The 140740-nt window shown below is 55.7% G+C and overlaps 1 protein-coding gene across 1 annotated transcript; it reads left to right on the forward strand.

Annotated features, from left to right (window-relative positions):
• The first annotated feature begins 38112 nt into the window (after positions 1 to 38112).
• Positions 38113 to 86944, forward strand: TLE3 (TLE family member 3, transcriptional corepressor). The gene is given in 22 exon segments (XM_019441624.2): positions 38113 to 39229; positions 39814 to 39914; positions 40440 to 40503; positions 41549 to 41593; positions 60285 to 60347; positions 62185 to 62259; positions 70288 to 70492; positions 72054 to 72070; positions 75745 to 75864; positions 76393 to 76443; positions 77101 to 77253; positions 77627 to 77759; positions 78322 to 78506; positions 79246 to 79322; positions 79928 to 80177; positions 80488 to 80735; positions 81554 to 81701; positions 82690 to 82710; positions 82712 to 82769; positions 82772 to 82840; positions 83702 to 83778; positions 84891 to 86944. Coding segments are annotated over 22 exon segments (2292 nt in total). The 5' UTR covers positions 38113 to 39205; the 3' UTR covers positions 84999 to 86944.
• Positions 86945 to 140740: the final 53796 nt, after the last annotated feature.

Consider the following 140740-nt stretch of genomic DNA (forward strand, 5'->3'; position numbering starts at 1 on the left):
CGGGGGCAGGCAGGCGTGCGAGGCCTGTTTCTGTTGCATCACATTCCCGGGGGCAGCAGGCAGTGGCTTTTCCTGAGAAGCAAGTGCTCTGTGGTTGCTGGGGTTTGGATTTTTTTTTCTTCTTCTTCTTCTTCTTTTCCTTTGAAGGCAAAGAGATGTTCCATACCGAGGGTCAGATGGGTGCCGGTTACATTTTCTTCTATGACAAAAATGAATCAGCAGGCAAGCGCGGTGGTCAAAGGGAAAAGACTGCATCTAGAAGCCGGTCTCAGTTCTGCTCAGAGGACGTGGGACAAGTCGCAGCCACTCTGAACTTCTGTTTCATCTTCTGGAATATGAGAGAATGGGGTTCAATGCTCCCTACGGTCCTTGAGCCGGAAGGTGATTCAACTTTAGACCAACGCTTACAGCTTGAACGACACTTCACGCTTATAACTTCACTTGATGTCCACAGTAACCCCGTGAGTGAGCCAGGAGAGGGACGATTATCTCCATTGACAACGGTGAAATGATTTGCCCGTGGTTACATGCCCTACATGGGACAGAGCAGAGCCCGCGTCACGGGACTGCTCTCCCGGCCCAGGCTTGTCCCACGTCCTGGTGCGAGCAGGACAGACTCTGGGCTGCAAACCCCCCTCCCCCCTCCCTCTCCACACGGGAGCTTCTGTTCAGGCCAGCGTTTGGGGCTCATCATCCCGTCTACCCCACTTTGTGCTGAAAACACGGAGATCCACGGAGGGAAGGGAAAGGGCCTCCCCGAGATCACTCCAGGAAGTGCTCCAGTCTCCTAAAACATCAGCCAGTGCTCCCCTACCCACCCCCCCCCCCGTTCTCCTCTCAGTAGCACCCGCATCATCCCACGCCTGTGCTCGGGAAGGGACTGCCCTAAAGGTGACATTGGCAATTTCTGAGCACATTTGGGGTCCCTCCACTGTATCATCGCTATCCACACTACCCGTATGGGGCCTTGAGAAATTGTCACCGGGGTCCTCTTGGGGGCTGATGTGCCCAGCAAGCTCCTGACAGGATCCTCAGGGCCCTGTCACCCCTCGGTGTCACCCTGACCCCCCAGGACCGCAGCCCCCGCAGCTCACCGCCTCCCCCCGGCCCCGGGGAAGTCTCCAAGTCCACTGATTTGTACCGAGGCCCAGCCCCACCCCACTGCACCTGTCCCGCACCTCGGGAGGGGGGGTGGCTCCTTCTCCACCCTGACGCCCACCCTGCTGTCCCCACGAACACAGCGTGTGTGCGGTGTGGCAGGCCACTGGCCTGCAGGCAAATACGACTCCTGTCTCCTTTCTCAGGACTTAGCCCAGCTGGCCCCTCTTGCAAACATAGCCCTCAGAGGTGATCACTTCCTGTCCCCGATCCCATGACCTGTGAATAAAGCTCTTGGGAACCAGTGTCCTCTCACGCGGCCATGACCGACCACAGGGCTTTATTTTTTGATGTTTATTTATTTTTGAAGGAGAGAGCGAGAGACAGAGCATGAGGGGGGAGGGGCAGACAGAGAGGGAGACACAGAATCCGAAGCAGGGTTCCAGGCTCTGAGCAGTCAGCACAGAGCCGGCCTCGGGGCTCGAACCCATAAACCATGACCTGAGCCGAAGTCAGAGGTTTAACGGGCTGAGCCACCCAGACCCCCCCAAGGCTGGCCTGCTTTTAACGGGCAACTCTATGCATCTGTGAATTCTCAGGACCTCAGTGCCTCGACCGTGGTGGGGGCTCCGCAGCCCTGGAGAGACGGGGGACAGAGGGAAGAGCCAGCTTTACATACCGGTCCTGCCCGGGGCACAGAAACGGGCTCCGCCCTCTACCAACCCCCTAGTGAGCATCTCCTCCGGGCCTCCGTCTTCTCATCTGTAGCATGGGGACAATGTATGGTGCAGACCTCGGCAGGATTATAAGGGATAAGCACCCCGCCCCATCACCGTCACCAGGAACTGTTATTATCATTTCTGGGGGATTCCCATGAGGTCCTTCCCTGAGCTCGCAAGAAAGCCCCAAGGTCTCCACGCCGTTTGCAGGAAGCGCCCAGGGGGGTTGGCAGCCGCCTGCCCTGCCCTCCCTCTCCTCCAGCCCCAGTCGGAAAACCCCTTTTTCAGGTCGCCCCAGACAACAGCCAAGCTGTTTTCCTTTCCCTTGTTGACACAGGGAAGACCTGGCCACCGAGCCCGAGCCCGGGTTGGCGGGGGAGGTGGGGGGGGAGGGGCTGGGCCTCTCACCCTTTCAAGTGCAAACACCCGCGCTGTGTATTTTGGGCCCCTCTGAAGGGCCATTGCTGGTGAAATACCAGGTTTGGAAATACTTGGCTGCTTGTTTGCATTCGGAAGCCCGTACACGCTCGGGCCTCTCAAGGTCTGCGTTCGGGAGGCTGGGGGCCCTGGGTGGTTACAGGATGCACAACCTGTCCTGGCTCTGAGCTGGAGCCACCTGGGGTGGAAGGGGGCCCCCCCGCACCCTCGAGGGCCCCTGTCCTGCGCTGGGAGAGCAGACGAAGGCACGGGGAGAAGCTCCCAGACAGACAGGAGGCGTGCCAAGTGCGCGGAGAGGACGGCCCCAAGGTTTGGAGGGAAAAGGACGCCCCTGTGGCCGTGTGTGCAGAAATCCTGGGCCTGGCCCGCTCCTGCCGTCCCTCCCCGCCCCCTCCATACCCACCTCTCCACCCACAGGAATATGCAAACTCCTCATCCTGCCAAGGGCCAGTTGGGGAGGAATGGATGTTTATTTGAGCTGCAAGGCTCTAAGAAAGAACCAACCAGCCCAGCAGCCTGGGACAGAACGAGTGGGGTGGGAGAAGAAGGCAGGGTGGCCTGGATGGAGACCCCCGTGGGTTCCATCCCGTCCTCTAGGAACACGAGCCACTGCGTCTCGAGTGCCCATTTGGGCCAGGCGTCGTAGGTGCCTTATTTGCTTACGACTTCATGAGATACGTGGTGCCACGCCCATTTCACAGATGGAGAAAACTGATCCTGGAGCCGTTTGGGCTCCTTGGACAGGGCCCAGGGACCTCCCTGACAGGCAGAGGCTCTGGGAAGTGTTTGCTCAAAGGAGGTGGGGGGCAGGGCTCCCAGGGAAGAGCACGTGGGTGTTTGGGACAAGTTCAGAGGCTGGTGAGAAGCCCAGAGTGGCAGGCGAGGAAGGAAGGGAGGGGGAGCGGGGAGCGGAGGACAGACAGAGGCAGGAGCTGACTCAGGGAGGGCCTCCCTCACCCCTTCCACGCTGTGCGGGGTGCCTAGCTTGGGCTGTCTACAGAACGGACAGCAGCACCTTGGCTGTGCCCCGGGGGCCGGCTAAAGGCAGAAAAGTGAATTGATTTATTTATACAGCCGTCTCTTGGGTCCCCCACAAGGAAAGCAGAATTCCAAAGCTTATGGCCCAGAGCTCACATGCACTTTGTCCAGAAAAGGTCCTCTCTTCAGGCCTCGCTCAGAGCCCATGTGCTCAGTGTGCCTATAATCCCAGTGAGCTGGTTAGAAAGTTCCGGAAGGTGAGGCAGGCCCTTAAGCAACAGGGAGAGGGTGTTGCTATGAAGAAGGGAAGGAACTGCAGCACCCGGGGGGGTTCAGTCATTTGGCGTCTTCCTTCGGCTCAGGTCACGATCTCCCAGTTCGTGGGTTCGAGCCCCGCGTCAGGCTCTCAGCTGTCCACACAGAGCCTGCTTCAGATCCTCTGTCTCCCTCTCTCTCTGCCCCCTCCTACTCTCGCGCATGCTCTCTAAGCTCGCTCTTTCTCTTTTTCTCTCAGCAATAAATAAATTGGGGCGCCTGGGTGGCTCAGCTCATGATCTCACGGTTCGTGGGTTCGAGCCCCGCGTCAGGCTCTGTGCTGACAGCTCCGAGCCTGGAGCCCGCTTCCGATTCTGTGACTCCTTCCCTCTCTGCCCCTCTCCCGCTTGTGCTTGGTCTCTCTCTGTCTCTAAAATAAGCATCTAAAAAAATTATTGTTAATACATAAACATTAAAATAGATAAATAAATACATACATACATAAATAAATAAAGGAGAAGGGAAGGAACCCAAGCAATAATGGAAATGTTCCAGATTCAGCGCTGGCCCAGGCCGCCTCGCAAAGCGGGGTCTGGGACCAGATAGACCTGGACGTCTTGACTACTGTTCGGCTAAGTGAGGGTGGAATGTTCCTGCCACGCCCCATCTGGAGAGCTGGCCTTTGTGGCCACGGGCAAAGATGGAAGAACATGAGGTAAGTGGGTCACCAGCTGAGCGTCGGCCTCGGGGGCAGGGCCTTGTGCCATCACTGCTGTGCTTGGCGTCCTTGCAAGACGCACAGCACGTCCTAGAAGACCCGTTCTCGAGCTCGTCTACACCTTGGAATCGTCTGGGAGACTTGGTAAAGGCTCATGCTTGCTCCGCCTCCCAGAGATGCTGCATAAAAGGGTCCAGGGTGGGGCCCCGGGACATCAGGATTTTTTAAGCCCTGGGGGTGATTCGGCCCGTGCAGCCAAGGCTGAGGACCCCTCTCTGGAAGCAGCGGTACCCCAGCCCAGAAGCTGACACAGACTCCTAACCATCAGGACTGCCGGGAAAGGGGCTAAATCTGTCTGGGTGCCCAGGGTCTGAGAGCAGAGCGACGGATTTTAGAAAGCTTTCCGTCAAAGTGGTTAATTTCTTTTAAGCTTTGGCTCTTAAGGGAATAAAGTTCAATTATCTGGAAAACTCACTTATGTGGAACTCCTCACTCCCAAACGACACTGGGTAAATGAGGTGTTAAGATTCTATAGATTCTCAGATTAGAGCCTTTGTGATTCTTCACCCAGAAAAAAAAAAAAAAAAAAAAAAATTCTCCGGTGGCTTGGCTTGGAAGCAGGCCCTCACCGTCCTAGCTCCTTAGGCAGCTGGGCTCTGCTTAAACCCCGGGTCTGGGAAGGGCTCCCCGGCTTGGTGGGAAGAGTTTTCTGCCGGAGCCCCTGCCAGCCTGAGCGCCATGCCCGGGGCCCCTGTTGTCTCAGCTACTCAGGGTCCGTGAGCCTATTTCTGCCTGAAACAGCAAATACCCTTTTCTCCCCCATCCAATAACCATATCCTCATACACTGGGGGGAGAGGGGGGCGGAAATCACTGTCACCACGCATCCTGTAGAGCACACGGCTCCACACGACGCTTTCCAGTGGCTTCTTCGACAAAGAATACAGATCGATTATTTGTGCCATTTGTTTTAGGAGCTCATAAGTGAGCCAGAGGGGCGAGAAGAAGAAAACAAAAGGTGCGGTGATTATGGAAATCTCAGTTTGCTCCTGAGGACCCCACGCAGGCAAAACCCAGAGAGGGAATGTTGACCCATGAGTTGCTGCGACCCAAATAAGGAAGAAAGCATGGAAAGCGGGGTCCGTGTCCCGGGATCCTTTGCGGCTGTCGTCAGGAGAGAGTTACTTCTTTGTTTACTGAATGCCCATCCCACACTGGCAAAGAAGCTCCAAGAGAGAAAGGAATTGGTCTTTTTTTTGGTTATTGTCGTGTCCCCGGGGCCTACAACGGGGCCCTGTCATCAGCAAGCGAGCAGTAGACATTTGTGGAATGAGATGATCTTCGAACCGGTGCTGGGTTTCGTGAGGTGGGAAACAGAGTCCCAAGGTGCGTTAGTTACCTGCTTGTACGCGTTTGCGGTCGCTGCCGTCACAAAGTACCTCCCAGCGACGGGCTCCAAGCGACAGAAACGTACTGTCTCGCAGCTGTGGAGGCCACAGGTCTGAGATCACGCTGCTGGCGGGTTCGGTTCCTCCCGAGGGCCGAGAGGGAGAACCTGTTCCGTGCCTCTTCCAGCTTCTGGTGGTTTGCCAGCAATCTCTGGGGATCCGGATCCCCTTCTAACAAAGACACTGGTCCTACGGATCCCAAGGACTTCGTTTTAACTTAATTACCACTATAAAGACCTACCGCCAAATAAGGTCACACTCTGAGGTACTGAGACCCTCAGTGTAGACATGGGTGGGTGGGGGGGGCACTCCAGTCAACCCATAACCGGTGTTAGTTGAGTGATGATTAAATAAATCATTAATAACACATGATTAAATACTAAATTGTGAATTCAACCCCTGTATATCCCAACATGCAGTAGATATCGCCTATCTCCTGGGTACTTCGTTAAATTCGGGGGAGGCTACAAAGGTAATGCAGAGAAAGTGACAGAAACAAAAACCAACGTCAGCCAAGGAGGGGAAGAAACCAGAAGGTCACGGCTCACAACATGGCACGAAGACCCCGCCACAGAGAGCGATGAATTCTGTGGTTGGGGACGAAGGAGCTTTCATGGAAGAGGTCGCACGTGAGCTGGGGTTTTGGCTGTGAAAATGACGTCCCAGGGTGCAGAAGGAGGAAGGCTGATGGCCGGCGGGAGCAGGGGTGGGGTGGGTGGGGTGGGTGGGTGCCTGGCATTTGAAAGGGGGCATTGAGCAGTCTCTTGAGGCTGGGGTAAGAGACACGCGGTAAGAGAGCCCCTACCGATGAGGAAGGTGGCGAGGTCTGGGGCGGGGGGGGGTGTTGTCTGTGTATTTGGGGCCGGCCACAGGGAGCCCAAGGCATGTGGTTGAGAGGGGAGCGGTTTAGGAAGCTCGCACCCTCCGGCCTTGCGGGAGTCGGAGTACAGAAAGCAACCCTCAGAAAAGCCCAGGCTGGACCAGTTGGGGCTGATGAGTGTGAATGGAAGAGCCGGGGGACCCCGTACCTCCCCAGATGTGAGCCGGGACAGGCGGACAGCAAGGGAGGGGCAGGTGCAGGGTGTAAGGGGGAGGGCCGCGGGCCAAGACGGGGGTGGTGGGGGGGGGGACATAAACAGAGAAAACAGGAAACCAAACAGAGGGTGGGCTGGGTGGTGGACCAGGTGAGCTGAGCTGGGGCGCGGCCGGCGGTTAGGGCAAGGCAGGGAAACTTCTGGAGAGGTATCAGTGCCAGAAACCCAGATGGGAGAAGGAGATGTTACAGGAGAGGTCCCCTGGGGGGAGAACGGGAAGCATTGGAGGGGCAGGGGGGGAGGAGTCAGGGCCCCGGGGGTGGGGGTGGGGGGGCCTCTGTGAAGGGGAGTTGCAGTGTTGGCTACACTTGGGTTTCATTCGGAAAGCTTAGCAGTCGCACAAAGGTGCCGGAGGGGCCTGGTTTGGCTGGACTGGGGGGGGGGGGGGGGGGAACCGGCATCAGAATTTTTTAAAAAGCATGGTTCTCAAACTTGGCTGCCCTTCGGAATCACCTGGGGAGCTCCCAGCCCCGGTCTACAGGTCCAGAGATCCTGATTTAACGGGTTCTGGGGCACAGGGCCAGGGCGGTCCAGGGTCTCAACACGCCCTAAGGGAGTGTAATGAACAGGCAGGGTTGAGAAAGCCCGGCTCAGGGGTGGGCGGTGGTGGGCCAGATCCGTGGAGGAGGGAAGGGGCAGCCGGTGAGGGAGCACGGGAGCACCTCACGGCCTCGGAGGCCCGGGAGGGGGGTCAGGTACTACGGGGAGAGCAGAAGGGGTCAGTCGCAAAAGGTCATTATGCATCGGGGGTGCTTGAGCCGTCTCCCACCGGCTTCTGAGAGCAGCTGGCATGAACTTGGGCCCACCTCCGCGTTTTGTGGCTTTCCCATTTTGTACCTTGGAATCGGCCCATGGTGAGAAGATACATACCCCAGAAATGGGCAAAGGCTGCCAGTCAGGCTGCCAGCGGGTCCCTCCCCCCAGCTCCACCCCCCCCAGAGAGCCAGTAAGTTGTGAGACAGGTACCAGCACCCCACCGTCCTTGGGGTCGGCTGCCATCCGAGATCGGAGTTTTAATCCATACATTTTCCGGGGCAGGCTCTGTCGTGAAGGCTCCATCTGGGTGACTTTCCTGCCTCCATCGCCCTGCCGCCCACCGCAGCCCAGAGCAAAGACCACCGGTTGGCCCCTACTCCGGGCAGGCCCCGGGAGGGGACCACACAGGGACGATAAAAGCAAGCGTTGGCTCTCAAGGGCCCCATGTCGCTAGAGAGATGCCGAGGGCAGGAGCTAAATGACCATGGACGACGTGGGTGACAGATTACATCAGAAACGAGAGACTTTCACAGCCCGGGTTTGCCCAGTGGATGTGCCAACACCACACCCGGCAAATGGGGGAGCCCTGAAGAAGGGGGTGGGCTTTGGCAGGTAGGCAGGGAAGATGTCAGCTGCTCAGTCGGCCGTGGTCAGCTCACAAGGGGAGGGCTAGGCGGGCACGTTAGTTTATTACCCTGAAAAACATTTCCATGTGGATTTACATTTCTTATCCACTGCTTCTTATCCACTGCGCCTTTCTGGCATTTCCCCTGAGCCCCTGCTAGACTCTCGGGGACAGAGCCTGTGACGAACCCCTGCCCAGACCTACCCAACCCCCCCCCCCCACCTCCATCTCCCACCCACGTTCATGATCAGCAACCCTCTCTCCTTGCAAACCCCAGGCTGAGCAGCGGCGCCCGAGCTCACCCCACCAGCTGCAGCTGGCTGGGGTCCCCGCTTCTGGTCCCCCAGAAGTGACTTGCACAGGACAAACGAAGATTAGCCCCGTTTGGGGGGGGGGGCGGCATTAATAAACCGGAATGGGTTCAGGAGCAGGTGATCAAGCTATACCCCAAAATCTAAGTCACCGGAGGGAGGGTAGAGGCCTGCGGATGGACATCGCCTGGTGTGATGAGATTCTGACCCCGAGAGCTTACTCTGGAAGCTGACAGAGCCACTATGTGTGGCTTCCGTGTGGCAGGGGAAGACAGAACTTGGCCAAAGGGGAAGGTATTCACGAGGCACACACAGCTCAGGTCCAGAGAGCCTTCTGGCCTTGAGAGCTGTCCCGCCTGTGCCTTTAACCTCCTCTGCTGTTAGGCCCTGACCACGCTGAGACCCTATGAAGCTTGTGTTGAGACGGAAGTGACCAAGGGCAACGAGACCCTCTCAGCGCCCGGGGCTAGGGAGAAGGTCAACCAGGCCCTCTTCCTTAAGCCAAAGACTAACCAGGTGTAATAAGAGGTGAGACCAGCCCTGGGAACGAGTGTTTGGGACTAGCACTACAGACCCGAGGGTCAAGCCCATACGGGGGCTGGACCTTTGCCATCTCGTCCGATCTTCCTTCTCAGAAGGTCACTAAATAGTCCAGCTCTGGCGGCAGAGTCGGGCCTGGCGTGGAGGTGGGAAGATGAGGCCTTTAAAAATACATCTCTGTGCTCTCCCCTCCACGGAATAGCATTTTGCATTATTAAACAGCACAGCAAACCTGAGCAGACCTTGCCGCCAGATGAAGCCGGGGGTAAACTCGGCCCCATCACGCAAGGATCCCTCGGGTTGCAGAAATATCGAGGGCCCTCGGTAGGTAGCATCTTCTCCGGTGTTTGTTGTCAGATCATTAAATACTTAACAGAGGGAGCGACTAAAAGCCGAGGAGTTCCAAGCCACTGCTGATTAAGTATCAATCAGAAATTAAGACGGAACAAGTCTGAAATTGCCATGATCTTTTTTAAGAACAGGTCCGTGTTCCGTCTGATTTTTTGCCTGTCTGTTTGTTTGTTTGTTTCGATGGGCCTGGCAGGAAGCTATGCGGTTAAACCCAGGACAGCTGGTGTCCTCGCCTCTCCGATGGGTATCGTTCTCCTCGGTTTACAGGTGAGGAGCCCGGGGCTCTCAGAGAGTGTACGGGCACCCCAAAGTCCCACCGCTAAGGAGTGTGCCCACGTCGGGGGGGCCAGGATCCCATCCCAGGAAACTGACCGCCCCCCCCCCCCGGCGTGGTGAGCACCACCTTCCCCCCACCCACCTGCTGGTGCACCTCACAAGCAGGGAGAGGAATCTGGGGAGAGCTGACTGCATGCAACCGCTCTTGACCTCATGTTCAAATCCCATCCCCCGACGTAGCTGGCAGAGACCTGGGATCTGGGGCAAAGCCAACGCCGCTCGCACTTACTGAGCCTCGACTGAGTTCTGAGCTTACGCTGTTCATCGTATGTCACTTAACCGCCACAACCACCAAGTCACGTGAACCCCTTTATTGATGAGAAAACTGGGGCGCTAGACGCGGTGGGGAATCCGCCCAGGACACCGGAATGGTAAGGACTGGGCCTGAGTCACAAACCCACGCGGTGCAATTCCAGAAGCCCCACGCTCGGCCTCTGCCCCCACGACCCCGAGCAGCTGGGGAGGACAGCCAGCCTCTCCTGGCAGCAAACTGGCTGCCAGCCCTCCCTTCGGACATTTGGCACCGGCCCTCTCTAACCGGCCCCTAGAGGGATCGGTGCTCCCCACGAGTTCAGGAGTCAGAGGGTTAACTTTAACGCAATTCCCCTTGAAAGGAAATCAGGCAGAGGCCCTCTTTGGGGGTAGGCCCTGGGCCTGAGTCACTTTGGCACTTAATTGCTTATTATTTAATTGCTGTATCGGGGAGCACAAAGCAATGCACTGCAAAGTTATTAGCAAATTCCAGTTTTAAGGAAATAATTACTGAATTCTCCCTCCCCGGGTTGAGTAATTCCTTCCAAGATGCTCAGCGACATTAAGCGTTTTCACTAGGGCCGGCTAGCAGCTCTGTAATATGCAAATAAAGTAACTCTGTAATTACCAATAAAATGCTTACTGAAGTGACAAATTTTTACTCAGCAGTGAGTTGGGGAAAAAAATGGCATCATTTGTTTTTTAAGGATCCTTTAACCTTGTTAGTTGGCATTCATTTCCGGGCTGTTTTATGGTCATTTAAAAAGACAAGGGAGCCAATAGGCCTCCCTGGATGGGGAGAAGGCCCTCCTGGGAGGCCCCTCTTCCAACCAGCCTCCCTCAGCCTGGGGACGCATGGTTGGTCCGCTCTACAGACTTGCCCTGGGCCTGTCTCCGTATGCAGGGAGTTCGGCTTTCAGTGGGGCTCCTGATTGATCTTTCCACACGGGCAAACAGCAAGTGACCTCTCAGCCAAGAGCAGCTGCCAGAATGATCCTCCGGAAGCCCAAGTATGACTGCGCTGTTCCTCCATTTGCAAGCCCTTTCCTGCACTCCAGAGATAACAGCCTGAAGTCCAGTCGTCTGTCTGGCCCCCAAGGCCTTGCACCATCAGCCAGGCAGGCAGAGCGTTGGATACAATCAATGATCCAACCAGCCCTCTCCGGGCCCGTCCGTGCCTCCCCCCGCGGCCGTGATTTCTTCGTCTGTCAAACGGTGTAATGGTCAGCGTAGGCTAGGTGATGCGACAGTAACAAGCAAGTCCAAAACCTCAGTGCCCTGAAACAATCAAAATGTATTTATGCTACGTGTCCATCGTGGGTCAGCCTGAGGATCTGCTCCCTGCATTCACTCAACCAAGAGCAGCCTGATAAAGCTGTCACCTTCTCAATCACCGTTGACCTGTCACCATATTGGGGGGAAAATGAAATATCCTCCAACCCGGAATGATGTGCTACTTCCTCTCACCAGTGACTGGCCGGAGCTGTTCACATGGCCCCACCCGGCCACAAAAGGAAGTGAAATTCTACTTTGCACCCAGAAGGAATAACAGAAGTGCATGACAATGACACTAAAGCCTACCGCCAATGCAGATTTAACGGCAACGGTGGGGGGGGGGGGGTTGCTGAGGGCGCTAAGCGTGATCAGGCCTGCGGAGAGCTTACCGCGGCACCTGGCACAGGGTAGGTGCCACGTTGGGTTCTCATAGGTACTCGATGCATGCTTGCTGGATGAACATTCCAGCATAACCCCCGGAGTCTCTTAGAACCCGTCCCCTCCCTCTTTCTCTCTCTGTCCGTCTCTCCTAAGATCCTTACACATTGTGGTGATCCGAGAAAGCCTTCAGAACAGAAGCAGCAAAGGAGCCCAGTTTGGGGGGGGGGGGGGGTTCCAGAGGCGGACGCTGAGAGAAGGCAAGCCACAAGCGAAGGCGCTGAGTCTGGAAAGTAAGATGTACGCGGAGAAGGCCGGGATGAGCTCCACTTTGGGGGTTGGCCCTGCACTCAGTAGGGCCGCCACCTCTAAGAATGAGAAAGGGGGCTTCGTTCCGCAGCCGCAGTTACCAGAAACAACTCCCAAATCAGACAAATTCCCTTGACGGGCCCTGCAACTAATTCTTGGCTTAGAAACTGTCACTGGCAAATGAGGTTGGGGCTAGATGGTCAGAGACCTGGATGTGAAACCCCGATCCCAACTGGGAACCCAGGCCCCCTGGCCCCAAGCCCAGCAGTCTCTCCACGGCCCCGTGTCGTGGCTGACCTGGTTTCTTCATCTTCTTCTTGTTGCCAAAGCCTCCGTTTCTGGGTGACCACGTCTGCCCACCCCCCGGGGAGAAGTCTTTCTCTGATATTTGCACTGGGGACTGCTCAACGTCCCACCGAGGCCTTGGAAATGTGCCACCCACATCCTCGCACACTGGCCCAATTGTGTGCGGCAAATGCCTCCCTTTTGAACTCTGGACTTTCTGGAGGAAACAGTTGCAGCAGGAATAACTCGGAATTCTCCCAGGCCTTGCCATCTGGGCGTCTGGAATGAAGCTTCCAGGGTACATGGCCCTTTGAAGGAAACAAATTCAATTGGCGATTGTGTCCCCGTTTGATATGCCTAAGGAGTGAGTGGTCTTGTACTCTGGCCAGGGCCTTTGTTTTTTCACTCAACAAACACTCACAGATCTTTTACTGTGCATTTGGCACTGGGCTGGCTGTGGGGACAGGAAGGTGGGGAGAGTGGACCCTTCAAAACAATGACTTTGGCCAAATATGATAAGGAACCTAAGCGAGACAGGGACAAGGGACCATAGGGCACAGCAAAGGAATGGGCGATTGCTCCTGGGCGTGTCAAGAAGGCTTGGAAGGGGGAACGGGGGCCACCAGCCACAGAAGAAAAGGGACCAGCAGAAACTTAGGAGGAGACCTACACTCATACCACAATATTCCCGGGCAAGTCTAGGATGCATGTCGGAAAACGGGATCCCGCCGAACAGACGCTTTAATGCGGACCTGCCGTTTGCCAGGCACAGAGCTAGGTGACTGAGGGACCCAAGAGGGATGAGGCATGGTGGCTTCCCTAGTAGCAGAGATTCAGGCTTGGCCCAGAAGGTTCTACCATGTGGCACAATAGGAAGGTTCACGCTGCCTTAGAAAGCCCTACAACAAGCCTCCAACTGGAAAGATCAAAATGGTCCCAAGGACGAGCACATGTCCGGGCAGGCTTCCCACAAGGGGGTGGCAGGACTGGGGCTCCAGAGACATGGATTGGTGGGGAGCAGGGAGGGAGGGCCCGTGGCCCAAACGGGCAGGGTGACCACAGAGCCAAGTGCAAGGCACAGCCAGACACCTGTGTCCCAACTTGAGGAGCATAAGTCCGAAGCAGCGGGGGCAAAGTCGGGGTGGTGCAATGAGGTGAGACTTGACCCTGAAGGCCAAAGTTGCCCCCACCAAAGACCTCCGGCCCAGCTGTCTCAGGATCCCCGCCTTTCAGCTGAATGCACCCCATCTATTAAACCACGATTCACGCGTTTTCCCACAGTGTAACCAGGGTTGGCTCATTTGAGGTTATGCTAGCCAAGCGGAAGAGGAGTCACTCCGGTGCTCCAGACTCTTCAGTGGCTCCCTATTGCCCTCAGGATAAAGTTCAGCATGCAAGGCCATTGGCCCCTGGGCCCCTCACCACTCCACTGGGCCTTGCCAACTACTTGGGATTGTTTAGGCTGGCGTATTTTCCCTCTCTGGACCTCTGAGCGCCCTGCTCCCCTGCATGGAAGCTGCTGACTCTTCTCCACGTGCTTATCCCCTAGCTTCTGGGGCTGAAACCTTAATTGTCTGACCCCAGATCCAGGCCGGGTGCTGAGCCCTGATCACACTGTGTGGTCATGTTCTTCTTTCTTGCTTGGATCCCTCCGGAGGCTGTGAACACCCGGGGAGGTGGGGGGGGGGGGGAGGGGCAGGGGACTCCATATCCAACCCCCAGTGGCCAGCGCTGTGGACTACGGTGGGGCTCAGTGAAGGCTGAGCAATGAGTGAGCCAATGAGTGAGTGGATGTGGTATGTCATCTCAGGCGGACCCTTGGAGCCACGTCACCAGAGGCATCATTCATACCCACTTTCTGAAGGACTGGAAAGAACCTACAGATTGCCAAGCGGCCACCGTCACCGCTACCAGACCAGGGACTCCCGGCATGGGGCACTGGGGCGCCAGTCGGGATTGGGAGCCGGGGCGGGACGCGCTTTTTCCAGGCACAGTCCAATCTGGCTGGGAGCCCCTCTGCACGCCTCCCCTCTGTCAAGAGCGCTGAGCGAATGGTGAAACCTCAGCGGGCACCAGCTCCCCGCCCCGGGTATCTTTCCTGGTCCTCTCTTTCCGCCTCTTCCGTCTGACCCCAGACAGGAAGCCAGATCACCGCTTGGGATTCCTCCCGAGATGAGGTCCTTCGGGTCTCCCGCATCTCAAACCCCCGTCCCTTACACTGTCAACCACAGCAGGCCCCTGATTCTCACAGGCTTGGAGAAAGGCCACAAAGAATAACGCTGTCTGTCATCAAGCAGCTTCCCCGGGAGCCCCGAGTAGGGGACGCAGTGGCTACGAAGGGGTCTCCCCGGGACTGAAATTTAGGGGATACCAAACCTGTTAAGAGTTGCCTTCAGAGTCTGCACACCCTCCCTCAGCCCTCCCCTCTAGCCCCGTGCCGGTCTACGCAGAGGATAGAGCAGGTGCCCAGAGGGCAGGGGCGGCCCCACTCCCCGTCCCGTGTGGCCACCACCCGCGGGTACATCTCATGCTTCGCGCCCCAGGCTCCCACACTGTTACTGGCCACTGGGGCCACCCCTTCCCCTAACACTGAGGCGTGTGGGCCTCACGCACAGCCCGCAGAACCTCACCAAATCATCCTAAGAGGTGGGGGTGATTTCCCAGCTTTGGCGCAGCCCTTGGAGCCCAGGCTGGGAGACCCCGAGGCTGGCGCTGGGGCATCGGTCGTTGGGTTTGGCCCTCACGGTGGCACAGAGGCCGAGCACCTGGGGGGATCCTCACCCAGGAACCCTGGGAGCACTCCACTGCTGACAATTTGAGTTGCCTGTGAATGTCAAGGGCTCACGAAAACGAGCAAAGTCAACCCTACGGCCAGCCACGCGTTGCCATGGAGAGTGTTGGCCTCTGTGCAGAGCGCCCCCCACCCCCCGAGCCCTGTGAGTAAGGATAAGAAGGGGTCAAGAAGGAAAAGGAGCCCCTCCCTCCCACCGAGGCCCCCAACCTGTCTCTCTGTCCCTCTAATCTTCCCCCCCTGACTCCCACCCACAAGCATCCTCACTCGTTGATTCGCTCACTCTTGGCGAAGACCACTCTGGGCCAGATACCTCACTAACTGTCAGCTTGAGGAGGGCTTTATCATTCTTCCCATTTTAGAGAGAAGAAAACAGAGGCTTAGAGGCATTGATGATCTAAGGCTATGCTCTTGGTGGGGGCTGGGTTCCAACTTCCGGCTGTCTGCCCCTGGGAGCCTCTCGGAGCCTCATTCCTACTGGGGGGCTCAGACCCCCTCCCGCCCTCAGTTATGCTACTGTCCGGACAGGGGAGGAGGAGCTCACGGGCTTGGAGCCCGTTAGAAGATTCCAGAACTCAGGGCTCCTCCTTTTCCTCCTCAGACTTTCGCTCAGCCCCACAGAGCTCAGGGCCTCAGGCCTCGGTGGGGTTCCCCCCACCCCCAGGCCCGAGAACACTAACTTCCCCCTCTGGGTGGGCTGGGGGCAGGCGAGAGGACTAATTAACAGTCTGCTGAGGGCTTTGAAGATGAAAAGAAGCCTTCAAGTGGCAGCCTATTATCCGTAAGCTTCACACGCGGAATAATGAAACTCCGGGTTGCAAACGGAGAGTAAAACTCCTTTAACAAGGTGATAAAGGGAGGCAGGCAGGGGGGGGCAGGGTGGAGGGCGAGGGCGTCCACTCTCCCCCCCAAGTGCACAGACCTCGGCCAACACCAGCAGTCGGAGGCTAAGTGCGTGTGGCCGGGGTCAGCCTCAGGCTGGGAGGCCTCTTCCATTGCCAGCTGCTGTCCCCTCCAGCAGCCCGAGACTCTGGAAGAAGAGAGGACCAGGCCTTCCCTGGGGGGGGGGGGGGGGGGCCTGGCCTGGGGGAGCCAGGATCCCAGGACCCTGAGGCCCACGCTAGTGTTGAAAGGGGCCGGGTTGGGAGTGAGGAGCCCGCGGTTTCCGGTCCCGGCTTTGCGAGGATTCGGACTTGGTTCCTGACCGCGGGTGGGTCCTACCCTCTCTGGGCTGTTTGCCTTCGGAATTGACCTGCATGGTCCCCACCCCGCCCCTACACATGGATGCCCCTTGACTTTGAGGGCCCAGGGCAAGTGATCGGGCACTACTGTTTAACCGAACAGCTGATTCTCGGGGCCCTTCTAAGGGCTGACTTTGTCGGGTTTTTAGACTTTAGGGCTCGGTCAGTCCCGGGTTCCCACGGCTGGGAAGAAACATCCCTCCTGCACCCTCCTGGAGTTCTGGCCCTGCCCTGGGCACCTTGAGCCCTTGGGCACCTTGAAGGAAACCCCCACCCACCCACCCACCCACCCCAACCTCAGAACCACGTGCTCAGCCATCTCCCCCGCCGACAGTGGGTTCCCCGAAGGCAGGGATCGGTCCCACTCAACTCTGGACCCCCAGCGTCTGCCGCAGGGGCAAAGTCACACACAAACATAAACCCTCGGTGCCGGCGATCCAATCAACGGTCATGCCCTTGAACTGGCAATGACCTTGGATTGAAGGGGTTTGGGGAAAGTCTCATCAGTAATGGACTCCAAGCGCATTACTTGGCATATTACTTAACCTCTCTGGGCCTCAGTTTTCTCCACCCGTAAAACAGAGATGGTGATAGGATCTGCCTCATAAGGTTGTTCTAAGGTTATATGAGTTAATTCCCTAGAAGAGCGTCTGGAGTGCAGTGTTCAGCCGGCTACTATTATTTTTATTATTATTCCTTAGTTATCAGTGGTGAGGTAGTTTTAACCCCTTCACCTCTTTGCTGCTCCCTGGAATTTCTTTAATGCCTTCACTACACAGGGGACAGGACACAGGGTGGGGGGGAGGAGCCATTTGGACAGCCATCGTGACTTAAGCCTTAGCACCCAAACAAGCTTGAAATCCATAAAAGACGGGTCGTGTTCTCCTTGTCTATAGGTGAGAACACTGAGGTCCAAAGAGCAAGGGAGTTGTCTATGGTGATGCTGTTGGGCAGGGCAAGGAAGGGGAGGGAAGTGTGTTCCTCACGTAGGGAACAGTATGTGTGCCGGTGGGCTGCAAAATTTCTCACAGCTGGCGCTGGTGGGTGGAGGGGACGGGAGCCCAGCCAGGGGCACCTGAGGTGGTTGCTGGCCTTGGAGGGGGGTGTGGGCTTTAGCCAGCAAGTGGCATGTGGAGATTGTGACCACAGATCCACGTCTCGTCTCCCTGCTCCCCTCAGAGCTCTGCCATGTTACGTGCTGGGCCCAGAGTTCCTGGTGTCAGTAACGAGGAAACAGTCAACTGACCGGATCCTCAAGGAAGTAGTTTTGGGCTTTCCATCGGGTCGAAGGGGAGCAGGTGCTCTGGGCCCATGGATGGGATGCCCCCTGGACGTGCCTGACTCCTTGCAATGGCAAGCCCAAGATCACATGCAAGCAGCTGGTTCAACGCCCCTTCTCCCTGAGGAGGACCAGCCGGGCAGCCAAGCTGGGGATGTGTGTGTGTGTGTGTGTGTGTGTGTGTGTGTGTGGCGAGAAATGGGGGGTAGTTGAAAGGTAAGGTACAGACCCTACCTGTGCCCCTCCGAAAGGCTTGACCCAAATGCTCTTGAACTATGGAGTATCTCCCCCATCCCATTGATCCTGTTGAAGAGCGGGCTAGAGCAAGACAGAGGAGGACCAGGTGATGACAGGTAGCTAGAGAGCCGCTCCACCCCCAGGCACTCTGCAGGATCAGCCACTCATGGGAAAAAGGGAGACACGTGGAAAGAACAGAAATTAGCAATGGGACCTCGAGCAGGGGAGAGGCCAGGGGACCGTCACTTCTCTCCCCACCTCTCATTCTGTACCTGGCACCCTGCATCGAGACCGTCCTCATCTAGCCAGTGTGAACCTGGCCTAAAATTCCTCCGGGCTCTGCTTGTCATCCCTCCCTCCCCCTGGCAAGCACGAATCTTTTTACCGTCTCCATAGTTCTGCCTTTTCCAGAATGTCTTAGAGTTGGAATCATACAGTATGTAGCTTTTTCAGATCGGGCTTCTTCACTTAGTAACATGCATTTAAGGTTTGTCAATGTCTTTTCCTGGCTCGATAGCTCATTTCTTTTTAGCACTGAGAACTATTCCATTGTCTGGATGGACCGCAGCTTCTTTACCCATTTACCTAGTCAAAGGCTATCTTGCCAAGTTCGGGCAATTCTGAATAAAGCTGCTGCGAACATCTGTGTGCAGGTTTTGTGTGGACATAAGTTTCCAGCTACTTTGGGTAAATACCAAGGAGTGCAATTGCTAAATTATATGGTAAGAGTATGTTTCGTTTCCCAAACTAAACTGCTTTCCAAAGTGACTGTATCATTTTGCACCCCCGTCGGCAGTGAATGAAAATTCCCCTGGCTCCGCGTCCTCGCCAGCATCTGGTTTTGTCAACATCCTGAATTTTGGCCATTGGAATAGCTGTGCGGTGGCATCTCGTCATTGTCCCTTATGACATATGATGTGGAATGACTTTTTATATGCCTCCTTTCCCTCTGTGTACCTACCTTCCTTGGTGAGATGCCTGTTCAGATGTTTTGCCCATTTTTTAATTGGGTCGTTCGTTTTCGTATTGTCGTATGTTCTTTGTACATTTTGGATAACGATCCTCTATCAAGCATGTCTTTTGCAAATATTTTCTTCCAGTCTGCGGCTCGTCCTCTCCTGCTCTTGAAGAGTTAATTTTTTTTTCTTTATTAAAGCAATTACTTACCATGTATACAACACATGGATAATGAAGATCGAAAGAGGAGACAAATATCCTTAATCCCATTCGTCGAAGGATGATAATACCAACGATGATAAGTTGTTAGTGACATGATTGTGAGAACCATTCCCACCTTGGGAAACCTTGCTGTGTTCTGGGTGCTCCGCAACTGTCCCGGGTCACCTGACCATGGAACCAGGAGGGGTAGGAGGGGTAGATATTATTATCCCCATTTTTTTTACGATGCTGAAGAGGAAGCTCAGAGAAATGAAATGGCCAGATGTAGATGGCTCACTCTTAAGTAGTGGGACCAGTAATGAAACTCAGCAAGGTCAGCCTCAGAGCTCTTGTTCCCCAGCAGGCATTTTTTTCTTTTTGAGAGACAGAGAGAGAGAGAGCAGGGAGACCCAGAATCCGAAGCAGGCTCCAGGCTCTGAGCTGTCGGCACAGAGCCCGACGCGGGGCTCGAACTCACGAACTGTGAGATCACGACCTGAGCCAAAGTCGGACCCTTAACCGACTGAGCCACCCAGGCGCCCCACAGCAGGCAATTTTAGACTCTCTTGTGTTTTTGTCTTCAACCTCCCCATGTTGGAAACTTAAGTGCAATCTCTCCCCGCACCACCCCCCCCCCCACCCAGGCTCTCTGAATTTGTATCACCTTTCTTCAACGTCAGCCTCTCTCTAGGAATTAGGTACCCTGAGAGAAGAACAAACTGAGACTCAGAAAGGTTAAGTGACTTGCCCAAAGTCACATAGCCACTTTCCAAGGATCCAGCTTCTATGCTCAAAGACCTCATAGTCCGACGGTTTCTGCTACCTCCCGGGACCCCAGGAAAATCACTGCACTGGACTGTTTCTATCCGGGCCTCTCTTGTGCTGCTCCCTCCTTGCTTCCCCCTCCCATCCGGAGGGATCATTCTAAACTGCCAACCCAATCATGGTCCTCTGCAGTGACAGTCACCCTGTGGCTTCCATCTGTCCCTGGGGGACTCCCCAACTCCCTGGCATGGCGCCCCCAGGGCACCGGCCTCCTATCTCTTCTGCTTCTGCAGCATCTCCTCTCCAGCATCCACACACGCCCTTCTCAGCTGCATCAAACCACCTCAATCTGCTCCTCCTGGAGCCTCCAGGACTCTGCCCGCTTTGCTCCTCTGCCTGGCATGCCTTTCTCCGCCTCCTTCACCCACGACTCCGCCTGAGCCCGGAAGAGGTAGACGTGGCCCCTCTCCTCCAACAGCATGAGGAAGAGCTGCTTTTTATGGAACGTTGCCTCTCAGCCGGGACGGTGTCAAGTGCTTCGTTCAACTTTTACTTAAATCTCGTACCAGTTCTGTGGTAGGCATCACCAGCCCCCTTTTCCGGAGGAGTGAGCGGAGGCTTACGAGACGTGAAACAACTTGGCAAAGGCCCCACGGTGGGAACATGGCAGAGGCAGGATTTGAAACACGACCGAGCCTCACCTGCAAGGTCTTGACCCCTTCACTGACCCCCACCCTCCTCACCCCTACCCCAAATTCCTCCCAGGGCACCCATGCATTTCTCCACGATCATACCTCTTGGTGTTCTTTTGTCATAGACATTTTTTTTTTTTTTTTTTGCAGTCTTAGGTTTGCAGAAAATTGAGCAGGAAATGCATAGAGTTGGCGGATACCCCCTCATCCACCCCCAACAACACACCCAGTGTCTCCTATTGTTGACATCTGGCATTAGCGTGGCACGTTTGTTACAAATGACGAGCCAATGCCGATACTTTATTTTTTTATTTAAAAAAAAAAATATTTTGAGTGTGTACTTACCTGGGAGGGGGGGAGAGGAGCAGAGAGCGGGAGACACAGAATCCAGAATCCGAAGCAGGCTCCGAGCTGTCAGCACAGAGCCCGATGCGGGGCTCGAAGTCACGAACTGCGAGATCACCATCTGAGCCAAAGTCGGACGCTCAACCGACTGAGCCACCCAGGCGCTCCTTGGGTGTTTCTTTTCTTACATTTATTTATTTTTGAGAAACAGTGAGACAAAGCATGAGCCGGGGAGGGGCAGAGAGAGAAGGAGACACAGAATCGGAAGCAGGCTCCAGGCTCTGAGATGTCAGCACAGAGCCTGATGCAGGGCTCGAACCCACGAACTGGGAGATCATGACCTGAGCCAAAGTTGGACACTCAACCGACTGAACCCCCCAGGTGCCCCAATACTGATACTTCATTCACTAAAGTCTGCAATTTACATTTAGGGTCACTCTTGGTGGGGTACCTGCTGGGGGTTTGGGCAAATGTCTAACGACACGTGCCCCCCAGTATAGTGTCATACAGAGGAGTGTCACTGCCCGAAAAATCCCCAGGGCAGCAGCTACTCATCCTTCCCTCCGCCCGAAGTTCGGGGGGCACCTGCTCATCTTTCTGCTGTCTGCACAGCTTTGCCCTTTCCGGCATGTCATATGGCTGGAATCATATAGTAACTGACCGTCCCACACTGGCTTCTTTCACTAGGCAATACACATGGAAGGTTCCCCCATGTCTTCTCCCGGCGGGATAGCTCACGTCTTTGCACCCTGGATGATGTGCCCTTGTCTGGGTGTATCAGTTTGTGCATCGACTCGGCCACTGAAGGGCATGTTTTGGCAATTATGAATAATGCTGTGATAAACATCCGGGGGCAGGTTTTGGCGGGGATGTCAGTTTTCAACCCCTTTGGGTCAGTGCCAAGAAGGGTGGTTAGGGGATCACCTTTCACATGAGGTCCCTGACCCTCTCGCAGCCCCGACCGACAAACTTTTGAAAAGCAAAGAATGTACCTGCTACTTCTCTGTCTCCAAGACTTAGCCCTAACAGGGCCTCGGGAAATAACCTGTTGGAACAAAAAAGGCAGGCAGCCAATCTTACATCTCAGACTTCCCAGGACACTACGGTGCATATCATTTTCTTCTCTGCAACAAAGGTAATCTATTATAAACACAACCAAACGAAGATCGAAATTGCCCGTTTAAGGCTTTCCATGCTAAAATATTTCACGCATCGGTCTTAGTAAAAGTCCCTTTACACATGCGGACTCCAGCTTTGGGCTTCCTAATCCGCAGTTGCTGGAAGCTGGGTGACAGGGACCCCCCCCCCCCCCACCTCTGGTCATCAGGCACATCCTCTCTGACCTCTGCCCACCCTCTTTCCCACGCAGGCCTTGGTGTCCTCTTGTGAAACAAACCGAGGGCGTGAACTACCAGACCTCTGGGTTCCTTCAAGCTGGGCTGTTCGAGGATTCTTGATCAGATGACACCCCCCCCCCCCCCATTCCTCAACATCTGAGCAGGACAGGAGCTGAGAAGGCTGCTATGGGAGCTATCAGAGGCCAGTTCTCTGTCACCCAGTCACAGAAAGGGTCCTCAGGCCCCGGCAACAGATGCGAGGAGGGTAGGAGCACCGCTGGGGATGCCCCTTGGCACCTTTTATCATTGGAAACCATTTTAACATATCAATCTTAACATTCACTGAACACTTACCACCTGCCAGGAGGCAGGCTATTGTTCTTAATAGACTCATTTAAATCTGACGCGGCCCAATGATAGAAGGATTGCTATCCACATTTCTAGATTCTGTCCAATCCGCGAATATGTATTGAGTGCCCACCACAGGCGAGGCACTGTTTCGGGCCTCTAGAGGTAAGCAAGTCTGGCAGAATCCCTGGCCTCCTGGAGCTGACATTCCAGAACAGGAGAGACAGATAGTAAGCAATCAACACGAGTAAGCTTTATGGTTTGTTAGAAGGTGAACTTGTGGGGCGCCCGGGGGGGCTCAGCCGGTTGAGCATCCGACTTTGGCTCGCGAGTTCCAGCCCTGAGTCGGGCTCTCTGTTGTCAAGACAGATCCAACTTCGGATCCTCTCTGCCCCTCCCACCCTGGTAAGCATTCTCTCTCTCTCTCTCTCTCTCTCTCTCTCACACACACACATACAAAATACAGAGAAACAAAAAGTTGAGTGGGGAAGGGGATGGCACAGAATGGGGCTGACTTTGGCATGGAATAGGGTGGCCAGGGCGGGCCTTGTTGAGAAAGTGGGGTTCTCAGCAGCGATTTGAAGGAGGAGGAAAGGTAGCCGAGTGGATTTCTGGGAAGGACCTTCCAGGCAGAGGGAACAGCAGGAGGGAGCGTGTCTGGCGGGGGAGTGGGTGAGGAGAGTGAGCCCCGGCAGCGGGCATTAGGGACTGCTCATGCTCCTCAAGGGCCTGGCACGTCACTGTAAGGACTCAGGTTTTTCTCGGGGAGTAATGGGGAGCTGGGAAGGGTACTGAGCAAGAGTGACATCTCTGCTCAGAGGAGATGCCGAAAGCAGGTGGAAACTTCGTAAAAACACAGAGAGGCCGGCTGGGGTGGCTCCGTCATCCAGCAGAGACACGACGGAGGCTGTGACCTGCTGGGGACAGTGGAGGGGGTGACAAGAGGTGGGATTGGGGATCTGTCTGCAAGGCGGAGCCACCACGCGCCCCCCCCCCTGAGCAAACCATTGCTCGCTGGAAAGATCCGGGGTGGGAGCCCTTGCCCCAGGCCCCATGTCCCCGGGGAGTCAGGGACGGCCCTGTGAGTGGCCCACGGGAGGTGGGAGATTCCAGGTCTGCTGCTTTCCCAGGTAGGCTGCTAAGACTGGGGCCACACCAGAAGCGGAAAGTACCCCCCCGCACCCCCTCCTTCTCCGGACGGCTTGGGGCCCATCCCAGTTCCGCTGGGTATTACCCTGGATGGCACAACGATGGGACTTCCTATTCTCCTCCCCAGAGCTGACCTCCCAGTCACCTGGCCCAGCACTCGGGTTGGTTACAGAGGAAGCTGGCAGAACAGAAGTGGAGGTCCTCCCCTATCGGTCAGGATTCCACGGGGAGCTGAGGCAGGCGCGGGGGTGGGGACAGACAGCAGGGCAAGGGGCTTCTTCCCATTAGACCTCTCCAAATTTTTGCAAAATCTCCTCTTCTCTGCAATGAATCCAGCATATAAAGAGCTCCTAACGTGTGCCTATCACCTGGGCTATGTGTTGTTTGCATACATGATGATGAGGCCGGCCTTTGGAGAAAACAGCACCAGCACTGGGCTAAGCGGATCGGGGTAGCTGAGTCCTGTTCCGCAGTTATCAGCTACCTGACCATGAGGACCCCAGGAAATCTCCCAGGCCTCCAGGGCATCAACTTTTTTTTTTTTAAGTTTATTTATTTACCTTGGGAGAGAGAAAGGAAGTGTGAGAGCAGGGGAGGGACAGAGAGAGAGGGAGAGAGAGAGAATCCCAAGGAGGCTCCGCCCTTGTCAGTGAAATGACAGGGAACCCACGAACCGTGAAATCATGACCTGAGCTGAAATCAAGAGCCAGACGCTTAACCAACTGAGCCCCCCAGGCGCCCCTGCATCAACTCGAAAATGGGGACAGTGGAAGGCATCCAAGAGAGCTATAAGGGAGGATGAACGTGAAAATGACTTTATAAACACTGCACAAAAGCCAAGGCCCGGAAAGGCAGACCCACACACGTCCAGCTAACCACAGGGCAGGACACCTTGGGGTGAGGGCATCAGACAGAAATAAGGATGCCATGGGGGCCCGGCGGGGGGGGGGGGTGCTGTGTGAGTCACTCTGACCAAGCCAGGGACAGCGAGGGCTTCCCAGAAGAAAGGACCTTAGAGAATGGGTGGGATTCCATTCGCTCAAACAGGGCAGCAAGGGGACTCCAGGTAGAGGGACCAGGTGGGCACGGGCCGGAGGGGCAAAAATACTGCGGAGGGCTGCAGGGAGCCATGGAAGGGTATTGAGCAGGGCGGTGGCAGAATCAGATTTGCCTTCGAGGTCGCCCTGGCTCCCGGGGGGCGGAATTGCTCTGGCCCGGCTGAGCAATACGGAGGCTTGAGCCAGCTGCACTCTCTAGAGGAGAGGGGACAACATCCGTCCCCTGCCACCATCCAGTCCAGCTCTGGGCTCCTGCGGGGCGGGAGAGGCAGATAGAGTGGGAAGCAGTGAGGGGAAGCCCGGGCCGCGCTGAGCCAGCTGGCTGTCCACACCCCTCCCCCAAGCCAGCCTCCTTCCCAGCCCACCCCCACCCCCTGGGAGCCGGAGACCTGTTTGTTTTCCTTGTAAAGAGGGGAGCCCTGCCCTTTGTGAGATTTCTGCTGGGGAAGGAGCAAAGCGTCTGCTGTGCCGCTGCCTGGATTTCCAGCTATTGACCCAGACTTTGACAATGAAAGCAAAGGCCGGGAGAGGCCGAGACAAGGTGGCTGATGAAAACGTTCTTCCCGGGGTGGCTCAGCCCTGCCCCGGGAAGGCTGGCTGGAAAACCCGGGAAGGAGCCCTCTCGGGCAGGGCTGCAGGCCCAGTGAGAGGTGGTGCTTTGAAAACGGCTGGGGAGGGTCTGCACCCCTTCCTGGTCTGGCTGGTCCTGTGCCTAAACCCACTGCTTTTGTTGTCCAAGCCTCCCTGGCCAACCGGGGCCACTTACGCGACTATACCTTCTTGGAGGCTCGGTTTTATTTCTAAAACAAGGCAAGGATAGTATGTCCTTTCATGGGGTTGGTGATAGGCCAGATGCCCCAAAGAACAGACTCCGAGAGGGAGCAGGGTCACAAGATAAGATACAGGACACCCAGTTAGATTTGAAGGTTGGATACACAGTAAAGGATATTTTTTTTTTTAGTCCGAGTATGCCCCATATAATGTGGGATATACTTATACCAAAAAAAGTAATTGTTGCTTAACCGAAATCCAAATTTAAATGGGCAGTCCACATGGTTTCCTTACTAAATCTGACAACTGTAGAGGGGAGAATGTTCTAATGCAAGGGGGTGGGTATCGAGGAGTCCTCTCAGTTATCAGGGACGCGGGATGGGGCAGAGAGAGAAGCTGGTTGTAATGCTGTCACACAAAGGTCTCAGCAGACCCCCCGGGGGGTGGAGGGGGGTTGCAGGAGGGGGGGTGCTCTGGAGCTGGCCTGGTCTATTCAGAGTTACCCCAAACTGAGGCTAGGTAGGTCTCTGGGCCTTTACACTCTCATTTCCCACCCGTCATTGGATTCTGGCTTTCCTGGAGGGGGTGTGCCTGGGGGTGGGGGGCAAGGTGGCTCTGCTCCGCTGAGGGCAGTTCCAGAAGGGGGACTCAGCTCAAGCACTGTCAGCACCCAGGGCTCCCCGCAGTGAGGGCTGGGAGCTTTAGTCCTGAGGGGCATCCGGACAGCAGCCCGACACAGCGACCATGACCTGGGCATTACATACTTTGACGAGACAACTGTGTGAACCGCTTAGCCTGACACACAGGAGTCAGTGACTTCAGCATCCTCTGAAAGAGAGGCCAGGTCGCTTAGCCTGGCTTTCCAACCTGTTAACCATTCCTGTCCAAATTACCCGCTCCCTCGATCTCCCTCTGCTCCTTTCAGGGACCCCTTCCCAAATCAGGTCTGTGGAGTTAGCATCTGGGGGTGGGGCGTGTTCACCGTCCCCCTGATGTGTTCCGGGCCAAATCCACTCTTGCCTTCAATTCTGCAGATCCCAACCCATGGCATTCGCTTGCCTTCTCCCTTTTCAAGGACTCCAAGAACTTTCCGATTACCACGGACCTCCGGACCTCCGGCTTTCGGGCCCCTGGGGTTCCAGCTACCCTTCTTTCCGTGCCTCCCACCAACACGAGACATATTTCAGTTCTGGGAGCAGAAAATCTGGCTGTAGTAGGAAAGCATCCAATGGGGCGCCTGGGTGGCTCAGTCGGTTAAGCATCCGACTTCGGCTCAGGTCATGATCTCGCAGTCTGTGAGTTCGAGCCCCGCGTCAGGCTCTGTGCTGACAGCTCGGAGCCTGGAGCGTGTTTCAGATTCTGTGTCTCCCTCTCTCTCTCTGCCCCTCCCCCGTTCATGCTGTCTCTCCCTGTCTCAAAAATAAATAAACATTAAAAAAAAAACTAAAAAAAAAGAAAAGAAAAGCGTCCAAGCTTGGATGTCGATAAAGAGACTGGGGAGGGGGGGTCTGAGCACATGGAGACAAAGCGGTGGGTGTAGCCTCGTTCATTGGGAATCACTCACAGGCAGGGAGAGCTTGCGGCCAACCCGTGTTATAACCCGCTTAGTCTTCACCACCACGCTGCAGGAAGGCATTACTACTAACAGCCCCATTTCACAGATGAGGAAACAGAGTCTTGGCCAACACGAGGGTCTGGCCTTCGGTTCCATAGCCAAAACACAAGAGAGTCAAGATGTCAACCCACCTCTGTCGACGCACGGCACTTGATCCCTAGAGAGGAGAGGGCACCTACGCGATCCATCTGTTTATGGTCAGGCCCGATGGTCATGAGTCCTTGTTACTTTCAGTCACTGTTCTTGTGAAACAGGCAAAACACCCCGAAAGCCCAAGGCAGCCTGAGATCGGCCCCACACGCAGGCTTGCAGGGAGAGGCAGGAGCAAACCAGCCGAGATTGCTTGGTGTAGGAACCCTTCTAGCTACGTAAGCGGACAACCTTCCGGGGAAGGAATGAACATTCAAGACATCTCTTCTGGAAGGGTCAGGGGAGAAGGTTGCGGGTCTCACCCCTCACGACCCATGCCTGCAGTTCCGTAGAACCCCCTTGCCAGAACGGTTGCCTTTTTTTTTTTTTTAATGGTGGCAAAAATCACCTAACATAAAATTGTCCACCATTTTGAAGCGTGCAGTTGAGCAGTGTTAACCATATCCACGTCGTTGTGCAACAGACCTCTAGAACTTTTTCCCCTTGCAAAACTGAAAGTCGATACCCATTGAACAACTCCTCGTTCCCTTGTCCCCCGCCCCCAGCCTCTGGTAACCACTATTCTCCTTTCTGTTTCTATGATTTTGAGTACTTTACACACCTCACGGAAGTGGAATCATGCAGAATTTGCCTTTTGGTGACTGGCTTATTTCACTTAGCATAACGTCCTCCGGTTTCATCCATATTGTAGCCTGTGACAGGATTTCCTTCTTTCTTAAACCTGAGTGGTATTCCATTGCACGTAGAGACCCCATGGCCTTTATCCACTCATCCCCAAATAGGTATTTGGGTTGCTTCCACCTCTGGGCTATCCTGAATAACGGTGCAGGGGACACGGGGGTGCAAGTATCTCTTCGAGATCCCGCCTTCAGTGTTTTTTGGTATATACCCAGAAATAGCATTGCTGAGTCACACGGTGATTCCATTTTTGTTTAACTTCTTAAAATGTGTAATTTATTGTTGAGAAAGAGAGAGAGAGAGCACAGGCGCACACGCATGAGCGGAGAGGGGGCAGAAAGAGCCAGGGGACAGAGGATCCAAAGTGGGCTCAGTGCTGACAGCACTGAGCCCATGCGGGGCTCGAACTCACGAACCACGTGAACATGACCTGAGCTGAAGTCGGAGGCTTAACCGACTGAGCCACCCAGGCGCCCCTGGTTCTATTTTTAACTTCTTGAGCAACCACTATACTCTTTTCCATAGTGTCTCCATCATTTCTCACTCCCACCCACAGTGCACGAGGGTTCAAATTTTCCCACATCATCACCAACGGTTATTTCCTTCCTTTTATTTTTTACTTTTTTATAATGGCCATCCTCATGGGGTTGAGGTAGTATCTTACTGCGGTTTCGATTTCCATTTCTTTAATGATAAACAGCGTCAAGCATCTTGTTAAGCGCTCGTTGGCCGCTTGTATATCTTCTTTGGAGAAACATCTATTCAAGTCCTTTGCCCATTTTTACGTCCACTTATTTGCTTTTATGCCATTGCTTTGTAGGAGTTCTTGATATAGCCTGGATATTATCCACGTATCAGAGACACGATTTGCAAATCTTTTCTGCCATTCCACAGTTTGCCTTTTCACTCTCTTGATTGTGGCCTTCGAAGCGCAGAAGTTTTTAAGTTTGACGTGATCCCATTTGTCCATTTTTGTTTTCGTTGCCTGTGCTTTTGGTGTCACATCCCATAAATCATGGCCAAATCCAATGTCGTGAAGCTTTTCCCCTATGTTTGCTTCTAGGAGTCTTAGGAAGAGGGCTTCCTCTTCCAGCACAGTTAAGAAGATGGCGAAATAGGGGCGCCTGGGTGGCTCAGTCGGTTAAGCGTCCGACTTCGGCTCAGGTCATGTTCTCGTGGTTCACGAGTTCGAGCCCCACGTCGGGCTCTGTGCTGACAGCTCGGAGCCTGGAGCCCACTTCGGATTCTGTGTCTCCTTCCCTCTCTGCCCCTTCCCCGCTCACGCTCTGTCTCACTCAAAAATAAACAAACGTAACAAAAAAAATAAAAAGAAGATGGCGAAATAGATGGTCACCTCTAGAACCTCTAGCTTCAAGAATCCCTGCTGTCGTCAAGATCCAGAGCTTAGAAAGCTGGGCCACCGCCCCTCCCCTCCCGCCCCGCCCACCACAACGTACCCTTGACATTCATGGAGCTAGTGACTAGACACTGGACCAGGGGTGCGGAGAAACTCACCGTCTCCACAAACCCGTCTCCAGTCAGAAATAACTGGGGGAGCCAGAGATGGTCCCTGCCATACATCTGCTTGCCGGTCTTGCAGCTGATTGTGGAACCATATTTTTGTTCGGTGAAGTCTAGAGGTGCGAGGTGAGCCCTCAGCCTGTGCAGCAAAGGAAGGCGCCCAGGAAGGAGGTTGGAATGGATGATGAGGACTTGGGGGGAGGAGGGGGAACGAGTAATAAATTAGACGATGTATCAGAAAGTGCCAGCTTCCCGCTTAGCAGAGAGTGGAGCGTTATTATACGCTGTGTCCCGCCAGCCATGAAGGCGCAGGGGGTTGACGGGGCAGGGTGGTGTTGGCTAGGGTGGTGAGGTGGCTTTGGGCACCGACTGCAGCAGGCAGGACGCGGCTGCCGTGGAATCCCACTTCTGCCACCCAGAGTTGTGTGACTTGATTCTTTCCGGGTCTCCTTTTTTTTTTTTCCCCCCACCTCCTCTGTCAAAGGGGTGGGAAGGAGGTGGCCGAGAATAATTTGCAGCTCTCTCCTGGGCTGCCAGGCCATTTCTCACTCAGGTCAGCAAGACCTGAGTTTAAGTCTTCCTCCTAGGACATCTCACAGGAGCAAAGGGGATGCTGGCTCAGAGCGATGGGGCTCCCTGAGTATGAAGACAGCACAGGGTCCATCAGGACCCCCCTCCCCAGCACAACGGAACCCCTGCAGCCCTCCCAATGAGCAGGAGGAAATTGTTGTGTCACAGCTGAGAATGTCTGGGAGGACTTTACGTAGTTCAGCAATTCTAAGGCTTCTCTTTTGGCCCTGGAACCTCCCCTGTCTTTCCCCCAAAGAAAACATTTTGTAGAGCCTGACCTACAAACTAGATCACAAATTGGAGCCGGTCCAATTAAAATGGTGGAGGGGAGCCCTGCGGCCCTAGGGAAATAGTTAATTCTGATTCCAGAAGGCCTAATTCATTCAAGGCTCCCCCTTATCAGCATGTGAGGTGGGGGACAAACCACTTAACGCTCTCTGGCCCTCAGTCTCTTCATCTATCACACGGGGATAATTTCCCTGCTCTGTGTGTTAGGTCTTGTCTATGACTCCATACATATGACGGTACTTTAAGATGCAAACACAAAAGGTGATGTTGCTTTTGTTTATGTTTTCCTCCGTTCCGCAGATTTTGTACAGTGGGTTGGTAGTGAAATAATAAGTCGGACTTCCAGACTTTCAGAATCTGAACATCAAAATGTGAACTGGTTTATCTGCTTTATTTCCTCCTTTCTTGCAACTGAAGCCCCCCCCTCCCCCTCCCCCTGCCCCCAGCTCTCCATGTTCCCAGAATTCCAGGGTCCACCTGCAATCTGGACCTTCACAGTCTCCAACTCCCTCTTCTCCCCGCCCCCCCTTTCCTGCCCCAGCCTTCTTTGGTTGCCCCAGTGTCCCTCCTGCAGAAACCCCATTCCAGAAAGGGCACTCGCAAAGGAGCCAAAACGTACGCCATTTTAGAGGGGCAGAGCTCAACAAACATTCCCTCCCTTCTTGCACACGCGGTGTTTTCCTTCTTGTACCTCTGTTTGCTCATCTACAAATAGGGACATAGAGACCTACCTTACTTGTTAAGACTACGTGAGACAAGGTTGTCCGCATCCCTCAGCCTCGGCACTATTGACATTTGGAACCAGATAACCCATTGCTGTGGGAGCTGTTCTGTGCACTGTCGGATGTTTAGAGGCATCCCTGGCCTGTGCTCGCGAGATGCCAGTAGCACCCTTAACCCTGAGTGGTGACAGCCAAAGAGGTCTCCAGATATTGTCCCATGTCCCCTTCGGAGCAAAAATGCTCCTAGTTAACGACCACTAGCAGGTGTGACCATATCAGGTAAACATACTTCACTATCATTGGGTGTATGTGACCAACACATATTTATAAAATCAGCCACCGGAAGGACGTAAAGCTGAGAGCAGGTTTGGAAGTGAAAATCAAAGCTGTCAGGCAGAATCCTTCTCTTCTCTCCTCCCCCCTCCCCCCGCATCACCTCCCCCCCCCCCCACTCACCCCCAGCAAAGACCGGATGTGCTTGGTGAGAGTCCTACCTTAATCACCTTGGCTGACCCGGGAGCACTCCCCTCCACCGGCCTGGATAATTCTTGCAGCGTGGGCCTCACCCTTGTGAAGTTAGATGCATTAATACCAGCAAAATATTTCTTAATCTCCTAAGCTTCAGCTTTGAATCCTTAAAAAGGAAAGAAAGAAACGGCACAAATCTCTTAATTAGGACGCCCAATCACTTCGATAAATATTTACCCGCTTCCTGCATGAGGCATGGAAACCCTGGGCCATTAGTCAATAGAGGTCAGCAAAGTGCACCTTGGGAGCAGCAGGATGCGGCTCAGACTGGCTTTGGATGGAACGTTGGAGGATGTTTCCCGTCTTATGCTTCTTTTAGAGGCAGGTGAACAAATATTTCAAGCCTGCTCTGCACACCTGCCCCCCCAACAAAGTTCCAGGTGGACATGGGGTGGGGGTGGAGGGACTCATTATAAATCATTGCCTGGCTTCCTCAGCTTTCTGGAGAGAGGTGGTGGCCTCCCCTGCCCCTTGGGCCACCAAGCAAATCAAACCATCCCCCGCATTCTCGAGAGTGTCCTGGCTGAACACCTTTGTCCCTATCTGGAATTGTCCCCCTTCTTCTCCATTTAGCCACACTAAGGGCCATGCTCTACACACAGCTTCTCTGATGGTCAACTCCATCCTTCCAGCCAATAGTATCTCCCTGTGTAGACTCTATTTGGCTCCTGGGGCCTAGGCCCAGCCTTGGAAGTAAGTGGGAACTCTCTGGTCGTCTCTGTCCCCAAAGCAAGGGCTTCCCTTAGGTTTTGGTATCTCCAAAGGGGTCTTGCATAGGGTAGGCTTTCTGTAAATTCTCGCCACCATCGGGTGCCACTGTTCCCATTTTACAGATGTGATAACTGAGACCCTGAGAGTTTCAGGGTCTTGCCCAAGACCTTGCACATCTTCAGGCCTCCCGTTGCGTTGGCTGGGGCTGCCACACGGGGAGCCTTCAGAGACAGATTTCACTGGAGCCTGAAACAGAAGTGGGGGGTGAAAGCAGAGGTATTAGGGAAGCAAGTTCTTAGCTCCCTTCTTTAGGGACCAAAACCTCCTCATCAGGTGGCAAAACACAAAAAGGATCCAAGGAAGCAGAAAGCACCCCGGTGCAGGCTGAGGGGGAGGGAAGGGTTTCTGTTAGAACTGTTTGCTCCTCCGGGCCCCCTCTACCCACTGGAACTTCTGTCCATCCTTCTGGACTGAGGTCAGGTTCCACCCTTCCAGGAAGTCCTCTGAGAAGCAACCTCTTCACAACTCCTGTTCTCCCTCAGAGCCAGACTGCGTTATATATATACTTCATTGCTGTGGTTTGTCTTCTCAGAAATGCTACAGACTCCCTGGCTGTTATAGTCAGATTTCTCTGCCTGCATTCCCCCCCTCCTGCCCCAGCCCCCTGCACTGCACTCCCCCCCCCCCCATCCCGCGCCTCCCCCCCCCCACTGCCCCTCCTCCTTCCTCCACACTTCAGGGGTCCTTGGGTAATAGGGAGATCCAAAGTCACTCGCGGGCTAAGGTAAAGAATGGGATTTCTAGAGAGGGAGGGAACCACCCGATGACCTCAGGAGGGCACTGGGGGAGCTCAGGGGAAGGGAGCTGGCTGTTGCCACCTGGGCGTGGTTACTGCCTGGCTTACTACCCCCAAAGGGCTGGGATGTTAGCCCTTCCTGTCTCTGCAGCCTCCCAGAAATGAGTGGAATCACTCAAAGGTCCTACATCACCATCACGGCCACCATGGCTAACTGTTATCGATCACTTAATGTGCCAGGTTCGGTACTAAGTACATCGCACGCATTAGCCCCATCGATCCTCAAAATAATCCTCTGAGGCAGACAGGATGGTTATCTCCACTTTACAGATGAGGAAATGGAGGCTTAGCAAGATTAAACAAGTCCCCAAGGTCACAGAACCAGGACCAGCCAGAGAATCGGAAGAGGGGTTGGGAGAGCCTGGGAAGTCCCCTTGAGCTCCCAGAAATAAAATGGCTCCCCGACGAGCTCCATAGGGCCTCCCTCTGGGACTCCCTGGGGCCCTCTAGTTTCCTGTGTTGTGTCCCGAAGCCTGATCCGCATTCCCAGGAAAGCCACGCCAGTAGGGTGTGGTGGTGCATTGCCCAGGCTCAAGTCTGGCAGCCACTGAAGTGACCTTGGACAAGTCACGGTACTACGGTGTGTCAGTTGCCCCCCCTGGAAAATAGGAGGAAGGCTGAGAGCACCCACTTCATTCATTGTGAAAGGATTAAGCGTGTTAATATTTGTCAAGTGCTTAGAATGGTGTCTGGCCCAGCCTAAGCACTATGTAAGAGTTTGTTAAATAAATAAAAATTCTCTTTCCTCTTGCTCTATGGCAAGGTGCTTGCTTGTGGAAGAGGCCTGGGGGTGAGCGGTGGGAGGCTATGGGGGGGCGGGCAGAATTGCCTTAGCCATGAAGCCACAAGCCAATAATCAGAGGGACCTTACAGAATCAACCAAAGAGATGGGTGAGGGAGATTTCTCTTCTCTTTGGGCAGTCCCAAGGAAAGGTCTCAAAAAAAAAAAAAAAAAAAAAAAAAAAAAAAAATCAAAGCCCACGGAGGCTGTAGGGGAAGGGATTGACAGGGAGAGGTTCAAAACTCCACCCAAGGCACTGGGATCAGTTCCTCAAATGGGAGGCCGCAGCCTGGTGTCGGACCTGAGCCAGACCCTTTAATTTCTGAGAAAGGGAGAAAACATATATTAAAACTCTCCCTGAAGTATTTGACAATCATTTTGAAAGAACCAGAGTGGCGGCTCTTGGAGCTGGCATCCAGCTGCCCACCAACCACCCTGCACCCCAAATGAGGGGTTGAGAAGACTAGGTTCTGCAAATCCAGGCCGGGCTTTCTATCTTACCCGGGTGACTTTTTTTTTTTTTTTTTTTTTTTTTTTTTTTTTAATGTGCCAGGAATTCCTCTCCCACGTGGGGTGGACTCCGAGGTACTCAATTAAGCAGCCAATGAAAAGTCAGCTCTTCGGTAGCAAATGACCCTGACACTTCTTGTAACATAAACAGTTGAAACGTTTCCAATTAGAACTGGAGACAGAGACGTTTGAACTCTTTCTCTCCACTCCCCTCCTTCTTTAAAAATAATTGTCAAGAGCTTTGGACATGGTGTTGTATACGTGTTTTTTATTTTCTTTTCTCTTTCTCGAGCATCAAAGAAATGTATTTTTCTCCTTGTTTTGTTTTTTTTTTTCTAATTTGGGGGTGTCACGTGGGTGGGGGTCGAGCGGGGGTTTGCTTAAAGGGGTGCTGGCCTGGTTAGTTACCTCCCGCCCCTCTCCCAGTTCTGGGCTCCGGAGAGCTGGGCGTGACGCTGGGTGCGCAGCGAGTAGGAGCCGGAGGCGGGCGAGCTGGGCCAGTGACCTTACAGCCTGACCCGCAGAAAGAGCTGGTAATGAATGAAAGAGTGAATGAATAAGGAATGAATCAATGCCTCTCCTTCAGCAACTGCTTGCGCGGATCCTGCTCCCGCAAGCAAAGGAGGAGCTGAGGTTGGCTGTTGAGCTGGCTGTCCTGGATTCGAATGTCGACGCTTCTGCCCAGTTTGGGGCAAATTACCGAGTTTTCGAAGCCTCTCTCTTTTTTTTTTTTTACTCTATAAAATGGGGACTACCGGCCAGGCCGCTTCCCTAGGGCGTGAGGTGAAGAAGAGAATTCTCGCTTGGGTAGCAGTGTTCTGCCTCGTGCATAGTAAGCGCTCCAGCGCCCTAACCATTCTAGACTGCTTGGCGGGCCCTCCAGCTGGGCCCTGCAGAGGAGGCGGCGCTCTGCAAAACCCAGTCCATCAATGCAGCCGCGCGCATCTCCAGCGTGCCCGGCCCCGCGCGGGCGCTGGGGCTCACAGGTGAACCCCACGGGAGTCGGCCCTGTGGGAGCGTCCAGGCTCGCGGGGTCCCCGGGATCGCGGACGGCGGGGCAAGAGCGAAGAGCGATGCCTAGGACGGGGACGGAGCTGCAGTGCTCTACGGTCGCAATCTGTATAGACCTGACCTGGGGGCCCAGGCTAGTAGGTCGACTGCGGGCGGGCGCCGTTGGAGCCAGTCCGGAATGAGATCGGGAAAGGGAGGCCGGACAAGGCGCATCTTGAAGGCATTGTGTTTAATAAATCCGGGCGAGACGCACACCCGCTACTCCCCCATCCCTCCTCTCGGCTCCCAAATCGAGACCTGCTGTGGGATCCCCAGTTTACGGGGTCTTAAAACCCCCTTCACTTTGATTAGCAGCTTCAAAGAGCTCCTTTAAAGTTTGTCCCCCCCCCCCCGCCCCCACCTTCCCTTTTACAGGCCACCCCTCCCCCATCACTCCTAGACTTCTGGACGACAACAACAAAACAAGACGCAGTTTGGGGGCGGGGTGGGGGTGGAGGGAATCTTCAGGTTTCCTTCTAAACGTGGGCCGTAGAAATTACCTGTTTCAGGCGTGCGCAGGAGTCAGAGAACCGTGGAGTTTGGGCTTTTTTTTTTTTCTTTCTTTTTCCTTTTTTTCTTTTTTTTCCCCCCTTTTCGGGGTGTGTGTGTGTGTGTGTGTGTGTGTTTTACCTTTTATTATTTAAATTGATACGTTTCATTACTAGGGAGAAAAATAAAATATTCCTTTGATACACAAAATCAAATTGATATTTAGCCTCTGCTTACTTTTTTATGCATGGCTCCTTTATACCACATGGTAGTGACAGATTGTTTGAGCTGGAAGGAAAAGCCATTCAAAGCTAATTAAGCAGCCATTCCAAGCACTATTTGCAAGCGGGAGGCTCAGAAGCCTCGGCATTTGTCAGCGCTCCCCCACCCCTCGTGGTTTTGACTGACAGCTCTGGACGCGGACTGACAGCTCCCGACCGTTTCACCAATCAGTGGCGGAGGGCCTCCTCGGCGGCTTCTGATTGGTTTCCCGGGCCTTGCTAGGGGGCGTGGCCGACGGTTCCCACGTGGGGGGCAGGAGCGAGAAAGGGGCGGGGCGGGTTGGAAGCGGGTGCGCCCACCCGTGACGTAAGGGGGAGGGCAGAGAAGGGGGAGGGGAAAAGGAAGCTCCAAAGAGGAGCCATTTTGTGTCTAATGAATGCTGCGGCCAGATGCTCGCATCTGTCGACCCGGGCTTCTCTCTACCCCCCTCTTCGGTGCGCGCCGCACACGATTTATGTTTTTATTTAGGAAAATAAATAAATGAAGAGAGGAGCGCGGTTCAGGGCTGGCGGCCGGAGCGGGCGCGGGGAGGTTCAACTCCTAGGCGGGCGCTCACGTGTAACTCCCTGCGCACCGGCCTCCGAGCGCCCGCTCGCTCTCAGCTCCTCATTAAGATGCAAAGAGCAAACTCCAGATCCTAATGAGGGGAAAATATAGATCCGGGGGCGCGCGGCCGGCTCGCGCGCGCCCGCCACCGGCCCCGGGGTGCGTGCGCTTTCGCGGAGATGCCGGGGAGGGACCCGCGGGCGCCCGTTGGGCCGGTTCACCCGGCGGGGCCCGCGGGGGTCCGGGGCGCGGCCGCTCCCCCACTGCCCGTCTGCCCTGACGTAACCCCGAGCAGCAGATCGAGGCTATCCGTTTGCGGGCGGACTGGCCCCGGAGCCGAGTGGCCTGTGCGACCGCGCGGGGAGTCCCGGAGGCGCGGCGGTTGGGGGTGCGCGAGGAGCGCGCGGGGGCAGGCGAGCGTCTGCGCCTCCCGGGGCGTCGAGGCTGGCTGCCGAGACACCCACGGGCCCGCACGCGAGCCCCTCCGCAGGCTTCCGCCGACGTCGCAACACAGCCTCGAGCAGGCCGGGCAAACCGGGTCGGAACGGGGAGCTCCCCGGCCACGGCAGGGCAGGGCCGCCTCCCCATCCCCTCCTCCGCTCCCCTGGCCCCAGCGCGCGGTGAGGAACCTCGGGAACTGGGCCGTTTGTCCGCCGGCAGCCGGCCCTTCCATCTGCGCTGCCCGCCAAGCCAGAGTTCCTCAGACTTCTAGCCGGCAGCCGCCGCACATCAAAGACGCTGTTTATTTGGCTTTCTGAAAAGAAGGACGAATGAACAAAGAAAAAAAAAAAAAAAAGCTGGGGGCCAGTGGAAGGGGGAGGGAGGGCAAGAGAAGGGGTAAAGAGAGGGACACCCTCAGTTCCCAGCAAATTTTTTAAGGTGGGAGGCAACTTTGGGACCCACCATTTTCTCAGTCCTAAATCCTGCGAAGTGAAAACATTAAAGTGACAAAGTGATTCTGTTTGTTTTATAGTATCTAATTGGGCTGCTTTGCAGACCTAATGAGATTCCAGGGAGGAATCGTTCGCCGCCACTGCAGAATAAACTGATACATTACTACCAGCCACAGGTTTCGAGGACCGTACGGCTTGTCTTTTTTTCTTTTGTTGTTATTCCTCGGGTTCCCCTGTTTCCCCCTCCCGCCAAATAATTATTTGCTAGTAGATCGTGGGAAAAAAAAAAAAAGAGGCGGGAGAAAAAAAAAGTCTAGCAGCCCAGCACTATAATATATATCTATTTATTATATGTCTTTCGGTTAATTCCTGATCTGAGGAGCGCTGTTTTTCACTCCCATGCGAAAGTCACCAGCGGGTAGGGCCTGATTGCTACTTTTCATGCATAGTTTTAGACACAAGAGGGCATTGTGACGTCGCGCCCGGCGGCGCCCAGTCGCAGGCCGAGTCCGGTAGCCCCACGTGGGGGCCCCGCACTCCCATTGGCCAGCACCGGGCGAAGCTGCCACATTATTTTGTTACTTTTCAGTCCCTATTTGGAACTGCTCTCGCGGCAGTTCAGACCTCGTGCTCGTCCCCCTCGCCTGTCTGTGTGTGGTATCCGCAGGTCCCGGGCACTTTTTTGGGTGTGTGTGCGTGCGTGTGTGCGTGCGTGTGTGTGTGTGTTTGGGGTGTGTGTTTGGGGGGTTTTTCGGGCGCGGAGAGAAGAGCCAGGCCGAGGGGAAGGAAGGAAGCCGCAGAGCTCCCCGGTCTCGGGCTGCGCTCTCTCCTGCCTGTGCGCTCCGAGGCGGCGGTGGCGGCGCCGAGCGCTCCTCGCTGGGGACGCGGCGCTCAAGCTGGGAGCAGCGAGGACCCCTTTGCGGAGGCTTCCGGTGCCCGCTGGAGTTAGGATGCCAGGGCAGCTGATTTGCACCTACTGAGCCTGGAGTTTCCTCCTCGGCCCTGGGAAGGGCTTGCAGCGGCGGCGGCGGCGGCGGCGGCGGCAGTAGCAGACGGAACAGCAGGCTCTCCTCTCCGAGGGGGGGCGTCTAAGCGCCCGCGCCGGGCTCCCGCCCTCACCCTCCGGCGCTCCTGCGGCCCCCAGCCGCCACCTGGGTGCTAGCCTCCTTCCTCTTCTCCCCGGGAGCCGCCTCTGGGATCGGACCCGCGCGCCCCGGATGCTGGGGCTGCCTCGGCGCGCCCCCCTCACGGCGCGACTCGCCGAGTGATCCGGAGGGGGTCCGCAGTCGCCCCAGGAGGAGACCCCGGCCTCGGGACCCCGCGCCGGAGCCACCGGGGAGACGACGATGTCCGCGCTGTCCCCGGCCCTGACGCGCTCCACGCAGCGGGGGGAAGGCGGCCGGCCGCAGACCGCCGAGCCCTAGGCGCACAAAGCCCGCGTCCGCCGCCCGGCCTCGGCGCCCGCCGACGACTTTGCCGCCTGCTCCGCAGCTCTTTGTCTCCACTTGGGGCGGGCGCCCGACTCTGGGATTTCGCTGCGAGAGCGGGCTGGGGGGGCCGGGGGCGAGCACTCGGTTTCCCGGCCGCCCCCCGCTCGGGCTTGGCTCCCCCCTCCCCCGCACCTCCCCGGCCCGAGCTCTCGGCGCTTCCACGCTCTCGGAATCACGACCCCTCCCTGCCATGTATCCGCAAGGCAGACATCCGGTGAGTAATTGCAACTCGGTTTATTTAAGCATCTATCATGGCAGGGTAAACGAGGCAGTTTATCTGGCACCTCCATTTTGCTTGTTGCTACCTTTATGGTGTGTGCGTGCGTGTGTGTGTGTGTGTGTGTGTGTGTGTGTGTGAGTGCGCGCGCGCGCGCGCTCACACAAAGGGGATGGGGATGGGGGGGCGCCGTGGAGAGAGGAGGTTAATTCCGCCCGAGTGGCGTTGGGGGGTTGCCTGTGTTCCAGCGGAACTGTTTGTTTTCACGCTGCCCCCCTCCTCCCCCGCTCCCTCTCCCCAATCTCTCAACTCACCCGGCTATGTTCCAGTGCCGGTCTTACTTGGGAAGGGAGCCCCTTCGTGCAAGGGATGAGCCCCGCCGCCAATGGGGAAGGAATGGGGCGCCCCCCCACCCCACCCCGTCGGGCGGCTGAGAAACTTGCTGGGAAGGTTCTGGGCTGTGAGGGTGGCCTCCCGGGTTGGGCGGGGGGAGCCGGGGGAAGCCGCGGAGGGGCTGGGGCCGCCCGGAGCCCAGTCTGACGCCCCCGCCCCCTCCCCTGTCTCGTCCTCGCGGGCTCCAGGCTCCCCATCAACCCGGGCAGCCGGGATTTAAATTCACGGTGGCTGAGTCTTGTGACAGGATCAAAGACGAATTCCAGTTCCTGCAAGCTCAATATCACAGGTAAGGCCGGTGGGGGCCTCCCCGGGGCCGGCGGGAAGGGGCGTCCCCGCCGCGGCTCCTGCCACCCCCCGCGGGGACGGAGGGGGCTCCCGACCCAGGGCGGCGGGGCAGCCGGGGCCTCCGCCTTTTGTTTCCCCTTTCCGAGCGCGGCGCCTTAACCCTTGGCTGCCCGCAGCCTCCCGGCACCCTGGGCCGCGGGCGGGGTGAGGGTCGGGGTCGCGGCGGGCCCGCTCTGGGGGTCGCGAGCCGGGTTCTCCACCCGCCTCCCTCCCCCCGCCCCGGCCCCCGCGGCCCTGAGCAGTCCACGCGCTCGGCCGCGGAAGTTTCAAGTTGTGTCTCTCCCTCCCCCGTGGCGAGGACCCGAACCCCCTCCGCCCCGGGGCTGCGGGGTGACAGGGTCCCCCAAGGGGCGGAGGGGGGGGGCGTTCAGGAAGTGGCAAAGCGGTTCTCAGAGGCCCTGACGTTGGGGCCTCGGAGGAGGCAGTGCGGGCCCCGGGCCTGAGCCGGCTCCTCCTGCCCTCGCAGCCTCAAAGTGGAGTACGACAAGCTGGCGAACGAGAAGACCGAGATGCAGCGCCATTACGTGATGGTGAGAGGCGGCCGCGGGCCGGGGCCAGGGCGGGCCCGGGGTGGGGGTCTGGGGGACCCTGCAGCCGAGTCCCCGGCCCGCCGCGGCCAGCCGCCGGGCAGCCCTGGGAGCCGGGGTTATCCGAGTGTGCCCCCCGACCCGCCACTGCCCCCCCCCCCCCCCCTTTAGCCCGGGCCACTTGGAGGAGGGTGGGTGAGAGGAGGGGCCGAAAGGGAAACCCAAATCCAGGCGGGGCGCTTTTGCGCTACCTTCGTGCCCCTTTAGTTTGTTTCCCAGAGGGACTGGTGGCCCCTGTCTTCGCTAGTAAGATAGGACTGGATCAGCTCACGTCTGGGTGGGATAACATCTCTGTTAGGGACCTCCGGGGAGTGTTGGGACACTTTGCTGCTTTGCAGCCCTGGGATCTAGCCAGAGTGGGACAGGAGCCCTCTCCGCCTATCCCCTGCACGCGCCCCCCCCCCCTTCTTTCCCCAGGGTTTTGTGAGAGTGGAGGAGCCTTTCAAAGCTCTCTGCCTCCACTCCCCTGCCTCAGCAGGGATACCCCAGCCTCGTCAGCCTTGGCGCAGTAGGGTAGAGTCTCTTCCCTTTCCCAGTGTCTGTTGCCCTGAGTTTCCATCTTCTGTTTGTTGAGAGGACATGGGAGGCACTTAAGCGCCCTCCCTGCACTGCTTTCCACATAAGAGGCCTTTGACACATTGCTAAATAACTCTCAGAGGACAAGAGGGGCCCAGTATACACACGATTCCCTGTTGAACCCGAACCTTGTATAAACAGGATATGTGGCCCACGAGGTGCTTGTGGAAGGGAGGGAGGGCCCAGCTTCTCTTACTGCTGCATCGATAATGTTCTGTAGAGATGAGAGCCACATTCACCCCTGGTCAGCCCTTCAACCCCCCTATAGCGGGCTTTGGGGTTTGATTTGAACTTCGTTAGCATTTGTATCCTAAAAGTGTGATTTGGCCAGAAACCTGGCCCCAAAGCTGATTTTGGAAAGTGAACAGATGACTGGGGGTTGCCTGTTAACGGCAATTCTTTTTGCTTTTAGTACTATGAGATGTCCTATGGCTTGAACATCGAAATGCACAAGCAGGTAAGTGCTTTTCTTCTCGAAATCTACCTAGCGGTTAAAAACCTAATAAATGGGTTTCTTATGGCCCCTGCCCTTTGAAAAGGAGCCTCGTCTTCTGTTCCCCCTCCTTCTCCTTGAAGAGCAAATGGATCCGGTCTCTGAAATGCAGGGTCTGAGGCGTTGCTGATTTCTTGGGCATGAGTTTTTGGCACCTGAGCTTGTGAAATTAGTCCTGGTCTTGGATCTTGGTATAAAGGAGCAGAGGAAATGTTGTGCCTTCAGGATCTGCTTTACAAACTCCTGAAACCCAGAGGGGGCTAGCTGGCTGCTTTTAAGTGTTTTAATATAAAATTCTCAAGGGGAAATGCAGGAGGGTGTGTGTGTGTGTGTGTGTGTGTGTGTGTGTGTGTGTGCGCGCGCATGTGTGCCTGCGCATAACAATTTGATGTTCTGCCTTGATAAGATTAAATTTCAAGAGTCTTTAAAGCCAGGCTGAGCTGTCAAAATTTAAGGGAACAAGCCACTAACTGCTTAAAAATACGAAGCCAGGATGAAATATAGCCCTCATGTCTTACGTTTGCGAGGCAGCTTTCTCCTCTCAATCTTCATTTGAAGGCAGCCCGGGTCCCCATTTTACAGAGAAGGAAGCTGAAGCAGAGAGGTGAAGTAACTTGCCCAGGGCTGCCTCGCCAGGACCTCGGAGGTGGCTGGTAGTTGAGCTCAGCTTTGAAATCCTGAAGTCAAACCAGTTTAGCTAGTGTGGTGGTGTTTAATGGATATGTAAACTACCTCGTATTGTCACTCTCCTAATAACAGTATACCTCAAACCGAGCAAATACAAACAGCCTTTATCTCAGTGCATATCAGTAACTAGTCCCGGGTGCTAGGCTGGGCTGTGGGAGAGGCCTGTTTGTGTATTTGTGTTCCAAGGAGAGGCTGTCTGTAATTTGGCTTGGCCAGCGATTAGAAGTGACTTGGCACGAATAAATGGCGCAGGCCGGTTGTTCTTTTTAACAATTGGTGTTCTTGAAATCTCAGAAGACTGTTGACTCATTCTAGCCTTTGGTGACCGTGACTTGAATGGATTTGCTGCCCTAAATTAACAGTCGTTGACGGGGGTTTAAAATCTGCTCTTGACGGGGGCAGGGTCTGGGGCAGGTGAGAAGGGCAGGTGACCCTGAAATGCCTGTCCCTTGCGGCCTGCTCCAGTGGCTTCCTATAAAGCCTTTTGAATCTGTGGTTTCCTTTCTGTCCTGGAGGAGCCCCAGTGTTGGGTGAAGGGCAGCCGGAAAGGGGCCTGAGTTTACTGGGCCATGTGGGAAGCCAGTTTGTGGCTTCCTGAGGGATTAGCATAGGAAAGCTACCAAGTTTTCACTTCTTAACCCACAGAAATCACAAGCAGCCACGGCTTTGTATATCGAGATGTTTCTCTTCGGCAGAATGGACTGGAGGCAGGTGCTGCCCAACTTTAGGTGGGACTGAATGCATGGAGTGGACCTCAGGTGTTCAGGGACCCTTGGGCTGTTAGGCAAGGTGCCACCTTCTCCCTTTCTCCACCTCCTCTTTTTTCTTTTTTTTTTTTCTTCCCTCGGTGCTTAGTATCTTGGGTGTGTTTAAAGAGGGTAATTGCACCCAGGTTTAAAATTTATAGCAGCAGTTATTCTAAGAGCTTCATAATTAAGGCGTAATATGTCGTTGCATGTTGAGGTCTGCATGGGTGGTGTTCCCCGTGTCTGTGAGTGGTTGGTTCTTTGGCACGAGTCCACCTTGGCTGGTGGAGCAAAGGTGTTCCCGGAGTCCTGGGGAGACTCTGAACTCAGGAAGAGTTAACCGCCTTAACGCATGTGGTGGTGGGGTTTGCACAAAGAGCAGCTGTGTGCATCTGGGGCTTCTGGCCATTCCCCAGACAGGGTTCTCAGGGGGAGAATGCCTGAGGTTTGGCGACACGGTCCCATTTAATCCTCTCAGCTGCTAGAGGCAGGCAGACGGAGCGTTTGCGCCCTTTGTACAGGCGGGGAAACGGAGGCTTCAGGGAGGCCCGTCGCGCAGGGCTGGGACTCCAATCCAGGCCTCTGGATTCTCGAAATGGGTGCTTTACCCTGCCTGCCAGTCCCCTCTGCCCTACCACCAGCTCCCCTTTGCTTTCCCAGCACGAATGAGTGGTGCCTTCTGGTGCCTTCGCCGGGTTTATGGCAATCTCTGGAGTTGGGTGAAATCGCCCGGAGGCTGTGGAGGAACAAAGAGGCAGGGAGGTGAAGAAACTAACCTGCAACCCTGACCTAATGGGGCTGGCCACTCCCTAGGCTTGCCGGGGTTCTGCAGAAGAAAACCCAGCCACTAATTGTAGTGTGGGTCTCGGGTGCATTTGGCGGATGGTGGTTAGGCCTGAGCAAACAAGTTTATCAGCTGACCTGTTTAGCGGTTGACTGGTGTTTTATCTGCACACACCATCAAGTGACTGGAGCGCTTGAATTATTCATGCAGTGTCCTGCCCTCTAGACTTGACTGTTCGTGTGATTACATCTGCCTGGAACAAACAGGCTGGATTCTTCGTCTTTAAGCTCAGGGGTGGGGGTGGGGACTGTCTGTACCTTTATGTAATAGGTGATCTCCAGAGCTGGCACTTTGAAAAGCGTGGGGGTCCTCCGCCTGCTCGCTCACATGCACCCCGCCCCCCCTTCACTGCCACCACCACCGCCACCGTTTTGTTTTTTTTTTTTAAAAAAAAGGTCTTCTTTGCTGTCTCTGGGGAAATGCCTATCAGTTGGGAACCTCCGGGTCTGCCCGATAGGCCCTGGGTATTGACAGAGGGCAGCTGCCGAGGTGCGTCCAGCCCGTTTTTTATTTTACCGAGAGGTTAAGCTCACTGTGGCTGGCTCCTGCTGGCTGTTTCCCTGTATCCTTCTCGTTCTTCTTTCAAGCTGTCAAATCCCACAGAAGTAATAAATGGTTTCTCCTCCTACGCCTCTGCCTACCTCCCTAATTATGGCAAAGCAAAGATTACAGAATCACGGGCCTGGCCTGAGCTTTCAAGGGGTCACCCACCTCCTCTAAGCCCCTGCTTCCAGGCAGAATGTCAAGGGTGATTCAGGGAGGCGATGATGGCTGGCCACCTCATTGATTCCTGTCCTGTCCCTGCCGAGGCTCTCCAGTGCCAACAAAGCCAGCTTCGAAAGGAGCGCCCCAGAGCACCTGTTGGCTGTGGGGTTTGAGGCACGAGAAGCTGGGTCAGCCCGTCTTCACCCTCCCCCGGTGAGCACTGAGGTTTCAAAAGAGAACTTGAGACATTTGGACTTTGGGGCAGCGCTATGCCAACCCTTTTTACGGTCACCCTTTTTCTATAAACCCAGAGGAGCAACCCTTCCTCCAAGTTTCTCTTGGCATCCTGGAACGGGGGGGGGAGCCCTCTGGCTTCTTATGCAAACCATTCCAGATTGCAGATGAGGAAACTGAGGCCAGGGAGGGGAGCTGAGATACCCAGTTACCCAGTCCCGCATTAGTGCTGGGGCTGCTAATGCAACCTTTTGTCCCGAGCCCAGGTCTCTGTTTAGCAAGACTCAAGAGGTGAGGTGTATTTGTTTACTAACTGATAGCACTCTGTGGCTTTAATTGTCATTGCCGCTTTCTGCATTATGTCAAGAGGCTAAGGCGACGCCTGCGAACCTGGCTATACCAAAGTACAAAGTACCCCATTTCGGGTTGTATAACCATATCAGCTGGATGCTTTTTGCCCACCGTCCTCTTGTGAATTGCCAGCTATTTGCACATCTAATGATTTGATGTGCGTAATAATAAACACAGTGCAGAACTAGCGACCCCAGAGGTCAGGTTCATGGGTGAGGTAAAGTGGTAAGGCCTGTGACCTTTTTACCCAAGGATACAGAAAGCCACGGCGGCCGTGGCCGCTGTGAACGCGGGGCTGAAGAAGGATATGGGAGATCTCTGTTTGTCCCCTCCCCTCTCATCACCCAAGTAATTAGGGGCTTGGCTGGAAGATGTCCAGGTACAAGTTGAAGTTTGGGGACCATCAGTGTTGAAGGCCGGGTGGCCAGAGGGAGCCAGCAGGTGGCGAGGTTACAAAGACCCTGCCCAGGAGTGCCTGTTTGTGGGGTGCGTCTGGGTTGAGCTAAGAAGAGTTCCAGAGTAGCGGGGGCGGGGGGGGGGGGGGGGGCAGGGGGGGTGGTTGCTGGCATCCAAGCACTCCTCCTAGGCCCTGGTTTCCACCTCACCTTTCCTGGCTGGTCACTCTTGCTGAGCTTTCTCCAGTCACTTAGCTCCTCTCACTGCGCCGAGGGCCTGCCATGGTCAGCTTTGGGGGTCTGCCAAGCTCAAAGCCCCCTGCCCCCTGTCCTGTGCACCTGCAAGGAGCTCCCGCCCCAGACTGCCTTCCACCCTAGCCTTCCCTGGACCCCCATTCTTCACTGCTGCTGTTGCTATATGGAGTGAGATTCGTGTGCTCTTTTGCTTCTCATACGCTTGATCATTGGGATGGCCTCGTATCATCCGAGGAAACTGAGCCTGACTCTTCCTTCTTTCCATGAACTCTTCTGGACCAGGGGCCCCCGGAGGGCACAGAGCTCTTTTTCTCCTTGGGTTCCTCCTCCTCCACTTAGTATAGAGAGGATCTGGTCTGTGTCAGAGGCCCTCGGTTTCCGTTCCGCTGTAGGAGTGAGCTCCCTTTTCCCTCCTGCGTGGGAAACTGCTTTCCTATCCCTATCCGTTTGCACAAAATCCTGGGACACTTGGGACCAAAAGGTAGTCAAGGCCAAACCTCAGTGGGGTTTCCCGCCTGCGATCTGGCCTGCATGGCGCCCTTTCTCACACTTCATCATCTCCTTTTTTGGTGGCCACGGAGGAAGCCCCTCTGCTGGGGTCTCTTACGGGCGCTTGGCACGTAACAGGTGCTCAGCAAACACGCTGGTTTTCCTTTACTCAGAATTACTGGGGTCATCAGAGGGTGGGATTCTGGTTCCCTGAGCTCTGGGAGTAGGAAGTGAGGGTTTTAATTGTGGGTTGGCTACCAGCTCTGCAGGCTTCCTCCTACGGCTCTCGGCATCCAGTTTCTTCATCAGTAAAATGAGGGGGTTGGAGCCGTTCCAAAACGGTTATTAGGGGCCTGGGATGTGCTGGGTGTGGGCCGGGGCTGGTTACACAGCCGAATCAGACACCATTCCCTCCGCTGGGGAGTTGGCATCTAAATAAGTCATGGCAGTGCAGTGAGGTAAGTGCTAATACGGCCCCAGTGTCACAGGAGGAGTACCCAGGACAGAACAGCTTATGCTTCCCCGGAAAGGGGGAGGGGAAGGGGGATGGGGGGGGCACAGAAGACTACACCGAAGGGCTGTTACCTGAGCCGAGACTTAGAGGGAGGGCAGGGGTTTATGAGGCAGAAGCCAGCAGAAAGCCAGCCTGGGGGGAGGAGGGGGAGGACGCTGCTCCTTAATCTGGGTGGCAACCGCTCTTGGAAAGGCAAACGGAAGCACCATCCACAAGCTGGAATGGTGGGGGCGGGGGCGGGGCTCCACTTGGGGAGCCAGGCGAGGTGGTGACATTTTGCAGCAAAGTGATCTCCAAGGCCTCTCTGCTCTCACACTCCCGACTCCGTGGCTCCCTCTGTCCCCATATGGCTCTGCGGGGCTGGCCCGCGGGGGCCATCCGGGCCCCCGGGCAGCGGTGGGGGGGGGTGGGGGTGGGGGATGGGGACGCCCCGCGCTGGCGGAGGGAGCCGGAGGGCCTCCCGGTGCCTGCTTCTCCACCCCCACATGCCGGTTTGAACTTTCTTCCCCAAAGTGGCGTTGCCTCCTTGCTCGTGTTGGTAATTCTGTAATGACTGGTTCTGACCCGCCCCTCCCCCATATTTAAATCTCATCAGCCAGCTCTCTCCACTTTGCTATTAATGATAGCAGCCAGCAAAATAGCTTTCAACATGCCATTGACAGTCTGGTTTAAGAGAGCACTTGAAGCAGTGCTAGACAGCTGAAAGCACCCATAATTGTGTACCAGAGTGAGAACTGCGTGCTCAAGGGCCTTGTTTTTATATGCTTAAAGGGACAATATCTTGTTTTCAACAAATGCTCTCTGCGACTCCGGGGCCAAGATGCTTGCTTTCTCGCTCTCTCTCACTCTCTGCTTTTCTCTCCCGGCTTTTTCTTTTCTGGCTCTCGCCTTAACACGGTAAAGTGTTCCCCCTCCGGTGGGGGCCGGGGAGAAACTTAGGGCGGGGGGGGGGGGGGGGGGGGGATTTCCTGCCTGAGCCTCAGTAAGGACTGTAGGGTGGGCTGGTTGATGTAAGCCCGCATCCACTGCAGACAGGAGCACCCCCTCCCCCCCACCCCAGCGGGGGCAGGCGGGGGAGGGGGCGCTTCTTAGGACTTGGCCTTTCTGGAGTTTCTGGAGGAATGGATGGGAGGGAGGGCTGTTCTCACCCGGTGTTGTTGTGGAGTTCTTTTGTTTGTAGTCAGCCTGAGGGTGGGGCCCAGCTGTCACTGAATGTTTAGCTGAATGTTTAGGCTAAGGCCACCTTTGTGGGGACTGAGGGGGAGGGCTCCACTTACTGGAGAGGCAGATCCCGGACCTGGGACCTCGGACCTTGAAGGCCCTTTCAGCTCAGGTTCCGGAGGCTGTTCACTGTGCGGGGGGGGCCCCCTCTGGAAAGCATGAGGGTGGGGAGGGGAAGGTCTTATTCTCAAGTGGAGGTTCATGCGGGGGTTTAGGGGCTTATGAGCCCGGAGACCCTTTAACTCAGCCCTGGAGATTTGCCTGAGAACAAACACCTCCCTCCCCTTCACCCCAGCCGACTCTGAAGAAGCAACACAACCCTTCGGGAGAGGTTCCCCTGTCCCCGCTGTCACCAAAGCTCCCCTTCACCAATGGCATCCTTTGAAGGGTGACAAGAGAGCTTGGGAACGACCAGGGCTGGGAGCGTGGACGGACTTGGCTTTTGTGTCGAAAGGGGGCCTCTTCCTTTCCACCCACCGAGTGAGGGACACAGACCGGGGTCTGGGGGCCTGGGGCAGCTGCCGCCACCACCAGTAAGTATAACCTCAGGAGAAGACCTTTATGGAGGACAGACTGAAAATTTTGTTCTTCCACATACATAATTATGATAACATCGACTTCTGGTGTTTCCGTAGCACTTGACTGTTTACAAAGCAGCGAAGACATTTTCATCTTAGGAACCTAAAACGACAGGCATTTGGGCGTCGGACAAACAAACGGCAGGACAGAAGCCTCAGAGTGCGGGGTGTGAAAATGACCTGTATACATCCAGGGCACTAGAGGGCTGTGTTCATAAACTGGACGGGGCGGCAGGGGCAGGGGCTGGCTGTGTGTGGAAGGATGACGCCCAGGAGTCCCCCAAGGGATAGGACCATTTTGTATTCACTGAGGCCCCCTGAGCCCTGCGTGGTGCTGGGCCACGTTTTGGGGGAGGGGAGACTCGCAGAGGGTAACCTTCCAGTTGGGGGTTCTCCCTGACCCTGAGAGCATTATGGACTTTCTGGGAAGGATACAGGGTTTCTCCAGCTTCTGAGAGAGACGTCTTTTGGCTGCAAAGTTGTGATTGGAGGAAGGAACGGAGAAGCGTCCTGAGTTTTTTTTTTTTATCTTAGAGCGTCTTTAATCTAGCTCAAGTTTTTTGTTTTGTTTGTTTTTCACCTTGTACGGTGGACAGTTTAAACGTGAAAAGGGAAGAAGGGAGGTGGTGAGGAAAGAGATAGCTGGGAGGGGAGATGACAGAGCAGAGATACGGGGGAAGGGTGGGTAGGAAGGGGGTAGAGAAGGGAAACCAGGCTGAATTGGGATTATGAGAAGGAATCGAGGGTCGGTGGCTTGGGGGTGGATGGGCAAGTTAGGCATGCCCTGGCTGTCTCTTTGGGCATGGAATGTTCCAGGTGCCAGGACTTTGTCCTGCTATCCTTTTAAATCCTTGGTAACCATCGTGCGCTGCTTTTCAGCTGTTTGTTGCAGTTGTTGTGGCCCTTGTAATTCCGATTGAAGACTAGACTAGCCCAACAGGGGAAGTTCCTTCTTAGTGTGCCGAGGAAAGCTACCTGTTCCTTCATACGGGAGACTCCAAGGAGCAGGAAGCCTTCTCCCAGTCCTGTAGCACTGGGAATGCCAAGAGCACCTTGGGGGCATGGGAGGGGGACTCCTCCTAAACTAGTCGAGAAGGCTTTGGTGCTAGACTCCTCCACCACCACCCAGCCAGTCTGTGACCCGAAGGCTGGAGGAGGGGGCCTGCTACTCGGTCCCCAGATACGCATCTCGGGAGAGCCCGGAGTCTGAAACCGGGTGTCCCGTCGGGGGGCGTGCTTTGTGAATCAGTGGCGATCTGTGCTGGGAAAAGTGGAGCAGTCTGGTGAGGGGGGGGGGGGGCGGGGGCTAGTGGGCGAGGCCAGGGTGGGGGACAGGAACTATCAGACTTCCTGCCCAGGAAGAGGTAGGGCAGACGCAAGGGGCGGCCGAGAAGCCACAAGTGATCCGAGACGGTCTAGACTGAGAGGCTCAGTGGCCCCCCGTGGAAACAGAGCAAGCCTGAGATCCAGTAGGTGGAGGCCGTGAGTCGGCCAGGACTGATGGGTCCAGGAGAGCTCTCCCTTCTCCTTCCACCCTTCCCCATTGCTTTTCCTGGAAGGGGCCCCTTCCTCTGAGCTCCCCCACCCCGGGAGAGGGCTGCCATGTTTCGATCTTACCTGGCTTTGCCTCAGGGCAGACATCCTGGGGGGGGGGGGGTGGAGGGGAAGGCTCTGCAGGGGTTGAGGTCGGCAGTTGGAGTCCTGAGGCCCTCGCACTTCATCCCAGAGGAACAAGGAATCTTCGCGAAGCCAGCCTGAAGTGGGGAGAGAAGCAGCAGCGCCCCCAGAGAGCAGCCCCGCCCCTGCCAGAGTCCTCTCACCGTCGGCGCGATGCTGGCCTCCGTGTCCCCCGATACATGCGATGCTGGCCTCCGTGTCCCCCGATACCTGCGTGCGGTATCCAGCCTGTAGGAACTTACAAAGGGGGCGGGTGGGGGTGCGGTCTAGATAATTCTCCCTTTGTGGCCTGTTGGAGTTTCTCTATTCTCCCACCTGGGTCTGACCTCCCTTCTCAAGGGGCCTCCACGCGGCTCTCCCTCACTCCCCCCCCTGCCCAGCCCCACCAGTGGGCAGCAGGGCAGGTCCCTGATGAGACTTTTTACTGGCCCCTCCGTGCCAGAGGGCTCAGAGTTGCTCCGTCAGAAGCCACTGGTTTTCGGAGGGGCATCCTGGCTGGTCAGGTGCAGAGCATCAGGAGCTGGGAGGGCTAAGTCCTGGTGGCCGAGGGACAGGCTTGGAGGCCAGAGAACCTTGGGTTTGAGTCCCGTGTCGGGACTTAACTGGCTGTGCGACCTGGGGCTGTCTAGGTAGACTTCCTGTGAACTTCAATTGATGCGGGGGAGAATAATAACACCTACCTGCTAGAGCAGTGCCGTCCGGTAGAACTTTCTGCAACGGCGGAAAGGTCTGGCTCACCGTCCAGTATGGGTAGCCAGCAGCCGCCCGTGTTTATGGAGCCCTTGAAATGTGGCTACTGTGAGAATCTGAGTTTTACGTTGAGTTTTCATTAACGTTCGCTAGCCCCCCGTGGCTCGTGGCTTCATCTGGTGGACCGTGCGGTCATAGGGAGCATTACAAGGATCACATAAGATGATGCCTCTTGATTGCTCGGTACAGTCTCTTGCACGTAGGAGGGCCTCGGCAATGTATTCTCCCAATGGGACAGAGTCTCTGGCGTTGCCAAGGCCTCAAAGAGCGAGGACAAGAGTCGTGGGGTTGTGGATGCGGTGGAACATTCCAGGGCCCCTTCCCGTTTACTGCTTGTTGGCCCCACAGGCCCAGCCCCACAGCATAGCAGCGTAGGTGTCCCGAGCACTCCCTGACAGGAGCACTGACTGGAACACTGCCGTCTGGGGAGGTTAAGTGACTGGCTCGTGGTCTCAGGTGGACCAGAGGCAGGTTCAGAACGAGAAACTAAGGTCTGTTTTCAATCAGGAACCAATGACTCGTCCCACAGGCCATATTGAGGCGTGGTCTTCCTGCATGGCCCCCCCCCCAAGACCTACCTGTATGTACTTCCAGACTTTGATTCCGGGGCTGGGAAGGCCCCAGACAACGCCTCTGAAGAATCCAGTGAAACGTGTGTCAGCCACGTGTAGATCAGGGTGGCTCGGTCTGGGCATTCTTGACATTTGAGGCTGGATAATTCTTTGGGGTGAGGCTGTCCTGTGTTTCCCAAGATCAGCAGCTTCCCTGGCCCCTACCCACTAGCTGTCAGTAGCGCCTCTCCAGTTGTGACACCCCTGTCCCCAGACATTGCCAGAGGCCCCCCCGGGGAGCACAGTTGCCCCTGGTTGTGAACCCTTGGTGTAGGGGGAAGGATTCTCGATTGCAGAGCAGGGAGAGTTGGTCGCCACCATCTCGCTTTGTGACCCAGGGCGGCTCTCGGCCCTCTCTGGGCCTCATTTTCCTTATCTGTAAAATGAGAGGTTGAACGTGGCGGTGACTTGGGAGGAGGTCTGTTTGAGAGGTAACTGATCCATAAACAAGTTGCTAAATAACCGATCGTGATTTTTATGGCCTATGACATGCCGCCCCTCCTGCCATCCTTGCCTAGGGAGAGAGGACCCTTTGACCCCTTTAATCTAAGAAGGCACCAGCCTGTTGGTGGTGAACTCAGTGGTGGGTGGATAGAATGGGGCTCTGTGTCTGCCCACAGTCAGCCTGTTCCCCCCCCCACCCCCCACACCTCATTTTCCTTTCCTGCCACCCAGATTTGCCAGCCAGCCTGTGTCCTTAAAAAGTCCTAGCCAGTGTTTCATTTGTAGTGCTGACCTTATGGGGAGACCCCCAAAATTTAACGAGCTGCCTCTGCAAGGGTAATGTGACTTTTACAGCCTGTTGAGGGGCAAGGGGAGATTTGCATAATGTTCTAAGGGGGATTAGGTGGCTGGGGGTTGCCATGGCAACCCCACAGGGCTGAATTGAGAATTTTTCCTCCTGGCGGGAGTTGGCCAATGGAGTCTGGGAAGGTGGGGGTGGGAGGCAGAGGGTTATCTGAGGGGAGGGAGGGGATGGAGGGCCCAAGGGATGGGGGGGGGGTGGGTAGTGGCGCCTGGGATGAATGGGCAGTGTTGGGGGAAGGTCTAATCTGAAAAGGCTTTCCCTGTTCTGTCTACACAAGCAAGCTCTTTGAGGGCCATCCCCTGGAGTGGGGGTGGGAGGCAGAGTTTAATGTGTTTGGGAACCAAGAAATTAAAGTGAACAAATATTTAAAGATTATTGGATCTTGTTAACAGGAAGCCCGGTGGATGGAGATTGAGAGTCTGAGAAATGAAAGTCATAGAGTCTTAGAGGCGGGGAGGGACTTGGCTGTCACCTAGGCCCAGGTTACTCCCATGGAGTGGCGTCTAACCCTGTGTCCCTGTTGAGTCGCCGTTGAATGCTCCTAAGGACGGGGCGCTCACCCACACGCAGCACCTGATTCATTTTTGAGAGCTCTCGTTCTTATACCGGGCCCAAATCTGCCTCTTTCATGCAATGGAAACTGAAGCCCGAGTGCAGGACAGGCCTGGGGCTGGAGTGCAAGTCCCTAGGCTTCACCTTGCCAACTCTTCCCAGGGCCAGTAGGCTAGGTGCGTCCTCTCCCCCAGTCCCCACACACACTCTTTCCCCTTCCTCACTCAGCTCACTGTTCCCGATTCACTCACTCCCCAGACTCCTGAAGGAAATGCCGGAGATTTCTAGCAGGCAGAGAAAAGGAAGGCGGGATTCCTTCTCGGGGAGCACGTGGAGGGTCCTGTCACAACCGCGGGCACCCCAGACTCTTCCCTTCCGTGGGGCTTAGCTGGATGAAGGCGAGGGTACTGGATCTTCGCTGCCGTCCTTCTCTGCGTGAAGGACACGGGGACTAGCGCACACAGTGTCTGGCATAAGCTGGCCCCAGCCAGCGTCCTGTTCCCTCCCTCGGGGGACAGATTGTCAGGGTCACACCAGGCTGGGCCTTTTCTTGTACCAAGCCCTCCCGGCATAAAGAATTCAGCAGGCTTCCTCGGAAGGCATAAATATTTAATGGCATTGTAGTTATATATAATTTGATCAATATGTCAGTGCTAAAAGGGCCTTTAAGGAGGCTCACCTATCATTGAGTGATCTGTGATGTAAACCCTGCCAGCCCCTCCAGAAGCAGGGGTCATTATCTCCCTCAGCTGCTAAGTGGATCATTTATTTGCCCCCCTTCTTAAAGGGGGGTGGTGGTGGTGCTGTTTTCCCCTAGAGCCTGTGGGGCCAGGGCTCCCCACGCCCGCTTTTGCTGGAGGTCTCACCCCGCTTCGTGCCTGGACTTCCTTCCCGCTGATGATAAAACACCCACTTGCTTTATCTGAGTTCTCTCCAAGCTCGATCTGAGCAGAAACTGCCTGGCAAGGAATTTCTTGGTACAGTCCAATAATTGAGGGCCTATCAATTTAGAATTGCCTGGGAAAAGCAATGGGATATTTTGAGTTAAAATTACTCCAGCGCATTGTTCCAGAACCTTCCACCATTTGGTTGCTTAGTGGTTGTGGTGCCCGGCTGCTGCACCCTCCCTCTTCTGCACAGCCCCCAACTTCCCCTTGTGCCCCTCTGATTTTAATTCAAGATGAAGCAGATTCACTTTGAACACCCCGGGACTTGAGTCCGAGAACCAGGTCAAACCCGGCTAAAATTCAAGAACCCCAGAGTGGACTGGGTCCCCACCCCAAACACACACGTTTCTAGAGGAGAAATCTGTGGCCCGGCCACCAGGATGAGCCCTTCGGACAGTAGCTGCTTGACATTGACAGATGGGATGTCACTGCTCTTGAATGGTTTGTGCTGTGAGGACTGCTCCTGGGGACTGAGTCAGCCAGCCGCACCCCAGCCCCCGCCCCCCCCAAAGCCCAGCCACGCCTCCAAGTGGCTGGAGGTGGCTTGTCCCTTCTCTCATCATCCTTTAAACTCTTGCCGTGCTCCATTTTACTGAGCTCTATGGAGGAGCGCTATGTCACAGAGCAATTCAGGAATGATTAGCAGGCTAAAACTAAGTGACCTCGCCTAGATCTTACAAGGTACCACTTGGCCACTGTTGTGTAGACAACCGAATTGAAACCTGGGGGAGAGAAGTGATTTGCCCAAAGCCACATGGCTAGATAGATGGAGGCAGAAGAGCTGGGGGGTGGGGGTGGGGTGGGTAGAACCAGAGCTGCGTGGCTTTGGGTCATAACGTGCTCTTTATTTTACCTTTTTTAATGTTTATTTATTTTTAAGAGAGAGAGAGAGCAAGCAGGGAGGAGCAGAGAGAGAGGGAGACGTAGAACCCGAAGCAGGCTCCAGGCTCCAAGCAGCCAGCACAGAGTTGTGGGGCTTGAACGCACAAACCGGGAGATCATGACCTGAGCCGAAGTCGGACGCTTAACCGACCGAGCCACCATGTTATGGAGCCCCCATAACATGTTCTTTAAAGTGGCAGATTTCGGGGCGCCTGGGTGGCTCCGTCAGTTAAGCGTCCGACTTCGGCTCAGGTCATGATCTCGCGGTTTGTGAGTTCGAGCCCCACATCGGGCTCTGTGCTGACAGCTCAGAGCCTGGAACTTGTTTCAGGTTCTGTGTCTCCCTCTCTCTCTGCCCCTCCCCTGCTCGCACTCTGTCTCTCTCTGTCTCTCAACAATAAACAAATGTTAAAAAAAAAATTAAAACAAAAAAGTAAAGTGGCAGATTTCTCCTTCTCCCCGTTCCCATTTGGCTGAGATGAAAATGAAGCACCTGAAAGCCCACGGGTACAGACGACCAGGCGGTTTGAAAATAAATGGCAGGGAGAGGGTCAGGTGGACATGGCTGTGGGCTGTGTTGAGCGGTCAGCCACATTTTCAAAAAAGAAAAAGGGCCAAACGCTGGCTGGATGCTGCAGGCCAGGAGCAGGAAGGCGGTGGGGCGGGGAGCAAGAGCAGGTGCCGGCCCCCCTTGTTCAGCGTGCCGGGAGGGGGGCTGGGGCCCGAGGCTGCTTAAGCAGCAGGGCCATGCATACAGGAGCGCGGTTCGAGACGCAGCCTTCTAGAATGCTCAGGTACCCTCGGTTTACAGCAAGATGTTCGGAGGTCCTGCTTTTAATGAGGAGATGATCATCCCGCAGACGGGAGCCACTAAGGCACGCTGAGCAGCTTGCTCCTTGGGAAATTACCCTTGCCCCCCACTATCTTGTTTTCCGTCGTTTATTAGCCTAACAGTCTCGACGGAGATGCGGGGCAGACGTTACTCCCCGCGCCCAGTCGGGAGCACAGATTCCTCATCTCGCGGGGTCTCTGTGCACCTGTCTCTGAACTGCTTCTGTCTGTGTCTGGTAGATTAGTGCCTTCTGAGGAACAGTGTTTTTCCACCAGCAAAGCTGACTGCTTTGAACCACACTTGAAAAGCAATGTTCAAAGGCCGCACCAGCCTCCCCAAACACCTTTTTCCAAAGGCGGCCGTCTTCCTGCCGCCGGCACCTACCTGCCTGCTCTCGGGTTTGTATCTGAGGATCTGGCTCAAAGAAGGCGGCGACTTTGCGGGACCCGCGCGGAGGGAAGGACCTGGGCCAGCCTCGCGCGGACCACGGCTGCCTTATTGATAACAATTCCCTGGATCGCCGAGAGGAGTTTTCCGACGTGTGATCTAGTTCCAGTTGGTGATTTGTGACCTGTCCCAATTGTTGAAGCCACATGTCTGGATTTTTTCTTTTTCCCCCTCCCTTTCTTGGAACTGATGTTCAGGGCTTGTTTGAATTGGACCAAATGCTGTTTTAACAGCTGTTCGAATCGGAAATGCTGTCGATTATTAACCCCGACGGTAGTGTTTCTTTCAAAGAGACTTCTCCAGGCTCTCTCAAAATGTCAAAATTTGGCTTCTTGGTAGGAAGGCGTTTAGTGAAGTTGCTTCGCTGCCGAGCGAGCGTCAGTTTCCCCATCTGAAACATGGAGAGTGTAGTTCTAAGTGCCTTCCCTACAGGGTTACTGCGAGCGAGCTCATGGAACGTGCTTGGGAACAGCTGGGGTGGTGGGTGTTAGCTGTTACTCTTGTTGTTACGAGTGGCTCTGGCCGGCCAGCTTTTATTTCCAGGAGCTTCCCCCCCTGCGATCCCCGCCCTCAAAAAAAAAAAAAAATGTTGAAAACAGTCTTTGAGTGAACTCACCAGTGTGGTGAGCCCACTCCCGGGGTTGGGTGGCCTGCGTAGAGATGGGTGTGGCTCAGTCCCGCTTCTGCTATTGGTGGAGACCAGGGGGGCTGGAAGGAGCGTGCTCTCCTCCCACCCCAGACCCATCCACGGGGAAGCCCTGTTTTACTATAAATGCTCTCCAAGTATACAGCCACCCCTCCCCTCTCTGCCCTGCTCCCATTCCTACGTAATCCTATCTCGCACTGCCAGACCTTCATTGGGTTTGGGCGCAGGACGGGGCCTGAATGCCGATGCCCCAGGCCTCCAGAAAGTTCCTTGTCTGTGTGGAGTTGTTCTGATGGCCCCTGGTTGATACCTGCGGTGTTGGGACGTGGGTGAAGGAGGCACGAACTGCTTCCAGTAGGGTGGAAGGGTGAGACTGGAACTTGTTCTGAGCCGTGGTCACCTGGTGGCCCGGATGCCAAACCTTGAACCGGGCACAGCTATGTGAACTCTCAGCAGGTCCCTTTTCCTCAAAACCAGAGGATGCTGGGCTCCGGACCGAGCCCTGCAGGAAGGAAGAGCCCACCTGTGGGGAGGCTGTGGCCGCATGTTTGCTAAAGGGTATCGGGAAGGGGAAGGACAGCTACTTTTCATTTTTTGCCTTGAACTCCCAAGACCCTGATACTTGACCTATTTGCTAGAGGAAGTAGGCAGATGGGAAACCTTTTATAACCACCCGCCCCCGAAAGCTGTAGCTACACGTAGACCACAGTAACTGTGGGGGTTCAGAGCCTGCCCGCCGCCTGCCTTCCTGGCTCAGGGGTGGGGGCAGCGGCCAGAGACCCACCGAGAAGGCTTGCAGTTGGTCTGGCTCGACCGCACTGCCTCATCCTGTTGGCGGAGAGCTTACCCACCTCCCCTCCCAGCTGTACGCCAACATTTCATCCACCGGGCCCGTCCTGCCCGTGTTGATCTGCGGCCACGGGGACCCTGCAATAGGAAGCCTTGAAAAATAAACGCAGGGAGGCTATTTGAGATTCTTCTGGCTGAGTGTTCATTGAGCACTTACTACGTGCCAGGCACTGCTGTGCTAGTCATTTGAGGTAAGAGGCTTTGGACCAATGAGATTCCTAAGCATTGAGCCTGGTTTGTTTAGTTACTCTCTTCCCCCCCCTACCAAAATATTTTGGGGCACGTGGGTGGCTCAGTTGGTTAAGCGTTTGACTTTGGCTCAGGCCATGATCTCACCGTCTGTGAGTTCGAACCCCACATCGGGCTCTGTGCCGACAGCTCAGAGCCTGGAGCCTGCTTTGGATTCTGTGTCTCCCCCCTTCTCTCACTACACCTCCCCCACTTGCACTCTTTCTCTCTCTCAAGAATAAAATAAAACATAAACAATTTTTTTAATGTTTTATTTTATTCTTGAGAGAGAGACAGAGTGTGAGCGAGCAAGGGTCAGAGTGAGAGAGGGACACAGAATCTGAAGGAGGCCCCAGGCTCTTAACTGTCGGCACAGATCCTGACACGAGGCTTGAACTCACAAGCCGTGAGATCATGACCTGAGCCGAAGTCAGACGCTCAACCAACTGAGTCACCCGGGCACCCTGTTTAGTTTATTTCTGTTTCTTTTACGTTTTTAATATATCCTTCTATTCTGATTTGTCACATCAGCGTGTGACAGTTAAGTGACCATGTTGATCTATGCAGGTTTGGACTGAGATGCAGACTGATTGTTCTAGAGCTCCCGCCCCATACAGCCCTGATTCCTGTTTCCTTCCCCTTCCCCACGATCAACCGAGGAAAAAATGAACAGAAATGAGAAAGGGTCCTGGTTTGGGGTGGCACTCTTCCCACTTCCTTAGGTTAATAATTTATACAGCAATTACTTCGCAATCTTCCCAGATTCCTTACATTATAAATGACGGACATTTAGCGGGTGAAGCCCAGGGTGGCTGCTAAAAACCCTGCAGTGCACGGAACAAATGTCAAATGGCAGTGGCACGGGGGCTGAGAAAGTCTGACATGCAGTGACCTTCACTGGAGTATATACTCAAATGTGCAGATGCAGCAGTGAGGCCCATAGGTCTCAGCCAGGGGAATACAGGATACTGCCTCTCTACCCTGCAGTTTGGAAGCGGGGACCACTATTGACATTCAGTGGGTCTCACATACCGGGGACGGTCCTCTGCAGCAAAGAACTGTTGCGCCCAAATGCCCACAGTGGGAAACGCTGGCCCCGGTTCCTGAGGATCAGAGTGATTGATCGGCAGAGTGTAGCAATCCCTGGTGTAGAAGACAGGCTGTCTGTGTCTGTGGCGGGCGCCCCAGGACGTAGGGCCGCACCGGGCCCCTCGGGTCCCCCGGGGGTGTGGCCTGTCTCCGATTCGCCAATCAGAGACGTCCTCATTAGTGGTGGCGGTGCGAGCTCCCGGAATAGGGGTCTGTTTGCAAGCCTTCAGACAGCGTTGTTTTTATTTTAAGTGCACAAGGATTTCTCGTGGAGAATCGTTTGACATGCAGATGATCACAGATTTTTAAAGGCTGTTGTCATGGTTTGCAGTGTGCTGATGAGAGCTTTGCAGCCCGCCCTGGGCCCCCTCAGTCCTGGCGGCCTCAGGATTTGTTGCGAGCGGAGAAAAGCGATCGCGAGACGTGTGCCTCTATCAGTGGGCCTCGCTCGGCCTTCCTGCCTGGTCACCGTTAACCATGTGACACAAGTTTTTGGTGTTTTTTTTTTTTTTTTTTTTTTTGTAAACCACTCTTCATCCGGGGCTGACATAGGGCAGGGTGGCAGAAGTGGTTGATATTCATCTAAATGGGAGCTTTTCTGGAATGTTGGTGGTGGAGCAGAGAACTGGTCAAGCCTTCCTACCAGTGGCCCATGTGCAGGATCAGGGTTCCAACCAGTTACCTCCTGAGCAGTTCTTCGAGAAGGCAGTGCCTTACCCTAAAAAGTGAAGCCTTAATGGTGGGATTTCGGGCCGGACAGCACAACTAGGGGTGGGGGGGGAGGGATCGTTCTGGCTAGGGAGCTGCAAAGTGAAAACCGGAGGGGGGGTGAAGCGGGTCCCCTTATCCACATATCCCTTTGGCACATGTGGCCCTGGGGGCTCCCTGTCACCTCCCGCTCTGAGAGCCAGAGAACCTGTCTTGCTCTAGGTTTTAGTGCGGTGGGGGAAGGGGAGGTCCTTGTTTCGTTCTGCTTTAATTAGGGCTTCTACCCAGAGCAGGCAGACTGCGTTCTGACCCAAACACATAGACCACCTCTGATAGGAAATCGGAGCTCTGCAAACTGTAGGCAGCCTGGCCTTTGAGGGGCGGGGGGGCAGTTGGAAGAAGTTTCGTCATGTTGTGTGCTGTGGACTTTTAGCAAGGCCTCCTGGCGGGAGGCCAGCTTGGCGGGGCGGGTGGGGGGGGCGAGGAGAAAGCATGGAGGGTCTGTGGTTTCGGGGAGCGGTGGAGGGGGAGTTTGCGCTTCCCCCCTGTGTGACATTTCAGCGACTTGATCGACCCGCCTGGGCTTCACGCGGTCTCCCTTCTTTTGCAGACAGAGATCGCGAAGAGATTGAACACGATTTTAGCACAGATCATGCCTTTCCTGTCACAAGAGGTAAGACCTCCTTTAACTGTGTCCTCCTTGTGTTTTTAGGGCAGCCCGGTGCCGGCCGGGTCTTACCGGAGCCCCTGCCCCTGTCCGTTCATACTGGCTGTAGTTGGCAACCTGGGGCTTTATGGAAACTTCTCCAGCACATCAGGGGGGGCATTTGCTCGTTCTTGTAGTGGAACGGGTTCTTTGCTGCTGCCTGAGACCAAAGAGGAGGGTCCTGGCCTGTGATGGGGCTAGCAGTGGGTGCCTCTCGGCCCCCCCCCCCCCACCTCCCATCCAAACAGACATTCCCAGACACTGCTTCTCTGTGCCCCACCTCCCACTCCTGGAAACATCTAGAAGCAAGAAGCCTGGCCAGATAGTGCTAAGGGGCAGATCCTATAAAGGGAATGAGTTCCCAAGGGGGACCCCAGCCCCTAGGACAGAGTGTCCTCCTTAGAGGCATGGCCAGTCGGTCTATTACCTACCAAGCACACTTTGCAAGGGACCACCCCCTGAGGCCTGGACGGGGCTAGTGGGTGACACGAGGGCAGCGTCTCCGAGGAGACCCCTTGGTGCAGGGCAGACAGGAGAGCTGCCTGAGAGGGGCCTGTTTGCGTCCAGCAGAGCTCCCTCCAGCTGGGGCAGGCCCTGCCTTCTGTTCCCCCCCCCACCAAGGGGCTGGGACCACCTCCGCTCCCCCCTGGACTCCTAGGTCTCTGAATCAGAGTAGCCACTGGTCAACGATCGAATCTACGTGAAAACAGGATAGGGTGACGTCCTCAGAGCTTGCAGCCCAGTGAGGTAGACAGCTGCATAGGAAGCAGGTACGAACTGCTTCCAAGGTGGAAGGGAACGAACGTACCAAGAAAACCTTTTTTAAACTAGGCCCGATTTTATAGAGCGGCTTTAGGTTCATGGCAACCTGTACGTGTGGAAGGCACAGAGATGTCCCGTAGGTTGCCTGTTTTCAGCGTCCCGCACCAGAGTGGGGTGTCGGTCATAGCCGGTGAGCCCGCACATCGCTCTCACGTTCCCTTTCTCTCTAGACACGTTTTTGTTCCTCCCTTTACTTGGAGAGGGATTGAGCGTATATAGAGTCACATACTTTTTTCTTTTTTTTTTTTTAATATTTTTTGTTTGGGATTCTCCAAGGTTCTTTTTTTTTTTTTTTTTTAATTTTTTTTTAAGCTTTATTTCTTTTTGAGAGAGAGAGAGAGAGAGCGTGAGTGGGGGAGGAGCAGAGAAAGGGAGACCCAGAATCCGCAGCAGGCTCCAGGCTCCGAGCTGTCAGCACAGGGCCCGACGCGGAGCTCGAACTCACGAACCGGGAGATCATGACCTGAGCTGAAGTCGGACGCCCAACCGACTGAGCCACCCAGGCGCCCCTCACATACTTGTTTCTGAGCTCCTTGAACACAAGTTGCGCAGACCCTGACAACCCCTCAGTGCCCTAGCTGCGTTGCCTACGAGTGGGAAGGTTCTCCTACACGACAGCCGTTACCCACACTGAGAAAACTAATCATCGAAGAATATCATCTCCTGTCTAGCTCCTGTTCAAATGCGTGGAAGGGAGTTTTTTTGTATGTGTGGTAGAGGAAGGCGGTTGACCGATGGCCGTCTTTGGGCGCATCCCTATTTTAACTTGAAACAGTTCATGGGACGTTTGCACGAGTAATGCACACTCGCTGGAAAGGGCTGAAAGAAGGCGAAAATGCCCTGTCCCACCTGTTTAGTGGGCCTCTTCTGCTTTGTGAAGGGGGGGGGGGGGGGGCGCGTCTCCACCTGTCCCGAGCGGCCCTCCCTGTGCCCTTTGTGTCGGGAAGGCAGCCGCATCTCACGCACCCCCTGTTCCCCGCAGCACCAGCAGCAGGTGGCACAGGCCGTGGAGCGTGCCAAGCAGGTCACCATGACGGAGCTAAACGCCATCATCGGGGTACGTGGACTCCCCAATCTGCCTCTCACCGTGTGTATAGCCCTTTATTTCCTCTCATTTAACTGTAACCAGAGATGGACCCTGACCTTAGCTGGCCTCAAAGAATGGCGGCCCCAGGGCTCCGGCTTCCCATGGGCTTGGCCCCGTTTGGGGGCTCTCTCCCCATCAGCTCCCCAGTGGCCCCCTACTCCCCACGTTGAGGGAGTGTCCCACATGCCTCCACCTCTAAATTCATCAGCCCCCAGCCTCCCCAGGGGGTGGGGCTCCGAGGTCACCCTCACACCCAGCCTCCTCCTCAAGCCTCCCTGGGTGGGGGGGGGCCTGTCCTCCCTGTGTCCCCTCCCTGGCAAAGGTCTGCCCTTCTTTGGCCACCTGGGATCAGAACTGTCTCTGCTGTACTGTTGATGTGAAACGTGCTGTGGAATTTGGGTTTGGGCTTTGTGGTGCCGGGCACTGAGCCGCCTGGTGGGGCGTTGGTCACACACCCTTAGGAATTCTAGTGGGGGGTGTTCTGGAAGTCCTGTCTCCCCAGGAGCAGGGAAAGCATCCAAGAATGCTTTGGGAGGTCTACTTCTGGTGGGACCCCTCAGTGGAAGGAGGAAGCCAGATCCCTCCCCTTTTGCGTCCCTGACTCGCATCTTGGATTCACGAAGCATCTTTCTGCTGCTTTGAGTGAGGCTGAGGACATTTAAGATAAGCAGCTGAGGAAAAACAGCTCTTTTCCCGTGACTTTGGGCAAGGCTCTTAGCCTCAGGCGTACCTGTCCACCTCTGGTCCCTAAAATGAAGGGGGTGGGGGAGATCAATGCTTCCCATCCACGGACAGCTGGCTCATGGTCCCCAAGGGCAGCTTCTGAACAATGTAGATTTCAAGGCACTCTCCCTGCAGTTCTTTTCCGTAGGTCTGGGCGGGTGGGACTGGGAATCTGTGTTTCTGAAGTTTTTTTAGCTCATTCTGAAAGGTAGTCAGCCTTGGGAAGCAGTGGCCCAAAGGGCTGAGGTCCCGTTGGCCCTGACGTTCTGGGACCCTGCTCGGTCCTCATTTCTCTTTTGTTCTTACGTGAGGCCGTTATTTCAAGGTGGACCCGAAGGCCCCAGGGTGGTCCGCCTGGTGGAATAAACGAGAACTCCTGGGTTTTCAGCCTGGGGCAGAAACCCTGAGACATGCGTTCTAGCCATAGTTCTTCCCCGTGTGACCTCGGCAGGTCCTGCCTCTGCCCAGGCCTCAGTTTCTGCATCCGTTAAAGGAGGGAGTGGACCAGCCCATCTCCCTGGGCCAGAAAGCGCTGGGAGGCTGGGGTCAGAGGGGCAGAAGGATGCTGGTAGCTCCCGACACTCCCGTCCCGCCTCTGGGACCCGTGTCGGTTGTGTCCTGGGGTCAGTCCCGGGGCAGTCACGCAGTGCTGTTGCGGGAGGGCACCGGCGGAGGCCTGAGCATGGTCTAAACCCTGGCAGTTCCAGGGAGGGGCAGAGCACGGTCCGGAACAGGGACTGTGGGGAAGTGGTCAGTGCCTTCAGCCGTGGAGCTGGGAGGCAGTGCTCCTGAGGGTGAAATCCTAGCACCGTAAAGTGTGCTGTCTTCTCTGAGATCAGCCGGCAGGGGGTTTTTCAGCCCTGACACCTGTGAAGTTTGGGGCCAGACACTTTGTTGGGGGGCCTGCCCTGGGCACTGTAGGTGTTGAGCAGTACGCCTGGCTTCAAACCCACTGGATGCCCATAGCGGCCCCCACACACAGTTGTGACCCCCAAAACTGTCTCCAGACATTGCCGGATGTCCCTGGGGGCGGTGGGATGGCCTCCGGTGGAGAACCACTGGTGTAACCAATGGCCTTGGTTTACAGAGAGGGGAAGTGATTCATGGATGGTCACATAGTGTCCGGGAATGTCACCCTTCCCCCCGCTCAGCCCGTCTGGGGCCTGGGGCCTCTGTCTCAGTGACCCGTTCACGGCTCGGTGGCCGATAGGGGTGGAAGGGGGACGCGGGGACGGGAAGTGCACCGTGAGCTCTGCCCTCTGAAATTTCTCCTCTTCCAGCCCCTCGCGTCCTGTCCCCTCTCCAGGCCGAGCCTTCCCGGCCCGCACCGGGGCCACAGTGGGTCCCCTCCCCCGCTTCCGCCTCCCTCTTTGGCATCGCAAATCCTCTTATGAAAATAACTTTTTTTTTTTTTTTTTTTTTCTAAATTCTAAGAAAAGAGCGAAATTGGGGAAGAAACGCTGCTTGGATTAGCTCCACTTCCTTTAAGTAGTATTTAGGAAGCTACAAGTTAGGTCAAGGCAGCTCGAGGCAGATATTGGAATTCAATTAAAGCCAACGAGTGGGGCCTGTGACCCCCATTTTCCAGGTAATTGCTTCTCGGGCTCTCAGTGAATGCAGCCGTCGCCCTGTCATTAAGCAGGCGGCCGTCTAATCGCTGCGCCTGACAGAGCGTCGCAAGGCAGGCATTACGGACGGCTGAGGACGGCCGCGGCATGCTCACACTGGGGAGCCGGGCCTGACTGCACTCCGGTGAAGGGGCCGCTCGTCTCGCCAGGGAGGAGAGGGCAGAGCGGGCTGGTAGCCGAGCACAATGGGGAAGGCGAGGTAGAGGGGGAGGGCGGGGGCGCAGGGGCCGCCAAGGGTCCTGGGCCCAGCAGTGAAGGGCAGCTGGTGGCTCTACCCCCGTGGGGCCGTCCGATTTGCCCATCTGGAGGGAGAAGTAGCCCGGCCCCCTGGTCCGGGAATTAGGGGGGCTTTGGGCAAGGTTCCTCCGGGCCTCAGTTTCTCCGTTTGTGAAAAGACAGAGGCGGGCTAGGTAAGTGTGCTGTGAGGTGCCTGCTTCAGTGGGGTGTGAGAGGCTCTCTTGGGCATGGAGTTGAAGGATTCTGAGTCCGTGTCTTGGCTTGACAGTTCAATGTATCTGGCGTGGGTGGGTGTCCGTCGTGGCAGATTTATTGCACGGAGTAGAGTATTTCTAGGTCTCCTGGCGAGAGAGACTCGGATCCAACATCGGGCTGCTGTAAAGGGAGGAGGGGACAGAGGGGCAGAGGAGGGAGCCCAGGCTTGCTGGCTCAGCACATCCCCCTCTCCAGGGAACTCAGATATCCTCGAGGGAAGACGGGCCGGAAGATGTCTCTGTGCCAGCCGGGGCCTGGCAGGACCCAGTTATCGTAGACCCCGTTCCGTTACAGGCCCTTTTTTTCTTGGATCCAAATTGCTGAAAGGGTCAAGATTCCTAAGCATGGGGTGGGGGGGTGGGGAGCGGATTTTGTCCCTTGAGCAGTATCCTGCAGAAGGCATCCCTAGGCAGATTAAAGACCCTGTGAGCTGACCTAGCAACCATTCCCAGACTCCTTTTTTTGCTGGTGGTTCTGTTTTGTGTTTACGTTCTGCGCTGGCCCATGGTAATTGAACCTGAGGAGCGAGCGGAGGGGGTTCATCTGCACGCTGACAGCGTGGTCTGCATTCCTTTGGAAATGTATTCGTGTGAGGCATGGGATAAAGCGTTGACTTTTTTTATTGTTTTCAGCGGGGCGGGGCGGGGGGGGGGCTGGGGGGGGTGGGTGGGCGGTGGGGAGGACGAAGAGGGAGATTGTAGCCTGTCACAAACGACACGGCATTTGGAAGCCATACCTGAGGTTTTTTGCATTCACTCCAGGATGTAGATGTGTAGGATTCAGTTGACTGAATTTTCCACGAGGAAGAAGGTGCAGAGAGCGTGCTTTAGAATACATCAGCTTCTTTCGGCCCGGCAGCATGATGGGGAGAGGGGAGAGGGCACGCTGGCTCTGAGTCCTGGCTCTGCTTGCCTCCCCATCTCTGAAATAGGATAACAAGGGTTGTTGGGGGCTCTGAAAGCTATCACGGAGCACGGAAGCTCAATTCGGCGTGGAGCCCTGGGGCCCACCGGCCGTGTGCGATTAGAAGGAAGGGGGAAGGCCCAGGGCTGCTCTCCCAGCAATGCTGGGAGGGTGCCAAGTGTTCATTGAATGCAGTTCGGCCTCTGTGCTTCCTCTGGTGGGCGTCCTCCGTGGGCCTTGGCTCAGCAGGTGCTTAGACAACTTCACCAAGTTCAACCCAAACCGTGAACCTGAGAAGCGAAGCATTAAATCAGCCAGCAGAGGCATTAAAGCGTGATGTGCATAATCCAATTACGTATCCTCTACAAGGACGAGCTTCCCTGTCAGCCTGTCCTGTAAGTGGCCATACCTTCTGAGCCCAGGGCGCGGGCACGTGACACACGTGTGGAACAAGGGATTTGCTTACAGCCCGCAGGACGCGTTCTGTGACGGGCTCGCGTTCTGGCGTGAACGAGCACCCCTGAGCGGGCTTGGTTCCAGACGCTGAGCCCCTCTTTGGGGCCGGGGGTGGAGGGGGGATTGCTAACTTCCTTTCACATCCCAGATGGAGAAGTTTCGGCATGGGAAGGAATGGTAGACACTGGAGACAGGCTGCAGCAACGCGGTGAGCGCAGTCCCTTCTTGGACGGTGGACTTGATTCCCTTCTCTCCCCAGCCGCCACCCTTCCACTCACAGGGCACTGCATTTCAGCACCTCGTCCTCTGAAGTCAGGGACATGCCACAGGGGCCGGAAGTGTTGTCTGCCGTCCCGCCTGCAGAGGGTCTGGGGCTGCGACACGGGACGGCGAGGCAGGTGGCTCACCGCCAGCCAGCTTCCCCCGCCGTGTTGGGGAGAGAATTTCGTTTCGCTCTCCGTTGCAACCGAGACTGCCATTAGCAGACGCTACGCCCAGCAAGCGCTGACATCTGCCCTCGCCCCATGAGAGAAGCCTTGGAGGTCGGCTCCTGAAGTCCCTGCCTCCCGGAACCTTCTGGACCACTCCTGACCGTGCCTTTAAACCATGCAGGGGAGACCTGGCGCGACTTTCTGGCCGTGCAGGGAGTGCTTTTGTACTCGAAGATGAGAAGTATTATGGAAATCTCCTTTCCTCTGTTGCAGAGAAGACGCTGACGCCTGACGTGCTATGGCAGATCGCCAGGCAGCCACCGTAGCCTTTGTTTCCGATGCTGGCTCACTGGTTTACGCTTCCAGGAAGCAGGGCACCCCACTGGTGCTCCTGGTCCCCACAGACTGTTCCAGCTGCCTCTCAGTGGGCCTTGGAGAGGAGGCGCGGATCTGGGAGGCGGTCACGTTCGGACAGAGCCACTCGGTTGACTTCCTCTGCATGTCTACCCAACATTGTCACTTATTTACCCAGCAACTGTGCACTGAGCCAACCTGCCGGGCACCTTTAGCGGTGCGGGGACGGATAACACCAGGTCCCTGTCTTCCTGGAGCTCCCAAGCTGCCAGGCATCACATAAAGACGAACGAAATGGTTGTATTTGTGATCCATTCGTAGTTCTTGCTAACGTTTCTCGAGGACCTGCTTTGCCTTGACACGTAGTGTAATGCATGGGGTCCTTGCACGATGAGACCACGAACAGAGGCCCAGAGAGGTCCACTGACTCAACCAAGGTCTCGTGGCTGATAAGGTGGACGTCCAGCTTCTACCCTTCAGGACGTCCACGCTGGCCCTGGTGTCTGAGCTGTTAGAACTCAGAAGGGAGACATGCGTCCTGACCAGGAGGCTGGGGGAAACTTCCAGAGGAGGTGGTATTTGAACTGGCCGGGCAGCCTAGAAGGTTCGGTAAGAGGGCCGAGCTTACCTGGTAAGGTACGAATCAGGGTGTTTGGAGCTCTTCAACGACGTCTTCTCCCGAGCACAGATCCTTCGTAAGCTCTTATTCCAGAAACCGAATTGTTCATGGCAGGAGCCAGCCTTGTACCCACGCAGCTCCTTCTCTGAAGCCGTTTTCTCTCCTCTCCGCTCCCTCCGGCGATCTTACTGGCCAGGCACTGTAAAAAGTGGATTAAATACCTCACGCCTTGCTTTCTGGGATTTTACTAAATAGTTAACGCTGGCAGAATTAAAGGGCCTGCCAGCAACTGGTCTAAAACCACAGGGCTGCTGGCGCAGACTCCTCTTAAAACTGGGCGTGTAGATACAGTTGGATCGTTGGCCCACACCGGGGAACGGTGGGTAGCCATTGGAAGGGATGTGTTGATTTGTGCCTAACAGTCTTAAATTAAAAATCCAGTTGTCTAGTAGTAAGGTTCGCGAGAGCCTATTTATTTAGGAATATAGTCACAACTCGTAGATCTCCATAAAGGAAAGTCTAAAGCGACTCAGAGTGGAATCTTCTAGAGAGTGGGATTGAAGGGTAATCTTTTAAGAAAAACTTGTAAATCCGTACTCATTTTTAATATGTTCTGACCATGTTTAATTTTTTTCCTCGTAATAAGGCCTAACGATGATATTTCTTTAAAAATGAAAGATAGGGGAGATCAGCTGTGAGCTCCCGTGTTTTAAAAGAGCCCGAGCTACCGGGCTGGGCCAGGTTGGGTCTCCGCATGGGGACCCCTGGGCTTTTGTTTCTGCTCTGGCATCTCGGGGCATCTGGGGTTAAGCTGCACTGGGGACCACTGCCCACCAGCAGCTTCCATAAGCCACCTACCAGTAGATGATCCAGCTGATGTGACCACCAGCGGATCCCAGACTTTCACGCAGAGCTGAGAAACAAACCCTCGGGGGCCACCAGCGTGGCGGTGGCTCTGGTTGCCATTGACTTTGGGGTGAGCCCGGTTTGCCATTTGCAGCTTCGTTGGGGAAGAGCAGGGCCCCTAAGCCCCGGTTGCTCACGTTTACTGCCTCTTGAGGCCTCCAACCAGAACCATAGACCGTCCCCCTGTGTTCTGTTGACTGCCAGCTGTGGCCCGAAAGCCAAGTTCATACTGATAGGCGAGCTTGTCAGATTTTTGCTCTTTGTCACCCCCACTGGCCCCTCTTGCCTTGAGGGTCTCCCTAGGAACACTCTTTGGATAAGACCGGCCATTGACAGAGTGGAGTCCAGATCGAACTCTATTGGCTAGAGTTGGCAAGCTACTGGCTGCCCAGTCCAGCCCGCCAAGTATCAGTTTGCCTTCTGTAAAATGGGCCTGACCCTTCCTTTGCCACCTGGTTGGAAGGGTCAGAGATCATATTTGGAAAGTGCCAGGCATTCAGTAAACGTTGGTTCCCTTCTCTTGTGCTTAGTTGAGAAGAGGTGTGCATAGGTGGGCCCCTATGCACAAGGCCCCAGCCACTCTCCAGAAATATTTGGCCGTGGTGTAGCCCGCCGCACAGTTCCTGTGGTTCTCGGCGCAAAGTTTGGAATGATAAGATAAAGGGCATTTTGTAGTGGCTGCTGGGGAGGGAACTAGGCTACCCACACCGGTCCCTTGGGCGTAGGATGCAGACTGGAAAGAGAACACCCTGAGGCTAGTCCGGGCAGGGGACGTCTGGGGTTTCAGGGAGCAGAACCCTTGGCTGGGCATTGTTATCACTGCTGTTGACGATGAGCAGGTGTAGATTTGAGAACAGCGGGGAGCCCCTTGTAAGCCCCCTGGCAAATGATAGCTGGGATTTGAAACCTGGTCTGTCACGTCCCAAAGCCCCAAGTCCTTGTTAACCGTTCTCCACCCTGACGTCCCCGTGCCATTAGCTCTCATTCCACTGGCCCCAAGCTCCCTCCTCTTGATCTCGGGGATTTTCTGCTGTGGCCTGCCCTGGCTCAGTAAGCCAGCCTCGAGTTCCTCAGAAACGAGGGAGGCTTCCCAGGATACGGGCTCGGGGTGGGAGCCACCGGCTGCTCATGTTGAAGGCGTGCAGGCGTGAGCAAACATGACCGCCAGCTTGAAAACGGATCCTTCTCAACAGAGAGGGAGCCCCGAGGGCTGCTTGGTCTTTAAATGCGCGCTTTTTATTGATCCCGGGCTCGCAAATGGACTGTGGGAAATTCCGTCCTGAAACTGGGGGATTGAGGGGGGGGATGGGCGGGGAGTTTGAAGACCCCAATCTTGGTGCCTCGGTTGCGGGTCCATTAACAGACTGTCTTCATCCGGACAGCGTGTGTGGACCGAGCTGGGGGTAAAGGTTTTGGAGGGCACTCCCCCGCAGCGGCCTCCCCCGCCGTCCACGCTCCCCCGTGCTCACCACCTGCTTCATTACAGCAACAGCAGCTCCAGGCCCAGCACCTCTCCCACGCCACGCACGGCCCCCCGGTCCAGCTGCCACCCCACCCGTCAGGCCTCCAGCCTCCAGGGATCCCCCCGGTGACAGGGAGCAGCTCCGGGCTGCTGGCGCTCGGGGCCCTGGGTGGCCAGGCCCACCTGACGGTGAAGGACGAGAAGAATCACCATGAGCTGGACCACAGAGGTGCGGCCCAGAGCTGGGGCAGGGGGCGGGGCTGGGCTGGGGGCTGGGGGAGGGGGGTTCCCACGGGCCCTACTGTACGTGGACACGGCAAACGTCGTCACCCTGGGGTCAGGAGTTAGCAAAAGCTTTGGTGCCATCTGTTGAATTCCTGGTCTGTGGCAACCAGAGCCCCGCCCCGCATGACACCCCCCCCCCCCCAATGCCTGACGTGGCGCGCTCTGCCCTGGGAGGCCTGTCGTGCAGGCACCCTCCCGTTATCCTAGCTACAAGCTGCCCATCCTTCAAGGGTCAGCCCCATTCCCATTCCTTCAAAAGTGTGCCTTCCAGTCTGGGCTGGGGGCCTTTTTCCAGTTCCCAGGAGAGTTGGAGAGCTGGGGTCCCAAGAAGGAGCCCTTGGTCGCTGTCCTCTTGTAACCTCCCCCTGGAGAATGTTACGTCCTCACCGAGATCGGTAGTCCTTCGAGAACAGGGGCCGGGTTCCCCGGCTTTTAACTTAGCGTGTTTGTCTCACCAGCGCACGTGCCTTGGGCAAGGTGCACAGTGGCACCCTAGTAGAGACTGTCTTTAAGCGGAGGTAGCTGTCACACTACTGAGGGAGATGACCGGAAGGACTTGGAACGAGAACCCCCCCCCCCCTTCACCGGCCCAAACCGTGAGGACCCCGGCAGCTGCACCCAGCCCGGGCTTCATTCAGGAGGGCTTAGTTTGTCAGGAAAGGAAAAGTCGTGGCTCCCTGGCAGACCCTTTTCAAAAACCGCCGCCTCGTGCGCTCTGCCCTTGGATGTTTTTTTCCCGGTTTTATTGAGATGCAATTGACGTACAAAATCGTGTAAGTCGAAGGTATACACATGGTCTGATTTGCTCTTAGCTGTTTACCAGGGCATATGGCCAGTGCCTTCCCAGCCCTCCCCGGGCGCCACCCCATCCGGCCCCGGGCCAGGGCGCCAGGGTGGTAGCAGATTGTGGGAAGCGGACGGAGGCACAGTTGTGTGTCCCTGCAGAAGGATGCCCTACCTGGCAGAGGAGGCGGGTCTCCTCACAGCAGAGAGGAGAATCGGGGAGCTAGTGCCTGGCTGTGCAAAGACACAGAGAGAACGGTGTTAGTTGAAACACAACAAAACCCGCTCCCACAGTTCCTTTATTTACTTGCTTGTTTATTTTAAACAATGATGGTCTCAACGCCCAGATCCGCTAGGTCGCCTGCATAGCAGGATCCTCTTCCAGACCTTGTGACTTTAAAAACTGCTGAGCAGGAATCTTGGTGCCCTCCTTGGCACATCAGGGAGAGCAGGGCCACAGCCCCCGCCCCACCCGGGACCGGTGGCCAGTGGGGAGCATTGGAATCGGGGCGGTTAATTTTCAAAGCGAGAGATGTCACCTTATGGCCCTGCCTTGGCTGACCCACGGTGACTCAGAGAGCCAGGCCTGCTGCCCATTTTAAAACCTGTGAACTAGCAAAGCTTAAAAACCAGCTACAGGAGACTGACCCTTCTCCCTTTTTTTTGTCTTTTTGTCTTGGGGGGCCTGACCCTCCTCCCGTCTGGCTCTTCCGTCCCTGAAGAAAGAGAATCCAGCGCGGTAAGTGTCAGCACGCTGGAATCTGGGCTGTGGGGGGTGGGGGGGGGGGTAATGCGGGAGGAGGAGGGGACCACGTGGGATCCTGGTGGGGGTTGTTGTTACGAAACAGGAGTTGCACCTGTTGAGAGTGACCTTCGGTTGGGGAAGCTGTCATCTCTCCAGCCTTCCTGTCCATCATTTGGCAGATGAATAGTTTTCAGTGAGCTTTAACTCTCTTTTTTATGAGAGGTGATTAACCAGAGAGGTCAGCTGGCCAGCCCGTGGAGTTACTGGGCCCCCCACAGGCAACCCCGGCGGAGGGGGTGGTCCTGCGTCCTGGGCTGGGCTGCTTCCCTCCTCCCAGGTTGGCTGCCCCCCCCCTCCCCCCCCGCCACCTGATCCTGTATTCTCCTTGCTTCCACCGAACGCCTGAGGTTTCTCCTTGTTCTGGGCTTTAACTCGGTTTAAGAAAGTGCTAGCCAGCAGGCATCAGGGCCAGGCTGTCTGCGTGTCTGCCAGCTCTGAGATTTGCTGTAAATCTTTCTGATCACACTGAGGCTCAGAGGTTCTGTTTCAAGTGAATAAGCCTTCTGAATAAGCGCGGTGGAGTCTGGATAAAAAAAAATCCTGCAGCGATTAGCAAAGCTATTTTATTCCTCATCGCTGTCCTTGTATCTGGGGCCATCTAATCTGTTAGGATGGCTTTGGTTATTACCTCGTGTTAAGTAGGACTTGGAAGGTCAGGCAGTTAACTAACCATCTAGACGGCAGCTTCCTCGGGCAGCCCCTCCATTCCGACCCCCTTCCCTCCCGGCCCTCCTCCCGGCTGACTTTATAAACCATCCAATTAGCCACGGTGCTCTGGGCCCCCCGCGACTGGCCCGTGTGCTCTGGGTCCACATTTGGGCCCAGTGACGGCTGGCTACCTCAGAAAGGAACAACTAAAGCTGAAAATCCGTCTCAATTGCTTTAGTGTTGATCCTCCAAAAGGTGGCCATTTTTGCAGAGGTGGTCTGTCTAGATGGGACTGGACCCCTCAGGGCTCGGGGCTGGTCCTGGCTTCACGCAACACCGGGGAGCTCTCTTGGCCTCTCCGGGCGCCAGTTTCTATACCTGTGACACGGGCATATTCCCGCCCAGCCAGCCTCTCAGCCTGGTTAGGAAGCCCCCTCGGCACAGAACGTGGCATCGAGGAGATGACCCGGTTAACAAGGCACCTGCCGCGGGGTGAACCGAGGGTTTGAAGCCCGATGCCCTCTGTCCTCCTCCCCATTGCTGTTTGCGTTTGGCTTTGTGCCCCCATCTGTGAAAGCTTTCTGCCCAAAGAAGCTCCCCGGGGGGACCCCCAAGAGCTGAGCTCTTCACCCTGCAGCACCCACACGCATGCACGGCAGACTCCGAGCAGAGGGGGCACGCTCCGGCCCCGGGAGAGTCCGGTGGGAACAAATCGAGACGCCATCCGGCCCGGGGCCCGGGCGCCCGGCTCAGGGCGAGCGAGGCCGTAGGGCCGTGTGCCTGTGGCCGCGGCGTCGGAGGAAGTGTGCGGCCCCTCACGGACCAGGTTGTCAACAGATGAGGCCCCCGCAGGAAGGACAGGGCCGCGGCCGGGTGGGAGGGGGCCGGCTGGACGGGCTGGAAGCTGTCCCAGAGGGCTTAGTCTGGAGTCCAATTAGAGGTAGCTTCATTCATATTTCCTTGCCTCGCCGAAGCAATAAAAAATACTTAGTTTTTTGGCCGCCTGCCAGCCAGAGGCGGGCTGGATCGATGCCGCTAAATGCCTGACATGACTCTCTCCGGTAGCAGCGAGGGTTTTCAGCCTGACTGCATGAGAAGAAAGAGCTCGCTGTTCTCCGAGCCACGTACTGGGTCGCAAGGAGAAACACGAGCCGCCGCACGCCCCCCTCGGCTCCGCTCCCCGCCCGCCCCGAGAGAGGAGAGGGGCTGGAAGCGATTCTGCTTAGCACGGGGTGGCCGCCGTCGGAGGAAATGAAATGAAATGGCGGTGATTTTCCTGCCGGCGCTCACAGCGGCTAATTGAATTGCGGCCGTGTGCGCCTCGCCGCCGCTCCTGCACGGCTGTGGGGAAGGCTGAGCTGCAGTCCCATTATAACCTCCATTTTTTCTTCCAAGGCTTGATAACTCTGCCATTTTAATTTGCTTCAGGCAGAAACTTGGCAGGGAAGGGCTGCCCAGAAACCGGCTTAGGAAAAGGAAATTAACTTCTGTGGCTGGTCCCCACGCCGTGCCCCGCGCCCCCCGCCCCCCCTGCCATCACCCCCCCCCCCCCCCCCCCAACCCAAACGCCGGCACTGGCCTCCAGGAAAGTGGGGAGACGTGAGGTAGAGGCTTACCCCGGCCTCCGCCTTGGGATACCCTTCCCTGCCGAGCGGGGGTCCCTCCATGGCCCTGCGTGGCCTGCATGTCTGTGATGCATGGGGCTGTGGATGGGCCAGCCTGTAGCTGGACTGAGTCTTGCTCCTTCCTCCAAGCCCCAGGCCTGACCCAGGGTGGGTGCTCAGAAAAGCATGGGTGAGTGGTGAGTGAAGGAGGGTCTCTCGGAAAGGAGTGAACTCGGCAGCCCCCTCGAGGGACATTGAATCTGTCCCGGCCCCCCGGAGGGCAAGGGCACAGGTTTGCTGGCCGGTACCCCTGCTGGTTAGCTCCTCCCTCCCTGCTTCTCAGCCTGGTGCTGACAGCCACAGAACCGGTTACACTCGTGGCCACAGGCAGCATCCCGAGCCCGCCCGCCCGCCCTTGGGATCCCTTCCTCTGCGGGACGCCCTCCCGTCCCTGGGACAGCTCCGTTCCCAGGCCTGTCTGCCTGTGCTGTTCCCGCTTTGCCGATCAGCCCTCTTCCCAGACCTGGAATTTCAAGCTATAGCTGTGCTTTCTCACCTTGGAGTTTGAAGGGAGAACTCATCAGGCCCTTCCAAGCTTGAGAAACCTCGGTTTCCTTTATGTTGCCTCCAGTGGGGGACCTCGGGCACGTTTCCCAACCCCTTGGGGCCCCTGCATTCCCACCGTTACAGAAAGGATGATTCCACCTGCCCTCCTACCTTTTCCCACCTTTCAGAGGGAAAGGCTTCCCGATGTTGCGATTTTTGTTTCTTTAAAACACTGCTCTTCCTCAGAAGTTGCTGGAGGCCCTGCAGTGAAGGAGTAGGGTGTTCACACAAAATGCCAGGTTGCCCACATACCCTTAGAAGGCCTGTCGGCAGCCCAACGTTCTCCTTCCGGGTCAGTCTCCCCATTCCAGTGGGGTTCAGCTGATGACGTATTGCACACAGCCCCTGTGTGTCGGCTGAGACCCGTCTTTCCAGACTCAGGGCAGACTTGGCTCATCCCTTCTTTGAGCAAATGTACGTGGCTGGCCCAGGATGGGTGTGGACGGAGAGAGGTGTGATCCGGCCCTCATGGAACGCACAGTCTCGAAGGCCAGAACGCAGACAGCTCTGTGCGAGCCTGTTTACTTACTAGCAGTGTCACGGCTCCAAAAGGGAATTGTGCTCCCCGGGCCTCTCCCGGGGGGGACCCAGTCTGGAGAGCTGGGAGGCTTCCCTGGCAAGGCCCCAATGGAACAGAGCTGACCTCGAGGGCCTGGCCATTGGTGCAGGACATTGCCCTCTTGAACCACCTGCCCTTAGCTAATGTCTTGGTGTGCACGAAACGTTCACGCTGAATCTCCTCGTTCCCAGAATAACTCGGTGTCGCCCTCGGAAAGCCTCCGGGCCAGTGAGAAGCACCGGGGCTCCGCAGACTACAGCATGGAATCCAAGAAGCGGAAAGCAGAGGAGAAGGACAGTCTGAGCCGATACGTACGTCTAAGGGCCTAGTGGGCACCACTGGGTCTGTGCTGGGAGCTGGGGTGTGGGAGAACACACAGGCCTGACTTGTGGGTGACTCAGAGGCACAGGTGGGGACAGGCTGGGTTGTCTGGTGTATGTGTGTGGGGGGTGGAGACCATACACACACACACACACACACACACACACACACACACACACCCACAAACAGCAGAAATGATACAATGAGCCCAGCATACTTCCTTGTCCGCAATGGTGGGTATAAAGCCGGCTGCAAGGAGCTGTGTGGCTCCAGAGAGACAAGTTGGAGGGGGGCTCAGAAACACCATAACAGGTATCGGCAGGTATCGGTCAGGCTGCCAGTGGGCACGGAGCAGAGTGACCCGGAGCAGGGCTGGGGGGCTGGGCTGGGAGACAAGAGCATGGGCTTTGGGGTTTGGCCCAGGTTCAGATTCTGGATGGTGGAAGCCGGTGGTGGTTCACACCCCAACTGGGGTGTGGCGGGGGTGGCCTCCTTACTGGCTTGTCTCTTGCTTGCAGGACAGTGACGGGGACAAGAGTGATGATCTGGTGGTGGATGTTTCCAATGAGGTGAGCACAGGCCCAGGTAGCAGCGTGCTCGGCTTGGGGTGGTTTGAGGTTGCCCTTTGCCTGCCTAGGAGCTGCTGTGTCTCAGCTGCTGCACAGACATTACTGACATGCCCCGAGCAGGGCACCGAGGCCTCCGGGGCTGGGGCACCAGGCTGGTCAGGAGGAGGAGGACAGGGCTTTGCTGCCGGGTGGCTGGGGTTCCTTAGGATGGGAACCTCGGTTGGACAGTGCAGGTGCGCCCCAAGGATCCCAGGGGAGGGCCAGGTCCTCAAGGTCACGTCTGTTATCCCCACCACCCCTGGGATCTCGAGAGTAGGGGGTCGTGAGCCCCTCGGGATCAGTTTTGGCAGGGGACGAAGACTGGAGCGATCTACCCGAGGCCAGGAGACCCCACCGCCCAAATATGAGTCCTGAACTTGTGTTCGATCTTGGGCCGGTCACCACCCCCCACCCCCGCGCAGGCCCCTGTCTCCCCATCTGTGAGATGAAGGGGTGAGACCAGATCGTTAAGAACGAGTCGCCCCACTTTGAGGCCCCCAGTCTCTTCCAGCCAAGCTCCTCTCCCCAACAGCTGGCACACTCCCTTCCCATTCCCAGAGCAGGGAGGACTCCAGGCTGCTTGTTGATTTCCATGCATCTCTGTGCTTGTGCTTTTAGGACCCAGCGACGCCGCGGGTCAGCCCGGCACACTCCCCTCCTGAGAATGGGCTGGACAAGGCCCGAGGCCTGAAGAAGGATGCCCCCACCAGCCCCGCCTCAGTGGCCTCGTCCAGCAGCACACCCTCCTCCAAGACCAAAGACCTTGGTCATGTATGTGGGGCCTGCCACTGGCACCCCAGAAGCAGGGGGCTGGGGCAGGTGGGGGTGGGGGCAAAAGGCTCTGGAAAAGAGGCCGGAGCGGTGATCACTGGAGGGCAGAGGGGTGGAGTACGAAGACCATGGATTGGGGTTTGGCCCCGGTGCCAGTCCTGGCTTTACCACTTACCGGCTGGGCCTCGGGCTGCCAGTTAATGTTTCTGAGCCTTCGTTGCCCCGTCTATACGATGGGAGCAGTCAGTCACCCCAAGTCCTTGCCGCACAAGGTGGGGCAAGAATTGAGGGGCTGTTGGGCAGCTGGGTGTCGTGGCCAGCTCCAAGGGCCCGGCTCTGGGGAGAAAGGAATCTTCGTGTCTTCCCTATTCAGAATGACAAATCCTCTACCCCTGGGCTCAAGTCCAACACGCCTACTCCGAGGAACGATGCCCCGACTCCAGGAACCAGCACCACCCCAGGGCTCCGGTCGATGCCGGGCAAACCTCCAGGCATGGACCCGATAGGTATAATGGGTAGGCACGATGAGGCTGGGTCGACTGTGTTTGAGGGGAGGGGTGTGCCCCGGGGCGGGACTGGAGCCAGAGCACCAGGGAGCGTGTGGGAGTTGGGGCTCTCCCGGGGCCTCCAGGGGGACTTCGCGGTCAGATCAGAGGAGGACACGGATGCTGGCTGCGTCCACACTGACAGCAGGGCTTACTGGGAGGGCTCCTGTTGGAGGGCACGTGGGAGGAGCTTCAGACAGGTCGGGTTACCTGTGGCCCGTCCCCACCTCTGTCATTAGTTCTGTGAGACTCTCAACAAACTTCCTTCTCTGGGCCTCTTGAGTCCTGCCTTATAAAAAGAGGTGGGCACATCTCTCAGCTTGAACCTTCTTGGGCCGTGAAGACCAGGATCCCAGTTAGGTGGGGGTTCAGTCCCCGAGGATTGCCTGGAGCCGGCAGCTTTCCAATGCAGGAAATGCAGGAAGCAAGACGGCCTGGTGGCCTGAGCTTTGTCCTGGAGGGCGGGGAGGGGGGTCCCCCTCCCCCTGAGGGTCTCCCCCAGCTGACTTCCTCCTCCTTGCAGCCTCAGCCCTGCGCACTCCAATCTCCATCACCAGCTCCTATGCGGCGCCCTTTGCCATGATGAGCCACCACGAGATGAACGGCTCGCTCACCAGCCCCAGCGCCTACGCCGGCCTCCACAACATCCCACCCCAGATGAGTGCCGCCGCGGCCGCGGCCGCCGCCGCCTATGGCCGATCGCCAATGGTGAGCTTTGGAGCTGTACGTAGACCTTTTGGCTCCTTTTGGGGGGTGGAAGTGGGCCAGGAGTGGGGAGCTGGTGGGGTTGTTTCTTAGAAAGAGAAAGGAACATACGCTTTGAGGTCAGCAGACGTGGTTCCCACCTCCTCTTGCCCATTAGTCATCACGTGATCTTGTGCAGCTCAGCCTCCAAGGGCCGTCTTTTTCCATCTGGGAAGTGGGGCGAGTAGGTCTTTTTCTGGGCCCTAGAGGGATGGGAATCCCCCAAGGAGGCCAGTGGCTTCCGCGTGGCATGGGTTTGGTAAATGAGGCTGTTTCCTGTACCGAGGATGGGTTCAGATTGGGGCCAGCAGAGAGGGGTGCTTTTTCAGGGGACAGTGCGTCTCTGGGATGGCCTCCTGTCCTCATGACGGGCCCGTCGGACGCCAGGGGAGGGAATGGAGTGGGACTGTGCCTCGTGGAGCTGGGAGAGCTGGGCGGGGGGGGGGGGGGGTGGGGTGGTCCAGAACACTGGCTCAGGGTTGGTGGGCCTGGACTGTCACCCTGTCCCTGCTACTGTCCTGGACAAGACACTTGGCCCTGCTGGGCTCGTGTTTCCTCTGAAAGAACGGGCTCTGCGTGGCTGGCTTCCGGGTCGGGAAGGGGCGGTGCTGTGTGGGCAGGACGTCAGAAGTGGTGAAGGAAGAGGCCAGGGGGATGGGTGGCGGCGCCCCTCACTAAGAACTGGCCTCGTCTTGCCTTTCAGGTTGGCTTTGACCCTCACCCTCCCATGCGGGCCACGGGCCTGCCCTCAAGCCTGGCCTCCATTCCTGGTGGAAAACCGTACGCTCTGGCTATGTGTGTCGCATGCTTCTTGGGGAAAGCACGCCGTCCCCCACCCCTATCCCCTGTCCTGGCAGACGTTCCCTTGGGAAGGGTCTCCCCTCTAGAGGCACTCATAGACCAGGTTGCAGCCCGGGAGACGGCTCCTGCTCAGCCCTGGGGCTCCCGCTGCATGGGGAGCACTTGAGCCCAGGGGGCCTCCATAACCAAATGAGGGGAGCTGCATCAGCAGGGGGGGCAGACCTATGTCCCCCCCCCCCCCCCCCCCGTTACCCCGGGGCTTCTAAAGGAGGAGGTAACATCCAAGCTGGTAAATGGTAGGAGAGGGCATTCTGAGCCACAGGGAGGGCCGGGGTGGGGGGCTGGGGTGCTGGTGACCTGGCTTGGAGCTGAGGGTATGTGACCAGGAGCGGAAGCCAAGGTTGGGATACTGAGTAAATCCCCTACCCTGGTAGAGCCAAAGCAAGGAGGTTGGGGGGTGTTACTGGGTTCCCTGAGAGCTGGGGAGCGTGTGCGGGCTGGTGCCGTCCGGCCCGGGCAGGACTCGGGGGAACAGAGAGAGGATGGGGGGGGGGGTTGACGGAAGGGCCGCGTCTCCCTTTCAGAGCCTACTCGTTCCACGTGAGCGCCGATGGGCAGATGCAGCCTGTGCCCTTCCCCCACGACGCCCTGGCGGGCCCCGGCATCCCACGGCACGCCCGGCAGATCAACACGCTGAGCCACGGGGAGGTGGTGTGCGCCGTGACCATCAGCAACCCCACGCGGCACGTCTACACAGGCGGCAAGGGCTGCGTGAAGATCTGGGACATCAGCCAGCCGGGCAGCAAGAGCCCCATCTCCCAGCTGGACTGCCTGGTGAGGACCCTGGGCCGTAGGCCTCTCCGCCAGCGGGTGGAAGGGCAGCCTGGCGCGGCCCTCTACTGGCCGGGCCACCGAGCGAGCTGGCTGACGTCCCCGAGCCCCGGTTTTAACGTCCCGACGTGCCAATGATCCCGGGCTTCCTGGGGTTCGCGAGGAGGTGCATGAAAGATGGAAGGGTGGTGAACGAGTGAGGGCGGGACGTGAGCAGGGGTGGCGAAGGGCGCTCAGCGTCGCTGAACGGGACCCCTCTGGTCCCTGGCGAGGGGAGGCGGACGGAGCTCGACACTGTCCCTTCTCTGCCCAGAACAGGGACAACTACATCCGCTCCTGTAAGCTGCTTCCCGACGGGCGCACGCTCATCGTGGGTGGGGAGGCCAGCACGCTCACCATCTGGGACCTGGCCTCGCCCACACCCCGCATCAAGGCCGAGCTGACCTCCTCGGCTCCCGCCTGCTACGCCCTGGCCATCAGCCCCGATGCCAAAGTCTGCTTCTCCTGCTGCAGCGACGGGAACATTGCCGTGTGGGACCTGCACAACCAGACCCTGGTCAGGTGAGGCCGCGGGACGGACCAGGGGAGCCTCGTCCTCCGGAAGCTTTGCGCCGGTCGTAACCGGGCTCGTCGGAGGTGCTATGAGGCTCCGTGGGGTGGCCACGGCAGAGCGGGTGAGGGGACAGCCTTGTGCCAGAGGATAGAGGATCCCCCCCACCCCCCACAGAAGGCTCCGGGGAGCGGGGAGCTGGAGCAGGTCAGGGAACGGGGGATTCAGAGCGGCAGAGGTGAGCGGAGGGTGAGAACTGAGGAAGGAGGAGGCCTCAGGACCAGAAGGTCAGAGCAGTGTCACTTGGTGATTCTTATGGGGCCTCGGGAGCCGCTGCCGGGTATGAATCCTGCCCCCGCTATGACCTTGTGCAAGCCACTCAACCCCCGTGCCTCAGTTTCCCCTGTGTGAAGCGGGCATGGTGAAGCCCGTCCTCGGAGATAAGAGTGCAGTGCAGGACTGGGTGTGTCTGTTGGGCCTGACAGCTTGCAGCTTGTTGATGGCCTCAGCCCCATAGCTCAGGCAGGGGGAGGAGGATGTGGATAAAGAACGCAGCAGGAGCCTCTCCCCCTGCTGCCCCCCTCCCCCCCCCCCCCCCCCCCCCCCCCCCCCCCGCCATTATGCACCTGTCTCCAGGACTCACCTGTAGGGGAGACTCTTGGGTAGGCGGAAGCCCAGCCCGGCGGCTCAGCGAAGGACCATGCGTGCGTGGTAGACCCCCTTCTGGGCCTCAGTTTCCCCTTCTGCACAGACAGCCGGCCTGCCTCCTCGGATAGCTGCCCGCTCGGCACTCAGCGGCTCTCCCCTTCTCCCCGCTTGGCTTTTATAGGCAGTTCCAGGGCCACACGGACGGGGCCAGCTGCATAGACATCTCCCACGATGGCACCAAGCTGTGGACCGGAGGCCTGGACAACACTGTGCGCTCCTGGGACCTCCGGGAGGGCCGCCAGCTGCAGCAGCACGACTTCACCTCCCAGGTGTGTGCTCTCCTCCCCTCGCCCAGGACAGCGCGCTCCCTTCCCTCCCGGGCTCCGAATGGCTGGGTCAGGGGACAAGGGAGCCCTCACAGGCAACCGTTGCAAATGGACCTGAGACCAACCTGAGCCGCCTTAGAAGGCTTCCTGGAGGAAGCAGCAATAAAATAGAATCGACAGAGCCTCGGAGTTGGACGTCCTTGACCCAGCTGCTCAGATCTGGTTCTCACTTGAGCACTTTGTTGAGCAGCTTGCCCTTGGTCTTATCCCTTAAGGGATGAGCACAGCAGTAGCAACCTCATAGGTCTGATGTGGGCAGCGAAAGTGGTCCCTCTTCTGAAAGCCTAGCCACAGCCTGGCTCCTAGAAAATTCTCTATAAATGCCAGGTATCCTAATTTCCCATTGTTACTTGTATTACTTATTTTAATATTTCAACCATATATATTTACTATTTTAGTGTTTTATTTCAATTTTTAAATTTTACTTGTTGATGCTTGTTTATTTATTTATTTTTTTTGAGAGAGAGCGCACGAGCAGGGGAGGGGCAGGGAGAGGGGGAGAGAGAATCCCAAGCTGGGCGTGGAGCCCCACGTGGGGCTCGATCCTATGACCCTGGGATCATGACCTGAGCCGAAATCAAGAGTCAGACGCCCAAACCGACTGAGCCACCCTGTGTATTCACTTTCTTTCTCAAGGCAAGGCAGGAATCCCAGAGACAGAGTCCCTTTGAACGTGAAATTCGGAGCTGGAATGCTGGCTGTACCACTTTGTGGAGTCAGCAGCCTCTCTGAGCCTCAACTTCCTCGCCTATAAAGGGACTCCGGGGCCGAGGGAGGGGGGCTCCGCCTCGCAAATAAGTCGCAAGTGGGGAGGCGATGGGAGCAGGAGTGCTGGGCTCCTGCCCTCGGGGTCCCCGAGCCTGCGTCCGGGGAGCCCCCTGGGCCCCGAGGGCAGAGGAGCTGAACCTAGTCTGGCCACTCCCCCCCGCAGATCTTCTCCCTGGGCTACTGCCCCCACCGGGGAGTGGCTGGCCGTGGGCATGGAGAGTAGCAACGTAGAGGTGCTGCACCACACAAGCCCGACAAGTACCAGCTGCACCTGCACGAGAGCTGCGTGCTCTCCCTCAAGTTCGCCTACTGCGGTGAGCCTCGGGGAGCCGGGAGCCCGGCGCAGAGGAGGGCCCCTAACGCTTATAGAAAGTCAGAGCCCTGGAGTGAGCCACGTCCTGGAATCGGACCTCCTGATCGCCACCACTGTCCCTCCCCCGCCCCCCCATCTTTATCCCGGGGATGCAGATACTGCCAAGGGTGCCAAGCTCTCATGGCGCCCGGCCAGAGCCAGTCCCTGCAGGCCTGGGCCAGAGGAACAATGCTCACAGCCTCGTGAGCCTTTCCTCCAGGCGGCTGAGACCGCGGGCTGCGATGGCCGATGGCCCCGGACTGGGACATCTGCTTCCCCCGCGCCCACCTAGCTTTGCTGCCTTGGACACCTCTCATCCTCTCTGAACCCCAGTGGGTCTTTCTCTGGGGCCCCTGCGTGGCTTTGGCATTAGCACGGGCAGGACCCTGGCAGGGCGGCCTGCAGAGGAAGAGTGCCCGCTGACCACTGGCTTCAGCTGGGTCTCCAGACCTCAGGGCCTCGCCATTTCTGGTACTTCCTGCCCGCCTTCCCGTAGTAAAAATGAGAAAGGGTCAGCCGACTACTGGCTTTAAAAAGAATCTTTTGGGGAAGTGTGATGCCTGGAGTTAACTGCAAATCCTACCTTTGCCCATCCAGCTGCTCCCCCCGCCCGCCCTTGACCGCGGAGAAAGGTGTTCTGTGGGTGTGAGCCGGTGACAGGTCTCGCTGACCGAATGCCCCCCATCGGCCGAGGGTCTAACCACGCACGGGTTGGCCGCTCACGCCGCGTTCCCATGGCAGCCAGCCTTGTCTGGGGTGGGTCCTGCCTTCCATCCGGGGCAGCAAGCCACAAGCTGACGCCCCCTTTGCCTCCCTCCCGTAGGCAAGTGGTTCGTGAGCACTGGGAAGGACAACCTCCTCAACGCCTGGAGGACCCCGTACGGAGCCAGCATATTCCAGGTACTGCCCGCCATCCGAGCGCCCGAAATTCTGCCCAGAGTTGGGGCCCACCCACGGGGATGGGGCTGGTGGGAGGCAACGCAGGACTTGCCCCGGCCCCTTCCAGCCCCCACCGGATGGGGGTCCAGGATGGGTTCCCCGGAGGCAAGGCCTGGGACACGTCAGCAGGACATACCCTGCAGGGCGAGGGCTTTTAGGCAGGGGTTCTCGTAGGATCTCTAGAGCCAGGGGGAGTCCCGTCATGCTCTTGGCTCTGGCCTTTGGCTGGGCGGTCACAGGATGTGCACCGGGCAGTGGAGCAAACTGGACAGCTCTTTCCAGAGCAGCGTTAGCCAGCGTTCAAGTGACTTTGTCCTTTATGTCAACACCTCGGTATAAGGAGAGTGGTGCGGCAGGAAGAAGGGTCTGCAAAGACACGAGCGGGGGAAGGGACTTTTCCTGGTTTCTGAAGATCTGGGTTCCAGCGCACTGCCCTCTCAATTATACACACTCTTGCCCCCACACAGCACACACACACACACACTCATACGTAGCACACATTTCACTCACACTTTCACACGCACAGCCTGCGCACTCTTATACACACACACACACAGCACACACATACAATGTGCTCCCGTGCTCCCAGCTGTCAAGCCGCCTCCAGGACCCGTGCTGGGGAAGGTCTGGTGTCCGGCATAACGTTCAGAGTCTCCCCAGTCACGCTGGACGCTTCAGGTTGGGTGTGGACCCCTCCCCAGCTCAGCAAGCTGAGGCTCTGGCCCGCCGATGCCCACACCCTGCTCAGAAGTGCTCCTTCCTGTCTGTAACCTCCGAGGAGAAGCTCATGCTCCAGCGTTCTCTTTCGAGCCATTCCACTTCGAGATCGTGCTGGACCCTGTTAATGAGCTTTTCCTGGGGGATGGCGGGGTGGGGGGAAGGGGCATCTGTCCCCGGAAGTGCCTCTCCGGGCTACGCTGGGAGGGCCCCGCGGGGTGCGCCGAGGTTGGAGCTCCAGGGCCGTGGAGAGGGGGTGCCGCACAGATAGCCCTGCGGTCGTGCTGAGTACCAAGAAAGTGAATTTCTGCCTTTTTTTTTCCTCCCTCCCGCCTGTCCTTGCCTTCCTTCTCCAGTCCAAGGAATCCTCGTCTGTCTTGAGTTGTGACATTTCGGCGGATGACAAATATATTGTAACGGGCTCTGGTGACAAGAAGGCCACGGTTTATGAGGTCATCTACTAAACAAGGACTCTAACAGGGCTGTCAGACTCTGGGAGAAACGGACTCGGCAGTGACAGGGCGACCCCGCGAGGGGCCCCGAGGCTGGCGGAGGCTGGCGGCGGGCAGCCGAGCGGTTCAGGGCTGCGCTCCGGCAGGCCGAGAGGGCGCGCCCGCCACGGTCTGGACTCCTGGGCACGGGCTCCCGTGTCTCACGGACTCCGATGGATGTCCCTCCTCCTCCCCCTCCGCGACCCTGGCAGACGCTACAAGTAGATTGATTTGGAGGCTTGGGGCCCCAGCGCCCCGCCCCCCCACACCCCCACCCCCGCGGACACCCTCGTGAATCTCCATCTTTCCTTTCCCTTTCTTTTGCTCAGTCCCCCTGCCCTGGGTCGGGGACACTGGAGCGGACCACGTGTTTATGCTGGGGGAGGGAGGGAATCTCCTGTTCCCGATTGTGCAGCGCACAACCTTTGTGAAAAATGTAAATAACAGACTCCTCTATCTTGGACTGGTCAGTGGGGGAGGGGGCCCCTTCCCACCGAAAACGCTAGCCGTGTACTTCGCCTGCTGTATTTGTAACCCACTCGTGGTGGTGGCTTTTTTTTTTTTTTTTTTTTAAAGGGACATCCCCATTTGGGAAGGGGAGGCCGGGAGGGGGAGCCAAACAGAGGGAGTGGAGGGGGTAGAGGAAGAGAACCGCAGCCGGTGACCAGACTGACCGGAAGGGCCCCCCCCCCCGCCCCCGGGCCGAGTGCGCCTCCCCGTGGACTTGGGAGCTGCCCAAGGCTGGTAGGACCCACCGGCGGTGGCCGGGCCGCGCGCGCTTGGTGGCAGCCTGGGCCATCAGACAAAGGTCTGATTCTCTGTGGCCTCCTGCGCTCGCCTCCCTCTCTCTCAGGGGTCCGACTCTTGCTCTGTCTTTCCCTCTTGCCTCGCTCTCTCTCTTTGGTGCACACTTGGTTACGGTGAGGAGAAATGGAGGTTCAAAAGGAGCCCCATCCCTGGTCCTTGATCTTCGGACACGACCTAAAAAGGACAAAAAGCGGAAAGCATATGGCAACTCAGCTCAGGGAGCTACCAGAGAAAAATAGCGACTGATGTGGGTGCTTTTTTTTTTTTTTTTATTTGAATAAAAAGAATTAGAATTGACGTCCTTTATAAAACGCCTTCTCCCCCTTTTCCTGCCTCTGACCCCTTCCTCTCTCCCTAGAGGGGCAAAGTGTAATCCACCTGTAGGGTTGGGAGCCCGAAGGGATCGTCTCTCCCAGCCCCACCCTGGGTAGCACAGCAGGGCTGGGGGACCAGGGCCTGGGTGGGGACCCTGATCCCGACACTGTGGCGACTTCTTGCGGTTGTAGTCTCTCTTTTGAGCCCCAACAGATGACAGGTAGCAAGTGGTCTCCTGCAGGTACCACATGTTGGTACCAGAATGTTCTGAGGTATTAGGATTTGGGTTTGTCGGTTTGTTTTGTTTTGGTTTTTTCCCTCCCTCCCTTGGTCTTTTTTTTTCGTCGTCGTCTTTTAAGGAAAAGGTAAAGGCCGATGTGAGCCCTGATGGTGGGCTCTCCATGGATGTAGCATATGGAAGATAATTTTGATATTGCATTTTTATGGATTATTTTATAATGTGTGATTCTGTCTGGTGAGAAGGAAGGAGGGGCTCCAGTGGAAACTTCTGGTCTTCAGTGATCTTGCTCTGGGCGAACAGCTCCCCTGACGGGGGCGGGGGGGGGCCCAGGGGCGTTGGAGACTGGTGAGGCCCCCCCTGTACCTTTCTGAGGGTGGGGGAGGGGCCGTCTACAGAATTTCTCTCTCTTTCTCTGGTTCATCTGCCGTCTTGTGAAGGCTCCAGCCACAAGGGAGGGCGAGGGTAGAAAAAGCTGATTTCCTGAAGAAAAAAAAGAAAATGAAAAGTCATTGTAATGAGCTGTTTTTATATTTTTAAAAGTTGCTATTTAAAGGTTGGCTTGATTGTTGTGTTTTAATTGCCTCCTCCCCCCACCCCCTACCCACCCGTTTGTCAGTCCTCCCCAAGAAGAGCCACTGGGGGCCACTGTCCCTCCTCATGCCCTGGGTTCTGGGTGATGCCCTTTGTCCTCCCTGAACATAGGCTCGTCTCATTTTTGAGCAGTTCACATGCTGTTCCCAACCCCTGAAAGTCCGATCTTGCAGGACAGTGAAGGGGCGCGTGCTCCATACCTCCCGGGTCTCAGCACCAGGGAGTCGTGGATGGGAGCTGGGATTTCTTCTGCACACAGGGGCGGGACGGAGTTCCTCAGGGGAGGATTACAGATCTGTATCAAAGTCTTAGCGGTGAGTGCAAAAGTTTGGGGCAAAAAATGCAACGTGAACTTCACGTGCAAAGTTCTAGGACCATCTGGACGCTGAAAGCCTCCACCGTCCTTTTTAAGCTTCAAGTTAGATGTTATGGGCGGTGAACTTGAAGTCTGGTTCACAGAGGTGTTTGAAGGCTTTAGAGGAAGGGTTTGCAGAAGGGCCGGGGTAGGAAATGCAGGCCAGTGCCCCCAGGGAGGCGGGACTGGGTGAGGGTGCTTCCTGGGCTCTGGGATTTCCTCCTCAAGCTGGGGACTAGCATGGTTTCCAACCCTGTACTTGGTCACAATCGTCCCATCACTGTTGTCCCAAATAAATCACAATGGCCCGCTGTCACTGCACACAAAAAAAGGAAGAATAACTTAACGGTTTTTAAAAGGAGTTTACAATTAGAATACACAGTCTTTATTAGCCTAGAAAGGACAACCGGACCGCAGGCACAGAAGGGTGGGCCAGCTGGAGAGGGATGCCCTCGGGCTTCTAGAGGAGAAGCTTCCAGCAGGTAGAAGGAATGTTCATCGGAGCTGCATGGACTTTAGTAAAAGCTCACCCACCTTGTTCGTCCAGGTCTGTGCATTGAAGCCAAGGGCTATCTGGCCAGAACATTCTGCATGTGCCCCAGACCCGCCTGGGGACTGCAGGCCCCATGAGACACGCCTATTGGAGAATGCTCACCTCCCGTCTTGCCCTGGCAGAGGTGGTTACTACCGTTCCTGAAAAGGAACAAGACTGAAAGACTGCCCTACCCAGATGTCCTGGGCACAGCCTAGGATGGAGAGCCGACCAAGATTTAGTCTCAGCCACGGACGCTCACAGTTGAGGTCGGGGGACAGCACAGCCCCTCATTTGTGTGAGCCCTGCTGGTGACACATCCCTGGGCACCAGCCGCTGGCGCCTTGTTTCCTGCCTATGGTCACCGCCGCTGTCCCTTCTACCAGCTCTCCAAGCTTTTCCCTGACGACTGTCACACTGCATGCTGCCTCACCGGCCGCTCCCCTCTGCTTTCCACCCAGCTTGTTGGAAACCCAGCATCTCAGGCCAGTAGCAGCTGAATCTGCATTTTTTTTTTTTTTAATTTTATTTTTGAGAGAAAGAGACTGAGTGCGAGTGGGGGAGGGGTGCAGGGAGAGGGAGACACGGGGTCCGAAGCAGACTCCAGGCTGTTGGCATAGAGCCCGACGCTCTGTGGGCTCGAACTCACGGACCGTGAGGTCGTGACCTGAGCCAAAGTCCGCTTGACCGACTGAGCCACCCAGGGGCCCCTGAAACTGCATTTTGAGGGCCCCTCTGCTGCTGGCACCTTTGTGAGGTGCTCAGATTCTAGTCTGTGCAGAGGGGCCTGCTTGCAGCAAATAATCTGCCTCCCTTCCTCAATACCCCCAGGTTGCCCCTGTCCCCTCTCCAACAGGGCGGCAGAAGGTCTCCATGCCATTTTCCATGCCTTTTCCAAGTCACCCGAACTGTTCTTTTCCTGCAAAGACGCAGGCCCATGCAGTCTTAACGTTGGCCACACCTCACCACACCTGTCCGGCTTGACCGGCTTCCCTGGAGGGCAGCACTCAGGGCTTCAGGGGCCCAGGGCAGCCCTGGTGAGTAAATGGGGAGCTCTTCACCTGCTGGAGGGGACCCTAGTTCTCTGTGAGCTGGGCATCTAGATGCTCAGAACTGAAGCCAAGACGTGAACTGACTTCTGGGGTTCTTTACGCTCTGCTGTTGCTTGAAGCAAGGGAGATGCATTTAATTTTTTTTTTTTAATGTTTACTTATTTTTGAAAGAGAGAGTGTGAGTAGGGGAGGGGCAGAGAGAGAGGGAGACACGGAATCCAAAGCAGGTTGCAGGCTCTTAGCTGTCGGCACAGAGCCTGACGCGGGGCTCAAACTCACGAACCACGAGATCATGACCTGAGCCGAAGTTGGACGCTTAACCGACTAAACCCCCCCAGGCACCCGAAGGAGAGCCGTATTTAAAAGCAGGGAGAGTATGGTTGTCAGAAGGCCACTTTGATGATTTTAGGCCGTGGGCCCAGGCCATTCCAAGCCACAGCTGACCAGGCCAGCCCTTCTGGTGTCCCTCTGAGCCACTGCCCACCCCGGTTCCCCACCCCCAAGGTGCTCAACCCCAGCATGGGCAGTGAGTCTCTGAATTTGAGCGTCCATGAGAAGGCACAGAGATACGGACCTCTGGATACTGCAGCTGGGAAGATCCTTAGCAAGACTGTTAAATATTAGAAACTGGCCATCAAATGTTTCACGATGACAAAGCGTATTTTTTTTTTCTCAAGAACACGGTACTTGAAAAGGAACATTATTTTTAACGTGAAGTATGCAAACAAACCTGATGAACCCTTTGAAAACTTGCACAGTTATGCACCGCTTTATTTTTCTTATGCTAATATAAACTGTGCTCTGTTCCAGTACCCATGAAGCATTTTTAAACATTACACTAAAATTGGACCCTTTGTATTTGAAGAGGTATCTATACTGAGCCCTTGATTAAGTGGAACCGTGAAGGCCCAGAAAGGGCAAGTAAGTCACACAGCCTGAACTGGATTACAAATCACATCTCCCTCCCCCTTAAATCACTAGCATACCCTCGAGGAGGGCAGGACTGAACGACATTTCGAATCCAGAGGATGAGGGCTCCTGCCCCTTCAACAGTACTGGTGAAAACAAAATTGCTCATGGAAAGAGATGGCCAAGAAAATCATGGAAACCAGACTCCTGCCTTGAGAACCTAGAACTCACCAATCCACCCATCTGTCAAGCCATCCATCCAACCAACATTTATGGAGTGCAAATCTAATATGCCAGGCATAGTTCTAAGTGCCGAAGTGCGAAGCTCAAACCAATAAGACATAGTGCTTGTCCTCCCAGAACTTTCTCAGCCAGAGATGGGAAGGAATGGGTCCCACGGGCAGAGGCGGAGATCCGTGATCTCAAAGGGAAGAGCCCAGGAGAGAAAGGAAAGGAAAAGAAACCCCCTCCCAACTCCACCCCCGCCCAGCTCAGGCCTTCCTCACGTCCATTAGGGCACCTCAGTCAGTGCCCAGAAAAATCTACGGTGTGCTCACCCTGACCCTGACTCAGCTCTCTCCCAGGCAGCTGAGACAGGGCAGGTGATGGCTCAGAAGTGGGCTCCTGGGACCTCCTGGACTGCAGAGGCCAGATGAAAGTCAGATGGGGCTGGGACCTTGTCTCTCCTTGGTATTATAGCGGTCCTGTGCAAGGGTTTGATTCCCTTTAACCATGTGGACACAGAGACGTCTTGGACAAGATGAAACTAAAACAATTTTATAAGCTTAAGGAAAGAAGGAAGGAAGGGAAATACTTTAATGTCATAAATTTAAAAACTTTAAAGGTTTAGGAGTACTGGTTTAAAGTCAGCCAACAAAACCCCCAAGAATAATCATTATTATTGCTGCTTTTCAACATAGCTCTGGAGGCTCTGGCCAATGCAATAAGACAAAATAAAAAATCAACAAGGTACAACGATTGCAGTGAGAAAAAGCAAAGTTGTAATTATTTGCAGATAACATGGCTATATACATTAGAAAACGTACAAACAAAGCAAATATGAGAGTTCAGTCAAGGGGCTGGATCCGAGATCGACATTCATTAATCAATAGCATTCCTATTCATAAGCAGCGACCAATCAGGAAAATGTAATATGAAGAAAAAAAAATGCATTTACCATAGCAACAAAGACTACCCACGAATAGATCTGAGTGAAGCCACACGAGACCTTTATGGAGAAAAATATAAAGTTTCATTGAAGGAAATGTTTTTGAAAAAGACCTAAATGGATCATAAGTTATACCACATTCATTGGTGAGAAAAATCCAATTGTATTTCAAATGCTGTCTTTCCCAGAAACCTGTAATACCGTGTTAAGCAAAATCCAATGAGGGTATTTTCTATATAGGTTGAGACACCAACACTAAAATTTATCTGAAGGGTTAAGGACCAAAAGTAACAAGTATAAATTTGAAAAGGAATAAGAAAGGAGACCTTGCCCTCCAGATATCAAGACTTAAGTAAAAGCTACAGTCAGCAGTCGGTGCGTGAATAGACAGACCAATGGAGCAGAATGAAGTCCATACACAGACCCTCATATAAATAATGATCCAACTATGACCCATGTGGCATTCTGTATCAGTGGAGGAAACGATTCAGCAGGTAGTGCTAGGAATGGGCCTTCTTTATAGAGGGAAGATGGCTGTCTACCTCACACACTACCCAAAACTAAATTCTAGGGGGGTTAAAGTCTTGAAACTTGTAGGATAAAATAGTAGAGGGGAGGAGGGCGAGGAGGGAAGGGATGATTGAACAGGACGCAGAAAGTAAAGGCTATGATGAAGAAAAAGAAAGATCAACAAGGGGCGCCTGGGTGGCTCGGTCTGTTGAGCGTCCGACTCTTGACCCTGGCTCAGGTTGTGATTTCACGGTTCGTGGGTTCGAGCCCCACAGGGGGCTCTACATTGACAGCATGGAGCCTGCTTGAGATTCTCTCTCTCCCTCTCTCTCTCTCTCCCCTCATATGCTCCGTCTCTAAATAAATAAATAAATATCAACTTGATCACATTAAAGCTTTAAACACAGCAACAGGCAACTTGCGGGAAAGAAAGAAAATGAATGGCCGGGAAACCTGTGAAAACTTCTCTCGCTATCAAACGACGCAAATGCAAAGAGCAAAGTGACACAGAGGAATTCGTCCCCAAGGGATCAGCAAGTCTTTGAGTCTGATAACACTCATGAGGAATGACTGGCAACGTCAAACACCGCTTGTGGGGGCACCACCGGGTCACCCACTTCGCCGAGCCTTTGGCGATAGTAAAATGGGAGCATCTCGCCCCTACGACCTGGTGATTCGACTTCCAGGTATATACCCTAGGGAAACTCTTACGCAAGTACATAAACAGATGTACATGGAAATTTTCATTGCCCCGTTATTTGAAGTAGCAGGAGTAGCTGAAAATAACCTGTCCTTTACTGGGGGGGGGGGGGGGGGGGGGAGGGGGGATGCATAAAGAAAAAAATCTATGCATTTTCCTATGATGAAATTGTATGTGGGCATTAAAATACATGAGCTAGATCTTTATGTATCAACTTGGCTAGATCTCAGAAACACAAAGTCGTGTGAAAAGAGCAAGTCGCAGGAGGAAATACATGATATGATACTACTCATGGCAACTATCAATATAAAATTCTAAATTTGAGTAGATAAATCCAGGCATAAAAGCATGAGTGGAAAGCACACACCGGACCTGCCAGCACAGTGGTTACCTGTGGGGCGGGACGGAAGGGAAATGGGGGTCAGGTGGGAGTTCAGTTACACCTATCGCGTTTTATTACCTTTAAAGAAATCTGAAGAAAATGTTAAAATGTTCCCATTTTAAAAATCTGCGTGGCGGGGCGCCTGGGTGGCTCAGTCGGTTAAGCGTCCGGGCTTCGGCTCAGGTCGTGATCTCACAGTTTGTGGGTTCGAGCCCCGCATCGGGTTCTGTGCTGACGGCTCAGAGCCTGGAGCCTGTTTCAGATTCTGTGTCTCCCTCTCTCTCTGCCCCTCCCCCGCTCACGCTCTGTCTCTCTCTCTCCTTCAAAAATAAATAAAAACATTTTTAAAAAATTAAAAAAAAAAAAAGAAACCACCTTGCATTGGGGGCGGTGGGGGCCGGGGCCCAGGTCGGCGTACCCATGCCCGGTGGCATGGGAGCAAAGTCCCAAGCTCACCACGTCATCTTAGCCATGTCACTGGGCCTCTCCAGACCTCGGTCTTCTCATCTATGGACCGATGCTCGGAGGCGGGATAAGCAATCCTTGGCCCCTCTCCAGCCTGGATGTTTGTGATTCTAATGATTTTGTAGGGGCGTAAGGGCAACTATCTCATGCAGAGACAACAGGAGTTAAATTAGTTTGGCTTTTCATTATGAGATATGCCAAACAGATACCAACTAGAGAGAACAGTACGGCGAATCTCCATGTGCTCATTGTCAAGCTTCAGCATTTACCAACTCAGGGCTTATCCTGTTTCACCTTTCAGTGCCCATTTCTACCCGGCCACCGCCACCCGTGGGGTGTTAATGCAGCAAATCCCAGAGATCTCATCATTTAATTAGTAACGATTTCAGTATCTCCACCGGCTAAGATCTATTTTAAAAATATAACCAATTCTGCTAACCCACCAAAAACATGAACAATAATGTCCAATGTCATCAAATACCTAATCTGTACTCAAATTTCCTCAAGTGTTTCATAATTAAAAAAAAAAAAATTGTTTATTTGAATTAGAATCCAAGTAAGGTCCGTTCAAAGCAACTGTAATTGATAGGTCTTTTAGGTTTCTCTTTTATGTCTCATTCTCTCTCTCTCTCTCTCTCTCTCTCTCTCTCTCTCTCTCACACACACACACACACACACACACACACACACACATTTATTTAGAAACAAAATTATTTGTCCTTAGAGCTTCTCACAGTCTGAATTTTGCTGATTGCTAAATTGTTAGATCTTGGAGCTTGATTAACCCATGGCTTGATTTTTGGGGGTTCAAGAATACTTCATTAGGAAGCACATCCTATCTAGATGTTCCCTCTTTTATATGTTAGCAGCCACTGATGATCATTGTTCAGATTCATGAATTCACTAGGGGCTGCAAAATGGTGATATTTTAATTCTGTCACTCCTTCATCTATTTGCTTGAATGCTAGTATAAGGAGAAACTGCCCCTCATCAACCAGGTGATTATCCTGAAATAGAGTTTAAATGCAGGATAAATGTTCGATTCATTTGCTTTATCTGCCAGTTTTTAAAGTACTAAACTAGTATCCTCAACAGCTGACGTTTTTAAAAAATATCATTATGAACTTGTAGATTTAAACATGTTTGATATGCTTCAGTCACGTGGAATTAGCCTTACTGTTTCTTAAATGATCCTGTTTTAGAAAACCTCTTCAAGATGCCTCCTAAGTCTTTTTGACATGACTTTGGTAGGTTTTGATAACTTCGTTGCTTTCTGACATAAAAGATCATGTTCCTGACTCATCTGGTACATTTTCTGTCCTAGATCTGGAGTCAGCCATTTCTCCAAGGAGTTCCTTTTAGTGGGAAGTGGTATTTAGAGACCATAATCTGTGGGCTAGGGGTGCTTGGTGCTAATGGATTGGTCACTCATTGTTTTTAGATCCCTTCAGTAGCAGAACGAAGATATGTGTGTGTGTGTGTGTGTGTGTGTGTGTGTGTGTGTGTTCGTATTTGTTAAAGATGAACTACATCATGAAATCTCCTGATACTTTTTTTTAACTTTATTTATTTTGAGGGAGAGAGAGCACGCACACGCATGAGCATATGGGGGAGGGGGCAGAGAGAAAGGGAGAGAGAGAATCCCAAGTAGGCTCCCCACTGTCTGTGCAGAGCTCACCGCGGGGCTTGATCTCAAAACCCATGAGATCATGACCTGAGCTGATACCAAGAGTCGGATGCTTAACCGGCTGAGCCATCCAGGCGCTCTCCAGTATTTCTAATTCAAATTCGGAGTTCCAGGTTTTTACTTAACCTCATTGATCTTCTATCTGAATTTTCTCACAAAGTCGATTAAATTCTGAATGGTTTATCTCTAAGTGACAATGAAGTTCCAAACCTCCTCTTGTTGTTACCATTTGCTGTTTGCTTCATTCTCCAACCTGACTGTGAACTTCCTGAGGGCAGAGATCAAGTTCGATTCATTCCGCGCTCCTGGCTCCTAACGGAATAACTGTCGCATGCTAGGTGCTTAATGAAGAGCTACTGAATGCCCAAGTGATGCTTTCGATGAAAACTTTCCTTAAACAGAAGAGTAGAGTGAATGGAATCTGAAAACTAGCTCTGAAATTTGAGCCAAGGCTATTCACCCATCCATTAATTCAATAGAAGCAGACAGCTCAGACCCAGTGTTGAAGGCTGGGGACGAGGGATATAGAGATAAATGGTCCATGCCCTCAAGCGATGCACTCAAGTAGGGAAAACAAACTCAAATTAGTAGAACAGCTATAAAACAATGTTATTAATAAAGAGTGTGCTGGAGAGCGTGTTGTGGGGGTTGTGAAAAGGGAGGATCCGGTAACTTTTACAAGCGGCAGAAAGAGAGGTATCTGAAGCGCCTGTTTGTCTCCGTGCGTTAAGCATCTGACTTTGGCTCAGGTCATGATCTCACGGTTCATGAGTTCGAGCCCCCATCGGGCTCTGTGTTGACAGTTGCAAAGCCTGCTGCGGATCCTCTGTTCCCCTGTCTCTGGCCCTCCCCAGCTCCTGTGCGCGCGCGCTCTCTCTCTCTCTCTCTCCTCTCTCTCTCAAAAATAAGTAAGCATTAAAAAAAAAGAAAGAAAGAAAGAAAGAGAGGTATTCATGAAGGCTTTGCAGAAATCTTGTTTGTCCTGGGTGTTTAAGGATGCATCGCAGTTGTAGATTGAGAAAAGGAAAGGCATTTTAGTTTAAAAAAATTTTTTTTAATACTTATTTAATTTTTGAGAGACAGAGCGTGAATGGGGAGGAGGAGAGAGAGAGAGAGGGAGACACAGAATCGGAAGCAGGCTCCAGGCTCCGAGCTGTCAGCACAGAGCCCGAATGCAGGGCTTGAACCCAGGAACCACGAGATCGTGACCTGAGCCGAAGTCTGTAGTGCTGAGCTAGTTTGCGCCTGGATGGCTGAAGATTTTGTAAATCCTTTATGCTGGGGCTGGAGGCTGCTTCTTGGAGAACCCCTGGTGTCTCCCCTGAAGGGGGTGCAGGATAATAGGCAGGGACAGTGAGAGAGGAAGGGAGGAGTCGAGCCCCAGGGCCTGAGTCACTTTTCAGAACGCAGAGAGGCTGCCCCTCTGTTTGGAAACTGCTGTCGACTGCTGCGTGCCCACGACATACATCAGCTTGTCAATGACAGTCATTTGCATTCAGGCTTGTTTGGAGACCTACTCCCTAGTCCCTGGGAAGCCCCAAGCGTCCACACGTTACCTAAGCCTCTACTAGTTGACTCACCGTGGTCACATTTTCATCAGGGTGGGACACCCTCCCCTGGGCCTGCTGGCCCGGTTCCAGGAGTCACTTGGCTGTCAGGTCTGAGTCCTGTCCCCTAACACAAACAGCGAACAGCACTACCCTCCAAAAGCAGTGGTCCCTGAACCCAAGGATCAAAGGAATTCAGTTCTTTGTAAGTCATCACCTAGGGCTATTTGCCTTGGTTTATTAAAACCCACCTGCCTGTTGAGTTAATTCGTAGTTTCTGTTTAAATAAATTCACATTTTAAGCCTAAAGATAAGTATTTTAAAAGGGAACTCTGGGGGCGCCTGGGTGGCTCAGTCGGTTAAGCGTCCGGCTTCGGCTCAGGTCATGATCTCACAATCGGGAGTTCGAGCCCCGCATCGGGCTCTGTGGTGATGGCTCAGAGCCTGGAGCCTGCTTCGGATTCTGTGTCTCCCTCCCTCTCTGCCCCTCCCCTGCTCACGCTCTGTCTCTGCCTCTTTCAACAATAAATAAATGTTAAAAAAAATAAAATAAAAATCTCCATACGAGTACGTGCAACAAGAACAAATCTTGCTGGCTGTGTCTCCCGTCCTCCTTACTCCCTCTTTGTTACACAAGGGAGTATTTGAGAGGTGTGAGGGCCCCTCAGCGCCCACATGACACTCGCTTCCGGGTCTGATCAGCGTATTTGGTGGAAAACAGGAAACAGAACAGCTTTCCTGCTGTGAGTCAATGATTTTTAATGACTCCTTGTCTTACTTACAAAATCCTCCCCACCCCATCTTTGGGAATCCAGAGCTAATGTAACACACCCAATGCAAATGGGGAAACTGAGACCTGGCCGGCACAAGCGACTTGTGATAGAAGTCAGTGGAGGCAGGACCGCCGCCAACCTTGGGCTCCCTGTGTCCTTAGCTCTGTTCGCTGAATGAACGAATGAATAACCTCCCACAGCCCTGAGTCGGGATTGAAACTAAAACCCAGGGTTGGGCCTCGAGTAAGAGGCCCCACCGGGCCAGACTCCCCCACCGGGCCTCAACTTCCCCTTTCGGTTCTTCACGGGGGAATTCTAAGGACCGTGCTTCGAGGGCAGAGCACCCTCTTGTACTGTGTCGCCACGTGTTCTGGGGTTGGCTAGACCCCCACCCCCACCCCCACCCTGGAGGTGTCCTGGTACATGATGTGCAGGAGACGGGAAGGCAGCAGCCCCACCCTCCCTGTCCCTGGCCTCAGTGGTCAGCATCTCCAAGGACGACCCCGGGCCATCAGCCCTGCCACATCTGACCGGGCTGGGAGCCGGAGCCAGGGAGTGGGTAGGGGGCTTGTCAGGCCTGGACTCGGGGAGGGACCTCCAAGGGATATAGGAAAGGCCTTGGCTGGGGGTACAGCTCGCGTCTCCTCATCTTCCCTCCCTTGCCGTCCACTTTGAGGACACTGATCTCTGGCCCACCTGTGGCTGGGCTCTGTGCTCTCCTGAGCCGGACCTCACGAAGCAGCTCACTTTAGCAGCTCACGCCCGGGCCATGCATCCACGATCCACATGCGGCATCTATCCAAGGCAGCCCCAAGATTTCAGAGAGGAAGAGGGCCCAACCCTTGCCCCCAAGTGGCTGCCAGGGTTGAAGGTAGGGCATGGGCCTGTCCCCAGAGGACCCCGATATTCCACGGCCGGGGCTCCAAGGGCACGCGCGTGGGGGTATGGGAGCCCAGAGGAGGGGTGTCCGCCCGGTCTCGAGGTCAGGATGGCTTCGTGGAGGAGGGGATGTTTCAGCTGGGCTCTGAAGGACAAGAGGGATGAGGAAGGCCAAAGGAAGAGGGGCGGTACATCTGTGGACTAGCAGGTGCAAAGGCCCTGGGGTGCATGTGACAGATGAGGCCCGAGGGAGAGCCCCCGAGGGGTCAAGAAGTGTCCTGGGGAAGCCAGGGAGCCACTGGCACTTTATAGCAAGGACACTTCCGGTGGGATTGGAGCCTCAGGAGATGAGCTCTAATTGTAGCCCTGGACAGGGCGTCAGGGAGGGAATGGCAGGCAGCAAGCAGGGACGCTACCAGGGTGACTGTGGCCTCAGCGGTGGGCACCGCCAGAAAAACACGTTGGATGAGAGCGTGAGGAATAACCAGGGGAAGAGAGACCTACCTCCACACCCTCCTCGTTCCCTTCCCCCCACCGCCAGTCAACGGAGGCTCAGAAGGGAGACTCTCCCGGATCTGGGACGCACGCACGTGACCCGCGTGCCCGTCCCGCGCACAGGTGTCCTGGTTCTTCCGGCCGACAAGGCTGGGGGCGTGGTGTTCTGGGATGGCTGGTGCCACCGCTGTCGCTTGAAAGGCTCTGTCCTCGCCACCCCTCTGCCTCACGGTGGCACGGACCGCAGCCATGGGCTTCCGTCTCCCTCTTCCTTCTTGTCCCTCTCGGTCACCTCACCCAGAGCTGACCTTGTCTGGATCTGCTGATCAGTGACCGTCTCCTGCCCCTCGCATCCCCCCAGCAGCTGTGCCCTGGGCTGAGTGTCCCCTGCCTTGCCCCCTCCTCGACTCACTCCGGGCCCCCCAGGGTCTCAGCGCTCCGCCTGGCCCCTGCCATCTGCCAGGCTTACTGTGTGGGATCCCTCCTTCATCCGTGCCTCAGTTTCTCATCCGGAACATAGGGCACAACCCACACGACCCCAGAACCGCGGGCACCGTTGCCTCCCCCTGCCCCTTCCGGATAGAGGTGGGGTTTCCGATGGCAGGGAGGGCCCAGGCGACCCCCTCCCCCACTGTCCCCCCTCCCCCCAGTGCCGCCGGGTCGCGCGGGTCGCGCTCCCGGCCTGGGCATCCGGGCATCGTGGGTCGTGGCCGCTCAGTGGCGCGCCACCGCCATTCGCGCGCGGCCCTCGGCCCTCGGCGGCCACGCGCTGAGCAGATGGCAGGGGAGGCGAGCGGCCGCGTCAGCTGCTGTTATCTCTCGCTGATGACACGGAGTGTAAATTTTGTTGGCAACACTCCCTCCTGCCTCTGCATGCCACCAGCTTTAATCACTGTAATTGAGTTATAATGAATGATTGTGTGTTCGCATTGTCTGAGCCCGGCGTGAGCGGAGCGAGCTGGGCCCGCCCTGCGGGGGTGGGGGGTCCTCGCCACCGGGGAGGGGACGTCGCCCCCCGCCGCGCCCGGGGCTCCTGGGTGGGGGTGGGGGGGGGCGTGCGGCTCCCGGGGCGGCCCCGGTGCTTCTCGGCTTTATCACCATTTTCAAAGGACAATGAGTTCAGGAGCATTGTGGTGTCTGTGGAAAAGGCAGATAAGCAAAAAGAAAGGGAAAAGAACCGAGATCCGAGTGGCAGAAATCCTGCCCCTCGGCGATAACCGCCCCCCTTCCACGCCCGCTTACATTGTGGCCAATAGTCTGGCCAATAGGCACCAGGCAAATCGCGGCACCTGCCACCCGCCAGGCCGTCACTGTGCCTGGGAGTCTGTGCTAAGGGCATGGTCGAAGCTTCTCCTCACCTCTACAGGAGTGGCGTCGGTCACCCCATTGTCCAGAGGGGACAACTGAGGCTCCCAGAGCTTACAGGACCTCTCAAGCTCAAGCAGCCAGTACGTGGGCCACCCTGCTTCCAACCCGAGTCCTGTCTGAGTCTGTCGGCCCCCTGCTAGGGACCCAGATAAAACCGATTTTCAACACCCCTCTGTCCTACGCTTTCCGCAGGCCCCCTCATGTCCCAGAGAAACGTCAGACTGGCCCCGGAATTTTAATTATTTCTCATCCTCTGAGGCCCTGTTCTCATATCCAAAATGAGCAGCTTGGTCGGCACCTGATTGTTTCTTCCATTCTTCTGGGGAGCATCATTTTTATTGCACGGTAATAGTATTATAAATAAGTATTACTTGTAATTATATATTTATAAATCAGTAATACTTATAATAGGGGCCCCTGGTGGCTCAGTCAGTTAAGAGTCCAACTCTCGGTTTCGGCTCAGGTCACGATCTCTCAGTCTGTGAGTTCGAGCCCCCACGTTGGGCTCTGTCCCAACAGCGCGGAGCCTGCTTGAGATTCTCTCTCTCTCCCACTCTCTCTGCCCCACCCCCCCCTCAAAATAAATAAATAGCCTTTTTAAAAATCTTAAAAAAAAGAAGTATAAAACACATAAATAATAGTTACTATTATTCTTATAGCTGACATCTGTTGAGATTTAGTATATGTTAAGCACCAGGCTTCTGTGCTGTTTCTTTCCTTCCGTGATGAAGGAGGGTACTTTTCTACCCCCACGCGTTAGAATCCGTTCACAAAGAGAAGGTTCGGTGCTTTGAAGCCTGTGTGTTGAAGCTGAGCTCTCTGGGAAGAGTTGGCCCCGTGCTTGGCCTGGACCCACATTCACCTCTCCAGATCTCGATGGGGCGAGGTTTGTGAGTCCCCTTGTCTGAGACAGCCCTCAAAGCCAAGTCCGGGTGATTGTTCTTGGAGGGTTTCGTGGGAAGGTATTTCAAGTGCCCTTTGGGGAACAGCTTCTCAGAAAACAACGATTACTTTCGTGAGGGGTTCTCGGTAAACAACCTTCCCCAGGTTTCGGGTTTTCCGGTGCCTTTGACCTTCTCTTTTGATGATGGTTCTGGTTTCTAGGATCACAAGTCCCATCTCCCCTGGTGGCTGGTGAGCCAGGAGGACCCCAGGTGCCAGTCTTTCAGTGCCTAGACGCTCTGTGGGCCCGAGGGATGCCGGATTGCATACGAGGTTCTTTCACTGTCTCGTCAGATCCTTCTACGACTCCAGCCCAGAGAGGTTAAGTAACTTGCCCAGGGCCATACAGCGAGGTGCGCTGCGATTAGGCACCAGGGGATGAGCCAGACGCACCCAGCCCTTATCTTCCAGAAACAGTACAGGCCCAGATCCTTGACCCACGTTAGGGCTCCTACTGCCAGCTGAGCATCACATCTGCAAATACAGCCACACACACGTGCAAACAAGTGTGTGCACAGCCACGGCCACACTGTTCCCTGCAGGTTGGCACCCTCCCTCTTTATGCCCACGGCTCAATGCTGGACTTGCCCATCTGGACCTCACCGGCAAGGCCTTTGAGCTGAAGGGGTGGACTTCTTCTCCCATGTCATTAGGAAGCCATGGGGGGCCCTGGAGGCTCGGACACGGCCACACTCTGGGCAGCAGGGTAGAGTGGTTACGAATGCGGACTCAACGGCCCGACGGCCTGGGTTCAGACGGTAGCTTTCCCGGCGATCGCCTGGGAGACCTTGGGTAACATGCTGAGCCTCTCTGTGCCTCAGTTTCTTCCTTTGTCGTAAGACTATCCATCTCATAGAGTTTTTGTGAGGAGCCAGTCGTTACCATATGGAAAGTACCTGGAACAGTTCCTGGTTTCTACTGGTTAATCAAGGAATGTTTCTTATTATTACCTTAGCAGCTTCATTTCGCAAATGTAAGCTCAGACAATGGGCCTGTAAGGAAGATTTCTAAGGCCAGCATTTATTTTGTGGTGACCTGTGGTGACGTCCATCACACCCGTTAGGGAAGCCATTATTATGGTGGTTGAGTGCCGTCTCCGGACGTGTGTCCAGTCTGGTTCCCTCAGCTATGAGCCATGTGACCTTGGACGAGTTACTTAACCTCTCTGTTCTTCACCTTCCTCACCCATCGAATAAACAATAACACCTCACAGAGTTATGGGGAGGATTAAATGAGTTCATACAGGGGCGCCTGGGTGGCTCAGTCGGTTGAGCGTCCGACTTCGGCTCAGGTCATGATCTCGCGGTTCGTGAGTTCAGGCCCCGCGTCGGGCTCTGCGTTGACGGCTCGGAGCCTGGAGCCCGCTTCGGATTCTGTGTCTCCTTCTCTCTCTGCCCCTCCCCCGCCTTGTGCTCTGTCTCTCTCTGCCTCTCAAAAATAAAAATAGTGTAAAAAATTTTTTTTCAATGAGTTCATATATATAAGGCACTTAGCGGACTGTCTACATGTATTAAATGCTCAAGAGGAGAAAACATGGAGGCGGCTGCTTATCTGAGTCCTGGTGTCCAAGGGCCCTAAAAGGACCTTCTGGCTGTGAGTAAAGAGCCCTGAGTCCTTCAGGGGCTGGGCACGAGAGCTTCCGTGTGCCCAGGAGCCACAAGATCTCCTTCCCCCACAACAGAGTCCCATTCTCTTAGCAGCCACCAGGATCTAGACGGCCAGTTTTCAGGGAGCACACAACAGTGACCTTCTCAGAGGCAAGGGCCATGTTTCCATCTTGTGTCCCCAGTGCCCAGTGCGGGACACAGGCAGGGCGGGGATGGGGAGGTGAGGCCCCAGCAGTCCACGGACTTGGCTGGCTTGTGCTTGCTTTGTGGGTGAGGCCCATGGACATGACCTCCAAGTCATCTCTCAGCGGTCAGTGCCTCCAGGAAAGGCTGGGGGACCCAGGATGAAGTGAGAGGTGCCAGCCAAGGTCGGGTGGGCCCAGGTGGGGGCAGGAGGAGGCCAGGTATGAGTGGGGGCCCTCAGGGCCGCCAGCCCCCTTCTGGAGCAAAGGCCTGCTCTGCGGGCCCAGCCCTGGGTCCCCAGATGTGACTGTCCCCGCACCCCGACTTCCTAGCGGTCTTTTTTGTCTTATTGGAGAGAGTCATCCGTTTTAGGTCCTTAGAATTCCTTGACGATCAGTTATTCCACCAGCCACTTCCTGCCCGGTTTTCTCGCAATTTATTCATTTACCTGTAGATACGCCCCCCCACTTAGGATTTGAAAAATGAGGTGAATTAGCAACATCAGTTAAAAAAAAATCATTCGGCTTAAAAAAAAAATTTTGTTTAATGTTTTATTTATTTTTGAGACAGAGAGACACTGAGCATGAGCAGAGGAGGGGCAGAGAGAGAGGGAGACACAGAATCGGAAGCGGGCTCCAGGCTCTGAGCTGTCAGCACAGAGCCCGACGCGGGGCTCGAACTCACGGACCGCGAGATCATGACCTGAGCCGAAGTCGGCGGCTTAACCGACTGAGCCACCCAGGCGCCCCCATTTGTCTTTTTAAAAAGTAACTAATAAACGCAGAGGGGGAGACTGACCAAAGGAGGTGAGGCTCCCGGGGTCCCTTCCGGGTGCTGCTCGGAAAGCACCAGGGGTTGGCTCTTCGGCTGTGCTTCCGACCCAGAGAGAATGGACGAGATGCACGCGCCTGAGCAGAAATCTTGGGTGAGGAAAGGAGCCAGCGGGCTGGGCCTCCAAGCTTGGGGTTCCGGACGAAGGAGCCCGAGAGAGGCCTGGCCAGAGCTTGGGGAGGATGGGGAGGTAGGGGCAGGCAGGGAGGCACCAGCCCCTTCCAGAGAAGCTTTCTCCTTTCCCCACATGCCATTCCCCCAACACGCGAGAAACAATTTTAAGTAAAAGCCCGCAGCCGTGCACAGTTCTCACAGCTTACGATGCACTCTCGCTTCTGTTGCCTGTTTGACCCTCGTGGCTCTGTGGCGGGACATCTCTCCATGTGACCCGGGAGGAATCTGGGGCCCAGAGAGGGCAAACGATACACTCAAGGCCACACAGCTGGGCAGGGGAAGCCACAGGGCTCCATCCCGGGTCTTGCTCTGGGGCCGGACCCCGTAGGAAGAGTTTTCTGGCAGCTTCTGCAAGCCCCTACCCTAATGGGAGTGGAGAAGAGGAGCTTAGTTTCTAAGCCAGGGGACCGAAAGTTCTGGCCATGGAAACTCTAGGGTGAAAAGCACCAGCCGCTGAAGAGCGACCTATTTCTCTGCGGGCCGCTGTCAGCCTCCTGCCCAGTGGCCCGGGGTGCTTACAGACGAAGGCCGAAATGCAGGGGACCCGGCCTCGTTGCTCACTCAACTCTGCCACAATCACTTCCTAAAGCCGCTGAGCCTGTCCCCGCACCACGCTTCCGTTCGCCACCGTGGCTGGGCCTGGACTCGTCCTTCCCAGACAACTGCTGGGCTCACCGTGCACGACCCTCCTGTCCCTGTGCCCGGGGTCCCTTCCAGCCCTCCCTGCGTGAGGGCAGCCCTCCGCCCGCCTCCTGTCACCCCACGGGCTTTGTGTTTCTTCCTCCTTCCCTTTGTCGTTGCCAGATGCCGCTGTTAGGTCAGTGTTTTCTGGCTCCCCTGAGGGCACCGGAGGACAGGAACTCTGCCCGGGTCCGTGCTGTGTCCCCGGGGCCTGGGACAGGGTGGGCAGCTGATGAAAACATACCAGATGAATTCCCCGCTCGAAGGCCAATTCCCCCCTAAGATGTTGGCTGTGCCTTTTCTCCAAGGAGAGAATTTGCTGAGGAGAGTTTGGGGACGGGGCTGGGGGCACACAGTCCGGCCCGGAGAACCAAAGAGCAACATTATCAGGGATTCTCTCTGCAGCGGGAGCTGGCCCCATCTGGGTGCCCTTGGTGACTCAGCTGTGTAGACAGATCAGCCAGCTTACCAACCACACGGCACTCTACCTGTCCCTCCTCTGCTCACTGTTGGAGGATCCCTAGGTCAGGCTCTCAGCCCGGGCCACCTTGCAGCCCAAAGGGTCTGCCGCGCCACCCTGCCACCCGTCTGATGCCCTGATCGTGCCACCTCGTTTCCAGGGCGGTGGTTCCTAAATGCCCACATGCTAGAGCCAAGCTTGAGCTTAAAGCCATGCTCCCTCGGTACCAGCTGGGTGGCCTTGGGCAGGTTTCTGAGCCTTTCCGGTCCTCGTGTCCATCCATCAGACGCAGGAGAGACAGAACAACTATTTGGGCCCACACTGAGTGCTATGATCGTTGCCTTTACTATCTGCAAAGTGGGGATAAGGATATTGACCTCGCGTCCTTGGGTTAACAGGTTTGAAATGCCAGGCACACGGTGGATGTTCAGAGACCATTGACATTGGCTCTTTCCCAGAACAGTCTGGCTGTGAACCCACTCAGTGTAGACAGAGGATAAAGGGGGAAGGGGCTGCTTGGAAAGGGGTGGGGAGGGGCAGTGTGTCACTGAATAGCCCAGATGGTCTGAAGCCGGCTCCGAGGATCCGTCCCAGGGCCAAAGCAAAACATTGCATCTGCACGGCGCCCTGCACAACCTCCTTCCCCGGCAACCCCCCTCCCCTGCTCCCCTCCCCCACGCTGGCTCAGGCTGCACGCTGGCCCCTCTCACTGCCTCCTGGGTCTCCCCGATCATTCGAGCAACTCCCACCTAATGATGGTCCGCTGGCCTTACCAGCATCTGTGGGCTTCCCCCGCCCCCTTGGCTAACAGATCTCAGCTCGGGGAGGAGAGATGCCAGCATGGGAAGGTTGCACGGCCGGATTCGGGGCTTAAGAGCAGCAGGGCGGAGGGGTGGGTCTTGCCCCGGGCAAGGAGGGCATTTGAACCTGGCCCCCAGGATAACGGACATGGCGTGGAGGTAGCACTGACCACCTCCTTGGCTGATGCGGGGCGGGGGGGTCTCGGCGGCGGAGCCAGCCCACTGACACCAGCAGGTGCACGGGCAGGGCTGCCCCATCGGGACCGGGCCGTATGGGGTCTCTTGTGCGCCTCTGCACTCCCGCCTTCCTGCGTGCCCCTGGCTCAGCTTGCCTGACCGCGGTGTCCGCCCCTGGCGTGTCCGTACGTCTGGGAGCAGGTGCCGATGCGTCCCCGGCAGGGCGGCATCTCCGGGTGCAGGCCCGGGTCTCGCGTGTCTGGGCGCGCTCTTTGCCTTTCGTGCGTGTCGGTGCGCATGCGCGCGGGCAGGCGTGTGCCTCTGTGGGCGGGTGTGCCCGCGTGTGCCCTCGCCCGCCTGGATTGTGCCCCTGAGTGTCGGCCTCCGCGTGGGGCTTTCTTTCATGCCTGTGATTCTAAACCCCACACCACCAAGCCCACAGTCCCGGCTCTGCTCCGCGAACCCAGCCACGCATTCAGAGGAGGAGCGGCTGGAACGCGAAGGCAGGTCTTTGCCGCTTTAAAGGTAAATTCCAGGGGGACGAGCGCTACAGAGGAATTGTCCCGGAGATAGCTGGCGGGTGGCCAATCCGGCTTGTAAAAAAGATCCCCGGTGCCTGTGGAGCCAAGATGAAACAATTCTTTGGAATTAACCAAGCTAATTTTGACGAGCAAACATTTTGCTACAATGAAAGTTTTTATTGTAGCACATAAAAGTCAAAACAACACCCAGTCCCCCTGGGGGAGACAGGCGGGCGGGAAGAAGAAAAACAGCGCGCACACACAAGCTCTAACTAATCATGGGAAATCAAAAGTGCTCCGAGCTGCCAAATTCGATGTGACGAAAATACCCGCGGAGAGGAGCTGCTTACGGGCAGCCCCCAGAAGCCGTTGATTCCTTGGCTTCCGAGGCCGGATTCTGAGCCCCATTGGGAGCTCTTGGAGCGCGAGCCAGTTATGTTCCAGGGAAGAGCAAGGCCAGAGGGAAAGGGCATCGCTAGCTTCCAGAATATTCCTTAGGCCCGGGTGGAGGCGGGGTCGCCCGGCTGCTGGAGCTCGGGAAGAAAGCTGCCATTTCTATGGTGCCCGGTGGCTGTCTGCAGCCAGCCCCTACTGTCCCTTACGCCCTCACTCTCGGGGCCCCCTCTGTGCCTTTGTTCAGGTGGGGGGGGTCCCCACTCACCCATGCCTGTACCTCCAGGCTAGGTCAAGTCCCCACTCCTCCTGGCGTGACCGATGGTCTGGGTTCTTCCTGTGGTTCGCCTGACTTCTCTGCGTCTCCGCTCGTCTCATGACGACTACCCCGTGTTTTGGTGGAAGAAACTCCCTTTGGTGGACGAGGACTTTTGTCTTGAGCGCTGTGTGCATGCGTGCATGGCGGTCGGGGAAGAACCCAACGAGGGCGAGCCCCTCTTACATAGCGTGTGGTCAGCTGAATGATGTCGTGCCGAACTAGCAAGCGTTTCCTCTGCTCTTACTTGGTCCCCAGAGCAGTGCTGGGCACCGGGGGGTGGAGGTGGGGGGAGGGCACGTACGTCTAAGACACAGTCTGGCCCTCCAGGCGCCCACACTCAGTTGGATGCAGGGGCACATATGCACGTAAGTAGCTACGAAAAGCGTCCCTGATAGCAAGTGGGAAAGCCTATAGTTTGGGGGCTCAGGTTTGCTCGGGACGATCAGAGCCGGCTTCCTGGAAGAAGGGACACTTGAACTGGCCTTGAAGGACGGAGAGCAGAGGGAGCAGAAGGTGGGTTCTCTCCCAGTGCCGTTCTGCGCTGCCTCCGGGGGGACCATCCTGGCTCCTTAATGGCAGCACACGACTGTGAAAGGCAGGACTGGTTCCATCCCGCACAGGCCCGATCCTGTTGTCTTTTCAGTTCCAAAACACATCATCCGTCTGACAGGACACATTTCAACACGGGTGCTCCCTGAACATTTGGAAGTGGGGTAATTTAGAGACACAGCTAAGACAGGCGTCGAAATAATTTTTTTTTTTCCTCTGATGTCCTTCCAGGAGAACCCAGCTCTCCCCGGGGGCAGGGCTGTGTGATGATTTGGTGCACAGATGTGGGAGTCGGGTGGACCCGGGTGTAAATTTTGTTCCTTCTGCTTCCTAGGGGCGGGTATATACGGCGTGAAGATTCAGTACCCTTTCTATTTTTTTTTTTTTAAAGTTTACATATTTAGTTTGAGAGAGAGAAAGCACGAGTTAGGGAGGAGCATAGGGAGAGGGAGAGAGAGAAAAAATCCAGGCAGGCTCCCCGCTGTCGGCACAGAGCCCCGACGTGAGGCTCAAATCCACGAACCGCGCGAGATCGTGACCTGAGCCGAAGTCGGACGCTTAACCGACTGAGCCACCCAGGCGCCCCTCCATATCCTTTTTAAACCTCGGCTTCCTTACGTGTAAAACAGAGGTCGGAACGTCTGCTTCATAAAGTCCATCCTGTTATTATTATTACCATCCCTTTTATCAGTTTTAATGATCCCAGCTGCACATAACAAAATGCCAGCTAATATCATTACCAACACATACGTGTGTTGCTTGATGAGATATTTGGTTCCAAGGGTGGTGAAGCAACTCAATGGCATCAGTGACGGCCCAGAATCTCTCTACCCTCCTGCTCTGCCAACCTCAGCGGATGTTGTCTCACGGACACAAAACAGTTGCCATGGTTCCAGGCGTCGTAGTTTCACCCACGAGCATCAGCAGCAGCAAGGAAGGTGGAGGAGAGAGGGAGGGACCCTCAAAGGGCTCTTTTGTCGCATGTCTCTTTAGTCGAGGAGGGAAATTGCCCATTCCCCTCGTGTGGGTCGGAGCCGGGTCATTTGGCCACTGTCTGGCCAATCACTGGCCGAGGAGGAAGGGGTTACCATGACTGATTTAGACCAATCACATGTCATCCCTTGGGCTGGGCCTGTCGGTATCTGAACACAAATCTGCCCGAGTGTGGGGCGGGCAACCCACAGCGTGTGCCACCCAGGCTGTCCCTGCCCCCGGCGTGACCACCGCAGGAACGTAGTCGTGGCAGGATACAGAGCCAGGTCTCTAGACCACAAAGTGTCGAGGGTCATCTCTGGATGCTTTTAGAAAAGCAGAAAATCTCAGGAACCCAGCCACCCCGCCCCGTTCCAGCATCAAAGGCCCTAACCCCCACCGGGCACCCAAGGTGCAGGGGCGCCTGGGCGGTTAGGCATCCGACTCTTGATTTCGACTCAGGTCATGACCTCACGGTTCGTGGGTTCCAGCCCCGCGACGGGCTCTGCGCTGACAGCCCGGAGCCTGCTTGGGACCCAATCTCTCCCTCTCTCTGCCCCTCCCACTGCTCTTTCTCTCTCCCTCAAGATAAATAAACAACGACAACAGCAAAGAACACCGAGAACAAAGCTTTTGCCGCCAAGAGCTTGCAGCAGGGGGCTGGGGCTGCCCTGTGGCTGGCGGAGACCTGCCGGGGGCAGGGACTCACCTGGGAAGTTTTGACTCAGCTAAAGGTGAAGGGGCGATGGCTCTGCAGCAAACTGGGGGTTGGACGAGGGGTGCCTTAGGGCTTCTCCCAGCACCAGGTCAAGTAGGGAAGGGGGTGGCCGCCTGGGTTCCAACGAGAGCCTCGCTGCTTGCAAGCTGAGTGACCTTTGGGCGTGTTGCTTAACCTCTCTGAGCCTCAGCGTGCTCAGCGCCAGAAGTAGGGAGAATTATAAGGTTGTAGAGGGGGATCCCTGGAAATAATGCCCGTGAAGCCCTTGGCAATGGCTGGCACCGGTAAGTGCTGGACACACGGGAGCCATCGTTGGCATAATGGTAATGATATTCTCACGGTAGCTCCATGGATTAGTGATTATTACCTGCCCCCCCCCCCCATTGCCTACCATTATAGGTGAGGCTGTGAGTGGTGAGGGGGCTTGTCCCAGGGCCTTTGGGCGGTAAATGCAAAGGCAGATTTAGAATGTAGGTCCCAGACTCTGATCCCTGGTCCTTTCCTCTGTGTTTCACTCCAGTCGGGAGGGGGATAGTAAGACAAGGGGGAGAGTGAACACCTAAACGTGGGGGGGAGAAATGCAGATAGTCTGCCCACGCGAAGTCCTCAACCCAACTATAAATAATAACAGCTGATCTGCTTCTACGTATATTATTTTAATCATTAAATGACCCAAAAGAGAATGGTTCTTTATATCCATTTTATTTTATTTTATTTTATTTTAAATGTTTAGTTTTGGGGGGGGGGAGCGGGGGAGCAGAGAGAGAGGGAGACACAGAATCCAAAGCAGGCTCCAGGCTCCGAGCGGTCAGCACAGAGCCCGACGCGGGGCTCGAACCCACGAACCGTGAGATCATGACCTGAGCCGACATCGGACGCTTAATGACTGAGCCACCCAGGCGCCCCCTTGACCCTCATTTTACAAATGGCAGCGTGATGTTCAGAGAGGATAAGAAATGTGCCACACAAATGTTCACCGAAGCCCTGATCTGTCAGGCTCCAGGGCTTGGGTCCTGTCCGTTGGGCAGGGCTGTAGTAGGTCAAGCTGGGCCAGGAACACACTGGGTCCCTGCTGGCCCCCAAGACCCCTTTCCCCATGGGTCACTCCCAGGCCCCCCGGGGCACTCAAACCGGAAACTCCTGTCGCCCACAAAACCTCAGGGCAACCACCTGCCTCCTCCCTTGGCCTTTGTTCCGGAGGTTTCTAGATCCCTGCCCCAGCGGGAGCCAACTCCCTCCTGGCTTGTGCCACCACCCGCCACTAAGCGGACTGCAGGTCACAACCGGTGTGGAGGGGGCCTGCGGGTGCATCAGCGTCACGGCGTCCCCTCCTGGCGGTAACCGTGGCTGTAAGTCAGCGAGAGTCTCCCGAGTAACCCAGAAGGCTAGATCTAATGGTGGGGGCAGCAGGCATTTGGTAAGCAAGCGGGGAAGACATCTGGGGACAGGGAGGTTTGGGCATTCCCGAGATCGTGCCAGGAATGACCTCGGGCCTGCGTGGAGACGCCATCCCCAGTTTGCAGAGGACTGTCACCAGCATCTGGAATTTGCCTCCAGCCCCTGTGTAGGGCACAGTTGCGGACGAGGAAACCAGGGCTTGGCTGTGGTCCGAATCACGCAGCCGGTAAGAGGCAGATCCCCCCAGGTCCCAGCCCAGCCTTTTCAGCTCCTCGGGGGTCCCTCGCCAGGTAACCATGAGGCAAGCTCTAGATCGAATCCTTGACCCCCAACCTGTCGCAGGGTCACTTGCAAGGTGAGGGGGCTGTGCGTGGCCCCTCCTGGCGCTGGAGCCCTCCCGTTAAGAGAACACCCGGACTGGAGGAGGGCCGTCTCGCGCCGGCAAAACAGGCCGATTCGGGTTGGACCCAGCATCTCGCGGCAGGTCAAGAAACAAAGCGAAAGTTTTGCTTCAGCCAGAAAACCCGGAGAGACGAACGGGCTCTAGTTAGTTCCCTCGGGTCTTGGGTTAAAAGTGCGGTCTGTGGAGGCCTTTGTGGCCTTGTGAGCTGAACAAGACATTTACTCTCTCTGGGTCCTACTGGCGAAGGGAGGGCAAGTATATCCCTTCTTATAAGCCCTCCTGGTCTTTCTCCACACATGCGCACACACACACACACACACACACACACACAGACTCACACGCGCATTCAGGGGGTGTATCTTGCGTCTACACCACTGAGTCACAGACTCGGACATCGCAGAACTGACCGCAACTGGCCTGGTTCGGCAATTCTCAGACTAGAGTCCCCTGGGGAGCTTTAGAACACATCAGATGGCCAGGCCACGGCCCAGAAGCATCGCTTCCCCGGCTCCGTGGCCCAGCCGTGGGCATCGTGTTTTTCTAGAGCCTCCCAGGTGACTCCAACGTGCATCCAGGGTTGAAAACCCGTGACCCTCAATTCATTTCCTCACCCAGCGAGGAACCCCAACAGAGTGAATTTCGGGGGGGGGCACCCCAGGATTAGATACAGCACCCACATTTCCAGGCCTAGCTGTCTCCCTCCAGCTTTGCGAGAAAAACCCTTGCCCCTAAATTGCCCCGAGTGAGGGGCACGGTGAGTGACCATGAACCAAGCCCCCCCTCCCCCACAGCCGTTTCGGGGGAGAGGTGAGCATAACTCACCTCCTTCCGTGCAGATGCTGGGGAGGGATGTTTCTCAGGCTGGGGGCCACCGCCTATACCAGAATTCCCCAGAGCTTACTGATATGCAGATTCCCAGGTTGCAAAAGCTGTACCCGGCAGGCCCTGCTGTATACACAGCGGCTGTCCGGGCATCGGAAGACCAGGGTTAGCCCCAGCTCTGGCCCTGACCTGCTAGGTCACCTGAGCAGGCCCGGCCTCTCACCTGTGACCTCCTGCCCTCCGGGACAGGGTTCGTGAGATGCAAACCTTTGTCTGGGAAAAGACTTTGCTGACTCTAAGGCGGCAGAAGGAGTTGATTGCATTATCATTACTGGGGGGGAGGGGGTGGGATTTGTTATTTATATTCTGCTTGTCCTGCCCCAGCCCGATGGCCCCGCGAATAAAACCCGGAGACTTGAAAGCCGTGAACACGCTGTGAGTACCGTCCTGTGGTCATCATGCAGGGGGGCAGGGGGTGGGGACGACAGCTGTGTGTCAGTGAAGGTCTCTGGGCCACCTTTGGCTCATCTATTCAACAGCGTAACGAGCAGGCTTCTGTCACTGTGCTGTGCCCTCTGGGGGTGTCCTGTGGCCCCAGTGACCCTGGCGGTTAATGAAACGGAGGTGTGAGAAGAGGCAGGTAGAGGAAGCTGAACGTTTCTGAGCATTTGCTGCGCACCAAGTAATCCCCTGGGCGTTTAGAATAGATTAGTGCACAAAATTCTCAAAAACTATTATCCCCAAGAGAAGAGAATATGAAAGTTCCGGACGAGAAAACAGAAACTCTGAGTTATAACCAGCCCGTAGGCACTCAGGCAGCAATGGCAGAGCTGGGGTTAGAGCTCAGGAAAGCCTGTCTCCTGGACCCACGCTGTCCCCTTGTCCCTCCCTGTCCCCTTGTCCCGCCCTGTCCCCTTGTCCCACTTGGCCTTCCTGTGTGCCTGATTGCAGGACTCAGGAGGAGATGCCCACTTAGCCTGGTGACGGTGTGGGCTGCAATCCAAGCTCTTGGAGGTTCTTTGCCCTTGTGACTTCCGGGGATCACCCAGCCAGAACCCCTGGCCCAGGGCCGCTTGGCTGTCCGGGAAGGATGAGAACATCTGAAGTCATTAGGTTTCCAACAACCCAGGGTTTCAAAGAAGGATAAAGATCAAAGGCAGAGGAGGTCAAAGAAGCCAAAGTCAGATCACCCCCAGATTAAAGCAGGAGGAGCCAGCTCCCCGCAGGCTGAAGTCTGTGGGAGGCCTGCCTAACCCCTCAACAGCCTCCCTGCCCTGGAATTCTGGCCTCTGTCAGGTAGAGCACTGGGACGGAGGGCAGGCTGGACCCGGACAGAGATACACAGAGCAGGACAAGGGGACCTGAGAGAGAGCCGGAGAAGAGGGAGGGAGATGGAGAGAGAGGGAGAAAGCAAAACACAGAGAGTAAGGCAGAGAAGGGGTGGGGGGAGACAGAGAGACAGAGACAGAGAGGAACAGAGAAAAAAAACAACGGAAAGCAAAACAAAAAGCCGCAGGCCTAGAGAGGCGGTGAGGCTTAAGAAGAGGGTGTCAGAGGTGAGGGCAGGGGAGAGTCTGAGCGAACCCTGAGGCGGGGTGTGTGGAACTCGGCAGAATTTCCCCTGTGGAGCTGGCCCACCTTGGCCTCGCAGCTCGCCCTCTTGGCCTGCCCTCCTTTCCCTACACATGGAGGTTGGCCTGTTTTCTAGATGAAAGGCAGAGCCTGCCAGGCCGTCTGCTCCGTTTTCCGCAGATGCAGTCTTCAGAAATGACTTTCCCCTGCAGAGGCTGTGAACCCTGGCTGGAGGGCCTGGAGGGGGCTGGAGGGGGCTGGAGGGGGCTGGAGGGGGCTGAAGGGCACTGGAGGGGGATAGAGGGGCCTGGAGAGGGCTGGAGGGGGCTGAGGGGGTTGAAGGGGGCTGGAAGGGCCTGGAGGGGGCTGGAGGGGGCTGGAGGGCCTGGAGAGGGCTGAAGAGGGCTGGAGGGGGCTGGAGGGGCCTGGAGGGGGCTGGAGGGGCCTGGAGGGGGCTGGAGGGGGCTGAGGGGGCTGGAGGGGGCTGGAAGGGCCTGGAGGGGGCTGGTGGGGGCTGGTGGGGGCTGGAAGGCCTGGAGGGGCCTGGAGGGGGCTGAGGGGGCTGGAGGGGGCTGGAAGGGCCTGGAGGGGACTGGAGGGGGCTGGAGGGGGCTGGAGGGGGCTGGAGGGGGCTGGAGGGGGCTGGAGGGCCTGGAAAGGGCTGGAGAGGGCTGGAGGGGGCTGGAGGGGGCTGGAGGGGGCTGGTGGGGGCTGGAGAGGGCTGGTGGGGGCTGAGGGGGCTAGAGGGGGCTGGAAGGGCCTGGAGGGGGCTGGAGGGGGCTGGAGGGGGCTGGAAGGGCCTGGAGGGGGCTGGAGGGGGCTGGAGGGGGCTAGAGGGCCTGGAGAGGGCTGGAGAGGGCTGGAGGGGGCTGGAGGGGGCTGGAGGGGGTTGGAGAGGGCTGGTGGGGGCTGGAGAGGGCTGGTGGGGGCTGGTGGGGACTGGTGGAGCTGGGAGGCCTGCAGCGACCTCCCCCACATCCTTGGCCCCTTAGAAGCTGGAAGACCCTCCCCACCGCAGGGCCAGCTCAGGCCTGCAGAGGCCATGGCCCGCTGTTCCCCGCCCCTCCTGACACCTGGGCCTGCCTTTCTCCCCTCCACCTCTGCATGCCTTGCCTTCATAGCCCATCCCAGGCTGGTCCTCCTCCAAGGAGCTCACGGAGCCCACGGTCCCACAAGAATTTCTCCAGACTTCTTTTGCCTGCCATGCCGGGCCACGTCCAGTGACACAGCAGTTGTCTTCCAAATGCCAGGCACGTAAATTCTCTGTCCCCACCTCTCCATCTGGATTTAGGTCCTCTTCTCCCTGCCCCCACCCGGGGGCTTCCCACACACGAACAGGGAGGCGTTCCAGGAGGTTCTGGATTGTGCTACTTCGATCCGCGTTGTGCTTGCTGCTTTTGCCAGACTCGCTCCTGTGAATGCTGGCACGTGGTCCTCAGTCGGGAGGGCCTGCAACTGATGACACGTGACCCTCCGTGGAAGCGGACAGAGGGGGCAGAGGCCGAGGCAGGCAGCTCGCCAAGCTCCCTGAGCCGATCTGCAGCGCACTGAGACCTGGACGCCCCCCCCCCCCCGCCGCCCTTGCCACAGGCGGCCACTGTCCCAGCCCCTCTTCCTGAACCTCACTTGGGACGAGCGCTGAGCACCTGCGTTAGCGGGGACCCGCAGTGAGAACCGGCTTAGGCACAGACCTGAGAACCCCTCCCCAAGGGCCCAGCCTGCAACCTGGCCCCCAACCTGCTCTCTCACTTCCCTTTCTCAGTGGGTCAGCACCTGCTGAGCACACCACACCCTCCCTCTCACCCCTGCCAGGAACACCCTCTTCCTTCCTCCCCCTCCCCTCCCCCACCGGAGGCCTCCTTCTGGGCTGGTCCGGCCAAAGCAAGACACGTGGCCACTTAACTTCCAGGGCTCCTGCCCGCCCAGAGGAGCGAGGGAAGGGGTGGGACATCTGTGAACAGCCCCACGGGGCTCAGCATTCGAAGCAGTGGCCTCCCTTCCCGGGCTGAAGCATCTCAGGGACTGGAGCTACCCTCGTTTTCCTCTGTATCTCCCCCTTCCCCCTCCTCGCACGGGGTCGGGCACGCAGTGGACCCTGGGGTACTTGCCGAGCAGGTGATGGGGGCCCACGCAAAAGGCAGCTTTGACCTGCACAGCCCCCGCCCCCTCCCATCAAGATGCTGACAACGACAGTGACGGTGATAAGTGACATCCCTGGGCAAAGCACTGACATTGTCACAGCTGGTACCTACAAGGACTCAGGTGCCTGGCGCACGGGGTGGGGCTCAGCGACTTGTTCACGATCTCGCGGCTAGCCAGTGCAGGGGGGGCCATCACCTGAGTCTGAGCTCCTGAACGGTCTGCCGGACCCCTGAGCTGGAAGCGGGAGACGTGAGTTCTGGTGGCTCCCCTGCGTGGCCTTGGGTGAGTCGTCTCCCCTCTCGGAGCCTTGGGCTCTCAGTGTGTATAATGAGGGCTTGACCTTCTCGGGCGTTATGTTCTCCTTCTTGGGTGCTGTGTCATCACCCCTCCCCACCCCAAGGAGACACCATGAGGGTTCAGAATCGAGCGACGGTTAGAGACAGGCCTCCTGTCTTCAGGCACCTTACGGTCCAGTGGGTCGAGCCCCAGCCCCCTCGCCTTCCATGGAGGTTTGAGTTCCAGCTCAAGTGCGGACAGTGGGGCTGCGGGAGCCGGGGGGGGGGGGGGGGGGGGCGGAGGGCGGGGGAGGGGAGGGGCGTGGGGGGAGGAGGGGTTGGAGAAGGTGGAGGAAGGGTTTGGCTGTGCAGGTGAGCTAGGAGGGGTTGACAACAAGCGTAGGTGGGGGTGAAGAGACCACAGAGCGTGTGACCGGCTGGGGGGCCGGCGGCCCGGCGTGGAGAACGCGACGACCTTCTAGCCGTTTCCCTCTCCGAGCCCCCTCTCGTGAGCAAATGTCTTTAATTTATGAAGGGACTGATTTTAAATCATCCTCCCTCTCTCCCTGCCCACCCGCCCTCCTCCCCTGCCTATATTTCCCCCTGCCCATAAATTTTTTTTAATGACAGTTTAGAAAATGAGCAAATCTTTGGTGACACTTTTATCACCTCCAGAATACTTTCGATAAGAGGTTTCGGTAGATTGCATTCTGGGAGAGGGGGAGGAGAGAGACCAGATAGCAGCTCCATCTACCCAGGCGGAACCCCCAGGCGGAACCCAACCCCCCCCCGCCCCGCCCGACCCGGCCCCGTCCCAGCCCTCAGCCCAGAGGCTGCCCCTCGTTCCCCCTGCTGGTACCCAGCTCCTGGGGTCCCAGCACCATCCCGACAGCCTGCTCACCCTGTGGCCTGGGCACAGCCCTTCACTCCTCCCTCTCTGCCGGTCTTTCGCAAAATCTTGCCTAGCGCAACGGATAATTAGCGCCAACCTATTAATAATGGTTAAAAGTAATTAGCTGCTGACATTTTGTACCCCACCTAGTTATTCAGACTGGCAAATCAGGTCCAAAAATATTTCGCAAACTAAAAACAGAGCTGAGGTAGATGTCAGGGGAGCTGGAAGGTTCACACGGCACCTGGAACGCAGGCCCACCGCCAAGAGTTCTCAGCTGGGCTGGGAAAGCAAGGAAACCCTCCCAGGGCGAGATTGTGTCAGAAGGAATGCTTTGGAGGGCCCAGAATGGGGGGGCGACGGGGGCAGGGAGAGAAGCCTCCCATGGTTTCTGCACAGGGACCTGATCCCCGGAGAGGGGACTGCTTAAGTGAGGTTGGTTGGGAGAGGGAAGGCTTAGGGGGCTTGTCACACAGTCCGGGAGGGAGCGGAAGCCTGGGCAGGAACCGAGAACCAGGCCTGGGAATGAGGGACATTGGAAGGGAAATCAACAGGACTCGGGGGCTGGCTGGACACGGGACCTGTGAGCGGCAGGGTTTAGGAGAATGGGGATCCACAGAGAGAGGCCAGCCCGGGAGATCAGTGGGTGACTTGTGGAAGGATCCTGTCCGGTTAGAAATATATGGAGGAGAAAAGCAAGTTTTGTTGTCTTCAAGAAACACGTTGTTGTGGGCAGTCAAAATGTCATTTGCTTCCTTGTATAAGTTTATTTATTTATTTTGAGAAAGAGAGAGAGAGAGAGGAGAGGCGGAGAGTGAGACAATCCCAAGCCGGCTCAGTGCCGACAGCGCGGAGCCCAACTCGGGGCTCGATCTCATGAACATGAGATCACGACCTGAGCGGAAATCAGGAGTCAGGCGCTTAACCGACTGAGCCACCCGGGCACCCCAAGTGTCATTTGCTTCTAATCGAATTATGGTTAAAACAAGGTTGGGGCGGGGTGGGGGGGTGGGGGGAAGTGTCGTAAGTCATAAAAGTGCCGTGAGTGAGAAAGTGACTTGGGTGCACAGAGGCCCTGACGTTTATTGAGCATTTGCAGTGGCCGTTCCCCGTGCCTGGCACATATAAGAGCTGATGTGGGTGAAGAGCTGAGTGCTGTGCCTGGCTTTGCAACGGGGACCTCTGCCCTTCATCTTTATTACTGGGAGGAAATCGTTACGGCTACTGGTGACCATGAACAGTTAGGGCCCGGAAGATAGTTGTGGTTGAGCACCTACGAGGTGCCAGGCACTGTTCTGGGTACTTGGCATTTGTTAATCCCACAAATGTCCTAGAGGGCAGGCGCTATTATTATCAATCTCATTCTACAGATGAGAAAGCAGAAGCACAGAGAGGTTGAGTAACTCTCCGAAGGCCACACAGCAATTTGTACCACGTCAGAGACAGAACCTGCTAGCCTGACCCCAGCTGCCCCCGAAACTGTAGCATCGGGTCTGTTTCTGACCCTGAAGAGGAGTCGTGAGGACAATAGGGGACTGGAGAAGATTCCACAGGGCTCCCTGAGAGCAGGTCTCTTCTCTGAGGACGGGAAAGCTCTGAAGGAGAAGAGATGTGAAGACTGAACTGTTTCTGTCTACACAGAGACGCAGGAGAAATGGGGGTGGGGGCTCGCACGGACCTCCGGGGGCTGCAGGGAGGGGCCTGAGGGAGTGCTCGGCCCTCCAGGCTTTCCTGGCTCGGGAGCAGAGCCAGGGTGAGGAAACAGAGGTCCAGAGGGGCAAGACCAGATAGGTAGACGGAATGAGGGATAGCACTCTTGGGTCGTTTTGCTCTATTCTTTATTCGAAGGAGCATTTGAATGTGCCCAGACCGTGGAGAGAGGACACAGGCGTGAGAAACTGTGGCTTCGCGCATCCCTTTGACATTTTCCCCAGTGTCTGTGGCAGGGCGGGTCCTGCCGAACCCTGGTCCCCTGGCCTGCAAACGCATAGGGTCCCTAATCAGAAGGTGCAAGCTGGCCCCCACGTGCGTGGAGCTCCTGGCCCAGACTCGGCCTTCCATAGTCCGTAATTGGCAGCTATTATGATTATTATTATGGCTATAACCATAGATCATTAATTTACAGTTTAAAAATCCTTCACCTGTTTCATTTTGCACTATTTTATTGGAGAATTAAATTTTTATAGGAGATCTCCTAATTGGCCGGATTCAGTGTCATCCCTGCCCCTTTCGGGTATGCACAGCAGACAGGCAATGACAGGCGCTATTTCAATCCGGTGACACCCACCCACCCAAGCCACTTTTTTTTTTTTTTTTTAATCTCCTACCATCTACCGAGTGTGGGCTCTGTATCAGGCACCGCCCTTCATTGTCTTCATTATTTTAATCCTGACAACAACCTCGCAGACAGGAGCTTGCCCCCACTCGACGGACAAGGAAACCAAGGCTCCGAGAGGTTAGATGACGTGCCGGGGGTCACACATCGGGGAAATGCTGCGTGGGGATTCAGAGCCAGGTATGTCTGTCACTACAGCTTACGTCTCCTCCCAGATGGGACGATCCAGGGTTTAGGGAATCCTCTGGGGTGGGACGAGCTCTCCAATGACGGGGACAAGGACTAGCCAAAGGCAATGCGGTGGACCATCTGAGCTCTCCAGGGATGGTTCCCTTCTGGGGCTGAGCGGCTCCCAGAAACCCCAAGAAAGCATCAGCCAGGATGCCGCCTCGACATGTCGTGTGTCCCCCACTTGTCAAGGGAGGCTAATTCCTCCTCTGACACCTCCATGTGGCTTGTCTCTCTGGCTCCCACCCTCGACTCAACGGCCTGGTGTTCAAGGGACCAGGTGCAAAGCAGGAAACAGAGCTGCAATGACCCCTTACATGTGTCCAGAGCATTGAAATTTGTAGAGAGCCCTTTAACACACACCACGCATGGCCTCCGAGCTAAGAGGAGGCCGTGTCCTTTCAGATAAGAACACAGGCTCTTGGGCACACTGACTTCGGCTGGAGTCTCCATTTCACCCTTTTGGTGCTGTGTGATCTTGGGCAAGTCACGTTACCTTACCTGAGAAATGGAGAAAATACCTACTACCTATGATCTTTCTGAGGGTTGATTGAAATGATGCGTATATATAAATATAAATTTATATATTATATATCATATTATTATAATATTATATATATTATACAGTTATAGAAATACTCATATTTAATATTTATATAAATATATTTATATTTATATATTTATCTAAATATATATTTATATGTGTAAATATATAAATATGTGTGTAAATATATATTTATACTTATATTTATATATACATATTATAAATATACATGTATATTTATAATATACATATATAAATATACATGTATATTTATATATACATATTATAAATATATATTTTTATATATTATATATTTTATATTTTATTTATATTTTATTTTATATTTATTTTATTTTATATTTATATTTATATTATATTTTATTTATATTATTTATATTTTATATATATTATATATTATATTTTTATATTTTATATATATATAAAAATATATATATACATATTATAAATATATAAATATACATATGTATTTATATATACATATTATAAATATACATATATTTATATATACATATTATAAATATACATATATATTTATATATACATATTATAAATATACATATATATGCATATTATAAATATACATATATAAATATAACTATAAATATACATATATATATTTATGGAGCGCCGAGGTGGCGCAGTTGGTGAAGTGCCCAACTTCGGCTCAGGTCATGGTCCCACGGTTCGTGGGTTCGAGCCCTGCATCAGGCTCTGTGCTGACAGCTTGGAGCCTGCTTGGGATTTCCTCTCCCTCTCTCTCTCTGTTCCTCCCCGACTCGTGTGCGCGCTCTCAAAAATAAATTAAGAAAAAAATTGAAATATATTTATATATATATGACTCTATTACTTATTTATAAAATCTCACTTAAGTCTCTTATTAACCCATCGGAGAATAAGAAACGCGGGTGAATGGCAATGCTATCACAAATTCACGTTAGCTAAGCACAGCCACCTCCAAAGGTAGATATTGAGAGCTATTGCTTGCTAAGCCAAAACCTCTTAATCGGATTTTCTTTTACAGTCTCTCTGTCCACTCACGGCAAGCTCCGTGCGGCCAGCCCCAGTCTGTCCGCTCAGGGCTCCCCCCAAAGCACTCAGCGACGCGACTGACACGGAGCAGGGGCTCAGGAAACCTCTGCTGTAGAATCGATGATCTTGTTTAACGACAGCCCTTGGCCCCAAGAGAAATTCTCATCCCCATTTCACAGAGCGGGAAACAGAGGTTCAGCGAGGTGAGCGAGCTTATGAGGCGGGGCTCGTAGGAGGTGGAACCGGATTCACACTCGGGTTCCCGACTCACACAACTGTACTGGGCGCCATAAGTCGTCCCGCCGGAGAGAACTGGTTCCCTCCCCCCAGACGGAACACCGGGACCAGGGGTCCCCGCTGGCAGCCTGACCCCCCCTCCCCCAGTCCCATCGGCGAGGGTGCCGGGACGTCCCCGGGCCCAGCCTCACGGCTTTCTGAGCAGCAGAAGTTGGAGATTTGCCCAAGAGGCCGTGGGGTAACAGCTCTCAGGGCTGCTGTGCGGTGAGTGCGTGTCCTGGGTGATAAGAACTAAAGCAGACGGGACAGCGCGTGCTGAGTGACACATACCGTCCCCCAGGGAAACCTTCTCGGGGAGCCATTTCCTCCCAGGAGGGAGCCCTGCCTTGCTGGGGTGCCCTTCCCTTCGGGAGACAGGCAGCTGGGGCCACGGCCCTACTGTGGGGCCAGCCGGGGTCCTCTACCCGCCTTCTGGTGGAAAGATCCGCAGAGAGGAGCCCTCAGTGGCTGAGAAGGCCTGTTCTGGGCACCAGGGGGTCCTCGTGGGTGGCGGGAGGAGCCTGCTTCCCAAGGGCTCTGGAGAGAGGCTGGCAGGAAATCTCCCGGGGCTAAAAGCTGGTCAGAAGGGCTCCAGCTAACCTCCTCAACTTGCAAATGCACCCCAACCCCCAATTGAGTTCCCGCTATGCTGTCTAGGCCTCAGGGGGCTGAGATCACTGCTGGGCTTGGAGAGAAGGAGCTGGAGTTGAAATCCAGACCTGTCTTACTCCAGGTCCGGTGCTCTGGGGCCTCCCGTAACTCAGTCTGTATACTTAGAGTCAAGTGGAAGTTCCGCTGCTGGGTCCCAGGGACATTCCCTCGCGGCCACTGGCCCCGGAAGGCCTCTTTGCTCCCTCAGGGAAGAGCAGGTGGGTGATGGGGGTCTTGGGAGATGGGGGCGGGGGTCAGGTCACACAGGGGGAAAAAGAGGCAGAAAGGCGGCCAAGTGATGTGAATGTTTCCCTAACTCCTCAACGTGGGGGAGCACGTTTGGGGCAGGGGCTGGGGTGGTGGGGGAGGCCAGAGGGGTGGGATCAGAGAGAGAGTGGGTGTAGGATGCACACTGGATCAGGAGTCCGGGAACGTGGCAGGACGCCTTGGATGTCCCTTCTCCTCTCTGTGCCTGCCTGTCACATCAGGAAGATCGGTTAGGTGCTGAGACCCGGCCAGCAGCCCCACCGCCGTGCTCGTTTCTAACCTCCGCAGAGACACAGATGCTGAAGCCTGGCTGCCTAGGTCCGTTTAGCAACTGGGTGCTTGTGGGCAAATGAATCAGCCTCTCTGGTCTCCCGGCCTTGACTTCAAAACAGATATGACGATGGTCCCTGTGCTCGCAGAGTGGCTGTGAGGGTTCAAGGAGCTAATGCATGTAAATCAGGAAGCTCTCAGTAAATAGTAACTATCATTACTATCTACATCTTTTACCCACAATCCTGAGACCCCCCCAAACACTCTGAGCATCAAAAGCTTTTTAAAAATTCATTTGGCTACTATTTTTAGTCTTTATTTACCCTATGGACTGTGAATATTCATTAGTTTTCCCGCAGAAATGTTAATGCGTTTGATTACAGGGCCCTGTCCCAGATCGTGCTGGAGAGCTAGATACAAAATAAATGGGCTTTTCGGCTTCTTCAGTTTCAAATATCCCCCCGAATTCTTCTGAATCCTAAAACACAAGGAACTTGACTAGGAGATCGTGGACCTCAGCTCTCTTTTCATTCTTGCAGTAATCCTGAAAAGTGGATGCGTTTTATTCCCATTGTACGGATAGAGAAACTGAGGCTTGGGGAGGCGTCCTGGATGCCGTGGTTGGTAAGTGGCAGAGCTGACACTCCGGTCCTGGCCTCTGATTGCCGGTCCCCTCGGGGGCACGGCTGGTCCCCTCCTAGGCTGCCAGGAGCTGGAGCCCCCTGAGGGCCTGCCTCAGCTCTAAGTGCTCACAGCCAGGCTCTCAGGGCTCAGCTAGTCACCGCCTGGCGATTGAACGAGTGCTCGGAGTGGAAAACCTGGCAGTCGTCTCTCGGAGGGACAAGTAGCTCCCAAAGGAGACCGGAAGGCAACGTGAGCCCAGTGACAACCATCCCCCTGGGAGCCTGCTAGGGTGGCCTGCCATCTTGCCCTCAATGTAGAGTTGGGCCGACCTGGGCGCATTTGGGGCTCTGCCCAACCTCACTTATGGAGGGACGCCGAGCAAGTGCCGTGACTTGTCTAGCCTTGGTCTCATCATCTGTGCGATGAGGGGAATAACTCTACCTCAGGCAGCCACTGAACTTGGCAGCGGGTTGGGCCCCCTTCTGGGTCTCAAGGACAGCTGGAACTAACCAGCTTTGCTCCCCGGGGGGGGGCTTCCTGCCAGCCTCTCCTGAGCCCTTGGGAAGCGGGTTCCTCCAGCCGTCTACGAGGAGCCCCCGGTGCCCAGGACAGGCCTTCTCAGCCACCACTGAGGGCTCCTCTCTGCAGATCTTTCCGCCAGACGGCAGGTAGAGGAGCCCGGCTGGCCCCAGAGCAGGGCCGCGGCCCCAGCTGCCTGTCTCCCGAAGGGAAGGGCACCCCAGCAAGGCAGGGCTCCCTCCTGGGAGGAAAAGAGCTCCTCGAGGGGGGCCGTCTGGGGGATGGCGTGTGCTGTCCTCAGTCTGCTTCGGATCATCCCCCCGGGGACACATCCGAGGTAGCACAGGTATCATTCACAGGGCCGTGGGCTGAGCCCGCAGTTCCTGCTGTGTATGCCTCCCTGACTCCCCCTTCTTAGCGCGGGAGGCCCCGGGCCCCTGCCCTCACCCAGAGTCCAGAGTCTCACCCGGTGGTTGCTGCAGGACCCTCCCTGCCTCCCCCTTCCTCCCGATGCCGATGCCGCTGTTGAAATGAAATGCCCATCGTGCTTCATTTGCCTAATAAGCTTCGGTCTCCGTTCTGCCGAGTGATTAACCAGCTAGCATCCCATGTGCCACCATCCCTGGCTGGTGGCCACAGCCACGGGAGAGGGTGCCCGGAGCAGCCCTGTGCTGGTAGAGAGCGTTCTCCCTTTCCTTTTACTACCCATCCCCCTCCCATCCTTTTTTTTTTCCCCCCAATGAAAAATGACCGTATGATTCCATTAAGTTCCCTGTGCAGCTGCAATCGTTCTGGAGAAATTGATGGTGACTCTGTTAATGACTGCTTGGTAGGATGTTAATGTACCGGGGGACAGTTTGCCCTGCCCTGCTCACTGCAGCCAGAGCAGAGAAGGAGTCCCAGGGAAGGCAGGCAGGCAAGGAGCCAAGGTGAGAGGGCCATGGATGCCCGGGTTGGGGATGGGGGGTGCAAGGTGGGCACGAGGAGTTCGGTTAAAACAGGAGTCATTTCCTGGATTCCTCAGAAATTGTTTCCTGCCTGCCAGCGATGTCTGGGGCATGCTCATATCTTGTATAACCACCTCTGCTGTGGGAGTCCTGTCCCTGGGTGGTGGAGTCCTTGAGGGTCCTTGTCCCTGGGGGTCCATGCTTCCTGCCCAGCCCCTGCCCTTTATATCAACAGAAGGGCTAGATGCCGTCAGGAGGGAGAGAGAGAGAGAGAGAGAGAGAGAGAGACAGCAAGAGATCCAGTCAGAGATAGGAGCTGCCCCTGGGCTGCCCCTGGCTTCTCCGAGCAACTTTTGGCTCAGCAGGCCACACATCCTGCCTCCCTGGGCACTTTGAGGACAGAGGCTCATCCCACTGTTTGCCTATCTGTCACCTGTCCTTTCTGTTCCTTCCTTCCTGGCAGAGCCCAAACTGGGGCATCGAATCGTACAGGGCAGCGTGGTCCCCCTCCAGGCCGGGGAGTAAAGAGTACTTTCTCCAAGCCAACCTGCCAGCGGTGGGCAAGGGGAGGCCACGTGGGGCGGCTCCGGCTTCTGGAAAAGCCATCCCTAGCTCATAGGAAGCCACACGAAGACGGAACTTCTTGCTTCCTGCCTCTCTGGACGCCCCGAGAATGCTCTGGGGCCTCTGAGCCATGCACACGATGCCGCTTAGAGCCCAGAGCTGTGGCGGTCCTCTTGAAAGCACGAAGGGACATGCCTGGGGACCAGAGACCACCGCCCGGGGACGGCGGAGAGGAGAACCGCGGGGACCTCATCCCGGATGGCATCACGGAGTAGCCCAGTTAACCAAACCCGGGGCTGCTCAGCTCCACCCTGCCCCGACCTGCTCACATTGTCATTGCTGCTCTAGTCAGTCTGCGCGGGGACTTCTGTTACGTGCAGCCAAAAGTATCCCCGTGGCCCCTCCGCGGGCAGGACTTCTTTGAACGCAGGAAAGGTCTGACCAGGTCTAAGCTTTGGTGGCATCCTTTCAAGGAGCCCAATTTAAACCTCACTTGTGTCAACCATTAGAGTCCAGCCCTGCCGGTGATGGGCAAATGAGAAATGCGTTTATAGGTGGGTTGGGCCTCCTGGAAGAGCCTCACCCTGAGGACGTAGGAGCCTGACCCAGTCAAAGGCCAAGTCTTCGCTTTTGGAAGGAAGTAGGTATTCCAAATGTTTTCTCTTAGCCCAGTTTCCGTGGACTCAAGTCTGGGGCCCCTTGGGCTAAAGCCTGAGCGCCCCGGGTGCCCCAGCTATTCTGTGTTGGGAGCCCTCTGTCGGAGCAGACCTCCTCCCTCTGAATACGCAGTCCGATGGCACTGCTCCAGGGCCCAGGGCCAGGGTGGTGGTCTTAGTTCTGGTGCCCTAGGGAGCAGAGCCCGGCACCCAGAGTTGAGTGTAGGTGGCTTACTTGCGAGGTGACCCCAGAATCAAGAGCGGGAGGAGACAGAGAGGAGGGAGCCGTGTGCAGGGCGGGGTTATAGAGGGACTCAGTGAGGGGTCCGAGCACCGTCAAGGAGGCTCTCAGAATATTCTGCCCTGGACGCAGAGGGCTGGAGTGTTCATCTGCTGGGTCCCACCTCCATTCGAAGGGGGTCACCCCGGAGTCCTTAGCTCCCATCTCTTGCCACACTTCCGGGCTGTGTGTGCTATTTGCCCCCTGGCCCTGCCCACGGGGAGAACACCTTACGTCAGGGGCCCCGAGTGGATCTGATGTGTGCGTGGCGGGTGGTTGTTATGGTGCTCAGTGCCTTGCTCATGGCACATGTGACGGGCCCCCTGAGGATGCCCAGAAACACTTGGGGACTTCATCGAGGGCTGAGACCTTGTCTTGGCAGGTGAGAGGATGAGCTAGTGAGTTGGGCTTGAACCATCACTCCCCGGGACCCAGTGGGGTACTCCGGAGAGGACCCCCGCGCCTCCCCCGGCCCTGTCTCCTCCCTCCAGCCTCGGAGGTCTCGGAGTCCAATGGCTGCAGAGGGAGACAGCGCAGTTCTGAAGCCCAGGGAAGAGCCGGACCACTCAGAACCTTGCAAGCGGAGCGATGATTTGATGGCAGGGATTAGCAAGGGTGGTAATATTTTTTCTTAATTGATTCCTGTAATTGCAAATCAATAGAACTAATCGGCACCCTGGCTAGGTTTGCTTTGTTGGGAGGTGACTGGGGCCCTGAAGGACGCCCTGGGAGGGAGAGGAAATCAAGCACTGTTTCAAACTCCATTCAAGGGTGGCCTTCAGGACTTCCAGGAGGTCTGCAGAAACGGGCATTGGGCTGAGCTCTCAGGAGTGTCTCCCAAGAGCCAGGCCACTGAGAACGTCCCATTTGGCTCCCATGGCAGCTGCCACCCCGGCTGCGTGCTCTAGAACACGGGGGCCTCTACGACAAGATGGAAGCCTCAGGCTCGTCTCTCTCCCCTCTTGGCTCAGTTCTGAATTCGAGTTTCAGATGAGTCCATCGACCGGCAGGACCTCAATCGGCGTGGGACCCTGGTGGCAAAGGAGTCTGTGCATGCGGGCTCTAGCTCTCCAGGAGCACCCCTCGGGGGAGGAGGTGGGAATAAACTGTGAGTGAGCAAATCCGTACTTTCAACACAGCGACTGAGTGCGCAAGTTACACACATTTGTGGCAAGTGCTTTGAAGATGCAGCAGAGGGGATTGGCAAGAGGAATTTTATTACAAGCTTGGAAAGAGCCGAGAGGAAACCATGACTGTAAAAGCGGACAGTGGGACCGTGCACGGACCCTCTGATGGTTGCTAATGGCCTCTAGAGACACAAGCACAGACACTACGTCCACTAGAACTTGGCTGTTCCTTTAGGGGAAGGAGGGGCCGGTTCCCAGGCCCATAAGGAGGTCACTGCTTGTTCCCAACATGACTGAGACCCCGGAGGTCTGTATCTCCCCTCGGACCACAGATCCTGGCCCCTTGTTCAGATGGTCCAAGTGTCCTGGGAGCCACCCATTACCCTGAGCCCCACGGATGGGCAGTGTGGTGGGCACAGATCCTCAGATCACAACTGCCTGCCTCTGGAGGGGTCCTTACTGCCCCTTCCCGGGGTGAAGCCACCCCCCTGCTCAGGGGAGCAACCCAGCCTGCTATAGAGTCGCATTACCTTCACCACCTGTCTCAGTATTTCTTAAAGTTTGGTCTAGGGGCCAACCAACATTCAATCCCCGCCCCTCCCCCGCCCCCGACCTTGACTGCCATATGATTGACAAATAAAAATGATATGTATTTGGGGTGTACGATGTGCTGTTTTGATATATGCGCCCGTTGTGAACTTATTGCCACAATCAAGCTAATTAACATAGCCCCCACCTCACATGGTTATCATCTGTGTGTTGAAAATTCTTGAGATCTACTCTCCTAGCAAATTTCGAGTATACGCTATTATTGACTTTCTCTTCTCCCTTCGGATGAGCTCAACTTTCCTTTCCTTTCTCTCTTGTTTTTTTTTTTTTTTTTTTAAAGATTCCAAATGGAAGTGAGGTCACTTGATATTTGTCTTTCTGGTGTCTGGTTTATTTCACTTAGCAGAACGTCCCCCCAGATCCATCCGTGTTGTTGCAAATGGCCAGATTTCCTTCTTGGGTCAGGCTGAATGATAGTCCATTGGTCTTTATCCAGTCATCTGTCGATGGACACTTAGACCGTTTCCTTCTCTTGGCTACTGAATAATGCTGTAGTGAACTCAGGGGGTGCAGATACCTCTTGTCGACAGTGATTTTGTTTCCCCTGGATGTATACCCCGGAACGGCATTGCTGGATCATATGACAATTCTCTTTTTGGTAGTTTGAGGGACCCCCATACTATTTTCCATATGGTTGCATCAATTTGCATGCCCCCCACCAGAGCACAGGATTCCTTTGTCTCCACATTGTGGCCAACGCTTTTCTTTTGACTTTAATAATGGCGAGTCTGACAGGCGTGAGGTGACACCTCATTGCGGGTTTTGATTTGCCTTTTCCTGACTATGAGTGACGTTGAGCGTCTTTCCATGTACTTGTAGGGCATCTGGATGTCTTCTCTGGAAACCTGACTATTCAGATCCTTTGCCCATTTGCAAATTGAACTTTTTGTTTTTGTTTTTGTTTTTTGTTTTTTGGGTTTTTTTTTTTTTTTTGCTATGGTATTGTATGAGTTCCTTATATTTGTGGATATTCACCCCTTCCAGATATACAGTTCACAAATATTCTCTCCCAATAAATAGGTCGCGTTGCCCTTTGCAACCTTCTCAGTCGGATGTAGCCCCGCTCGTTTATTTTTGCTTTTGCCTGTGCTTCTGGTGTCCAGTCCAAAAAATCATCAGCAGGACCAGCGTCGGGGAGCTTTTCCCTGTGTTTCCTTCTAGAAATGTTATGCTTTCAGATCTGACGTTTAAGCCTTTAATCTACGCTGATTTGATTTTTGTGCAGGATGTAAAATAAAGGGCCAACTTCATTCTTTTGCGTACGGCTATCCAGGGTGCCCAACGCCATTTACCAGAGAGACTATTCTTTCTCCATTGAGCATTCTTGGTGCCTTTGCTGAAAACTTGATCTTATACGTGTCATTTTACTTCTGGGCTCTCTATTCAGTTCCCCTGAGCTCTATGTTTATATGCAGGTGCCACATTGCTTTGACTACCAGAACTTCAGAGTATAATTGTGAATCAGGAAGCACGATGCCTCCAGCTTTGTTCTTTTTGCTCGAGATTGCTTGAACCCAACAGCAGATTTGCGCCTGATAAAAATCCTGTTGCCCGGGGCCCTGCCCCAGACCTACTGGATCTGAATCTCTGGGGAGAGAAACCAGGGAAAGTGCCTTTCGGCCGACTCTCTGCTGTGCCCACCACCAAGGACCGCTGCCAGGGAGAGGGAGGCGGTGCGGGTCACGGGAGGCACACAGGACCGGGGGTCACAGCCCGGCGTCACCTCTCCTTCCCTCACTCTTTCCGATTCTGGGTGCCCTGCTCTGAGGCTGAGTCTCCTGACCTGAAAATTGGACGTGAGGACACTGCCTGCTTCCCAGGTTTGTTGTGGTTGTGAGAGGATGCGTGCCAAGCCTCTGTCAAGCGGAAGGTGCTATTTAAATACCTGGGTGGTCCTTAGGAGCCTCGGTGAGTGTGACCTTTAGGAGGAGAAGTTCAACAATTCTCAGTAATTAAAAAAAAGAAAGCCATTCTTTACTCAAGTATCTCGAAGGACGTTAAAAGAGATTCAGACACAGAGTCCGCAGCAACACTTATTAAACCCCGTCTTCTCTCCCGCCCACTGCCCTGGCTTCAGCCCTAGCTGTCCCTGGAGTCCCCGAGCCTCCCTCTCCCCGCAGCCTTCTTTTCGCCTCTTACCTGGCCCTCCCCCTTCAGGGGTTTTGCTGATGCATTAAGGGAACCCCTCCCCCCTTCTCCCCTACAAGAAGCCGCCCTCTCCAGGAGGACGAAGAAGGGGTAGCTGAGTGGAGATTGGGGGGTTTGTCTTTGGGGGCCTGGTGGCGTGGAGGGAGCTTGGAGAACACGTGACCTTAATACATATTCTGGGGTCTGTGACATCAGTTCGGGCCACCAGAGAGGCTTCAGCAGAAGGAACCCCTTTCTGGTATTCACGTGGGGTCAGTGTTCAAAGTGGGGCACCCTTCTCTCTCAAGAGACTGGCCCCCCCTTCCCTCCCTTCTTTCCTTTCTCTGTCTGTCTGTCTGTCTGTCTCTTCTTCTTCCACTTAAAAAACCAGGCTGCCTGTTTTATCCCACCGTCGTTTGTTTTATCTGTAATATTTAACTGGTTTTCTTTTTAATTATAAAAGCAAATAAATGCTTGTGTGGACATTTGCAAATAGGGCAGAGGAGCTTAAGGTCAAAAAGCAAAAGAGTCCTTCTGGGTGTCTCCTGGCCTAGAAAATGGGGGAGAGTCACGCTCCAGAAAAGGGCTGAGAGAGGGAGGCGTCCTGTGCTGGATCCTTGCGCCCAGGATCCGGTGGCAGGTGCCCTGAGCAGCTGCTCATGCCACGAAAGGAGCCGGAAACCCCGGAGAGGAAGGAGGGACGGATGCTGGATGTGTGTGCACGCGCGTGTGTTTGCACGTGTAACATGTAGCTCGGGGTGTTGGGGTCAGGACCAGCGTCCCCTTTGGCCAAGACGGAACCCCAGTGGGGCCGGCTGTCTCAGGGCAGGTAGAACTGAACAGACCTCACGGCCACACAGCCTCACAGCCTTCTCTGCTGGGCTCCTAGCAGAGGGCAGGGGTGAGGCTGGGGGACATGGGGAGGCAGGGAAGGAGAAGGAAGCTGGATTCTGGAAGAACCTACCTGGCTGGGGCTGGGGCAAGATAGCTGAGGCTGAAAGGGGCTCCTCTAGGTCACCCAAACAGCATGCACAGGGGGCTTGAAAAACTCAGGCTGGTTCCAGATCCTGCAGGCTTCCTGTCCTATGGGGATGTATTTATACATTTAAATACATTGATTGATTCAATTAATCACTTACTCAGCAAATTCATATTGAGTCCCTTCTGTGCGCTCAGCACTGTTCTAGGCTGTGTAACTGGGGTTACAGCAGTGAGTAAAGAAACAAAATCCTCACCCCTGTGGAGCTCCGTTCTAATGTGGGAGACAGACAACAACCAGATAAAGGACGGATCACATGCGAGACGGTGGTAAGCGCTATGGAGAAAATAGGGCAGAGGAAGGAAATGTGAGTGATGGGGCGTCACTGACTCTTTTGAAAGAATGATCAGAGAAAGCTCCTTTGAAAGGCTGACTTTGAGAAAAGACCTGACGCTATGAAGAGGGAGCCTGTGGATATGTAGAAGAAGAGAATTGCAGCCAAGGGAGCAGGTGCAAAGGGCCTGGGGCAGGAGCGTGTCTAAAGAACGGCGAGGAAAAATATGGCCAGAGAAGAGTGAGCAAGGGGGAGGACGTAAGAGTTAAGGTCAAGGAGCAACAGGGGTCAGATCCTCCAAGGCCTTATAGGCCGTGCGCTGTGAACACCTGGGTTTTGCCTTTGGGAACACAAGAACCACGAAAGGTTTGAACGGGAACGTGCCACGATCACGCTTGTGATTTAGCAAGACCACGCAGCTGCTGAGTGGAGCCCAGACGGCAGAAGCGAGGGTGGAACAGGGGGCCCAGAGGGAGGACCGCGTAGGCGAGGCACGCGCTGGCCGGTACCAGGCGGAGGGGGGCGAGCGGACCCTTTGAAGGCGGAGTTGGCCGCATTTGCCGGGTGATCAGCTTGCGGGGACCTCAGGCACCGGTGTCGCTCACGGCTAGGCTGGCAGCAGGTCTCTGGTTCCAGTGCTCAGCCTACTTAGGATGGGCCCAGCCCAGCTGGGGAGAGGGCCAGCAGGAGCTCGGTTACGGTGACGGCCAGTCCATGCAGCTGGACGCCCTGGGCCTTGCCAAACGAGCTGGTGGGGCAGGGGGCGTCCAGGGAAAGGCCACAGCTCTTGAGGAGCACGCGGGGGGGGGGGCCAAGAACACAGCCAGAGGCACACCCCCTGCACGGGCCTCCCTCCCCTGCCACAGGCCGGTGGGACTGAGACGGTGCCCTGCCGGCCCTGACCGGGGTGTGAGCGCCCCGGCCAAGCAGCACTGACAAAGAGAGGGGGTGCGTTTCCACGTTGTACCTTGTGGCTTCCCACCGTTAAGCCCCATCTCTCCTGACTGGTCACCTCTGAGGAGCGCACATCACAGGACCCACGGGGACCCACTGAGAGGGGCTAAGGGAATTGCTTCTCTGGCACCTTCGGCGTAGAGTGGCAGTCCTCGAACAGGGACATCGCCCCCAAAGAGACATCAGGCAATGCCTGAAGGCATTTTTGGTTCTCACTGCTGGGTGCCGGGTGGAGGGGGTGCTCTTGGCACCTAGTGGGCAAGGCCAGAGATGCTGCTAAATTCTGCACGATGCACAGGACGGCCCCCATAGCAAAGAATCCTCCGAATTACCTTCCCCGACACGTCGGGAATACTGAGGCTGAGAAAACCTCCTTTAGGGGCCCTAGATCTTCTCAGGTGGCCGGTTGCAAAGACCAATGGCCACACAGTCCTCCCATCTCGGTGGGTAGGCCCTTTCACCCCACCGAGGAGTGGCGTCTGTTTCACCAGCCCCGTGGCTTGCTCTGACCAACCAAATTTCCAACCCAATAGAAGAGATATTGTGGGGTTTCTGAGCTTAGGCGCCCGGAAGGTCCTGCAGCTTCCACCGTCACTGGTTCGGAGCCCCAGGCACCGATAAGAGCCAGCCCCCACGTCAAGGTCATCTTCAATCATACCGCCCCAGACAGCCGCCAGGGGAGTACAGCGGGGTGAGTGACCCCAGGCGAAAGCGGCAGAAGCACCCCCAGAAAAGCCCAGCCCAAATTTGCTGACCCACAGAACGGGGGTGGTTTGGCTCCACCAAGCTTTGGGACTGTTTGTCTGGCAGCAAGAGATAGCTGAGACACGGAGCATACGTACGATGGAGAGGGGGTGTCTCGGGACCGTATGCCTCAGCCCGGAGGACCGATGGACACATCTCCGCCCATGGGAGCAGCCGAAGCTCAGACGTGGGGCAGGAACAGAATCCGTCTTCCTGTGGATCGAATCCTTGGAGGGGAGTGGCCACTGGCAGGGTCCTCGTGTAAGGCTGGATCCTGCGATACAGAACAGCCGTGCTCCTGCCCCACGAGCCGCAGTCAGCAGGGGGAGCAGCTGAGTAATGGAAATTAGGTGGATGGCAAACCGCTGGGAAGCGCGGGTGGCATTAACGGCGAGGCAGGGACGCCAGCTGTGCCCCCTTGAGCCGGGCACTCTACGTCCCTGCCCGAACCTCCACTTTCCCCTCTGGAAAGGGCTGATCGTACCTCTCTCAGGTTTATTGGGAGGAAGGGGTCAGATGAGAGGAGGTGATGTATGTGAAAGATTTAGCACTGAGCCCGGCCCGGAGATGCCACCATAATGGCTGGATGATGATAAAGCAGACACACTGTTGGGATGACATTGGTTGAAGAGTAAAGGATACAAAGGGACCATCCTATGTGTCCTTTTATGCCGAGGGGGGGCTCCCAAACTGAAAGAAAGACAGAAAGAGGGAAGAAAGAAAGAAAGAAAGAAGAGGAAGGAAGGAAGGAAGGAAGGAAGGAAGGAAGGAAGGAAAAAAAGAAAGAAAAGAAAGAAAGAAAGAAAGAAAGAAAGAAAGAAAGAAAAGAAAAGGAAGGAAGAAAGAAAGCAGGCAAGAAAGAAAGAAAGAAAGAAAAGGAAGGCAGGAAGGAAGGAAGGAAGGAAGGAAGCAAGAAAAGGAAGGAAGGAAGGAAAGAAAGAAAAGGAAGGAAGGAAGGAAGGAAGAAAAGGAAGGAAGCAAGAAAGAAAGAAGAGGAAGGAAGGAAGGAAGAAAGAAGAAAGAAGAAAGAAAGAAAGAAAGAAAGAAGAGGAAGGAAGGAAGGAAGAAAGAAAGAAAAAGGAAGAAAGAAAGAAAGCAAGCAAGAAAGAAAGAAAAGGAAGGAAGAAAGAAAGCAAGAAAGAAAGAAAGAAAAGAAAGGAAGGAAGCAAGAAAGCAAGAAAGAAAGAAAGAAAAGGAAGGAAGGAAGGAAGGAAGGAAGGAAGGAAAAGGAAGGAAGGAAGGAAGGAAGGAAGAAAAGGAAGGAAGGAAGAAAGAAAGAAAAGGAAGGAAGGAAGGAAGGAAGGAAGAAAAGGAAAGAAGAAAGAAAGAAAGAAAGAAAGAAAGAAAAGGAAGGAAGAAAGCAAGAAAGCAAGAAAGAAAGAAAGAAAGAAAAAAAAAGAAAGGAAGGAAGGAAGCAAGAAAGAAAGAAAAGGAAGGAAGGAAGAAAGAAAGAAAAGGAAGGAAGGAAGAAAGAAAGAAAAGGAAGGAAGGAAGAAAGAAAAGAAAAGGAAGGAAGGAAGGAAGGAAAAAAAGGATTGGGAGCTGTAGGAACTAGGTTATTGCTAGATGCTTCCAGAACGGGCGTCCCCGGACAAGAAAGAAAAGCAGGTTTAAATCAGACTGGCATTGATGGCAGAAGGCAGGCAAACAGTCGTGCTGAATATTATCCCTGTGCGAGCCAGCGTGTGGTGTGGGTTTTCATTTAAAGCGGGCGTTTAGCGAGTTAATAAACAGAAGTGCACGTCTCCTGCCCTCCCACGCCCTGAGCCCCAGAAGAACGATTATCCTGCAGAGAAGACGAAAGGAACATATGGAAATGAATTCGGATCGTGCGGAGACAGCCGGCAGCACCTGCTTTCCTGGGGCGGGCTTTGATGGGGCTCCCCGCCAGCGGGTGACGGGAGTCAGCCGGGGCCTCCCTTCCCGGTTCACTCCCCGGGTGCAGTCTACACGGTGGCGTGGAGACGGGCCGGGAGCCTTCTGGTCCCCTCTCGACCGAGTGGCCCGAGGCACAATCTCTACTGCTGTGATCTCCACGGAGTCGTGCACAGATCACCCACACAGGTGGGCTGGTTGTGTGCTTCTTCGCCTTCCCCCCACGCCCCCGAAGTCTGAAGTCCCCAGACCCCACCGGGAAGGTCGTCCTTCGAATCCTCACTTAGGGTTCCTGGCAGTAACCCATTCCAAACCAGTCTGGCCACAGAGGGGCTTCGCGGACTTACGGGACTGACCTTGGGAGAGCACCCGAGGGCACTGGCTCCCAGACCTCTGACCACGGTCACCCTCGTGTTCTTCCATCCCGTGTCAGCGTTCCTCTCCCGAACTGGTTTTCTCGGCACAAGACTGAGCGTCCTGACTGTCATAACTCCCACCCGTCCTTTCCGTCCTTGTCTCACATCCAGCGGCTCCTGGGAAGGGCTCTTGCGGCTCAGGCCAAGTTTCTACCATTTCTCCCCGCCAGGCGTTGGGCGGAGGACACACACTTAGATTCGACGAACACAGAACAAGCTTTCTCGTTGCATCGTTTAAAATCTGCTTCAGCTGCACCGAGCAGCTGACCGGTGGTGGCTTCAACGCACGGGAGTCATCGCTCACCCAAGAGACCTTTGCGGGCATAGGCGGGACCCTGTCCCGCAGGCCTCCTGCGGCTTTACGCTCCTACACGCAGGGCCGCGGGCGGCTTTGGTTCCAGACCACGTCTGCAAGCGTGTTTTATAGCGAATGGGCTTGGAAGACAGACACGGCACTATTCTGCGTGTCAAAGGGGAGATCTCTTTGCTCGCCGGGGTAGTAAAGACAACATGCCAAAGGTTGGGCCGGTCCACCGGCAGCCCCGTTTTAAAGCTTGAGGTTCCGCAGCTGGGACACAAACCCACTGCATCTGCAGCGTCTACGCGGACGGCTCCACGGGGCCCCCTGGGACTCGGGGACGAGCGGACCTAACGCAAACAGGCCTGGACACGCAGCTCGCGCTGCCCGCTGTGTCGTGGGTGATACGGTCCCTTTTATCTGGCCTGGGAGTCTAGTGTTTTCTGCTGGCATCCATGAAACTGGGACGGGCTACCTCGTCAGCTTACAAGGGGGGTAAAATTTCACAGGCCTTGATGGTGTACCGTAAAGGGCTGGAATGGGGACTCCATAAAGGAATCCAGGCCAGGCGCCTTTTATCTTTTTGTTCCACCCTCTTTAAGTTTACTTCATAGCCCAAGATGGCTGCTGGAGCTCCAGTCAGCACATCCGCATTCCAAGCAGCAGGAAGGAGGGGAGGGGAAGGACAGAGCCACCTCCCCACTCCCCCCAGCCTTCCTGGAATTCCCACGCCACACTCATTCTGGCCGTCACTTAATCACAGGGCCTTGCCTAGCCGCAAGGGAGTCTGGGAAATGTCTTTGAGCTGGGCGGGCGCACGGCTGCCCCAGACAGAGCTTTGCTGCTAAGGAAGAATGAGAATGACCATGTTGGCTGGCAACTAGTAATCTCTGTCCCGGGCCCTGGTTGCCACCCCTGGACTTGTGGTGGGGACAGGAAGAAGTGCCCTGTCCACGCACAGAGCACGCCGAATACGGGCGACAGCGGTGAACAGGTTCGGACAAGGGTGCACCTTTCTCACCACCCCAAGGGGCTCAAAACCCAGTGGAAGGGACGGGCCTGTGGATTCCCCATTACAAAGCCCCGTCAAAAGTGGTGATCCGAGCCGGGTAGGGGTCATCCCGGCACAAGGAACCAGAACCGACAGAGCACGAGCAAGGGATGGCTGCACTAACAGACCATCAGGGAAGTCTTCCCGGAGGAGGCGATGCTTGACTGGAGTGTGGATGAGTAGTAGTTCACTGGACATGGGTTGGGGTTAGGGCCGCCAGACTAAAAATAGAGCTGCCCCGTTGAATTCTAATTTTGGCTAAGTAACAAATAATGTTAGGCTTAACGTACCCCATCTTGTGTTTGGCACGTCCCTTCGCTGTGTATCTGAAGTTCAACTCTCACTATCTCATCTCTGTATCTGCTAAATCTGGTAACTGCATGTGGGGGTGAGGGCGGTTCAGGCCCCACAACCTGACATGGAAAAGCCCAGGGGATGGGGGTCCGGATCCGAGGGCGGGAGGAGGTGTGTGTGTGTGTGTGTGTGTGTGTGTGTGTGTGTGTGTGTGTCGGGGGTGGGAGGGGGGTGGTGTAAGGCTGGAAAAGGAAGCGAGGCAGGTCAGCGTCCAGTTAATAGGAGTTGGGAGTATCTGTTCTCTAACATCTATTAGACCAATGACGACATCCCAGGAAGTCTGCCAAGCCCTTGGCCATGGACTAATTTCATCCTCATCCCGCCACTCGTCGCTCGGGGGGAGGTACTTCTGTTGTCCCCATTTTACAGATGAGCAAACCTGGAGGTCGAGCGATAGCTGGGAAGCGGTGGGGTGCGGATTCCGACTCCGGTGTAGATCCAGCTGTACCTCCCTGGAATTTTCCACGGCTCTGGCCGTGCATGATGTCATTCACTCCCACTTCCTATTATCCTGCCTGCCTCTTAGCAGGGCGGCGTGGGCAACCGCTGAGCAGAAACTGAGTGGGGACCAGGCGGTGGAAGCCCGTTAAAAACGCAGCCCTTGGACTCACAGGGAACGGCGGCTGGTCCAGAAGCTTCCACACTAGCAACCCTTCAGGGTATTCAGGGAGAAGCTCTGAGCGCCAGTCTTTGGCAGGGAGAGGATGGGGGGCGGAGCGGGGGAGCCTTGCAAAGGGGAGGTCGAAAAGGGCCGGGGCTCCAACTAGAGCACCCCCACTTTTACCCACCGTATACATTGGGCACCTGCGCGAGCCTGCGCTTGAACAAAAAATGGCTCTGTGGTTTGGAAGTAAACATCCTGCTGGTGGGACAACGCCCTCTGCTCCGAGGGGGAAACGGACCCCCGGAGCGGGTGGGGGGTGAGCTTGCTCAGCCCGCGGCGTCTCTGGCGGATGGCTCCGCGCTGCCTCAGGACCACCCTCCTACCCCACCTGCTTCTGTGCCCCCAGACTCCAGGGCATAAGCCGGGCGTCTCCAGCAGACAAAAGCTCCTGGCTCAGAGCCCCTGCCAGGCGGTCATGGCTCCCCGGGGGGACCTGTCTGTCCGACTCCTACTAGCTTACTCAAGGGGCTCCCGGGGAGCCAGGGGACGGTCCCCGCTGGGCACCTGACCCTCCCAGGCTGCGGTCCAGGGCCTGGCCGTGGCTGGCAGGCCCCAAAGGTTTACAGAGCTCCCTGGCTGTGCCAGGGACGGGGATCAGGAGAGCCCCCTGGCCGTACCTGCTCCGGGCCACCCCCCCCGCGGTGGCGGCTCTGCTCGGGAGGCCCATTGTTGTCCGAGAAATGTTTAGGAATCAGCCATTTAATGAGAACAAAAGGAATTAATTGGTGGTTTAGGCCTAATGAGACCGCTGTGCAAATTAACAGTCCTCATCAGCAGAAACAAACAGAGCCCTTAAATGAATTGCCGAAGAGCATTAAACTGAATAAGCTTTTGCCGGGATGATAAATAGCAGGTCAGAGGAGACCATCTGGCCCCTTCCCTGCAGCTTCCTTCCAGAGAGGAGGGAGAGGGCGGGAGGGGCCCACAGCTGCGCGCACTCACACTCGGCCGGCCCACGCGCACACGCATCCGCACACGGTCGCGCGCAGACACAGCCACCCGCGTTTATTCACACGCACTCACGCTTCTACTCACGCACGTTCGCACGTGGCCGTATACACCTGCACCCACGCCCACACGCGTTCACACACACACCAGCCTGCAGCCCGTCGGGGCGGGAGGTGCGGGTGGCCGAGGGGCCCAGACAAGGCCGCAAGGCACCTTCCGCAGTGCTCTGCCCGGTCGACGCGGGCCCGAGGTCAGGGGCGCTGGGGCGGGGATATCAAGGACCCATGGCCACAGAGCACTTGGCCAGGTGGGAGGACCCTCCCTTCTGAGGTTGTAACCCCTGCGCAGAGAGCCGTCCTCCTTCCGTGGGGCACGCGGCTCCTCCCACCGGCCCCTAACCCCTGCCTGGGCGCCTCCCCTCTCCCACCCCTGCCCTTCAGTCCTCCGGTGGTCGGGTCTGGGGGCGCAGCAGTAACTCAGAGAAAGGTCATAGGCCCTCACGTCATTCCGTACAACGTACTTGTCGTACATCCAAGAATCCTTCTAGATCTTATATTCTGGATGGGCCTTGCTTCCCCCCCCCCCCTTTTTTTTTTCCAATTCACCTGCTGTCCATATTCTTTAACTCGCCACCAACACAGTGGCTGGTTTTGTTCATCATTGAACATTCCACCTGAGCACAGCGTCTGCCCCATTGGAGGAGCTTACTAAATAAACATTTGGTGGCTGAATGGGTGAAATCAAATTCCTTCAAACAAGCGTATGATAATCGGCAGGCGTTTGGTGAAAATCCCAGTGTTGTCTTCCGTGCGCGGAGGGCCCACGGCAGACCCTCAAAATATCTTGTGTCCCCCTAGTGGGAGGGGTCGGGGTCCTTTGAGTCCCCTCCCACAGGGAAGCTCTGCCCTGGGGCACCACTGACAGGGTCACCGCCCTGGCTGCGGGAGGCATCCGGCTAAGACACGGGGTGGATTGGGCACCGATCTCTGATGGTCCCTCAGCGCCTGCTCAGAAGAGACTAACAAGATATTCTTAGTAAGATAATGGATTTATTCATTCACTAATTTATTCATTTGACAAATATTTTTCAGAGTCTGTCCCTGCGTTAGGGACAACGTAATGATTTACGTTGGCCAAGGAAGTTACGTGTGTTGAGACAGAGGGGCGATAAACTTGTGTTGAGGACCGTGAGGAAATCGGTCAGGTTCAGAGCTAAAAGAAATAATGGAAGGATCCACTTTGGGGAGGCGTCTCTGTGGCAGTAAGGCCTAAGTGACACCTGAAGAACGGGGTGCCTTGCAGACTGTGGGCCGAAGGGCATTTCCAGAGGAGCAGACAGCAGGTGCAAGGGTCCTGAGGCTTGCATGTGGCCAGAGCCAGGAGGAGGAGGGAGACTGGGGTAAGGCGGGTTTAGCAAGTCGGACAAGCCCAGGGGTGCAGCCATGAGGAGTTTAAAGCGTGAGAGAGAACTACAAGGACCCTCAACCCTCAATTTTAGAGATCCCCAACCAGCTAATGGTCGCAGAATGCCTCCTGGGTACGGCTCTGTGCCTAACGCTGCAGAAACGGACTGTGTAAGATGTGGTTCCTGCCTTCAAGGCAGTGACAGCTGCTGTTGACATGGACAGCCTCCCCAGACCTAGCACCTGCTGCCTGCGGCCCGGATCCAGCCTCGCTGAGGCTCCTGGGGCCTCCTGGCCACCAACAGCCCCAGACATGCAGGAGGAGGCCACATGGAGGCTTAGCGTGGTCAGGACAACTTCCCAGAGAGGATGAGACATAAACCAAACTTGAGCAAATAGGCGCGAATTGCAGGCATGGGTGTTTCCCTGCTAGACCCTGTACCCATCTCTGGCCTTCTCAGCCCACCTGTGAGGTACGGATCATCAGCCCATTTCACAGAGGAGGAAAGCGAGGCGCAGACGGGGGAGTAGAGCCACTGAGTGGCGTGGGATCTGAGGCCAGCTCAGCCCGGCTCTTTCCATTCCCACTGAGAGAAAATTGAAACTAGGTGCCTCGGTGTGGGCAGCGGGGTCATATTAGGACTTCCGTGGACCGCAGGCCTTTTGCCCTCCTAGGCCCCATTTCTTCATTTAAAAAACTTAATTGGGCGCTTGGGTGGCTCAGTCGGTTGGGCGTCCGACCTTGGCCCAGGTCACGATCCCACACTTCGTGGGTTCGAGCCCCGCGTCGGGCTCCGTGCTGACAGCTCGGAGCCTGGAGCCTGCTTCGGATTCTGTGTCTCCCTCTCTCTCTCTCTCTCTCTCTCTGTCCCTCCCCTGTTCATGCTCTGTCTCTCAAAAATAAATAAACATATAAATAAATAAATAAGTAAATAAATAAATGGATTTTCAACATTCTCACGGATCTCCCAATGCTTCTCGGGCCTGGGGAACAGTGCCCACTGGGCCTAACGG

The sequence above is a fragment of the Panthera pardus genome, unplaced genomic scaffold (genome assembly GCF_024362965.1).
Source record: "Panthera pardus isolate Hobbes unplaced genomic scaffold, ASM2436296v1 HiC_scaffold_24, whole genome shotgun sequence".
In the NCBI taxonomy this organism is placed as follows: domain Eukaryota; kingdom Metazoa; phylum Chordata; class Mammalia; order Carnivora; family Felidae; genus Panthera; species Panthera pardus.